General features: G+C 41.7%; 5 protein-coding genes across 14 annotated transcripts; 2 read left to right on the forward strand and 3 right to left on the reverse strand.

The window, feature by feature from the left end:
- Positions 1–575: 575 nt before the first annotated feature.
- Positions 576–35688, reverse strand: RAB3IP (RAB3A interacting protein). Of its 5 annotated transcripts, none has more exons than XM_063322963.1 (11): positions 35313–35334; positions 27017–27292; positions 26548–26809; positions 19493–19588; positions 16841–16918; positions 16251–16454; positions 9357–9485; positions 6974–7086; positions 3391–3490; positions 3217–3286; positions 576–899 (listed from the first exon to the last, which is right to left on the reverse strand). In XM_063322963.1, exons 2-11 carry the CDS (start codon positions 27265–27267, stop codon positions 817–819), a joined length of 1386 nt encoding a protein of 461 aa, XP_063179033.1. In that variant the 5' UTR covers positions 27268–27292; positions 35313–35334; the 3' UTR covers positions 576–816. The 5 variants fall into 5 exon arrangements, with proteins under 5 accessions (XP_063179033.1, XP_063179031.1, XP_063179029.1 ...); XM_063322961.1 differs by lacking the exon at positions 35313–35334 and adding an exon at positions 34908–34928; XM_063322959.1 differs by lacking the exon at positions 35313–35334 and adding an exon at positions 34695–34816.
- A 15417-nt stretch (positions 35689–51105) lies between these two features.
- Positions 51106–76353, forward strand: BEST3 (bestrophin 3). Of its 5 annotated transcripts, XM_063322964.1 has the most exons (10): positions 51107–51229; positions 54977–55146; positions 56875–56969; positions 57540–57773; positions 63121–63275; positions 63976–64053; positions 64458–64610; positions 67974–68054; positions 69443–69594; positions 71979–76353. In XM_063322964.1, exons 2-10 carry the CDS (start codon positions 54995–54997, stop codon positions 72883–72885), a joined length of 2007 nt encoding a protein of 668 aa, XP_063179034.1. In that variant the 5' UTR covers positions 51107–51229; positions 54977–54994; the 3' UTR covers positions 72886–76353. The 5 variants fall into 5 exon arrangements, with proteins under 5 accessions (XP_063179036.1, XP_063179034.1, XP_063179035.1 ...); XM_063322966.1 differs by lacking the exon at positions 54977–55146 and having other exon boundaries at positions 51106–51229; XM_063322965.1 differs by lacking the exon at positions 63976–64053.
- Positions 76354–78736: 2383 nt separating this feature from the next.
- LOC134510097 (cathepsin E-A-like) lies at positions 78737–89327 on the reverse strand. Of its 2 annotated transcripts, none has more exons than XM_063322970.1 (9): positions 89246–89327; positions 88894–89071; positions 85872–85989; positions 84664–84782; positions 84031–84230; positions 83254–83376; positions 81800–81944; positions 79044–79142; positions 78737–78916 (listed from the first exon to the last, which is right to left on the reverse strand). In XM_063322970.1, exons 1-9 carry the CDS (start codon positions 89299–89301, stop codon positions 78737–78739), a joined length of 1218 nt encoding a protein of 405 aa, XP_063179040.1. In that variant the 5' UTR covers positions 89302–89327. The 2 variants fall into 2 exon arrangements, with proteins under 2 accessions (XP_063179040.1, XP_063179039.1); XM_063322969.1 differs by having other exon boundaries at positions 85872–86058.
- A 4631-nt stretch (positions 89328–93958) lies between these two features.
- On the forward strand, positions 93959–97364 carry LRRC10 (leucine rich repeat containing 10). The gene has a single exon (XM_063322973.1). The coding sequence runs from the start codon at positions 94035–94037 to the stop codon at positions 94869–94871; it is 837 nt and encodes a 278-aa protein (XP_063179043.1). The 5' UTR covers positions 93959–94034; the 3' UTR covers positions 94872–97364.
- A 128-nt stretch (positions 97365–97492) lies between these two features.
- On the reverse strand, positions 97493–111881 carry CCT2 (chaperonin containing TCP1 subunit 2). Its single transcript, XM_063322972.1, has 16 exons — positions 111741–111881; positions 110029–110103; positions 109496–109561; positions 109286–109397; positions 108312–108388; positions 107177–107289; positions 106419–106621; positions 106124–106224; positions 105910–106037; positions 103751–103854; positions 101880–101999; positions 101178–101306; positions 100980–101083; positions 99305–99404; positions 98466–98607; positions 97493–97805 (listed from the first exon to the last, which is right to left on the reverse strand). Exons 1-16 carry the CDS (start codon positions 111741–111743, stop codon positions 97775–97777), a joined length of 1608 nt encoding a protein of 535 aa, XP_063179042.1. The 5' UTR covers positions 111744–111881; the 3' UTR covers positions 97493–97774.
- Between the last annotated feature and the right edge of the window lie 7468 nt (positions 111882–119349).

The following is a 119349-nucleotide window of genomic DNA, read 5'->3' on the forward strand; positions in this document are numbered from 1 at the left end:
CAATGGACATTTTCCAGTTTCAAGGACACCTGGGGGAAACTGATGTATAAAACACTGGGAACTGGAAATCCCCAAAATGCAGGAGGGAGAGGGGGGGAATCATTTAAAGGAATGGAAAAACTCTAATAAAAGAAAGAAAGAGGGGAAGAGAAAGTTTTTAGCAGTCAGACAGAGGTAAGGACAGATTTCTAACTAAAGAGTAAACAAGGTAATTTTATTGTCCTTGATGTTTGAAAAGCACCCTACTTTAGAGAGAAGATATCCACCATATCCGTTCTTCACTATATATGTTTCTCTTCTTACATTGTTTTATAAAAGAAAAATACAGGAAAGTAATTCTTCAAAGAATTCCGAGATTTCTTAATTGTCTGTTAACTGTATTGGCATACATCCATGGAGAATACATACATGTATCTAAACACTGCGATGAAGAAAGTGTCGGGCATTTATTCCCTTTTCATAAAATCATCTCAGTTTTACTTATCAGGGAGGTTCACATCATTCTGCACCACAAAGAACAGAAGGCAGACACTGCTTCAGACTAACACTTTAATCAGAAATTTTGTTTTTAAATGTAAATTACAATCACTAATACACCTGCAAGTGCTTACCACATTTGTTCAACTAAGTATTATACGTACGCATATACAGCATAGGTCAGTTTAAAACAATCACAGTACCTCTTAGTGCAATCTGCAAAAGGAGAAAGATCTTGGACCCACTTTGTGGAAATAAATATCAAGTGACAAAAAAAGATTTAGCGATTTTAGTTATGTATATTCAATGAAGTTCATGCACGCGCCAGAGTAAAAAGAATTAGAGCTCTTCCTTGTAATAGCCAAGTTTTGCTAGTGACATCTCTCTTCTCAGCTGCATAACTTCCCAGAACATCTGATCCACTAAAAAAAAAAAAAGACAGAAATATCATTAAACACACTGAATTCATATTTTATTTCAACTGATGTATACAGGTTGCCTCACTGTACATCAGTTTAGGGGAACTTCAGAAGTAACAAACATCTTGTAAAACCAGAATTAATATGGGTGAGGTCTATTTGTGCTTGGTTGTGACAAAAATTGTTATTTATTTTTAAAATTCTCTATCATGGTCCTATAAAAAATTCCCAAAATTTTAGATGATTTCTTTTTAAACTGGAGAACAAAAATACATCAGTACTTCTTGTCAGCTTCAATTAATTGCTGTTTCTCATTTTAATTGCCGTTTCTCATTTTAATTGCCCTGCCCCTTAACTCATTTTCTGTAAAATTAAAAGATTGCAAGAAGGAAAAAGTAGAACTTGATGGATAAGAATTGTTTCATCACAGAATCTGTAATTTTTCCATTTGTAATCTTTCTTCCTCCCTTTTTTCTACCAGTAACCTGCCAGCAACAATAAACTAGAGAGGAAAAAGATCTTCTTTAAATCTCATCTGTATCCGAGTGCATACCTTAAGCTTCTATACACCCAGCAACACGAATCAAAATTGAGTCTATAATCATTCAAGACAAAAATGATCTCCATGCAGTCGTGATCATGATGTAGAATGACTATAAAGATTAACCCGAGCAACAAGCACAAAGTCTTCCCGACCACATTTCAAAAACTGCTTTTGTAAGTGACCTCTGTCTCAAAAATTATATGGTACATGAGCAGAAATACAAGCAATGCATTATGCAGACAATTATCATGAGTGTCTACGTTCTTCTAAAGCTATTGTTAAAATATTTACATAAAGCTACAAATGCAAATTCAATGTTTTTAATGGTAAAGATGACAATTGAGCTGAAACACCAAACTCAAGTTTTTTCAAAGCTTCTTGTGAAGAATAAGTAATTCTGATAATGTTGAAAATATTTCATTATTTGATGGAAAAAATATTAACTTAATTTCTTTATCTCAATAGCAAAATAAACAGGTTTTAGTTGAAACTATATAGGTCCTTTTGATCAAAGTAAAAGCCTTTTAACTATAAATTACAACTTAAATAACACGTTTTCAAGATCTTCTGCAATGCTAGTACATCAGTAAAAATTACCACCATCTGAAGGTTTCATTAAATATAATTTAGTGTATGAAATAGGTGAATTTCTGGTGAATTCCATGAAAACAATTCTCTTTGACAAGGAAAGTTAACAGCATAATATTTTGTAAAGAACAGTCTTCTCTATCACCTCAGGAATATTTCAGGTTAGAAGCGGAAACAAGAGATTTAGGTGTAGCTGAAGTACTGAGCTCTTGATATTGGGAAACATCAAGAGAGATCACTATAGGTAAGGTAGATCAAAGTGGGGCTAATTCTAGCCAAATTCTGGAGGAAGCCAATCCACACAGACTCAAAGACTGGAAAAATGAAAAGCACAGACATCCATAAACATCACAATGCTGTTTTACTCCAATTTTAGAAATGCAACTGAAAAAAAAATTAAATTTAAAAAGTGACAGCAGTTTTTTAAACTAATTATTGACATGGGGCTAGTGACACTTTTTCTGCTATCTGTGCTTCGCAAATCCAGGAGCCTACGTGATATGGTCTGTTTCAAAAAAAACCTTGGAGCGAAGGCTGTTGGGCAATATTCTTTGACCTGGACAGGAAATACAATTACATCAATTGTGTACAGTTTAAATGCAATCAAATCATCATCATTTTCTTCTATAGTGATGAACAATTACAGTATGGTTTCTTGTTTATTTTTTTACAATGTAACCCAAAATATTGTCAACCTTGCCAGTTCTCCCTGAAAGAAAGGGAGACACAAGAAAGGCTGTTTGAATTCTCAATGCACGAAATGAGAAGACACACCGAAATACCAAGTGAAAGGAGAAAAAATAGCCCAGATCAAACCAAACTTAAGGGTTTTTTGGTCTAAAATACCTCAATATTCTGTTACAGAGTCTTTATTTTTAAATACTGTGTGGAAAAAACTGTGACTAACTTCCCTCATTACAGAATTTTTCATAACATTTCTTATTGAATAACATAAGGGGGTTTTAGATGGCCTAAAAATCATGGCTTTTTAATTTGCTGCTGCTGTTAAAAAAAAAACTTCACTGGAGAGTGGGATATCACCGAATTCTTGGAATGACAACAACGACTACCACCAGATAGCTTTCCTGTAATGTCAAGTCACTGCTGTTGTGCGCAGATACCAAGGTTTCAGGCGCATGCACTATGTAAACTTCTATTTATATATGCCAAATACAGTTTCTTACTCACCATCTTGCTGCTTCAACAGTCCTTGCTGGATGTATCGAATATATGTAAAGAAGTTACACACAGAAGTGATCTGAACCCATATAAAAATAATGGTGGTTAATCATTGTGTATAATGGTATGGAAAAATAACTAAATAACTACTACTCAAAATGAAATCACAGTAAATCTACTTACCCTGTAACGACAGAAAGGAGAAATGTAGTAATAACTGCTTGAATCTCCTAATTTGATTCTATGCTTGCATGACTTACTTTGTCCACTGAGAGCACATTTCCTACAAAATATAAAGTTTGCATGATTTAATAAACAAATCTGCCATTAATGTCTAAACACCTGCATGTGTTTAAGGTGTTAATGTAATTGCTTCATATTGGCACAGATACCCAAGTGTCTACCTTCATTTTACAAGTTGTAATTATTACATTATGTTGTCAACTATTTTAGTTCTACAAGGCCTAATTTTGCTTCAAGACCAGTGCACCATGATGCATTTCTGATTTTTAAAGCTTTCTTCAGCTCTGGTCATGTACTTCCATACTCACTAATTCAAGCTGGCTTGACAACTGTGGAACAGTGGGATTTCTTTAACTCTTCATATGTGAAATAAACACTGTTCAAATTATCAGTTGATGCCACCATTTAAACAAATTTTTTTAAAATTCTGCTTGATGTTGCATTTCATCATAAAAAAATATCAGCCCTGCAGAACAGCAGACAATTCTCTGAAGCCTCTTTCAGATGCATTTTAAGAACAGCTTTGTATATATGCCCAAATTGAAATTGTATTTTATAGTAAGAGTATAAAATAATTTGAGACAAAAGAAAACAGGCTGTCTGGCAGTAATTCTTCCCATTACCATTATAAAAACTGATAGTAAAATAATCAAGTTTACTACTTCTGTTGTATTGCAGTAGTCACCACAAACTCTTCCCAAAAAACAATTCCAGAAAAGGCAAAGAATTTTTAAAAATTTCCTCCAACATTCTTTAGAAAAAGAAGGCTTGAATATCTTGAAGAAACTGCTATTAATACAATCTTAATAAATGTAAATAAAATGGGAATTTAATTTATTTGTAATTTCTATATTGCAGCATCTCAGACGATCTGGGTTGTCATGGCATCCACTGTTTCATTGATTTTAAAAGCTGATGGCTCTTCTCCCTTCCATTTCTACCTCTTGAAATGAGGGCATCTAAGAACAAGCAGCCTTTCAAAAGTGAAACAAAAATTACTAGGCTTCTGAGGTTCTAAACAGTGGCTCAGAGACCCTTTTAAATAGCTTGCAGCTGGCCCACAGAACCACATAAGCCAGGAGAAAATTGAAGAGCGTATATGATTTTCCATAGCAATTTATGAGGACTGACAACAGTCCATTGATTCAAGAAATCCTACAGTAGCTGAAGCAAGCTGATTGCAATTTCAGTCAAGCTTTTGTGAGAAGACAGACAGCCTTTCAATGCTAGGAAAATAAAGCCCTTTTTTCCTTCTAGCTATAGAATTACCTTCTATATGTTATCTTCCATCACACCAGGTTAAATGCTGGCATGACAGTTACTACTAATGACTCGGTTCTGCGCTGTACAGCACACATGCAGCTTAGCACTTTGTTCCCCATGGGGACAATTATTCGAATCCTGTGGGGAAACCCAGCTGTCTTACGTTAAGGCAGCACTTACTACACAACATCACAGGCACCATTCAATAACTCCTGTATATCAAGAATCTTTCTTCACTATTACCACAGCTCTCTGCCTTCAGCTCCTTGTTTTGCCGTTGGGCTATTACCCACTATTTTATGCCTCTGTTCCCCCATCACCCACGCAACTGTACAATAAAATAATTCCTTTAAAAACATTACTCTAGTTTCTGTTATTATTTATTTACAGTTTGTCTATATTTTGTTACCTACTTAAGAACATGGTTTCAGTAAAAATAGTGCTTTGCACCGTATAAAAATAAAAAATGTGAAACTGCTACTCTGATTCAGTGAAAACTGGAACACCTGTTTCCCATTCAGTGCCAGTAACCATATAGAAAGCAAAGCACATTTGCTGTCAAATTACCCTTAAATACTGCATATTCCTTACCTATTACTTATCTAAAAAGACTACCACAAGAGTTTGTTGCACATGACAGAGGGGAAAAGGGAGAAAGGAGTACGCCCGTCCTTTTGATACACCTAAAGTAACTAAATTACAATTTGTGCATAGTCATCTCAAAACAATAATCTATACCTAGCCAACTATTTAAGGACTACATAAATTCTAGTTAAAAATTTACCTAACACTGGAGAAAACAGATTAAAAAAAAACTCATTAAACTTCGGAATGATGCAACTGAGTCTCTTGTTTTTGAGTAAATATTTCATCATGTCAAGACATGGGGAAGTTGCTTGAACCACAATGATTTTAAATCAATTTGCCAATTGCTCTTTAATGACACATGGCTTGTTTCAGTAGCTTCAGGCTGTCCAGATTTTCTACTGCGTTCATGGAACACAGCTCACAGTGGTGTGTCTTGGATTTGAAATCACCACCCCTTGAATAGCTGCATTATTGGTGGTGGGCCCTTCTGATGATAGGGTTACAGCTCAAAGAGCGTGTTTTCTGGAGACAGGAGTAAGCTAAAGAATATATAAATGTCTGAATTTTTTAGGCTTTTTAGAAAGAATCAAACACTAAGTAATAAAACACAATTTTCATTTTATACAGCTTCTTTAAAGAGGATGTAAAAAATTTTGAAATTTGAAAATGTATTTTCTCTTCCACTCAAAAATAGAGAAAAAAACAAAAAATAAAACCAATAGTGATGAAAAAGAAAAAAGATCTTAAGAGTCAGATGAAAGAAAATTTGCATCAAAATGTTATCAGAAAATTGAGCTCCAACAATACAAATATTACTGAGTGAATTGTCAACTTGTCCAAAAGTTATCCAACAGCAAAGTCAAGGCTTTCTCAAGATTCAGAAGGCTCCAGATTAACACTGACCTTGCTTGCTCAACCCTGACATACACTAAAGCACACTACAAATGCCTGCCTTCTCCTCCACATCGATCATAGCCCCAGTGCCTCAGGCAAGTCCCTTCCACCTAACTTCAATGTCTATATCAGTACCTGACAAGTCTTGCTTCAGATACCTCTAGGACCACTCCAAAATTTCTAAAATAATCTTCCTGCTATTCAACCATACTTCCTGCTTTAAGTTCAAGCTCGCCTTCATTCCCACTTCATTACATTCCTCCTGCTCAAATTCAGCAGATTAAATCTATTTATCTCCTCTCAAATCCTTCAGCTACCTTTGTCAGTGTGCTATGTACATCCTAAATTTCTTACGCCACAAATATTCTAGAGGTAGAGTATTCAGCCTGTGCTACTTCAATACCTATTTCTTTCCTGACACTTCCCAGGTGACAGCCCCTACTTCAAAAGCATCTGTTTTAAGCATCACGATGGTCTTCCTCAAGGAAGTGAACGTTACTTTTGCGGTCAATGCATCATAAGTGAAGTAAACAGCTCTTTCAAAAAGGGAATTTGTCTTAAAGGTTTGTTCTATATTAGTCTTTTTTAAAGATTAATTTACTAGTTGCTTACTTGCCACATAAAAATTTGTAACAGCAATTTTAAAGTCTTAGATTTTAGGAAATAAAGTTCAAGATGCACAAATTTGACTGAGGTGATCAGCTGATAGCCGTTTTCTCAATCCCAGAGTTATCTCAAATAAGTCAAGATTCCCCCTCTGTCTGTTAGCTTAACATACTTTGGTCCCCCACATTCAACTGCAGAAGCTTTCACAAATCGAACAGGTTGCAAGCCAACAGGTTCAATGCTCAGAGTGTTGTTTTCAACAGCTTCCAGAACAGCTGAGGCCAACTGCAAGAGAAATTTAGAAAGCAGTTAAAAACAGCTCTGCATTATCCATTGCCTCAAAGCAGTGACATATTTCTTCCTCTGTAAAGTTAGGAACACCGAAAAAACTCAACTTGCCAAACAGAAATTCAATTACAAATGAGATTTTGCTCTAATCGTGAGCAAGAGGCCCAATTTCCAGGCTCCTGTTCAAATTCTGCCCTCCAAATAACCCTGCCCTCCCTGAGGCAAGATAACTGCCTTTACAGCCAGGAATGTAGTCAAGCATGTTTAAAATGCTAACTGTATTTTCAGTCATCCCTCATAAGCCCAAACAGCATATACATTTGCACATGTAGTGTTCTTGTCAGAGACTGGATATGATAGAAACTTTATTTTAAAAAAATTGCTCTAATTTTATCATGTTCTAAGGAAACACAAAATGATGCAGCACGCCTTCTTATCTCACAGAAACCAAGTAAATATTATGTCACTGTTTTTCAGCTAAAGATAGCTTTAGAAAGGTGTCCAAACAAGCAAGACTGAACAATATACAGAAAAGTCAACATATATAGAAAAGCCAGCTGCAACTTTCAAACACTAGTCTAGTTAAAACATCATCTTCATGAAACGATGTGCAACTTTCCTCAGGCTATTTATGCTAATTCTTTATAAACACACAATCATAAGACAGTAGAAATATTCTCATTTTGCTTGATTGGACCCAACACTTGCCCAAGACTACTGTTTAAATATGGACAAGGAATAGCCATTACTTGATTTAAAAGAAGATGCAATTTACGTTATTAGTGAAATAATTTTGTGACAAGGTTCCTTCCCACCGGGCAATAAAGATATTTTTCTATTGTACTTTGAATATTTTAAAAACAGAATGTTACTATTAAAGTAGTTCATATGACATGCTCTTTCTCTGCCATCTCCCAAAAGCAAAACAAAACACTACACATATACACAAGAGGCTACTGAGAGTTAATGTAATACTTCAATCATCCTAATAACTGCATTCCCAATTATTCAAAAGCACAATACCTGTGTAGTTTATTGTTTGGTTTAACTGCACATTAGTTTATTGATATTCAAGTGAAAACAGAAGTTAGTGACAATACCCAGCATTTCCAAACAATAACTGATACAACTGACAAGGGCTAGAAGCCTCATTCTTTCCTTAAGAGGAAATACAAATCTACAGTAATTATGTCATCACTGAAGCAGAAAAAAAACAAAATCAAATTGCTGGGAAAGACAACAGGATGGCCTACTTACACATACTGCAGAAGCAATTTAATTCCCATAGTAATCAAGTAAACCTTTTAGTGGGAGAGGTTCCTATGATAGTGTACACCAACCATAATGAACTGGTATACCATTAACTAAAAGATCATGCATGCTTATGGCCGGCAAGTAACAGTTGATTAAAAGCATGGGAAAAGACCATAACACCACATGAAAACAACAGATAAGCATTATGAAGAAAACAGAGCATTTTCCATGTGAGGTGTTTCATTTTATTGTGAAAAAAAATATCAAGTCTGAGGGCTTTAAAATTTGTTATTCTTATTTTAATAAAGATCTAAGAATATGGTCCCTTTTTCCCAGAGACTGATACCACAACTACAGCCTGTAAATGCTGCTTAAAAACAGAAACAAAGCAAAGCATCTGGAATCAGCGGAATCAGATCCACATTATTCCCAGGATGGGTAAAACTCTGGTCTTTCCTCTATGAGTGTGCGGGAATAGCACAAGGAAAAAAGTCTCAAAATTTGTTTCATCTAAAACCATATTCCCTAACTGCCCCTGTTGAATCACATCAAATCCCTACGTCTAATTCTTGTAACTCAAACCTCTCCAAGAAAATGCTCAGACTGCTTGCAGCCTGCTCAGAGAGAAAACTGGTCCACAAAATTAATTATATTGGTCACTACTGCCCCCTATATAAACAAGAGACAGTGACAAGACACTATTTCTACAGAACAGTATCTCTGAAGTATCAGGAAAAACATCACCATCCATTCCTACAAACATCAAATTCTGCCAAACAGGAGTAACATCTGAAAAAGTAGACCTAAAAAGACTGTATCTGGAATAGCATAATGGTGAAGAAAAAAAAAATTATCATTTCAATATTCCAGACTAAACTTCAGCAATTCACTGTAAGCTGTTACATTCTAATGAAAGAAAAAATGGTTAAACTTCTATGAAAGCATTTTTAATACAGTCTATTGGCTTCATGTAACATATTTGTTAGTGACCACATTTAGACTATTTCCATTACCTCACTTTTTGAGAAGGTTAAACATGGAAAAATATCTTCCCGATAAATTTTGTCCAAGAAAGGACATGTTCTGTCCATAGTAGGCTCGTCCTTCCAAGATCTGAATTCATTGTACAAAGACAGGTCAGCCTAGAACATAAAGATTCATGTATTTTAGTACTGCAATTATCACATTACTGTCTATCATTTGCAAATATCCACAGGTAAAAAATGAGCACTAAAACTAAATGCTTTCCATTGCACTGTGAAAGAATGCTACTGTGCCCCAGGTATGAACACCTTCTTAAATCCGCTTTTCTAAGACTGTAAATATAAGCAAATCGAAACATATAATTTTCAAGACACAAATGTAACGCATTCACTGGTCACCACACCAGCAGGGACAAGCTAATTACTTCTCCCCCATTTCCTAGGCTTCCAGGATAGCTTTGAAAAATTTAACTGATTGTTCAGCAGAAAAAAGCCAAAAATTAATTTTCTTCTTGATGCATTTTCATTACAGCATTTTAGTCCATCTCCATTTCTGTGATTACAGAAAAGCAGACTAATCTAAAGAAAACCACTGCAATCCTAGACATCTTTATGTTCACCCTGCATCTGAATAGAACACACTGCTATCTGAACACTAAAAGAAAACTGACACTTAAACACTAAATATACTAACACGGGAAAGCAGGAATTCAAGACACAAATCAATTAAAACTATACTCTTATTCTTCATTTTTCATCTTTATGTCTAAACTCTATGCTACATCAGGAAGGCAAGGATATTCACTGGGCATGATTTAGAATCACAGAATCATTTTAGTTGGAAGCGACCTTTAAGATCACCAAGTCCAACCGTTAACCTAACACTGCCAAATTACCACTAAACCACGTCCCTCACCACCACATCTACCTGTCTTTTAAGTACCTCCAGGGATGGCGACTCAACCACTTCCTTGGGCAGCCTCTTCCAATGCTTGACAACCTTTTCCGTGAAGAAATTTCTCCTAATATCCAATCTAAACCTCCCTAGCGCAACTTGAAGCCATTTCTTTTTGTCCTATCACCTGTTACTTGCGAGAAGAGACCAACCCCACCTCGCTACAACCTCCTTTCAGATAGTTGTAGAGAGCGATAAGGTCTCCCCTCAGCCTCCTTTCTCCAGGGTAAACAACCCCAGCTCCCTCAGCTGCTCCTGACAAAACTTGTGCTCTAGGCCCCTCACCAGCTTTGGTGCCCTTCTCTGGACACACTCCAGCACCTGATGTCCCTCCTGTAGCAAGGGGCTCAAAACTGAGCACCCCATGGTGCGGCCTCACCAGTGTTGAGTTACAATCACCCCCCTAATCCTGCCAGCCACACTATTTCTGATACAGGCTAGGATGCTATTGGATGCCTTGGCCACCTGGGCACACTGCTGGCTCATATTCAGCCAGCAGACGATCAACACCCCCAGGTCCTTTCCAGCCACTCTTCCCCAAGCCTATAGTGCTGCATGGGGTTGTTGTGACCCAAGTGCAGGACCCAGCACTTGGCCTTAGTGAACCTCATACCACTGGCCTCGGTCCACCAATCCAGCCTGTCCAGATCCCTCTGTAAAGCCATCCTACCCTCAAGCAGATCAACACTCCCACCCAATTTGGTGTTGTCTGCAAACTTTCTGAGCATGCATTCGATCCCCTTGTCCAGATCACTGATAAAGACATTAAAGAGAACCAGCCCAAATACTGAGCCCTGGGGAACACCACTTATGACCAGCCACCAACTGGATTTAACTCCATCTACGACAACTCTTTGGGCCCAGCTACCCAGACAATTTTTAACCTAGCAAAGTGTACACCCATCCAAGACACAAGCAGCCAGTTTCTCCAGGAGAATGCTGTGGGAAATGGTGTCAAAAACTTTACTAAAGTTTAAGTAGACAACATCCACGGCCCTTCCCTCTTCCATTAAGCAGGTCATTTATGAGCCTGCTTCCCCACAGCTCTTCTAGTCAATGAGAAATACTAAAACAACCCATTAAATCACGCTAGGAGTAAGCATGCTCTGTGTTAGGAAGAGATGGTTTTGTCTGCTTTGAAAACAGCTTGTCATTTCCACATCAAGATCAGTTTAGAAGTAGGAAGACACCTATCCAGTCTGGTGTTTGGAAGACTGGTTCTGGACCACTATTAAAAATCCACATTTGCTTTATGGGACCTGTCACATGGGCTGGCTACCCACTAACAGCTGGAGCACACTGAGGTACTCACAGGGCACATCATCTGGTTTAGGGTTACTTGAGAAGGATCCTGTGCATGGGCACCAACACTGCTCCAAGACGTGAACCAAGCAGAGTGGGGATAAGTGCTTCCGACACATAGCCCTCATCCAACGTGAAAGACTAATGCCAGCCCCCAATGGGATATGCAACACCACCATCCTGGTCTTCTGATGCAACACCATCCTCAGACTGGTTTTGACATTCTGCTAACACACACATCAGCACCTTTCCCCTCCAACTGGTTGTTAAATCCCTTTCTTGTACTATCGCAGACCTATATTCCCAAAACCCAAACCTAAAGCTATAGGAAGGGATGTATGCTGCAAGCCATAAAATTTAAAATTTTGTAATATTAAAAACAAATGAAAGAGGGAAAACAACAGATGTTAAAAATTAAAATAATTTAATTTTATTCCTATTAAAAACAGCAGTACACTGCTTTGAACTAACCTCTTTCAGTGTTTTGTTCTTTCCCCATGCATTACCCCTCCCCTGAGCTCCCAGCACTTTGCCGTTTTTCTACATATATATTTTGGGGACTTCTTTTGTCGTTTTTTTTTTCTTGAAAAAGAACCTACAAAAATTAGACTGGCAAACTTGTTTTCCATTAGAGCTACTTGCCTTACACTCAGGTACAATCAGGAACAACCATCTTAATTAAGCTAGTCTATAGATGTTGTGGTTGCTAAGCCACCAACCTCATTGTACAAATGAAATTCAATAGGTGTAACTTGCTCCCTAAAGGAACATTTCCCATACCCTAAAACTCATCTCAGGTCTGGCTTTAAAATGAATACAATTAAGGGATATCAGAAGAAAAAAAGCCATTTTCAATTTGTACTATATGCTTCTAAAAATCAAGATGCATTTCTTATTAACTCGGTTATTTTCTAGATTTAACTCGATTTCCCCCAAACCTGCAATTTATAAAGAAGCTGCCTTGAAAAAACTGCTCAGTGAATATAGCTTGAGCTCTTCCTTTCCAAACTACACTGTGTTACATGCGTATCTCCTCCCTGCCATTACCTGCATTTTCACTAGATCAAAGGTTTTATTACCTGCAATTAAAGGTACAGCCAATTGTAATAATAATTTCTAGTTACATTTTTAATGTTTTCATTTTACAGTAAAATATAACATCAGAGAAACATTTCAGCTCTTTGCTGATGTGTTTATCAGCATTTACACTGAATGGATGCTACCTGCCTGCCTACCAGGCAGCTATTCAGCTTGGCTAAATCTTGTCAATACCTAAATTAGTTAGATATGTCCACATGCTAGGAAACATTTTTATGGGATGTTGGCACCTTTCTGGCTCCACTGCAATTTAGGGTAGACAGACAGCCATCTAACTGTCTACTTTCCACAAAGAAACTTTAGAGTTGACATGTATTATATCCAGCTTCATCCAACACCTCAAAATGCAAAGCACTGGGTGGTAGACTCTCCATAAGGGTCCAAAGCTATATTCCCCAAACCACAACATCACTACGTACCCCTGAGCAAGAGGCTTCAAAAGCAGGGCTGAGAGTATAAGTCACTGAATATCAGAAGAATGACATACAAAGGGTAACCTAACACAGTGGCAAGAACATTTAGCAAGAAGGGGGCAGAACAAGGGTTTCAGACAGAGGTCTCAGAAATGCAAAAACATTCCCATTAGACCAACAATAAACAAAAGCAGAAAACAAACCCACAAAGCACTGGAGAGCGGAAGCAGTAGGGAAGACACGTCTCCCCTGCTTAAAAAGATGTCCTAACCACCATGCCAGAGGCAGTCTTGCTTTCTTCACCCCATGCTGCACTCCATTAAGTACTCCTGCTCAGAAGAGAGAAAGAAATACTGAAATCACAGTGGGTGGAAAACCTGTGTGTTTCTTACCAATTCCCTGGGCTGTCACTGGAAGAAACCTGTTTTAAGCAGCCTTGATCAACACTGAAGTGTCTCCTTATGCAGCCAACAAAGGAGACTGAACTAAAGAAAAAGTGTCAGGCAGACTGGACCTTCTGCAGCATGTCCTTCACATTCACCACTTTCCACAAGAAATTGAGGCAAACCAGATTTCTCCCCTCTCTCACTCCTGCCTGAAGCTTAAAAATTTCATTGAGTCATGACCTCAGTGTGATGCTTACAAAGTAATTTGATTCCATCCCAGCTCTCCCCTTTTCTGAAGGGCAACAAGGATTCAATTTTAATGAGGAAAACATCCTGGATACCACTGAAAGTGGGCAGGCAGGATGTAAAGCTTGGGTTTTTTGGTGGTTTTTTTTTTTGAAGCCCGAGTATGAAACAGATCTGGAAAAAACCTTTATTTTCTAGATTTATAGTAAAGAAGAGTATAGTATAAATGCACTTAATGATGACTGGCAAAACAAAGTATGAAATTGGCCACTGTGAATCACATTAAAGATCCAGTTAGCCTGTTACCTGTCTGACAATGGCCAGCAGTCACAGAGCTGGCTGCAGAGCAGAGCAAAGACAATGACATGTCTTCATTTTACAGGCTCACAACTTCTAGCAATCTGTAGTTAAAGAAGCTTCCTAAGCTGAATGTCATATCTATCTTCTATATACCTTGACAGCCTTTTCTTTTACCACTTTGCATGACTACATTTTGAACACATTTATATTTTTAATCTTCCTACCTCGTGACAATGAGTTGTAAAGTTTCATTATGTACTGACTGAAAATGATTCTTTTAGCTTCGAGTTTTCCTATTACAAGAAATCTTTAATATTTGTTCACCATTTATCTTCGCCACATCAGCTGTGATTGTATAGATTTTTGTTCTACCTCAAGTCTCCCTCTCTCCCTCTCTACACAGAAATACTTCCATAGGTTTGACCATCTATGTCACACTTCCTCATATTTTCATTATGTCCTTTCAGAGATGAAAATATAGCTGCATGCATAGACACACACATTTACTACATGTTTACACAGCAGTATAATGCTTTTTCTTTTGCTATTTATTCCTTTCCTAACAACTTCTAAAACTCTGTGGGTCTCTGACCATCACTGAGCACTGAATCAGCATATTATTGCTAGCTAAAACACCAGAGTACAGACTGAACTTAAAACTAGCTGCCAAGCTTTGCCAGTCTTAAAAAGACAAGAATGTCTTTAGAAGACAAGAAAGTAATAAAAGGAAATTCACAGAATCACAGAATGGTAGGGGTCGGAAGGGACCTCTGGAGATCATCTAGTCCAAACCCCCTGCCACAGCAGGGTCACCTAGAGCAGGCTGCACAAGGACACGACCAGGCAGGTTTTGAATGTGTCCAGAGTTGGAGACTCCACCACCTCTCTGGGCAGCCTGTGCCAGTGCTCTGCCACCCTCAAAGTAAAGAAGTTCCTCCTCATGTTTAGGTGGAACTTCCTATGCTCAAGTTTGTGCCTGTTACCTCTTGTCCTGTCCCCGGGCACCACTGAAAAGAGCCTGGCCCCATCCTCCTGACACCCACCCTTTATGTATTTATAAGCATTGATAAGATCCCCTCCTCAGTCTTCTTTTTTCCAGGCTGAAAAGACCCAAGTCCTTCAGTATTTCTTCTTAAGAGAGGTGTTCCAGTCCCCTAATCATCTTGGTAGCTCTCTGCTGCACCCTCTCCAGCAGATCCCTGTCCCTCTTGAACCGGAGAGCCCAGAACTGGACACAGTATTCCAGGTGCGGCCTCACCAGGGCAGAGTAGAGGGGGAGGATGACCTCCCTCGACCTGCTGGCCATATTCCTCTTGATACACCCCAGGATGCCATTGGCTTTTTTGGCCACAAGGGCACATTGCTGGCTCATGGTCTTCCTGTTGTCCACCAGGACTCCCAGGTGTCTTTCCACAGAGCTGCTCTCCAGCAGGTCAGCCCCCTCTACTGGTGCATGGGGTTATTCCTCTCCAGGTGCACAATTATCTACAAGTACACTACTATTTTTTTTTCCAGCACAATGTAGCTATTTCTAAGTCCACAACTGCCTGTCTGCTAGAATTACATTTTTTCCTAGATACCTCTTTCTCTTTTAATAGATTTTGAATTTCATCTGCTGTTCTACTAACTACTCAGTATCATAAGATCCTTCTCAACTCTTCAGTCACTTTTTGCTACTACCCTTCCAAGGACTCAAGCACCAACTTGTCTCATTATTTCCCCATTTTCATTTACATGAGTAGATTAAAAAGAAAAAGAGAAAAATCACAGGCCCCTCTCATACTCTGTACTCTGGTACTAAATGACTGATTCTGTCTTTTCCCTGGCCTCTTTCACCTATTATTGATCTATAAAATGACTCTTCCTCTTTCCTACGACAGTTTATGAAACATTTATGAAAGTTTATGAACTTGCAGTGATGGACTTCATAAAAAGCCACTAGGACCTGTCAGTTATACTGTATTTTTCTTTTTTGAATTCCCATCTTTAAATTATTAATTCCAATATTCTTATCTCATCTTCCCGTAACGATTTAAAGGTAAACAAAACTTGGAAAAATCACCACCCACTGGTATGTAAGAAAAATTTTCTTTCATCAATGAAATATATCTCTAAAATAGTCAGTATTACATGAAGATTGAAAATATCCTAGATTTATTGTGAGTAAAAAAAAAAACAACAAAGCCAGCTTATCAGCAAAAAGAAGACAATCTTCTACTGTTACCTCTTTACAGTCTTTTACAATTGGCTGCATCATAGTAAGGTCCTGATGACTGCCACCCATAGCACTGCTTGTACTCTTGTTTCTTGCATGGCCTTTCTTAAAAGGAGTTTTTCCAGTAGATTGAAACTCTTTAGTTGGAGATGTAGGTGAAGTAGACAGTACTAGTGTTTTCAATGCTGCTACTTCAGCCTGAAGGACATCAATCTGGAGGGGCGGGGAAATAAAGTCATTCACAAACAAAAATATCATCTTAGGCTGCAAATATTTTAAATCATTTAACAAAATTTCCAGTTATCTTGGTTCAATTCAAGGCTTCATCTTCCAACAGTACTAACACACAGACGCCTATGCAATTGCATACAGTAGTAACACTGGCTTCCTATTGCACCTTGCTAGCCATGATACAATGCTGAAACACCAGCTCTGTGTCCACAGGTGTTAGCTAAGAATACGTCAAGGCAACACAAAACAATTTAGTATCTATTTTACTAATGTATACAGGAAATGCTCTATTTACATCTTTATGATTCACACTTCAGATTTGTAACCATGTGAAAAGACAAAGTAAGCAAGTCAGAAAAAAACCTCACCTTTCCCTGTGCTTCTTTTAACTGTTTTTCTGCTGCAGCTTGTTTGACATTAGCTTCTTTAACCATTTTGTGTGCTTCCTATAAAAAATGTTTAGCCAGTGTAAATGCTTCACATAAATTTACAAGATCCCGTTAAAAAAAAAAAAAAACACAAACTAAGGACATACTTTTGCTTCACGGAGACTACTTGTGAATAGTAAGTTGTGCAACAGTCTGAAATTAAATAGTTACATACCAAAAAATACCTAAAAATCTATCATCTGGATTCATTACTGGCCCACCAAGTTTCTTCTGCTTGGTCCTGAGCCCAGATTCAGAAATTCAGCAACTCCACCCACGCCCCCTCCAGCAGGAACAATACCTGTCATGAACACCAGGCTCCAGTCACGCTTCGGTGGCTGACAAGTCAAGCTCCTTGACCCCCCAAGAGAAAGACTCAACCAGTAGCAACAAAAGCAACATGGGCACAGCAGAACATTCAAAAGAACTTCTTTCTTCTAGCCAGAATAACCAGTTTTAGTCAACTGTAAATTTCTGCATGAAGGAACCGGTCAAACAACTATGAAGTCTAAATTCTTACCATCAATAAAACAGACAAAGCAACATCTTAAAAAATAATTTATAGATTAATAAACATTTCCTAAGTAGCACAGAAAAAGCACTAAAAAAAATCCAAGTAAAGAAACAAAGCTAAGCCAATAAGGAAGAAAGTGTAAAAGGACTGGGAATTTTTTAAACATCCTTTTACCTCATACCTCTAAGCCTTTTGTCTGTATAATGTATTTGTTTAGGCTCTGATCCAGCAATTTGCGCCTGTGATCAAATTACTCTTCTTACTTCGTACTTACTGAAGGCAACAAAGATTGAAAGATCAGGGCCATGGACTAAATTACTTGGGATAGGATCCTTCTCATATCTGTAAAGCGCCTAGCACGTATCTGGACGCTATATAAATAAAACAAAAAAGTTCATACGTCATCATACCAAAAGATCTGGCTCCCACTGGCATACAACAGAGCTGTATAATATGGATTTGTAAAATTCTCTTAAGTAAAAACAGACACATGCAGAATGGGAACATACACATTTATACAATGTGTACAAATACATTTAACATTGACCATGCAGTTTCTGCTTAGTGATGCACCTTTGAAAGCAAAGCATGTTACAGTGCAATTACAGCATAATAATATAATATATCCACCCAGCTGTGCAAAATAAGTCTCAATCCTCCACTGGGATGCATTAAAATAAGCTTCAGTATATCCACTTACAGGGTCACTGAAATTAGTGGGATTCACAATAGAACGTGAATTCAACGGCTGCACATCCCAGAGCAAAAATCAAGAAACCTCACCACTGTGTTTTGTTAGGGTCTCTTAGTGAAATCAAATCACATCAGAAAATTCAAGTGACATGCCCATGACAGTTGGGAGTTCTGAATAATTAAAACTCAATTATTACTAATACACTGTATTTCAAACATAGCTTTAACAAATTGATAGACAGATGTTCTAAGTTATGAAGCGTCATTAACATAAAATTTCACTGACAATTTTGATTTTATTCCTCTACAGTTAAAATACCCACCCAACGTTTTCCTCCCCCCCAGCATACACAAGTATTTATCTTGAAGTGTACCTTTCCGGTCTCCCATTTATTCTCTACGCACAGGAACTGTTTAATGTTTTAAGTAACTTTGCCCTATCAGGATAATGTAATAAAACACGCTGCCAACCCACAGAGCAGTTTGTAATTTGATTTTTAAATGTCAGTATTTTCAAGGTTTTAATAGCACTTTTATACCAATACATCATCATAGGTTTAAATACTGTTTCTAAAACATACCTAATGATGTATCCTTATGCATATGCTGAAAACCAATACTTACAATTCAGTAAACATATAAATCATCTTCAGATTATGACATTTATTCTGACAGATATGGGTATCACAATTTAGCCTCTAGGCATTCCTATATATATTCCTATGACAAAATGAGAACTGATCCTTCTTCAAGTATGGATTTAAGATATTTTTTTCTGTGTAAGACAGGCTCACAATCTTTGCTGGCACTACCGCCTTTTTCTGGAATGAAAACGTCCCACTTAAAGTTCAGGCTTCTCACTTGGTAACCAGGTTCCACCCTGGTGCATCACTCACTATTAATGTTTCTTTTCAAGTTTGTGGGAGTAGCATGCTGACGGACCCAAAATTCAAAAGCTGAAAACATGGCTAAGTTATGTACTTGCTACCTCCATTGATCTGGAACTACGTTATTTTTTTATTTTAGTCACCATGGCAACCTCAAATTTAGCTCTTATCTAGATAGTCTTATTGTCAGACAGAGAAGCTGTCTCAAAATAGTTATGCCAAAAAATAAGCCTAAGTAGCATTAAGCTTTCTGATATATTTTCCTTATTTTCTTTGCTTTGTGTCTAGGCAGACTGACAAGCTCAACAAGGTCTCTTTCATCTAAGTGAAAAGTCTACTGCTCGTTCTTAAGCCTCTACTTCAACGCACCCAGGTCTTCAGGACACAAATCCCTTTATAAGCTTATTGCAGAAAAATTCAGCATACAATATACTGATTCTACATAAAACATCTGGCTCAGCTTCCTTTAAGTATATCACATCGAAGACTCCAACAAACCTCAAACAGACTAGCTGTAAGTTCTTCCAATTCCTGTCCAAGTTGATCTCGCACTTTAGAAAGCCTTTCACATTCTTCATCTTTTAACTTCAGCTCCTATGGAAAATTGAAAGTTATTTATTCTGACTTAGAGTAGGAATTTGGCCTTTTAAAGCTAATACCACAGAGAGGGGTGAGGAAAAAAAAATAATAATCAGAGGAACATAAAGCCTTTGCTAAACAAAGCCTTTCAAAATATTATTCTTAACACTAGAAGCAATTAAATTAATGCCACACATACATATAGCTATTCCTCCTGCTATACAGCAATATACCAGGCCAATCTAAAGTATCTCTAACCTACACATCAGCATTTCCAAAATACTCTGAAGAAAGAAAAGTTTTTTCCTGAAATTACAGAAGACTGAAGTCACTTAAAATACAGATCAAGTTAATTATTGGGACAGACAGAATACCAGTTCTGTTTACCCATTCCTTAACAGACATTAAAGAAAGTAATGCTTTAAAAAAATTTTTTTTAAAAAAAAGCTTTGTCTCAAGACAAATCCCCAATTCTAAAAGAACCTTAAAACATATTTTACTATAAATACCGTCTCCTGCATATCTCCTTATGACTAATACAATTCCAAAATCATACTGTAATTATAACTTTGCTCTTGTTTATGCACATATATAAATCAAATCACAGCAACTTAATGAAATTCAAAATGTTATCTGTCTACACCACTAAAATTTTAATTAAGAAGTCCTGACCAAACCACTTTTACAGTAAGATTTTAACACAGATTGGGCAGCGTGTTTCACATGCCCAATCTCATCTGTATTGTCCCAAGTCTGAGGGAAAAGTGGGATAATTTGCAGAGAAGTACAAAAAGTTCGACATGGAATTTGAAAGAAGGGTTCCTCACCCCTTTCCCAACCACTAAACCCTGGAATCTCTTGCAAGAAAGAGAAGGATAGTGAGAAAAATAAGGGAAAGAAAAGCAACTCTAACCTTTCAAGCATTTTTTTTTGGGCCCCAACTCCCCTCCTATTCCCTTCTAGTTCCTCCTCTTCTTTTCCCGCTGCCAAGCTATATATTACACTACCATCGCTCCTGAAATGCAGGACCCAAGCCTGTCACTGACTTGTTACAGACTCCAAATACAATCTAGCAATGATCTGGTTTGAAAAACTCCAGAAACTAGTAAAGAAAACAGCTGCCTTCAGAAAACTCTGGGAGGTCAGTCTTTTACGACTACGGAGTCATAAAAAGGCCCAAATGGCAGTTTCCCTTGTGTTTCTGGGAGGCGGTTGGTATTTCTCCCAGAGTTTTCATGACTGACTAGTGGTGTACAAAACTACATGGGAAACTACACCTTGCCTTGTAGCATGCTGGTATTAGGTCTTGCCCTCAATTTCTGCAGTGAAACTGCCAATAGATTTTCTTCTAAGATGAAGGGTCCTCTTTGATTTCGGTCCTAAATTCAACAAGTGTTTAAGGACTGTTACAGACTCATTTAGTATAAAAGGCTTCTTTTATTTGGTTTTAATTTTAGATATTTTGATTGATATTTAGTCTAGTTTGTTTGCTATTTTGATTTTTTTGCTTTCCATATGCAACATTTTAACCATTTTGAAAGGTACCACTTAAATGATCGGGTTTTTTTCCAAACGTGGAATTCCTCAGAGAGTACTGAACTCTTACTCACTAGCTACTATTCTGCACAGTGACCTATCTCAAAAAAAAAAAAAAGGGCAGGAAAATAGCAACAGATGGAGGGAAAAGAGAAGGAAAAAGGAATACAAAAAGTCAAAGAGAAAAAAATAACAGAAAAAAGAAAAGGTTAAAAAAAGAAAGGGGAAACAAAATTTTATTAATTAATTTGGTGTTGTTTTAAGTATTTTCCATATAAAGTATGGTTCTTAATGAGGAAATGAAAGATTCTGATGCAAAATGCTTAAAGCTCAAGTTTCATGTGTTCCTATATTGCAGAGAATACAAAATGCACGTCCTTTGGTTTACTTCACTGTTTTGTAAGGAAAATGCTACATACACATCAATATATATTAAAAGGAGGCTGTATTAATATTCAGGTCAAGAGTTATCAAACTCACAATGAAGACAGAGATATCCCAGGTTCACTTTTGGGATCCCACTACCAATACACTATTTTAAGTGAGATGGTTACAGCTTTGCCTGCAACTGGAAAGATTAGCGGTTTAGATTAAAATTTAGGCAGACAAGTAAAGCTACTTAATGGAAACAAAAAGGAGACAACGCCAGGCAGTCTACTACACATGGCTGCTTAGCTAGATTTGTCAAACACTGGGCAAGTTTCCATGACATGATTCAGAAGAAGCCTAATCTAACACATTATTTTGCTAAGCAAGTTTAATAGCTTGGCTATTTTAAGCAAGGCAAAAATAAAGAGTGCCCAAAGCAAAAAGCTTAGCAGTTATTAGAAACATTACTGCTGCCTGTGTCTTAGAGGTATTATTGGAAGCTTCCCAGCCATACACAACCTGAAGGCAGAAAAGACAACTACATGTGGTAGACTAACCATCCATGCTGCAGTCCCTCCCACATTACTGTTCTGGAAAAGTAACTACAGGAAGATAAGCTATTATAAAGCACACACACGGTTACCTAAGTAGGCAATAAAAAAAATTTAACTTGCATGGAAACAAAACTTAAAGTTAAAAAAAATAAAATCCTATATCAAAGCGTGACGTTATTGCTTATTTCACTTTGATCTTCACAAACAAACTACAAGGTGGGTCTTTGGAAAGAACCAGTGAGATAAAGAATGCAAATTACTGCTTCAAAGGCCTTCATATTTTAAATTCTAGAAAGAAAGTCTTCCTGCATCTAGTTCAGCAATTCAACCAAGTAAGAACTAGATGCAGAAGATAAAGCAAAGATTTTTCTACAGATATCATCTAAAATCGTAACTGTGGGACACTGTCGAATCCTGAAGTTGTCAATGTATGCCTACAATACACTACAACAGCATCAGTCAGAGGTGTGGAAACTGAAAACTTTCATCACTCAATGACAGCAAAGAACTGCTAAAACACCTTCAGAGAACCAACCCATCTTTTAACAATCACAAGCCAGTGACCTTACAATTCAGCTCCAATTTGTTTCAGAAAAGCTTGAAAGCATACTCTTCAGTGGAGTTCTGGGATGGTGTATTATTCTGGAGCATCCTTGTTTTTATTATTCATTAACTTATAAGCAAATGACAACAGAAATTTAAGAACGCAGAATGTATTGTATAGTACTAATGGAATTCCTGGATAGTTATTGTGAATCTATCTATTCATTAATTCATGTAGAGTTTTAATTCATCATGTTTTACTGTGGAAAAATAAAGATATAACCATCAGTGTTAGCCTGCACAGAAACACTGTAATAATGGCAACAGCCTCTGTTACATCGGATTCTTTGATGATACAAGCAGAACAATGGAAAAAATCTACATCAAATCCTGTATCAACACACAAGACCTGAAGACAGAGATCAAACTGTAACACTCAGTTTGTTTCTGAGATGAAGAATGCATACAGAAATTGAAGCCTTTGAAAGAAATATCTAGATCTGAGGATGAGGTTCTTAAACTATGTTGACATTTACAATACCACATTCTATACTGTCACCTCTTTCACAAGAATCACTGTATCAGTGTGGAAAAACCTCTCAATTTCACTCTAGTAGGCAAATATCAGTAATTCAGATTTCTACTACAAAAAGTCAAACATGGTTTTACTTGTTACCAATAAACCTACAGATCTTACCCTAAAGACTGTGGGAAGCATGGAATTCATTCTCAAACAAAATACAGTATTTGCAACGAACATCTCTGGTAGACTGCTCTTTCCTCATCAGAGAGGAGCGCTAACTATCAGACCATTTCAACACTCCACGAGAAAACATATTAACACAGAAATCTAAGTTTCCCTCTGCAGTTATGGATGGCATCATTATACTGACAATCTGATTGATGAGGAAATAACTTTAGGGCCAAATCACACAAAAATTCAAAGAAAACACGAATATGAACTGACACAGCTCAGAAGCTACAAGTGAGCTACTCAAAATACATGCAATGTGCTGGTTAATTAAGATGAAAAGCAAACAAAAGGTATTCCTTTGCAAGGACTCCACTAAACTTGCACATCAAAAATACCATATATCAAAATACCATCACTGTTCTCTCAGATGTTATCTACGTGTGGTTGATCTACCTTCAGTCACCACGGTGACACAGCTCAATCCAAACATGGCAGAAAAAATGTACATGGATAGAGACATGAGGACCTTATCAGTCCCAGGCATTGAATCACTAAGCCTTTTAACACCTTCTCCATTTTCCTGATGCTGCTTTAAAAGGGTAGCAAAACAAGAAGAAAGGTTTAGATCATCTAAAGCAAGGGCTCTTCAGTTCCACTTTACAGAATATAACCAGGAATTCAGTGAAAAAAAATAAGCAAAAATGACCTGAATGGTCTCAACAGAGTGAAAAATCTATGTCATTTTAATTAAATGGGCATTTTAAGGAGGCAAAAGTATGTCCAATCTTATATGCTCCATTAGTATAGAATGTTGCCCTGCTGTTACCTCTGACCAAACCTTTCTCCCCATCTTATGACACGATTTGGTGCTGCAATCAACTTAGATTGAAGTAGAAAGTATATTTCCCCTCATCACAAAACAAATTTTTGAAAGACTTTTTTTTTCTCATTGCCAGCAATGCTGTTCCTTTTGAGAAGGGAATTTTGCAGTGTTAAGAAATACAAGGCATACAAAAAGGAAAAAAAAAAGACTAAATCTTTATTCTATTCCTGAATAATTTCTTCAAGAACCATACTTAAATGTCTTACAATTACATGTCACACATACATTCTCTAACACAAAAAAACGAGAGGATATTAAGAAAAAAGTTGCACTCCAAGCAGAGACATGAAAAAAATTACATAGCGGATCCCCAAGCTTCAAATTTCCCTTCTGGTTCCCTTTCTGATCCCAACTGCAACAAATTCAAATCAATCTTTAACACATATTACAATAGCACACAGTTTGGATAAGAAATTTGTAACAAATGAAAAATGCAAGATAGCAAATTTGTGTTTACTTTCTTCACTCCTGGAAGGTCTGTAGTCTGTAAGGTTTACAGGCTCAATGAGCTCACAAAATTCAAGTGCAAATTGTAATTCTTATTTTTTTTCACTGTTCCTAATAAACAGCACAGAGACTTACAGAGAATTTAAAACCATTATGCACAAAACAACCAGCCATACACAGGCACTACGTATTAATTATATCCCTACAGATTTCTAAACTGAGTACTCATAGACAAAGGTGAATATACTTGGAAATAAAAGTTTAAAGACTGCATGACACACTAAATATTGCAGAGTGGGCACAGCCCTACATGAACAGCCTTGACTTTTGGAAGAAACGCAACCGGAGATGAATTATGGATAGAAAAAAACCTAGTCATACAAGGAGTGGAAGAAAGTAGGTATTACAGAAGGAATAGGATTTGTTGTTGTATAGTCTGTAAAGATTCCTGCTATGACTCCCGTGTTACTGAGCAATTCTGAAACAGCGCAAGTTTAGGAAAACAAGCAGACAAAATAAGTTATCCATCCAGTATAATACTGGTAAGAATCAACCTGATGGGTTGAGACTTAGCAAGAACTTTGACATCAACAGTCTCAAGTTAGCGCTGAATCGCTTTTGTTAAAAAGACCCAAAGGGTCTGAAAATACATAACATGCAGTTAGTACGTCCTAGCAGCCTTAATATAATTTCTTTAAAAACCACTTTAAATTTTGGAGTGAAATAGGAAACATTTCAATCTTTAAGAGACAAAGTGGTATACACTGGAATAAGATTTTCAGATAATTCCAAGGTAACAGTAGCAGATCTGAGTTGTGGTTTTCAAGTACATTACCTGGACTTTGGTGTACTGTCAGGAACTGGAAGAGCTTTTCTGAAGTTTAAACTTTAATTTGTTCTTATTTTCTAAGGTTCCAAGTTTAACTGCTAGGATTACATATTCACATGCAAGGTCCTCAAACTTAGCTCAGGTTAATGTTTCCTTTCAGTGGTCAAATGCTAAGCAAATGAACACATTAGCAAAGGAAGCAACTACTCAGCAATAAAACAATCAACAGAAAAAGTGATGTCAGAATCCATATTTAAGATTCACATTAACAAGGGCAAATATACTATGATAGAAATGCTGACTACAATCACCAAGATGAGGTAACAAACAGAGGAAAACAAGTACAAACACAAGATAAGATGAGCTTAAATTTAAACAAGAATGGAATTGTAGAGGAGAGGAAAGGGCACAGATACAAACAGCACAAAAACTACTCAAAAGTTTAAGCACAGAGCGATGTTAAAATGATAAATAATGGCTTTGCATTTATATAGCACCATCCATCCAAACAAGACAAAGCGCTTTACAAATATTAATGAATTGAGCCACAGTGTCTTCAAAGGTATCTATATTCAATTTGAAGTGGGGTGTAACAGTACTCTAAAGAACACCAGTGACATCTTTATTGCTTCTTCCTATGCAGGCGTTCCCCTATTAAACATCACAAGTACCCCCGTTCTAAAGCACTTCTGTATTCCATGACACATGCTACACTTTTATACTCTAAGAGAAAGAAGACTAAAGAGGTATATAATCAGCATCTATAAATACTTATACAGTAACAATGGAATGACAGAAAATTATTCTCATTCTCAAATGTCAGAATGAAGGAATGGTCTACATTTCAAAGAAAAAACGTGTTTAACCAGATACTGCAGCAAAAAAAATCCATGGTTAAGTAGCAGCAACACTAAAGAAAAAAAACACTATCGAGGTATAATTCTATGACATTAGCACTGTACACATTCAGAATAACTTTACATAAAATAATTACATCATAATATTTCTGTAAGAAATGAGCAGACTCGGCCTGTATCTTCTGGCCCATCTCTCATTCTGCAATATTAGAACCAGTCTGAAGAGAGAAAAAGCAGGAGGAGAAAAGACAATGAGCCTTACCCTCTGAGCTTTTGCAAGTTCTTCTTTCAATCTTTCATAGCCCTTTTCTCTTACTTCCAGTACAGATGGGCTCCGTAAGTGAGATAAACTGTCTGTACTCAACCCAAAAATATCTTCATTTCCTTCAGCAACATCTGCTACTGGAGCACCCTGCAAAAACTCTCTCTCTGCGTTATTGCTCTCCTTTCTGGAATTATTGTGATTGAATGACCCACCCTGGGGTCCAGAGGTAGAACAAAATACTGCGTCGGTAACATTGATGCTGTAAAAAGAGTGATATATTTTTTTATTTATATAATACATTAAGGAAATATTTTAGAAATGGCAGTAGTGGTGCTGAACGTACCACTATGGACACAATTTAATATTACAACATTTTAAGTAATATTAAAATTATATCTTCAGTAAAGCAAGCAGTTTATATGCCACAAACATCAGCAGTTTAAATAGAAAGACACACAGAACTTACCTGACACCTGATGCTTCTCCACAATTCAGTTGTCTGGAAGATGAATAAACAGGTTGTGTGGGAAGGTCAGAAACGTTTAATGCATTGGGTTGGATTGGTGCAGAGGACACAACAGAAGGATGTGGTCGGTAGATAACGCTGGGTGAGGTAGTTTGTTCCTGAGTCCCTGGTTCATTTACTCCAAGAAGATCTGGTGTCGTAGGTGAAGCGAGGTTCACTTCATGAAAGCCTTCCAAGGGGTCACTGGCCATAATAAAAGCCTCATCATATGAAACCCTGAATCAAATAATCACATTATCAGAATGCAAACAGGAAATATTTAATTATATCTGTCAACTATTTGAATTAAAAAAACACCTAGAGAAATGTTCAGAGTAGTTCATGATATAATGGAAACTATTGTCTAATATTGCAAAAGTGTCAACTTCGACTACCAAAAATGGACTTTGGACTGTTGAGTCCAGAAGATCTAATAGCAGACTCCACATCTAAATGGGATGATGAAATTAGGAACACGGTATATATCATAAAACAAAGTCATCTTTAATATAGTCTAGTTTTGTATCAAAACACAAATGTATTACATTCATGAAAGGGAGGCAGACCTGGGAACCAGTAAGAAAAAAAAATTCAACATTTTTTGAAACTTAAACCTTCCATTTTTAACGAAGCAAATAATCTAGAGACATAAATCGGTGAACCTTTAAATATATTAGAGTCCATCGCAGTTTTGGTTAAATCACACATCTAATCTTGTAACAGCTCACTGAAATGCTAGAAGTAGCTGATAAAACTCCTCATGAAGTATGATGACGTGTATTTAATACATCTCATGATGAAGTGATGATGACCATTATGAATAAGTATCATACCAGAAATATAATAGAGGTAAAAGTGTACTATGAATTTGCAATTTAACTGACAGTACTTTTTAATTTTACTTTTATTTTTTTTAATTCCTTATGTTTTTCATAAGATCAACAGAAAACAAGTACAACACACAAATTTTACAAGCCCCAATAGAAAGCACCTATTTTCCAGCAGTTTATCATCAGAGATCACAAAAATCTTTGCATGATTCAAAACTATAAATTGGAAGTAGTATAGAGAAGTTTGTGAAGGAATTACTTAGCAGTGATTATTCACTCCAAAAAACATTTTCCGTCTAACATAAAGATGGCTTCACAAAGGTACTTAACATGCAAAAAAAGCACTGTTGTATCTAAATGAAATAATACATTGCATTTTAGAGACATATCTGCTTGGGTCTTACAATGGAAAAGACAAGGCAGAGAGAAGATCTAGAAAGATGAGGGTCACAACCATGAAGAGGTGATGCCATCTACTTGGATGTACATCTAGTTCATTAGCTACTTCATAAAACACATGGAAAACACCAAGAGTGGAATCCCCAAATTAGTATACACAGTAACATTTTAGTTACATCAATACTCTTTGGCCATCTTAAAGAACGTTGTTCAAAACTGGTTTGTGTCTCAAGTATCATACTGAGTGCGTATACATCCATGTTAAACAAGTTGCTTTACCACATTATCAGGTACATATGGAAGAAATTCATTTGGTCAGATAGCAAGAATACGTTATTAATTTTTCTCTGTTGCTGTTAATTGCTCCCACAAAAAACCAACCACCTCTAAGAAACTGCCCAGACTTAAGGGACAAAAAGGACTTTACATGAATAAAAATGGGCATTTGGGGATTTGGTTTTTTTTCCTGTTTTATGCAGAAATTTGTTTTATTTTGAACTGTCAACAGCAGTTGCACAAACATGATTTACACAGAAAAACACTGTTACAGTTTGGAGCTTTTCTACCCTAACACAGAGATGAACAACTTATTTTTGAGTTTAAGTAAGTTTGAAAAATATTCTCATTTGTTTTCCCTGTAGTTTTTCTTAATGATTATAAGCATTCTAATTACGTGTTCTACAGGACAATAAAGCCTGTTGAGTCAACAAATTAAAATGGACGGACTGCCAGAGCTACAGGACATTTCTTCAAGGTTAAATTTCAAAAATGTTTTCAGCTCTACTATTCAGCTCTACAGTGCAACTATTACACATCGTTGTTTTACATTTAATAAGCTAAAATACTGCCATCTTGAAAAAATAAAGTTGCAGAAACGGGCCTCTAAAGTTCATCACCCCAGCTGAAAAATACCCATCTCGCCGGTCTCAAAGTCAGGCTCACATCTACACAAATACATTCGCTTTCGTTGTTCCCACCACTCTCCTCTTCTGCGACTACCAAGCAAGCCATACTCAATATTAATATATTGGCAACACCACCAAGATGACTCTTCACACTCCCAATTCTTTGAATTCCAGTCTTCACAATTAACAGAAGATGCAGGCTTCTGAACAGGGATGTAGAAAGGCTGCCTGGATGCCTTGCCTTTTCTATGCCCACAACACCTAGGAAAGCGCACCAAAATCCACCCAACAGAAGCAAAGATTGAGAACACAGCTGAGAGCAAACTGGAAACATCTTCCCTTCTGCTGACTAGCTTCTGTTTCAAGTTTGAAAGACATATTCAAAGTTCCACTGAAAACTTGCAATCTGACTTGATGTTCAATAGTGGTACCATAGTATTTCGCATCACCGGTTCCACTTATTCTTTTCAGTTGCATACCCCACTGAATTAAAATTTTCTATGAAGATTTTTTTTCCCCAAAACACATTTTTAGAATATACTATTTAGCCATTTCCAAGAAAAAAAGGCTCAGGAAGCACTTATTTTTCAGTTTTTAATGTATTTTACTATTTCTGTACGAATCTTAGGGCTATCTGTTCAGAGCAAATACTTTAAGTACATCAAGCAAGCATCAGGCTCAAAGATGCACCATTCCATATATTTATGATAATTTACACAAATTAAGCTACGTTATGAAGTGCAGAGTGTCACGCTGGCTCATGCAGAGAAAAATGATTAGAATCCTGCTTATTATCTTCAGAATGTTCAAATGCATTTCTAGCTCCCCCTCTGGACCAACGCATCAATCTACGATAAGCAAATTAGTATGTTTGGGAAAAAAAAAATAAATCTATCCTACCTACATGCTCCTACTCCTATGAGAAATGTTCCACTTAACTCCCTTCCCACTGCTTTTCCACCTAATCAGCCTATAACCTGCAGTGTTTTTAATAGGAAAAAAAAAAGAAATAAAAAAGATTATGGAATTTTATTTACAAGTCTATCACTCTGCTTATACATTAAATATCTATCTCAGCCTAAACAGACAAGAGAGGTTTACGAGTAAATAAGTCCATGCATGTCTTCTCAGTTATCAAACAAAAAAGCTTTTTCTGATACAGTAAGTAAAAAAGTTATACAAGTTATTCCTGGAAGAGCTGAAAATAAATCCCTCAGCTAAACTTTTACCACAGCCTGTCAAATGGGCACTAGTAAGCACACCATCTGTGTAAAACACCTCCCATTCACAACTTTTTTTCTTTCCTAGCGTTACTTCTCACTTAGCAGTGAGCAGGCAGAAGCTGGGTACACCACCCATACAAGACAAAGAAGCCCGTATCAAATATCTCAGTTTCAAGACTCACCAACACCATTAAGTTGTTACCAAGGCGTCAGCTGAAAACCAAACAGCCATGCAAAAAGCTAGGTGGTCCTAAAAATAAAAGCTCTCTTTTGGGAAAGATCTCTTCAAAGTAACAGTAAACAAAAGGAGAAAAAAACACATTAAATTTCAGTGTCATTAAAGATTACAGGCTTGGTTAGGGCTTTGTGGGGGGGTTTATATTATTGACTAAGGCAGCAATGAACAGCCTTGCTGTGAAGGAACATGAAGCGCATGTAAGTGGAGAGCTTTACTAGGAGCCAAGCTGACAGTGCGTAAAAAACCACAGTGTTGACACAGCATTCTTTAGTAGTAATTCTGCTACTGTGAACAAAAGCTGATATTCTGACATTTCAGGGCAGCACATTTATTAAACAAAACTATGAATTTTCTTAATAGTTTTTCTATCACATTAATATATGGTGAAAGCTTGCAGTAGCATTAGTGCCTACCAAAGACGTGATTATTTATCTTAGTTGATAGTATGAAATTTGGATGACATACAAAATTCAAGTACTGTAATAAATCAGGATGAAACAAAGTAAATTAATTCCCTTACACTTTCATCTGGAAATAATGTAAGTTTGGTGGAAGCTGTCAAAATGTTGCAGCTTTTTATTACCTCTCCACTGACACACTTGCAATGCTGACTACTCACATAACTTCATGACAAAACAATGCTCAAATCTTATTTTATCTAATATAAAACAGTACAAAGAAATTGGTTTAACACTCAGTTTAACGCATTTCTATAGCTTCTAACAGGAATGAAGAATGAAGAACTGTGAACATTTTAAACAGCAGTCAAATCAAAATGCTTTATCTAATTTTCCTGTTATTACTCTAAGAGGGGTTCAGCTAGTTGTCTGAACCAAAGCAGTCAATAACTAAACATTAAAAAGCTCCTTGAAAAGCAGTAACTTACTGTGGTTTGTTTTCTTTTTTTTTTTTTTAAAAAAAGTACTGTTGAAAACCACCTACTACAAACTCTGGAGTTCATCTTTCACAGACTGCTTTTACATACAAGACAGGTTGAAGATGACAACTTTGAACAATATCCTAATTGTTATAGTCCACTTAAAAGCAATGCCAGCACCAAACATTTAACGCCTTAAAAATATCTCATTTTTAGCTTTAATAGTAAAGGGCACCATCACACAGAACAGTTACCTGATCAAGTAAAAGAAATAAAAATAAAAAAAATCAAATAAGGAAAAAGAAGTTACTGTTTCTAAACATTTTGATGAAAAGTAAATGCTAGTTAGCATTTACCAAAAAAAGATGCCTATTAGCTGTACTGTTTATCTTCACACAGCAGGCCTTTCAAAATATAATAAACTCTCAAGGATTTCATTTATTAGACTCCAACATCTGCTTCAGTTCATTTAGGAGGGGATAGAAAAGTGGATTTTTTTGTAGCAGCTCCTCAAAAGGCCTGGCATTAGCCTATCACCAGGTCTGCATTCCTCTCAGCGGGTTTAAAAAAAAAAAGTTTTGAAGTATTTGGCATTATACAGTCTGGAATGTAATGTTTTAAGCTCTGAAGAACTTAGTAGGGAATTAAAGTAGCGAACTAATAAAAACCTTTTAAAGAAAAAGTTCAATTAGGTACTGCTAGTCCATACCTACACCTATCAAATGCAAGCAGGCAGTTTAAAAAGTAAAACTGTTGTAAGGCATATTATGGACAGTAATTTAAAGTTCAAAACCAATGCAATTACGTCTATCCAGTATGAGATATTCATCAGATGTTGGCATGGGACAAAGAAGTTTGGTGGATTTATTTCTTTTCCTAAACTGCTTTACATTTAAGCTTAGCCACAGAATTCAAGCAAGTTTTAACACTGTTATCGATAACAGTTCATCACACAAACACAATTCAAGATTTGGCATGGAAATTCCCTCAAAGTTTGCAAAAAACAATTCCCAAACAATTCTCAGCTTTGCAATTATGATAGAAATTTCTACTTCAGGAGCCCAAATACACAATTATATTTTTTTTGGAGACAGTAAGATATGAGAGAAAAGAAAGCATTGAACTACTCCAGTCTTTACATATTCTACTTTTATTTGCAAGTGACCTTGCACTACGTATTTACCAACAGATAGTAAATTAGGTAAGATGGTAAATAGAACGTAAATTGTAAGTTAGGTAAATCTATACAATTTAAGAGCTAGAAAAACCATGCTTGGTTCGACACAAGAATATTTTTCTACTGCATTTCCACCAGTGTCGTCACGTGATGCTATGATGTGGGTGCTTTTCTATTCTTTACTCTCATGTTAGGCATCCAAAACACTATTTCACACTGTTTTAAAAGAAACATGTAGTCTATTTGATAGCAAGATTTTATAAAGTTAAAAGAATTTTTGTTTCGTGGAACTGATGATTTTAAAAAAAAATCTCTTTTGAAAACTTTATTATAGAGATATCTTCAACTAGAAAAATACAGGTGCAGAGTAAGGATCTCTGAGAAAGAAGCACCACACAAGACTCAACAACCTATATTTATGAAGTGCTTGTGAAACTTATAAACAAACATGGTGTAGAGTCTGGTAGATAGTACACCTCTTACTAGAGAGAAAAATCAGTGCTTTGCAAGGTAGGATACTGCAAACTTTTATTGTAAACAAACATTCAAAGAATACTGTTTGGTTCACAAAGACTCTCTAAACCAAGTTCATTTAACTGCAAACATGATTCTCTTTGCAGGTGCTGCTGTTCTCAAGACAGAGCACTGTTCTGCCTTATCTTGGAAACAACTTCACAATCCCATCTCAGGTTTAAGCCTGATCACAGTGACTGTAACTGCAGTGTCATTCTTGCCGTGACTTGGACCTAAAGACCCTCTCATTTTCAGTTAACACCGAAAATATTCAATTAGTAAACTTAAGTAAAAATGATCATAATTTTCATGATATATAAAGCTTTCTAAATATATCTGCAAAGGCATTTAAAGAAACATTTTCTTAATTCCTGAAAAAAAAGGTTAGCATATTATTAAGTGTAATTAAAGTGTTTAATACAAGTTTTAGTCTAGTTACAGTAAGACCAGATTTTAAATGACATACTGGAAAGGGTTTTAAAAAAATAATCCAAAGTACGCATTTCTTTTCTGGGAAAATCCATAAACGTAAGTGTAACAGTGAGAGACCAGCTCATTTGGCATTTTACATGAATTTTAAATCAAGTCAATAAAAGCCATGAAGATAGCTGCAGTCTATAATCAAAAGGCTTATTGTGACTGTTTTCCTACACACAAAAAAATCCCCATTTAAATATAGTGTAACAGGATGGATATTTCAGTTGAGCCGTGAGGTGCACTCCCATTTGTTATTTATTAAAAGCATAATGAGAATCGTAAATTATTTATCCTTCTTTGCTCACTAGGTAACGTTAACCAAGCACAGCAGAAGAATGACTGCCAAGACACAAACACAGAAGGCCTGACTTTAACCCTCCCCAGAACTCATTAAACAAATCTATAATAAAAACAACAATAAAAATATTAAAGCAACAAGACCTCAGGTTTTGCCCTATATTTTACTGAGGAATACAAATATTTGAACAGATGGTAGCTGCCAATACATGCTTCTAGACTGAATAACCTTACATCTGCTTCAAAAGAGAAGCTGATAATTTCACTATTATGGCAAGTCTGTGGAAGATTAATTATTTTAGCTATCACTGTTTTTGAGACTTCCTAAGAAGACTTACAAGTGACCATGGCGAACAAATCAAGTAATATAAACCTTAGTACGCTATCTGCAAACAAAACAGACAACACTCTGGGACAAATGGATGAAAACACTGTTGCTTTTTGCCAGTATGACCAGCGTTGAGGGCATCATTAAGGATTTGGCTGTTTGGTATTCTCCCGCTTCCAGAGCCCTACGACTCCCAGGAAACTAATGGGGCATCAGCACCTAGGCAGCACAAATTTCTGCACAGTTTATCTCTTGCAATCAACTTCTAACCAGAATTTCCTTTCTGCGCCTTACTGTCTAACGTAACTACATTATGAAATTAGGATTAACTGAAATCCCTGCTACTTAACTACTACAGTTTACAAGACTACTTACCGGCGACCAAGTATTAACCTCAATACTGCTCAAAGACTTTAGAGCAACCAGGAACGCTACAGGGGAGCGCAGCTCCACGGGTCCCACGACGCAAAACTCCCCCCCGCTCCCCAGGGCGCCCCCCGGCACCGCCCGGGCGGCGGGGGGCGAAGCCCGTGAACCCACCCAGCGGCCCTGCCCTCCCCTGCCGCCTCCCTCGGCGCTCTCACCCACCGCCCCACAAGTTTGCGAGGGGAGAAGACTTCAGCGCCAGCGTAGCTTCTTCTCGCAACTCCCCCCCCCCCGCCCCCACCCTCGCCCTTTTAGCCATTCCCGCCCGGACGCCCGTCCCTGCCGGCCCTACGACGCCTGGGAAGGGCCGCCCTGAGGGGAGGAGGGCTGCCCCGAGCCGCCGGCTCTTTGTCCGTCCTCTCCCGGGGCAGGTGCACCCGACGCTTTCCGGGCTCATCCCCCAGAACTACTTTTGCCTTCGACCGCCGCTGGGTTTGGCGCCATCCCTGCCGCCGGCTGCTCCCCACCCCGCACACCCCGACGGAGCCAGCCGGGAGTCCCCGGGCCAGCGGCGCCTTCCCGCCGCAGGCGGCCACAGCGGCGCGGCACGGCCCGGCCGCCACCTACCCCCGCGATGCTCGGGGGATGAGATGAGGGGGACCAGGACCCCCACAGCCGCCCCGGCCACAGCAGGCGGGCGGCGGGTCCGGCGCAGGGAAGCCCGGCCACCGCACCCCGGCAAGGGGGGGAGCCCTCCCAGGCGGCGCCGGCTCCGCCCGTCCCGGGCACAAGCTCCTGGGAGCGCGGCCCCGGGCAGGTGCGGCCGCGGTAGCCGGCCACCCCCCTCCTTCCCTCCGGCCAGCGGTGCCGGGGCCGCGCAGCCCCGCCGCCACATACCTGCCGAGCCCAGCGAGAGCGGCCGCCGCCGCACCGCGTCCCCTCAGCCAACCTGGGGGGGGCGGGGCGCCGGGCGGCCGCCGCGCATGCGCACCGCCCGCGCACCGCCCGCAGGGGGGGCGGGTAAGGGGGGCAGGTGTGCGCCACCCCCGCCGCCCCCTAGCGGGGGTCTGGGGAACCCACCCCCGCGGCGAACGGGAGGGGCGGCGGGGAGCCCGGGGCCAGGGGGGAGTCACGGTGTAAGGCCGGCCCGAGTGGCCTTCTGTCAGCAGTGGCGCCCCAGCTGCGCCATTGTCCGTGAAGCAGCCACCCGTGGCCCAAAATACTTGGAATCTTAGAGTCATAGAATTGTCTAGGTTGGAAGAGACCTTTCAAATCATGCAGGCCAACCATTGACCTAACCCACCACTAAACCGTGTGCCTCAGCACCACGTCTACCCGTCTTTTAAATACCTCCAGGGTCAGCGATTCCACCACTTCACTGGGCAGCCTCTTCCAATGCTTGATAACCCTTTCCGTGAAGAAATTTTTACTAATACCCAATCTAAACCTCCCCTGGTGCAACTTGAGGCCGTTTCCTCTTGTCCTATTGCCTGTTACTGGGAGAAGAGACCGACCCCCACCTCGCTACACCCTCCTTTCAGGTAGCTGCAGAGAGCGATAAGGTCTCCCCTCAGCCTCCTTTTCTCCAGGCCAAACAACCCCAGCTCCCTCAGCCGCTCCTCATAAGGCTTGTTCTCTAGACCCCTCACCAGCTTCATTGCCCTTCTCTGGGCACACTCCAGCACCTCAATATCTTTCTTGTAGTGAGGGGCCCAAAACTGAACACCATATTGGAGGTGGGGCCTCACCAGTGCTGAGTACAGGGGGCAAGGTAAGGTCTCAGGAAGGCTTTTCCTTTGCACTGCTGGCAGTCAGTCAGTCACAATGTCAGCAGGCAACCAGGTTTTAGGGGCCAAAAGGTCTGTGAAGAAGAGGCCTGAGGCTGAAGGAAGGCAGACGCACTCCATGGCCAGGACAACGGGTCTGGGGCAGCCTCTGTCCCTCTGCTATGAGCAGAGCCAGACCGGCCCATGGCAAACACTCTGACCACAACATGCTGTTCGAGCCTTTCCTTCGGGCCTGGCTGGAAAGGTACCCGAGGCTCACGGCTGACATGGCACAGGGCACAGACACTGCCTGGTGCCACATTTCGTGAGAAGGGGAGGTTGCGGACACTCATGGCTTCAGGAGAGATCAGCCAACATTTCTGTGCCTCCACCCATCACCTGGCAGAGAGGGTTAAAACCTTGCTTCTGTTCAAGGGCACAGGAGGACGCAGCTATTAAAGTTTGAATGTTTTGCTACCGTGAAAAACACGAGGAAGTTAATAATTCTATATTTAATCATGTACAGTAACAAAGGCATAGGATTACACAATTAAAAATGAGAAAATGAGACTTACACCAGATCATTATCCAGTGATTTTCAACGCACAGGGCATGTACTGCCCCAAATCAGGTGCTGAGCCTGCCAGATGTATGTAATAATTAAAGACTGAACTGTACTTTATATGCACAAGACTTGTGAAATAAGGCCACATACAGAGCTAAAACAGGGCTTACCTGCTAAAAAGGCATGTTTTTCCAGCTCTGCTAGTTTGTCCGATAAAGAGATACTACTACTACGTCTCATCTTGGCTTGCCTATGTCCTTAAGCCATCACTACAGCCATCCTGACAGAACCAGGGTAGTTCAGGCAATTTTCCAGCTTTTCAGAGCTTTACATGCAGCCTTTACTTTTTTCCTTTTGAAGTCCCAGTCTGTACTTTTCTGTTTTCTATGTCTGTAAAAGCAGTAGGCAAAATGTCGGAAAGCTACTATAAACAAGACTCCATTTTACCACTGGTCCAGTTAGATTGCCAAAAAATATGCTTCAAATGACAGCGGTATTGGCTGGATGATGTACTTTCACCATTGTTAGTGCAGCTGAACTGAACCATGCGCCACAGTGGTGAAGAACTTTAGCAAAAAGCTAATGTAAACAAGATCTTGTCCCATTCATCAGTTAAGGAATCTAGGCCACATTCCAGTCAATAATTGAAACCTTAATTATCTTGACAGCTTTCCACTGAATGTGAAAGAATCCTGTTTGGCCAGTCCTGCAGAACATAGCCACAGACACATAATGTTCACTGTGGCACATTCACCTTACGTAGCATCCACCAAGATTCATGGAGGATTCCACCAAGTTCATGGAGGGCAAATAAATATGACAAAGAGGATGTCAAAGGACAAATGTATCAATGCCATCATCACAAAGTAAATATATTACCTATAAATGGTAGTATCTTCTAAATGCCTTTTCAATATGTAAATCTACACTAAGGGGCTCAAGGAGCAAAAACGTCTACAGCAAAATCATCATCTGCAGCTTTTCTAGAAACAATCTGAAAGCCAAGAAACCAAGCAGTACAAGAAGTAGAGCATTCAAATATCAGTATAATTTGAAGTTTGTTGTGAAAAGCCTCGTAGAACAGAGATGTTCAGTTTTAAGAGCTCTGACCTTTAAAATGATTTAATTTGCTAATATTGACATGCAATAGAACCCAGGTAGTGCTATCAGAATACAGGTTTGCCAAATTAGAAGATGCATCAGAAAGTTAATTAAAAACATGGTTGCAAAAGAGACGTGACAAGTGGAATCAGAAGTTGAAAACAATGTATTAAGACATAGTAAACTGACAAGAGTCTATAATTAGCATCTATAATCCTATAGTTCTTAATCCTGTACAACGACTGTACTTGGCATGATAATCTGCTGTCTTAACCAGATTAGACATCTTGCATTTCAAGAAATAAAAGCAATACAGTTCCAAAGACATTTGACTGTGCTAAAATTAATCATCAACAGATTTATTTTGTTAAAGTACTCTGTATTTTGCTGCATGCAATACTTTGAAAGTCAGGCAGCACCAAACCGCAGAAAATATAACTTACATGTTTAAAATTAAAAGTTGAAACAATTTGGATTTAATCCAGAGACATAAATAAGAGAAGTAAGCTTTTTTCTTTTTTTTTTTTTAAATATCTATTTTAAAGAGTACTTTTATCCAAGCCTTGGTTCCTTCCTGAGTTGCACATCAGAGCAGGGCTGCTACTCCTCCAGGCATCGTGAGCTAGGAGCCAAGGGTAACCCTGCCAATGAGGGCACAGTCACGAGCAGGGCTAGGCTGGTAATAGCAACAGGCTTCGTCATACACCTAGTGACCGTCACACAAGGCAAGATGTCAAGAAGTCCAGGATCCACCCAGGAAGTCTCATCACAAAGATCAAGAGACAGAATTAGAGACTTATGTGTAGACCTACTCCCGTAACATAGGTCCAAGGCTCATCCAAGGAAAGAAGCAATCCAGACAGGCTCACCCCAGACACAGCACAGACAAATCCTGCTGACCTGGGCCTCAGCTTGGGTGGAGCCCCAGGGTCCTTTCCCACGATAGGAAGAACGTGGCTGATTAGGGGTCCCAGATGAGGCTGATCAGGGCAATTAAGGCCTTTTAGTGCCCTTAGGTCCCTGGCAATCAGGAAAACTGGAGGTCCTTTTAGAAACAAAACTGTGCATTGCTGTTTTTCTAAATAAGCAACATCACTGTTGCCAGTGGAAAGTAATGTATGGTTTGCAGCTTTGGTGGAATAACATATGCTATGGGTGCTGTCTCTGATTAAATAGATGTAATCTGGCAGGACCATTCAACAAAACTGCACAATGTACAAAATCTGGAGGATGGACTTTGCTGAAACCGTGTTGTTTCTAATGAACGCTAGTATTTGCTGTTACCATCAAATCTATTCACTCAGCTTGTTAAATCACTTCATCTGTTCCTTTTGAACTCCTCAGTGTGGTTAAATGCCCTAAGTCAGAAATTCCCATTCTCCAGGTAGGTAGAAAGCTGGGCAGGTATCTTGGCAAAGACTTGTCCATAGCAATCTATACACTAACAACTGACAATCTTACTTGCATAGCTTTTCTCCAGTCATAATGGTGCAAAATGTGGTAAACATAATTGCAAACAGTTCCCCCACAGCAAGAGTCTCCCTGAACTGCATCTCTGTCTGTCCAGGTCTTCTATTGCATTTGAACTGAGAGACTTTGTCTTAAAATGTGGCTGTTTCCTTCACTAATAGTACAATCCACTGGACCTAAGAAGTCTATTTCAGGGAGGGAAAAGCACAAGAGACAAAGGTGTTTTGCAGAAGGTAGCCCCAGACCATGGCAGGCTTCTCTGTTGAAAGCAAGAATGGCTGCAGGACTTTAAAGAAGACAAGTGCAGTGTTTTTCTTTGATGTGGCTTTAATTATATGCACAAACACAAATGCCAGCTAATCAAATTTTTCCTCCTACAGGCTGGGAGGAATAAAGTGGTTGTTCCTTTAATAGAAGATGTTTGAGTGGCGAGGGGGGGAGGGTGTCTCAACAATTTCACAGATAAATAAAGCAGATAAACTTTGAAATCTTATTTTCTACTTGCCTGTGGTACTTCCTACTTGCTTCTTTTATTGTTGGTTTTTTGTTTGTGTTTTTTTCTATATTGAATAAACTGTAATTATTACCTCCCTTTCAATGAAGATGTTATAAAACAATAAACTCAAGCAAACCAAAGGACAAATTTATTAATAGAAGTCACACATGCATTGCAACCCCATTGCACTGTGAAAAGAAACAAAGAATGATACAAATGTACAAAAAAGGTACAGACACTTTAAATCTTATCTATTTTATGGGATTTTTTTTTTCCTTCTACTAGCTCAACCGAACCAGTGCTAGCAGTTTTGGGAACCATAGTATAGACAGGAGTTCCCTGCTCAGGCATATTTCTTCAACAATTAGCTAAGCATTTGGAAAGCAAATCTAATTGGTACATTGGCATAAATAAGCACCCAGCTTATGGGAGCCCTAAAACTACAGCTCTTATCTTTTTTGTGCTTTTCCTGATTCAAGTGATACAATGTTAAAACCAGTGAGGTCTGTATTTTTCTTCAGCTTTACCCACTAAAAAACCCCAAAATAACAGCAAGTAGGCAGGATTGATACTAACTACTCCTGAAGTGCGCTCTCAAAACTTCCAGTGGTGGAAGACAGCACAGCCTTCCTAAGCAGTGCGTGCCAGTGCCAAACTGTCCGCGGAGTTAGAAATATTTTCCAGAGTCTAACCTAATCTCCTTTGCTGCCGTGTAGGGCAAGAGGTAATGAGTTTATCTCTCTGGATGCGGGAAGCAACAATCTAGGGTATTTGGTGGCATCATCTATCCCCTCCGTTTTCTCAAAGAGTAACTACTCTTATTTTAATCTTTCCTTATAGGTGATGGTTTTTAGACCACCAGTTGCTTTTATTATTCTGTCTAGACTTCTTCCTGTGCGTCCTCTTCTTTGTAAAAGAACAGTGCTCAAGTCTGCGCACAGCACTCCAGCTGAGGTCTGAAGAGCACCAGTTTAACATATCACACACCTGCTTATATATCCCAGCAAAAAATCCCTTCCTTTTTTTCTTACAGCAGCAGAATCCTGGTTAACCAGTCCTTCTCCAACTTGTGTGTGACTTCACTTGTGAACTTTCTTCTATGTGCATTGATTCTTGTTCTGAAAAAAAATCTTTATGGCCCTTCATCTCCTGCAAATTTGATAAGTGCACTCCCTATTCCATCAGCCAAGTCATTAATTAAAGTATCGCACGTTATAAGAACCAGAATGATCCTCTGAGATGAGATGCTTTACTTTAACAATTCGCCATCCAAAATCGTGATTTGAGCATGGTTTTCATGTCAGTCTTCTACCGTCTTTGCAGTAGTTCATGCTAGACGGTGTTGCCCTTCCTTTTTTGATGAGGTGTCACAGGAGAGAATTTCAAAAGCCTTACCGAACTCTATCCATAACAGATATATCTCTTCTCTCCTATGTGTCTTGGAATGACTCAAATGATGTGCTCAAATCACCCAACAAATCTATTGCAGCATCAAAACCTCAAAATACTTCATAGTCCTTTCCTCTGTCAGACTTGCCAACACACTAAATCAGCATCAGAAATAAGAGCTTAAAGTGATGCCTAAAAAGTGAATGCTCATTAAAGTTCTGTATTCTTTAATTAAAAGTCTTGGCTTGAATGCAAAAAAATATAAATTGAAAGAAATTCCTATTATACACAGCAGATACCTATACATGACCTGCAGAACTCACTGACACAATACAACAAGAATGACAAATTCTTTATCATGTTAAAAAAAAACAAACAAAAAACAACCTTTATATAACTACACAGAACACAGCCTAATCAGGGAAGATAGAAATGAATAAAGAATATAAATTCCCTATGACAAGGGTTAAAAAGAAATTTCCCCTTTGAGCATGTTAGTTTACAATTGTCCACTTTGACCGTAAGACTGATTCTGCAAACAAGCTGCCCAACTAGGCAGATGCTGCTGCTGCATATAAAATAAATAACGCTTCTAGGTTTTTTGAAGGTGCTTGTAAATGTAACTTAATACTAAGCAGAAGAAACAAAAAAAAAAACAGAAATGAAATGCCCTTACCAACTTATGTAAGGACTGACATGTGGTTTCATTTATCTTTAGAAGCAAGCCAGGGACGGATCCATAGTGCAATTAAAAATAGTACAACATGTTCATCCCTAGTTAGAAGACAGCAGAGATGCCAAACCTCAACTCAGAAATCAGAAAATAAAAATACAAAATACATATTCACCCGAAAATTAACCCCCCGAAAGCTAAACAAACTTTGTAGCCCTGACAAACCTATAGTTAAAACTCAAGAATCCTTCCTGATGAGATTCCAAAAATAACTCCGCCAAATACTCCAAATAATAACAGTGAAAAGCATAGGGTGAGGATTCAGGAACCCTATGTTTTACTCACAATTCTGCTTTGGACATGGGTACCCTCCCTGTGCCTTAATTTATGCATCTCGAAACTGGACTTCTTCCTCCTTCCCGCATAATATGTGGTCACGTGACAAAGTTTAATAATGAATTTTTCAAAGGTATTCGTTCTTTCAGACAGAAGTTGCTATTAACATGGAAGATGTGGCTTTAATGGGCTGATTTTTCTTTATTTTTGTTCAATGACAGAGAGATTCAAAACCAGACTTCAATTAAGGCTACCAGTTACTGCTACATTCTGCTCCATGAGGTGAAGCTGGTCTTATGGAAAAGTTTTTGCAGGTACCAACCATTTCCGTATGTGATAGAAATACCGTTATTTTCATCTTCTGTCCGGCATCGCTGAGTTGATATGGACATCGCTGCACTATGCATAGGAATGCCTCCCAGTTCAGAGTGGCATTTTTCTCTCCATGTCTCCTTCTCTCTTCTCCAGCTTGGCACACTCATGGTGGCAATGCTCTGCAAATTCAGCACAGCAGGGGGGCATTTCTGAAAAGTAATATAAATCCTTTATGCAGTCGCATAGATGGTAAAAAATGTTGAAGTAGTATTGAAACCAGAACAGTTCTAGTTCCACGAAAGAGAGGGATTACTCCGTTACACCTCCCAAAATTATGTTCAAAGTGCCAGACCCCCCAGGAGTCTTGTCTCCACTAGCATTTACATTTGCGTTACCTTGATTGGAAATGTACCCACACTAACTGTGTCAGGGGAAGTTTTCCTTCACCTCACTAAAATAGCCAAAACATGGATTTTCCCAGAGGAGCGCGAAGGATGAATTCCCCAACACCGTTTGATGCCCACGTGTGTTCTGGGTTGTGTGCTGGCACAGCAGCGACACGACAAGCGCAGGGTTTGTTTCATCTGCCCTTGGCTCACGGATTAAACCTCGTGTCTGGGGGAGCAATGAGACTTTCGATTTTCAACCAAGGTAAACAAACACAGCATAGTCCCTATTTTGCAAAAGCTACCCTAGCTGTTTAGGCGTTTTTTTGAAGTGAAAACTTGCAGAAAGCAGAGAATGAGAGGGTTTGTTGCAGTTCAGGTGGAACTGATCAGGCTTGTTGTCCATGAAAAAAAAAAAAGGCCTTTTATCTCTGTTGGTTCACTAAAATCACCATTCTTTTTCCTGGATGCTACTTTATCTTTTTACAGTCTTTTTTCCCCCTCTTAATCAATATCTGCAAAGTGAACAAATGAAGTTCTGATAGAAATGTTTAGCATTCAAGCATGCAAGGGAGGAAAGCCAGAGCTAGCTTTAATACAGGATTGGCAGGACCACCTGGGTCATGGAGTAAAGTCCTCAGTTTTATCCTTTTCACGTGTGTATCAAGTACCATTTTTAATAGCAGTAAGTATTATTAGGGGGTTTTTGAACTAAAACTATCTAAATAAGAAAAAGAACTCATGTGAGTTGTTCCCTTTGCAAAAAGAAATTGATGGTGGTCAGCCATCCTGATGTAATCCTTTTTTATGCACAAATACCAGTAATCCTATTCTCAAAAATACAGCAACAACAACTGTTCCAAGTTCTTTCCAGACAATACTTAAAAGAACTTATCTTTTCTAAACTTAAAAGAACTTATCTTTTCTAAACACTCTTCCCTGAGAATGCTTTTCTGTCTGTTCTTAGTCTCCATCTTGTTCTTGGAATCTCTTCTGTCTCATCTTTCCCTTTCTCTCTCATACAAGTAGATGCTCCCACAAATCTCTGCCAAAGACACAACACAAGAAAATCCTCCATTCTTTCAGTTCCAGTTCTATTTGGTGGTAACATGGCTCTACGTTTTGGTTTGAGGCTCCCTTTAATTTGAATACAGATAAAGAAGGGTATAGTTTCTCCCATCAGTTGCAGCGTAGTTTAATCACTCCTCTAACAGTGTTGTATGTGGTAAATTGCAGCACAGCTGTGCATCAGTCATTATTGCAATGTTATTCTCTTAAAACCGTGTGCTAAGTTGGACCACTGTTCTTACAGGTGTTTTTTTCTTACATGCAAACCAAAATACACTCGTACATAGAATTCCGTCAAAATAAGAAAAGCTGTCCTCAAATTTTGAATGGGAGAAACAGAATGGTTTGGTTGTAGTTATGTGTATTGCCCATTGTCATGTATTATTGTTATTGTTGTTATTGTTATTATTATATTTCCATGCAGAGAACAAGAGTTATCATTTACTACTCTCAAAGATGTAACACCACTCCCTGAAAACCTACCCCCTTAAGCCATAAAGAACATGAGTTTATGGTTCTTCCAGTGATACCTGAAAAATCTTGACTGAGAGCACAAACATGCCTGTTGTGCAAACAAAGATGCATTATTAACTCTAATATAAACACTTTTGGTATTCGTATAAAAGAAACATTTCAATGTGAAAAAAGATCCCTCTTTCTCAAATCTAACTCCCTAAGAAGTGCAGGAGACATTAATACATGATATAAAACAAAGACTATTTATCAACCATCAATATTCTTCAATGTCCACAACAATATGAAATTCTGTTAACATAACATCTTCATTAAAAAAGAAAAGAAATTACGGTTTTGCAGCATCCTGCATGTACAAAAGGGTAATTATGCAAATGGCTGTGCAATCAGCTGCATTTTTAGTCAAGCAAGGAAATTATCTAACATTGTACGCCTGACATTGTGTCAGAAGTTTTGGAACCCTGGTCATCTTGCAAAGCAGAATGACACTGACTTCAGAAGAAGCAGTCCATACAGCAGAATCAAGCACCTCTCCTTCTGCGATTGCCCGTTTGACCATTTAGCTTTCACTTAAGATGAAGCTGCATTAGCATATATTAACTAACCCACCCAGCCTGTTTCAGATGAACAAGATAAGTAGCACTTTGGAGAGGTAGGTCTTAAGTCAAGGGAGTGCGCTACCAGTCAATCCAGGCATTGGCTTTTGAGCCCAGTTCCTGGACACCTTATTTCTGGTTGCTTTGTTGATCCCATCTTCCGTCTCACAAGTCCCACACCGTGACATGTTTGCTTTTGTATGTCTGTGCCTTCCGGCAATAAGAGGATTGTGGAGGCTGATAACAGTCACAATAATAATAATATTTCTAATACCAAACTCAGCAGTACCACATAACAAACGATGTTTATTTCATTACAAGGAAGTTGCAAAGCAAAGTGTTTCTGAATATGGTCTTACAGCACTCAGAGAATTAATCCGTCAGGGCAGCGGGCTTTATCCTGCAGACAAATTCATTTGTAATCCTCTGAAGTATTTTACCATGTGACTTCCAGAGATAAAAGAACCTCCTTTAAAGTATATTTCCACAACCCACACTGAGTGATGCTAAGTACGGTGGTATCTCTCCCACTAGATTAACTTTTAATTATTGCAATTTCTCTCATGAAAGAGACTGTAAGATATCACAGCAGCTCTCTACATGTTCATTCTATGGGCTGAGGACATTTTATGTTAATTTACTCATTTGTTTAAGATAGGAATTCCAGGAGCAAGTGACAGTAAGTAGAAAAACTCAATATATTCTCGCCTGAGAGAATCTGACAGGAGCTTCTTTAATACTGCCCTCTTCCCAACATTTTAATTATTCACTTCTTTTCAATAAGAAGATTCTTTCATGTTGTTCAAACCACATTTTAGCCTATTTATTAAGGCATTTCTTTGGATATCGGCATAGAGCGTTGTTGTCACAGAGACTAAAGTGTTTGCTTGAATCTTCACTAGCACACAATGCAAATTAGTGCCTCTTCCAGAAATCTTCCAGTATAAATGGGCACAAAAATCAAGAGGAAAGAGGAGCAGGAAGCACAAATAAATGAAATAACTTGTATTTGATGGATTTCTACCATCTGTTGCACTCCTCTGTCTTGTTAAACAACATGGATGATATTAGCAGAAACCTGTCTAGTTACACAGCGCTAAAATGTTTGTGGCTCTGTGTCATTTATGTGTGTCCAAAGCACATCAAGAGAATGTGAATGCAAAATGCACCATTAGCAGGGATCATTAGTAGAGCTGCATATACAGAGGAACTTCTGAAAATGATCTTTGTAGATGAGACCTCTCTTGTCTACCATATACACTTGTAAAACAAAAGGATCTCTTTTGCTCATATTTCATGATGGTGCAACAACATTTGCTAAGGATGTCCACCAGAAAAAGGTCAGAAAAAGGACAAGAAGTGATAAAATGAAACTATTCATTGCAAATGTGAAATACTATTTTACGCACTTCACAAATCCATCCTTTTTTGGTAACCTTTTGGGAACACAGCGTATAAAATTAGAATTTCTGCATGCTATCTGCAATATGACACTTGTTAAAGATAATTGCATGTGATAGCAAAGGTGTGAATATCTTAACAAAATATTACTTCCTTGTCAAGTCTTGAAGATATCTTCATTTGGATTAATAATCCATAATAAGACTCTATATAGATTTTAAATGGTTTCCAAGATCTGCAAAATCATTTCTTAAATATGAAGGTGAAAAAATTTAGTGGTTTACAGTATAAAGAGCACTGAAATTATAGCAGCAGTTTGCAAGTCCTTGATCATTACTAAGAGATTTTAAGAATTTATTATAAAACTTCATTTGCTGAAGTGGACTCAGTGGACTAATAAATGGTCATGACCATCCATAAGTCTTATGGTGAAAACAGTCACATAGCAGAGAGGAGGCAATACAAATACGAATCATAACAGAAATTTTTCTTTTATTTTTCCTTCAAATATATATATTTATTTATTATGTTGCATGCATCGGCTGCCTATTAACCGGTTAATAATTTGGCACCCTTTTTGAATGCACTTCTTCACTAAAGGGCTAGGAGATCACTCAGATTGTCCAAGTGGCGCATCGTGGCATAGATTTACTCATTCAACAGAAAGAGAGGGTTATGAGAAAATATGAGAGATGGGTTCCAGTTCCTAATAACAGGTCACAGACTGCAGATCTCTTTGTTCTTTATAGTCTGTTCACAAGCTCAGTGTTTGGTGGAGTAGTCTTTACCATACCAGTTTGGAAGAAATCATCAGAATTATTTTTAAGAAATCTTTCTCTTGAATCTCTGGGAACTAGTCCAGGCTCATTCTGTGATAACTCCAGGCAGATAATGCTCCAGAAAAACCACGTCCTCTTTCCTGTCAAATTGCCCAAGGCTGCTTTGCCCAGCTAATGCCTACTGGCCCAACACAGCGTATCTATCCCAAACTTGTTTGAAAGCTCATCAGTGATGAGCAGCATGCAGCAATGGGGATTTATTGCCAGGCAAGTCGGAGGGAGGCTGCATGAAAGAGCCCTGCTCTGGAGGGTGATTTGCCATAAGGGGGCAACCCCACCCAACCCCGACTGGTCACTGCTGCTACTTGGGAGGAGGCCAGGAGATCAGCGGTGTCCATAAAAACCACTCCATTCATCCCTCTGTCTGCCAGCTCCATCTCTTCTCCTCAGAGAGGCCATTGGGCACCCAAGAGGCCATTGGGCACCCTGCTTCCACTGCCACCACAGTCATGTTGTCTCTGGCCACTGGCATGTGGTGGCCAACAATGGGGCAGAGGAGGATGACATAACCTGGTCTGCATTAAAAGAAGCATGGCCAACAGGTCAAGGGAGGTGATTCCACCCCTCTACTCTGCTCTGGTGAGACCCCACCTGGAGTGCTGTGTCCAGCTCTGGAGCCCTCAACATAAGAAGAACATGGACCTGTTGATCAAGTCCAGAGGATAGCCCCGCAGATGATCAGAGGGCTGGAGCACCTCTTCTGTGAGGAGAAGCTGGGAGAGTTGGGGTTGTTCAGCCTGGAGAAGAGAAGGCTCCAGGTAGACCTTATAGGGGTATACCTAAAGGGGGCCTACAGGAAAGATGGGGAGGGACTCTTTATCAGGGAGTGTGGTGCTAGGACAAGGGATAACAGTTTTAAACTGAAAGCAAGTAGATTTATATTAGATATTAGGAAGACATTCTTTACTGTGGGGGTGGTGAGACAATGGAACAGGTTGCCCAGAGTAGTTGTAAGTGCCCCATCCCTGGAGGTGTTCAAGGCCAGGTTGGATGGGGCTTTGAGTACCATTGAGAACCGTTCTATGATTCTATGATTCTACAATGAAGTGGGAGAGTTGTGCCCAGTGTCTCTCCATGCCTAGTGCTGTAACACCCCTGTGAGATCGCAGCCCGATGGTTGAGGGGCAGAGGAGCAGATGCCACAGGCTTCCTTTTGCCCTGATGCCTCCCTACAACTCTGCTTATCTGTGTGCTCATTGCAGCGACGTCCTGCACGGGGCTTCCTTGCCAGCAGTCCTCTCAAAGCTCCAGCAGGCATTTCCTATACAGCAGGACTGTCACGGCCATGTCAGCATCACACAGAAGCAAAGGAGTATGACTGTCATTAACCAACATTTTCTCAGTCCTTAGGCTTAGCTGACACTTTTGTCAGAGACTGGGAAAAGCATTTGCTGCTGTTTTTTTCCTCCCGAATCCTCTTCTTTATCCTCTGCCCCTAAAGCAGAAGGAAGTTTCTAATGTCTTGAAAAAAAAGGGTTTTTGCAGAGCTCTGTAGCTAGTCGTTGCTGAACCATAGAAATTATTGTGACAGCTTTCACAGCCCTTCTGTAATAAATGAGCTTTTGGAGCCCACAACCAATGTGTTGCTAATGTTGTGGATTCAAAGTATCAATATAAAGCTAAACTGGAGAGCTGAAGCAAAATATAAGACTGCCTTAAAATTTACAGTAAAGGTCTCACACTCACTAATGCTAAGACAGATATTGGCATCAGCTAGAAAAGGTAGTAAGTTCACTAACTGGGGACCTTGCAGTAGCAATTAGAAGCCATCACTCTCTCCCTGCTTCCTCCCACATTCAGATGGACCAAGGCAACCCATGGGGGCCGGACAGCTTAAAATGGGAGGACCATTAGCTGGGAAAGGATGTGCGCAGCCAAGTCAGAGGGTGCAGTAAAGCCACAGAGCAGCCTCTGTTAGCAGGGGGTTTACACCAATCAAGTCTGCTTCTCTTGGGGAGGGGGGAAATAGAGAAGGAGAGATCATCACCTCTCTTTGGGAAAACTCCAGCAAGGATTTAGGGGCACTTTATTGATAAAAAGAGGAGTATTTCCTACAGAACTGGTGGCAACAGAGCTACACAGCTGGAAACATGTATTTGTTTCTGCCTCTGAACACACAGGGGCTGTGAATCTTGTGTCTTCTGCAAAACAGCTCAGAGCCAGTGGAGCAATCTCAGCCGCTCCAATTTGCAGGAAGACCGAAGAGCTGCCAGGAAAACCACCTGATACCCGCTGACACACAGAGGTGCTGTTATTTACTGCTCAGCAAGACCACCGAACGATCATACTCAGTAGAGAAAAATGTTTTAGGTCTAAGTAATTATTTTACCAGTGACCTTAAAATATCCCTGTTGTTCGGAGTTTTCTTTGCAGAGGGCAGTCACTGTAATAGGATCAGGCAGTATGTTTCTTCATGCCAAGTCACTGAATGCTAAAATGATTTGTCATCTTTCGCCACAGGCCACTGCCTGACACACACATGCCACAGTCTGATGTCTCGCCTGCTTTGACATCAAAGTATCTTCCTTCTGCCATTGCCAACAAGAAGAAAGGCAAACAATGGCAGCAACTTATTTTTTTTTCTGAGAGAGTTTTAATTAAATAAGTGGTCTCAAATAGCTTAATGAGACTCAGGCAGCGGGAAAAAACCTTTCATCATAAAATATATTAAATCTATAAATCTTGCTTACTCTCTCCCCCTGCATTTTTCTTTTATTTACTTCACAGTCGCATTATTTCATTCTCCGTAGAGATTAATGGCAACATTATATGACATCTCGTGGGCTTTCACAGTCTATCACCTTTTACAGCTCCCTCTTAATGCCGTGGATCGTAAAAGACAGAGTTCATCTCATTTTATAAAGAGGAAGGGAGGAAGAAGTCCTGTGCAGATCCTCCAGTTGCAGAAAGGCTTTCACATGCAGAAATGTACCATGTTCATGTGCCATGAATAGGTTCATTGAGTCTTTTGGTAACAGCAACTCTGCCTGTTTAGAGGGATGGGTAATTTCTACAGCATACCCCAGAGTCCTGATTTCCCAATTCGAATGAGCAATGCAGCAGTGCAGCAAAGGTGTGCTCCACGGTGACGTTGAGGTGCAGCCGAGGCACATTCCCAAGTTTGGTGGGGTTGTCTCCGGTCTTCCCGTTCATATGTAGTCAGTGCTACTGACTGATGTGTCTTCTCAGGGCTGGCTCAGAGAGATCACACTTTTCAAGCAAAGCCTCGGAGAAAAATGCTCCCTTCTCGTCCGTCCCGTTTTGGGGACAGGAAATAAAATGCAGAAAACTGGAGGTGCCAGCCAAACCATCGCAAGATTCTTTATTCAAATGAAAGGGGTCCTTCCGATGGCAAGTGGCGTTATAATTATAGACTAGAAAAGAGCAAGATCAGCAGCTGCTGCTGCTGCTGCTTGCGTTTGTTCCCTCTGTAACTGACAGGACAGAGTACTTGGCAAAAACAGACTTCCAGAAGTGGAAAGACATTTTAACCCCTGTTCTTGTCTGTCCACTCCTCCTGGGGCTCGGCAGCAGCAACCCCTTGCTTCAGGTTAAGGGAAGAGCAAGGTGACAATTGCAGACCTGAAGGGGACTTTATTTGGGACGTCTGAGGAAGAGGAAGGGTCCGGGATTTGCCTTTGGCCTTGGATTGCCAAATAAAAATAGCAGGTCAGTGGATATAGCATGCGCTTAATATGCTTTTATAGTTGGCTTAACTCGAATCTCTCTCGCTCACTTTCTCTACTATGCCATAAACCAAGAAATAAGGTGATACAATGACAAGGGGTAGGTCTGCACAGAGGCACTATTTATTTATACATTCTGTAATGTGCTTTTCATGGTCAGTTAGGAATCACTGATGGCTGTTATTTTTTACTGTGGTTTTTCTCTGAATCCTAATGCATCCTGAAATTCTCAGCCAGGCAAAAATCCCATTTACAGTTGGGTTCAATATTATTAGGGGGAAAAAAAAAAACATTTTATTTTTAGGTGTTTATGCCTAAAGCTTCCAATGATCGCAGCAAAAGTGGAGTAATATATAACTCACGTTTCAGCCTGTGCTTGAGAAAGTTTCTGAGAGGGAGCAAACACTGAGCAAAAGGAAAAGCAGTGTCACAGATATGAGCCAAAGTCTCTGCAGGTGTAAAATGGGCATAACTTGTATTATGTCCTCAAAACTGGCAAATCACACCAGCAGAAAGCCTAGCCCTATATCTGCTAATGAAATTAAGGGCAACGTGATTAAGAGGAAAGTCTTTCATGGCACCGGCTCCTGTGGTATCTAATCTAACACTCTCTGTCCTTCTGTGGCCCGGGCCAAAAGAGCGCTCAGGCAGGAATGTGCTGGGGGACATCGTTATGCTTTGCTCTTCCTGTCCATCTCAATTTTACCTTTTTAATTTCCTATGACCATGAGTAATCTTGGAAGCACCCTCGGTCAACGTGCTGCCCATGAACCAAGGGCTTGGGACCACCATGCAAGAAGCAGCCCCAGCGCAAGGCTTTATGCCAAAACTTCCCGCTGGTGGGGGGAGGAGGGCTGTACCCAAGTGGTTGTTCCCAGTTGTAAAAAGCACAAGTGCAGATTTAAATCTGTGTTTGCTATGTTGTGAAATCTAATCAGACAAACACATAGCTGTCTTTCAGAGCTTCATATAGTCTAAAGGAATCTTAGATCACCTAATCTGACTTAATGTATATTTTAGGACATTATATTATATTACCCTGAAGTCCTTATATGAACCCAATGATAAACGTTCAACAAAGCGTTTGCTTAGCAGGAAACTAAAATACAGTGCATCACAGGCAAGGCGGGGAAAGGAAACCAAGGCACTGAAGCTTGAAGTTGCTGTAAGAGTCCCGCTTTTCTTTGCCCCATTTCAGAGGCAGAAAGAAAAAGCTGCGGGCGTCCAGTGCCTCCCAAGCCAACGCAAAGAGTTTTCATTCCAAGCCAAGGGCATCAAGTAAAGTGCTAAGAGAGATGGCCGTAATCTGATTAAGTGAAATATAGTTGCTTGAATCAAGCAGGCAAATTGCACTTTGTGGAGAAAACTCTCCTCTCCCAGTCTAATGGGGGTGGGGGGAAAATATTCTTAATCCCGAATCCTATTATCATTACAGCTCTGCAATTGTGGCCAAAACCCATCCACTAGTCCTTGCAAGACAGGATTTGCTGCAGCTCTGTAGTGGACCCATTTTGTCCAGCTCAGCTAGAGGCCAGTTTCTGGCACTCTCTAGTCACTGATGCCTGGGAGGATGACTCCTTCCTGAACCCCATGTGCAGAAACTGAGAGACGTGGATTTGACACTAATCACTGCAGAGCTGCAGATGCCACGAGGGCGCTGCAGGCAATCTCGTTCCCTCCATTGCCCAGGACAGAAGGGACTGAGCAGAAAGGTTTACAGATGCCCAGACACCAGGGGAGACCAGCAGAGCCACTCAGCCCCAACCCTGTACATCCCAGCTATGTGAATTCCTCCTGAAGGTCATCTTTCATCAAACTGTATGCTCACATCTTAAAGATCCTAAACAACAGGATGTCTATCCAGTCCCCTGTTCTGATATTCGGTTGCTCCCGCAGTTAGCAATTTATGTTTTACTTCAGACTGCATTTGTCTAACTTCACCTTCTAATCATTGCACTGTGTTACACTGGGGGGTCCGGGTTCCTGCTAGGCCATAAGCCCTCACGTTATCAGATATATTTTCTGTATCTAAGTCCTCACACACAGGCAGTCCCACTGGAGGTTTCCATTGCAAATTGGCTATTAGTGGGGAGAGAGAGAGACACTTCTTGATGATAAGGCTTGAACACACATACTCCCTAGCATTAATGGCCAAGGGCTAAAGCCTATTACAGAGTTCCCAGGAAACTCAGTGTATCGTTAAGGGTGGTTTTTTACCCCATTCCTCCCCTATAGCCCAGCCACAGGTTTCTCCTATTGTTTATAAAGCTCTGTATCTGTTGGAGAATGGAAATCTCTGTTTCTATTTTCTTAAGCGTTGCATCCTGTCCGTAGGCTTTTTAGCAGACAGGACTGCATTTCTGCATGCCAGTCAGACAGTTTGGCTTCTGAATTGAACTTTTTGGAGTTCAACAACGACAACAAAAAATTTGAAGGCCTGTGCCAAGTCTCAGAAACAGGAAAACTATCATTTGGATGCTAAAGAGTAAAACCCATGTATTTTAAAAAAACAATAACCAAAAAAATATATCTCTGAGCCCACGCTGGCAAACCTTGAGCAGCCATTCTGCAGACAAGAAAGAAGAGACAGTCTGTCAGCAATAGAAGGCTTATGGTGTCTTTTCGCTGCTGATTCCCTTGGTGACTAAAAGAAAAAGTGGCACTTTTACAACTGAATTTTAATGGCTTACTTTATGCTCTGCATCAGAGACACAGCCAAGTTGCATAAAATACTATCAAGCCATCTATTAACTATGGGTTCAGGTTTTTTTTCTGAGAGTAAATGACCTACACTGGCATCAAGAAAATATAGGCAAGCATCATATTTATGGTACGCAATAACTACCCTGAGGCTTTGTGCTTGTCTTAGTTACTCCCTTTCATTCATGCTGTACAAAACTGCTTTCATCCACATTTGGAGTTCAGAGTTTTTTGTTAGTTCATAAAAGTTCTTGTAGTGTCTCCCTATACTGGGTAAGGAAGTAACAAACCCAGCATAAAATATTTACCTGTATACTTTTAGTACTGCTTTAATTACACTGTGTCACACGCTGCCTACCTGAGGAACCCTGTGGCTTTTTTTCGCATGGCCATGCAGTGCAGAAGTATTGATGAGTATGTCTAGCTGCCAAGCAGAGAAATAACAGGGTTCCCCATCTGATCTCAGCTGCTGTCGTAACCGTTAATGAAAGAGGCAGTCTCCAAATCTCATTTGGTTTTAGATGAGTATAATTACCAAAGTCAGCTAAAAATAATACTGGCTGGGAAGGAAGGTGCATTTGTGAAATTTAGCTTTGCTTCTGTTGCTGGAGCGCTGACAAAGTTTTGAAAAAAATTTCAAGCAAATTTACTTCTTTTTCTTTGCTCACATCGGACTGAAGCAAACTGGGAATAAGCAAAGGCTTCGGAGGTGTAACATGTCCCTGCCACTGCTACCCAAACAGGCAGCCACGGTTGGTGCTAGCTGTTGCTTTTAGGTGGCTTTTGAGTTAAAGCCCAAATACGGCCTTGCATCAGTCAATCTGCAGGTCTCAATGGGGCTTGTAACTGCAAGATTTTTCGATTTCTCCCTCTCTCTACATATATAGAAGCACACAGAGCATGTATTTATGCATACATATACTATTTTATGTTTATACGTGTATGTATCTGTCTGTACAAAGGTGCATTCAGGTTAGAATATGCTGTCTAAAATGTTGTTGGTTTCCTGCTTCTCTTCTACTGTTTCTAGGCACAGCCTGCCAAGACGATGACAGTCACTTATTCCAGCAAAGTAGCAAATGCCACTTTCTTTGGATTTCACAGATTACTCCTAAAGTGGAAAGGCAGCATCTACAAATTGCTGTACAGAGAATTTATTGTTTTTGCTACTCTTTACACAGCGATAAGTGTGTTATACAGGTACACTCTTTCCAATTCACATCTCATTAAATGTTATACTGAAGTTTCACACCTCGTAGTGTTAGGCTGATGAATGATGGTTGAGGGGAGGGGAGGTTACTACATAATTATTGTCTTTACCTTGGACCTTTTCTAATGTCCTTTCCTTTCCACATTTACTCCAATGTGTCAGAGAAAGCAAGTAGGGTATAAATAAAATACTGCCTATCGTATTCAGCTGATTCTACCTTCAGCCCAGCATTGAGCAACCATCCTACTGAAGTTAGCCTAAATAAACAGCCATAGCTAGCCTGTATTATATAGTTTTTACTGTTCTGATGTTGAGTTGGCAGTGGCAAGTGTGCCTCTGCTTTAAATGATAAGTATAGACCTTTCATTCTACTTGCAAAACTGTGTCTTCAGTTGCTCAGTGGTAATTTCTTTAACAACCCTGAAAGGTGATAATTTGGGAGCCAGGTTATATAGTTAGGACAAGCAAAGTTTTGCTTAAGGCTAGGATGGCATGGCGAACTTTATTTTTAAGCTTGCAGCGGGCCAAGAAGAACTGCATGGAAACCAGACAAGTTGTTACCTGTGTGTCACCCAGCACCTGGGGGGGTCACATGCTAGGAGAGTTGCTTCTTCCACCGAGGTGTGAATTAAACACCGGTGTGACAGATGCAATGCATCAATTAGTACAGAGAAACTTTTAATTGATGAAGTACACTACACAGAAGTATCAAAATCATGATTCAGCTCTTACCTTGATCTGTAATTAGACCCCAGTGTTTGCTTTTTATGTGAAGCATGGAGAAAATGAGCTTCAGTTTGTCTGTGATTAATCGCTAATTTTCCAAAATGTTCAGTAATCTATCCCTGTGAACTTGGAAAGAAAACTACAGCATTAATATGTAAAGAAACACCACAGTCTCACATTTATTTAAATTAATCTGGTTTTACTGAAATGTTAGGTAATTAAAGACCATGGTAAATACACCATGGAAAGCTTTCTATATGCGCTCCAGGTTGTATTGCACAATTCTAAGCAAAACCTGCCAAATATTTGTCATGTATTCTTTTTATATGAAATCAAAGAATAACTGAAATACTCATCTATACAAATAAAAAAAGAATGTTTGTATTAAAGCTTGTTGTATTTCATTAGGTATCTTTTTCCATAGGCAGATGCTGCCCTTCTCCACTCATTTTCTGTCATCTGGTGAATATTTTCGACACTGCAAAATAAATACAGTTGTTGTGTTTTTAATCTTGTGGAGAAAAAAAATTTCGTAGGAGTAAGAGTAAAAAAACCTGCTGCAGCAATGTAGCATTTTCAAATAAGAACAATTAGAAACTGGTAACCTTTTGCAATTCAAGCAGACCTGAGCATTTTTATTGAATAGCCCTCTGAAAAAGGAGAGCAAGCTCTATCTGTAGACTTATGGCTTCCAATCATCATTGGTCTGTATGAGACAGCAAGCTAATTCTCCAGGTGTATTGATCCTAATTAGTAGTGCCAGTCAAATTAGTCATGAGAAAACTGCAAAGACCAGGGAATAATATTGTCTTCTCCTCCAGCTCCTTTACTACATGCCAAAAGTGTTCTGCACTTTACCTTTAAGAATTTGCTTGAAGACATTAGCCAGGGTTGCTCCCAGCTGCACATACCTGATTATTTATACATATTTGCACCTTGTAGCTGGTGCCAGAATATTATGAAAGGACAGATACATTTTATTTTTGCTGCAGATTTTTTCTTACAGGTAGCCAAAAACGGTTCTTTGAAAAATTATCAATTTACTGTGACAAATATGCTGAACAAATCCCGGTAACTTTTGTGCTCGGTAAGTACAGGTTACATGTGAAATTATTCTCCAACACTGTCTCTGTTCAGGCATTTGGTGAATGTCTGTGCATGGAAGCATTTCAGAGCTGAGGGGCATATGGGAGGTTAGAGGGTCACAATAAAATAATCAGCTTCCAACAGGTCTCCTTAAATTCAAGTTGGTTTTGTCACATCAACATTTATGCTCATGTTCTTAATATACCAACAAAAGAGTAAAGTTTCTGTGTGTATATATATATGCGTGTGTGTATATATATATAGTGCCCACTAACAGTGATAGATTATGCCTGATCTTTCAAAGCACTAAATCCGCTCAAGGTTCACTACAGAAGAGAAAATTTGGAAGTTCATGAGTATGAGATACTCAGCTGGAACGGGCCACTAATTTGCAGTGTCTATTAAATAATTAGCACTGATTGCATCCTGGGTTTTGACGTGACTTACTGCATTTATTCTGGGAAATGTAGCAACTAAGTTATATGAGTAACATTCTGCAAGCTAAATCAAAGTAACATAAAGAGAAATCCTGATAGGCACTGGACTTTTTCTTTTTCCTTCTAACCCCTAGGTTTCTATGTTACTTTGGTGGTGAATCGCTGGTGGAACCAGTTTGTGAACTTACCATGGCCGGATCGACTGATGTTCCTCATCTCTAGCTGTGTCCAGGGCAGAGATGAATATGGGCGCTTGCTGAGGAGGACTCTTATGCGTTATGTGAATTTGACATCTCTGCTGATCTTTCGCTCCGTGAGCACAGCCGTGTACAAAAGGTTCCCCACCATGGACCACGTGGTAGGAGCAGGTACTTCTGAGTCCTTCTCCCCAGAAATGTCCTTCCTTTCCCTCACAGGTGGGGGCACAGGGAGGGAAGGAGCCAGACTCATTTTTTCCTTCCTCTTTGGCCTCATGTGTGTCTCATACTAACCCATGTCAAAGGTACCACGTATTTTGTCAGCGGCTTAAATGACGTACCCTTAAGCGTGCATCTTTAATGCTCTTAAAGTCTTCATCTAGTGACACTATAGAAATCAAATGAGTTTGAGGCTCTTATGTGGATCTACTCTCAGATGTCATGGAAGCAATAGGTCTGCCCCAAACACGCAGGCATGTGAAGCAGGTACAGCGTTCTCCAAAGCGTGACAAATAATGTAGTTGCACTGTAGTATGATGCAGTAGGAATGGTGACTTGTTATATGGCATTACCTCCATGTCTAGGATACAACTTTGTCTCGTGTATCAGACAGATCTCTGCAGGCACTTCACAAGTACAGCTTTATCTCAATTTATTTTAAGTAGATTGCTTCTAAAAATGCACAACATTTTTAGTGTTGTGATATACTTAAAACCCCCAGCCCCAAGGGTTTTTTCTTTAGATTTAAAACCTCACCTTAAGCTTAGTTTTCCAGGGATAAATATACTATGCATTACGCGTGTCTTTATTTTCTGTTTGTTTTGATAACACAGTGAGTGTGATGATGGGGAATAGAGTTCAGTCATGTAAGACTTGCTTGTCTATGAAGGACTGTCCGCTGAGTATTTGAAGGCAAGGTGTGATGCCGTGCCTTCTGACTGGCATGGTCGCTGTCAGGGGTAGGACACCAATGCGAAGGAGTGGGGATCTGTTCCAAATAGGAGAAGTCATACATTTTTTACTGAACCTCTTGCATTTCTTAAAATTATTCCTTTGGCAGAGATTAGTAAGCAAAGTTGTAGCAAGTTAAAATATGCAGTGTGTATATACATATACACATTTGAAATATGTGTGAGAAGCTTTGGAAATTAAAAAAAAAATCCAGGCAGAAAGCACTGATCTTACTGAAAAAAATTATTTGTGTTTGATTCAGTTGGATTCTGAAGTTCTCTTCCTTGTGCTGTTCAACAAAGCTGTTTACCTGAGCCTGTGAGAGGTCAAGGGAGCTTCTGTCACTCTCCCCAGCAATCTGCTTCTAGTAGGCATTGGAAAATTACAACATTTCCAGCAGGGTAATCCAGCTCTGCCTCCCTATTGCTAAAGACAATCTGTTCCAAAAGAGACAAAATGTCACAGTGTTGTACAAAAATTGTAGACTGGAAAACGTGTTTTGGTTGTTTTGGGTTGTTGTTTTTTTAACAGTGGAAAATATTCTACTATAAACTGCATAACTAAGTATTGATAGTGTAGTCAGTTCTGTGGATTTCAGTATTTATTCTGTAGGTTTTAATGCATATTGTGCCACAGAATTTTTGTTGAGGCAGTACTGAGCACTTGAGGGTATATTTTGTTCCCACTAACATCCAGCCATTAAAACAGTACTCTGCAATTATCCCCTCCCTAGCTCCCTATGGCATTACGTATCAGACTGCATGGGAGTGCAGCACTTAATATGAACGTGAGTGGCAGAATCTGATACTTGCAGCACGGTCGTCATTGAAACAACTTGTGCCGATTTTGCATTTCATTATCAAACTGGGAACTGCCACAGCGTAACTATTGCTACACATTTCTCAGCAAATGAACTGCTTAAATTCATAGATTTTAAATCCGAGAACAGTATCATGATAATCTAGTCTGACTCATCCATAACACAAGGCAAAAAGCTTCCTCACAACATCCCTTATCATGTTGCAATTTCTGACTGAGCTATTAAATCTTCTAGGAACATAACCAGCCCTGATTTAAAATACAGCTGGGTATACTGGAGAGACTACACCACATCCTAGGTGAACTGACATTCACAATGGTGAACTCATTGGTGAAAAGTGAAATTTTATTCTCAGTCTGAACTTGCACAGAGTCATCTTCTAGTCACTGGATTTGTAATGGGGTTGAGTTGTTCTTTTTCTAGTTAGATGAAAACACCATTTTTCTCTCAATAGCTACCTGTGCATAAAGGCTTGAATAAACTTAGGAGCTTCTCGTTCTGTAGTCTCTCCCTACAAGGTATGGTCTTCACTGCTGGATCTGCCTCCTAACTCTTTTCCAAAGTCTTTTTCATTTTTTAGCATTCTTTATGGAGCTGTAGGCTGTAGATACATGTAGATTCATGACATTATGATGTTGAGCACTGCGGCACGTATGCCGTAAGTGTCAGATGCATAGCAGCAGTCCTGAGCATACCAATCCCATTGGCTACAAGCTGCAAGAGGGACACTGGATGCTCAAGAACACGAGTCTTAAAAAACATGAGTAATGAGTCAGCAGCTGGGCAGAGAGCAACCCGGAACAGCTGACAGGAAATGCTGAAGAGAAACATGAGGTGTGAGCCCAACTACATCAATGCCGGTGGACAGCTGAAGTTTGCAGCTTCAAATCCTCTACTGGAGTGAAGTACCTAAATTAATTCTTTCCCACATAACACAGAAGCAGAAAGTGAAACTTTTATCTACTTGACCATTGTTAGTGCACTCTGGAGATGTGGGAGATGACCTCTTTTCAGTTCCTTCTTATCTAACCACTCGCCTTCAGAGCATTTGGCATGGGTCCCCTGAGCCAGTCTTGTCTCAAACCATTCAGTTTTGATGGGAGAACTGAATACTCTTCCAATCACTTGAGGGAGAGCACGAATGACTTTTTCCAGCTGGGCTTGTGTTCTCATCTGTAATTTTCCCGTAAGACCACTTTGACTGCCACTGTTCACACTAGTGGACTTTCATTCTTTATTGATTGCATCCACGTCAAGCTTTTCATGCTTTCACAAGGATTCAGTGCCCTGTCATTCCTTAGACCACCCTTTTCAAGATCTTGGCACAGTATTTGCCAAATATTGCCAGTTTTCTGGAGCTGCTCCAGTCTTCCAGGGCTTGTCAAAAACAGTGCTCTTGTCCAGAGAGTTCCTCACTTAATTCTTTGAGTATTCCTGAATAGTATGACCGTATTTAGAAACCATTTAATTTTAATAACTGAGGTTTGATATTCTCCCCTGTATTTGATGGAATATAAAGTGTTTCTTTACTGCTGCAATGAGAGCAAGTGGTTCAGAACTGCATATTGTTTGTATTGCTATAACCTTCACCAGCAGTAAGAGCGATCCAGAATTGTTTCAAATTTTCTATGATAAGGATACTAGGCATTATTAATATCCATCAAAGAGAATATTTAATTAATACAAACATCTTACCTTTAAAAATAATGACAATATGAATGTTATTGTTAGAAGAACAAGGCTTTGTTGAGCTTTTCTGAACAAAAAGGTACCCAGTTTCAGTGGAGAGCTGCAATGATCCTTGTAGCTTTGCTGTTCTTCATGACCCACTCAGGCTGTGTCCTTCCAGGTGACGACTTCCCCGAGCCTCTCAAGTGACTTGCATCCAGTGTTTACTCCAGACTGTCAATTTTCTGATATTTGGTCTGTCTGTTTCAGCCTGATAGAAACATCATTTCCTGCCCTGTAATGAGCAGCCCAGCCAGCCAAAAATCAAAGGCACCCTGAAAGACTGACTTTTAGAAGTCATGACTAGCAGGTCAATTTATCTGGTTGCCTGATTATTTCTGTTCAGTTGGTTATGAGAGCTGGCTGCTAACTGCCCAGGGATCTTTTAAAAGCTGTATCTTATTCTGTTCTCAAATTCCAGGATACTGCAGGAGTACTGTGTCTTGCTGCTGAACTTTCCATCTTCCATAGAATTTTCTGTCCTGCCCTGTATTTCTTCTCCATAGTTGCAGTATTTCATACCTCCTGTGTTGACTTATTGCAACCGTACAACAATGGCATTTTCCTCAATAACAGAATATTTAAGAAGGTCACCTTGTTTAACAAATCTCCTGTTATCTTATTCACATTTTTATATGAAATGCAACTGAGTTTGTGTATATTTATATTTTGGCCGCTTCATATATCATTAGCAATGTTAGTAACAACGGGACAATTCTTATTTACTAGTTGGAGACTAGAAAGAAAATCCTGTCTCTTCTCAATTCCCTTATTGAATTTTCAGCACTCAAACTTGTAATTAATTGTCTGAGCCACTAATTTTGGAGCTGCCATGCTACTAGTTTTGTCCCATTTTGGAGCTAAAGTCAACACAATAAATGAAGCCTTATACCTGCCCTGGTAGGTGACACACACACACACCTGAGGAAAAACTGAGATCCCCCAAACCTTAAGATTGCTCCAACCCCAGAAAATCCAGGATTTGGACAAAGGAAAATGTGAAGTTCCCCCTCATGAATTTTCTGAGGTTGTTTTCTCAAAGGCGGGGTGGAAGAAGGACAGCAGAGCAGAGCTTTCTTACCCAAGGGGGTAGAGCTGTTGCTCCAGAAACCGGCTGCTCCCGTGCCCGTCCCAGGCAGCGAGCTGCTCTGGTGCAGGTTTTATCCCACACAGCCCTGGCTCCCCTGCTATCTGACCTTGGACTCGCTTGCAGCAGGGGGAAGCAGGGCTTCGCAAGGCCAGGGGAACTCTGCAGGAAACCTAATACCTTCCCGGTGCCCCAGCAAAGGCAAATTGCCAGGCAGAGAGCGGCTTCAGCCTGCTGCCCCACAGCACGTCATCTGGCCCTGTGTCCCGCTAGCAGCGGGATTTCTGTGCATGATTCCTTTTCCATCTCCGCACGCCTCCGTAACCCCAAAGAAAACACAAAACACAATCTGGCAGGGAAGTATTTTGCTGGCAGAAGGCATGCTCTCTGTTGAGCTCTGTTTCATGCATGCACTTGTATCCTCTTGTTGCTTGCTCACTGCTTTGCAGATTTAACACAAAATTATCAGAATCAGAGGGTCACGTAACTGCCCTTATAACATATGTTGAGATGCTGCTAAAAGCCATTATTGCTGAAAAGTGATAGTTCCTTGACTGATGTATCCAGTTCCTTATTTTTCTGAAAGCAGAGTATAAAACTGGAGAGTAATTTGCATCTTTCTTAGTATTCTATGTATCTACAATATGTCAGCAGTCAGATATGAGGACACAGTAATAGCAAGTTATTAAGTATATTGATCAAGAGAGATTTTGAATAGGTAGTTATTGCAAAAAGAAGTTGTTTCAACCAAGATCTATCCTGGCCAAAAAGCTCAAAAAAAAGAGGAGGTGGCTACTAGTTAGAATTATAAATAGTGTTTTGCATAGTTTTATGCAAATATCACATAAACAGATTCAAACATATTCAAAACTTATAAAATCTGTTTAACTGGCTGCACAGAATAAATGAAGTCTTTGTTTTTACATAAATAGGTTTTATGACAAGATATGAAAGAAAAATTTTTGATGACCTTAAGTCTCCCCACCTTAAATACTGGGTTCCATTTGTCTGGTTTGGAAACTTGGCATCAAGGGCACGAAAAGAGGGAAGAATTCGAGACAGTGTGGATCTGCAGACGCTGATGAATGTAAGTAGAAGTAGTAAATCTACAGAAAACTAATCTGAAATTACTATGAGGTAGCTTTTCACTTATATAATTTGATTTAGTATGCACGACTCTCGGGTCTCATCTAAACGATCTTACTCAAGATTTGTACCACTTTTCTCTGTGTACCGGTGTACACTCAAACACACACAGCAGCAGGTCGCTGTATATAAATGGTATTTATATGACCAAGAAGGTATTAACTGAAGCAACAAATTGATGAGTAAAAAATTAATGTAACATCACAGTAAATTCATAGTTGTTCCATTGCTGCAGGGAAAAAAATGAGAATAATTTGGCATTTTTGAGATTTTAATATCAGTTTCAGGGAAGATAATTTCCCTGAATATTTCATTAAGTGGTCAAACATCTTTTTATGATGTAATATATTCACTTTCATGTATCACTAGGCTGTAGATAAGATAAAAACAAAAGATAATTTATGAAGAAATATGTACTATACTAAGCATTCCAACTCCATAAACTAAGTGAATATTCAAACCTGACAATGGGGTGCTGGTTATAATTATGACATCAATTTATCTATACTACACTTTCTTATCTCCCTGTTTTTTTACATGAGCAAAAATGATTTGTAACAAAATGTTTATAATTTAGAATTGAATCTTATGTGATTTTAGGTTGTTGGGGGTTGTTTTTTCTTTTTTTTTTTCCCTTGTAGGAGATGAATAAGTACCGGTCTTGGTGTAGTCTTTTGTTTGGTTATGACTGGGTTGGAATTCCACTGGTCTATACCCAGGTACCGAGACATTATCCTTTACAAAATTTGAAATGCAATTTCCAGAAAAGGGGAGTTTGGTGCAAAACATCCATAGACTCAACCAGAGTCTCTGAGCTGTTGAGCACTTGCTGACCCTCATGGGACTATGGACACCTGACTAACTATTTAAGTCATATTTAATGCAGAGATGTTTTCAAGGCCTTGCGTAATTTGGGAGAGGGGAGGGAAGCACTGAAATTTTTTTTATGTTTCCTGGGTCTTCTTCCTTGCTATAACTATTGCAATGGCCTCTCTATCTGTAATACGTCCCTACAGATTTGTAAATTATATAGCGAAAGGCAGTCCGAGGCCTTTGGGTGTTTCTGGCCTTATGCATAGGATTGTATGATTGCATGATTTCAATGAAGTTTTGTTCTTTGCAGGTTGTCACTCTCGCAGTCTATACTTTTTTCTTTGCCTGCCTGATAGGGCGCCAGTTTTTGGATACTGACCAAGGGTACCAGGGACATGACTTAGATCTTTACATTCCAATCTTCACACTATTACAGTTCTTCTTCTACGCAGGATGGCTCAAGGTAAACTAGCTTTCTGGAAAGGTCATGGGGGAAGCTGGTGAAGGTGTCAGAGATGAAGTCAAGGTGTCAGATTTGTGGCACACTGTAAAATCACCAAAGATTAATGGAGTTACAGCAGAGATGAATTGGGCCCAAAGTGTTCTGTGGTCATAAAGAAACATCATCCGATATGTTTTTAATTCTTGCCAGATCTTACAGTAAGAAACAGTCGGGAACCTCAAAGAGCCCATTTTAGTAGGACCAGTGCAGCCACAACTCCCCAGGGAAGTATTACTCCAGCAAAATCAGGCCCCAGAACTTGGACTATAAAATGACAGATTAAAAAAACAAAACCAAACACTTTCTCCCACTGTGCTATGCGACGGGGAAATGTTGCTGCAGACCTGGCATGGGCTGAAAGGGTCTGAATCATATTTTCTTCTTATGATCAAAGCCAGCCTTTAGTATCTGCTGTTAACTTAATCAGATGCAGGCAATTAAAGGTCTCTAGTTCCAGAGGGCTATCAAACAGTGACAGTCAATATTGGCTACAACCCCACCACATAAAAACGTTCATTAAAAAGAAGAGTATAGAAGGAATTGGATGCTACCCATCATCCCATTGATGGCTGGTCAGTTAGCATATCACCATCAATCTGATAGTTGAGTAATTAAGCCACATACCTCACAGCAGTTCTTTAATCTGCAGTGAATATCAAGGTAGACTAACTGGGAAAAAGTTTCAAATAAAAAGCAAATTAGTACATTAGGGTCTATGTGCATTAAAGATTTCCTTTTGGGATTATCAGTCATGGCTGGAAACTTAGAGCTAACTTTTCTGTTAGGGTATAAATTGCACAAAATTGGCCAGTTTTAGAGCCCCCTTCCCACAGCCAGCTCCGAATGGTAAAGAAGGCAGCACACAGAGCTGGCAGATCGCAGGGACAGTAAAGTGCCTGCAGGGCAAGCTCCTCTAGTCCTGTGTCCTAGAAAATTGGGAGGGAAAAGGGGTTTGCCGCACAGGGACCAGCCTGGAGGGGAAGCAGGAGAGAGAGGAGGGGAGGCTGTCAGGGCAGGGGGAGTGTTCTTCTCCTGCAGAAATGGGGAGCTTTATCTCTAGGCAATGTCTTCCAGGGTTTTACAAGCAGGTTACAAAACTGTAAGCTGTTCCCCTTGACTGCCCTGCTAGTGCTCCTGAGGCGGGAATGGTTTCCCCTTCATCAGCATCCAAGGCTGTCAGTAGCATCTCTTCCAGTTAGGCTCAAGGGCTTCCAGCCAACTCCTGGCTATGGCAGGTAGGAGATGCCATTGTAACTGAAAAATCTTCCACATAAGGAAATGCAAGGGAGGAGAAGCAGTTTTAAAAAGCAAATTTAATATCAGCAGTGCTCCCTCAGACCGGAGGCTTGTCCAAACCTGCAGTGCCCCCAAGTCGGGATATTTCTGTCTTGAAGGTTACAGCCGGTTTCCTGCTGAGTGCCTTGGGCTTTGGCTGCCAGGCTGCAGAAAGGCTATTGACTTCCAGTAACTTGGCAATTCCTCAGAAATTATGGCTAAACTGAGCTCATTCCTTGGCCTCGGGCCTGGTTTGTTATACCTACAATACAGGGGCAAAGTTTCCCATCACATGAAACACTTCTAAGTCACCATTTTCATTACAGGGATAGATGGACTGTCCAAATACAGGGCTTAGTTGTCCAGCACTACATTCCTTTTTGGAGAATAAAGTCACGTCTCACATGCCAGGACCAGGTCAGCCAAGCAGAAGGCCACCGCTGTTGTTCCCTCTGTCCCATCCCTGCTCACTTTCTTTAGCTCATGTGACAGGTTTTGCAATGGATTTTTGGGCAGTGATTCCCTGGTTTACACCGAGATGATCCAGTGTCTTCCCTGGAGAGACGCAATGTAGTCCGCGTTCTGGCTCATTCCTGTTGCAGCACGTCCATAGCTGTACCCCAAATTTAATGACACGGGGCACACCAAGGAGTATAAGCAGAGGTGTCCCCTGCCTTACGGGTGTTTGTGTCATGTTAGTCTGCTCAGCAGTTCAGCGGTCATTCTGATGGCCTGGGAAATGGTGGCCTAGGAGAGTCAGCAAGTGCTCACCCAGTGGTACAACCTAGAGGCACATAGGAATACATAGCCAGGGAGTGACTGCCTTACTATCATAAGTTATTTAGGTGATGATAGCCATCCATAGCAAGGTTCGTGAGCAGGGCTGTTTAATCATACAGTCGCTTCATCCATATCCACGTTAAACCGGGGACCTGGCCACTGCTTCTGTGCACAGCCCTGCTGACTACCAGGAAGGCCTGGGAGGGTCAGCAAGAACGTGATTGGCTTCAAAGCTAGGGCTTAAAAAGACAAACAGAAAGAGAAAAACCTGAAGGGGAGAGGATATTTAATCTCAGTGTACCAAGGAACTGAGAAAAAGAGAATCAGTCTGAATTGCCTAAAACTTTTTACTTTTAAAATTTTTCCTATTTCATCTTCTTTTTCTCCCTCAGCATCTATGAGCTTTCTCCCCACAATGTCCTTTGGTGATCATGGGGATGGGTGGTCAGTCTCTGGTTGTTTTTTCATTTTTTTATTCCTCTGTGAGGGCAGGACTGGATAAGGCTGTGGGCAGCCAGAGAGGTTTCCTTTCCCAGCCTAGTTCCCAGACTAAGGCACCTCACCACAAAAGTGCCTGAGCTCACTGCTTGGTTGTCTCCTCCATGGGATGAGCTTCTCCCCTCCAGTTTTAATCACTTCATGTGCAGAAACCCAAAACATCAGCCTGAACTAAACAAACTCAAGCCCTGTCTCTTGGCTTTGGCTAGCATGATGCATGGCACCCACTTGAATCAAGCCTTTTGGTGGGATGCTTTTCCTGAAAAGCTTCAGAGGGATGCCACCAGCATCACCCCCGATAAAGAAGCAGGGGCTGAAGGCTGAGCGGGAGAGATGAGCTGTACTGCCTCTGGCAGATTCCAGCTGTGGGGCTCGGGAATACTGACCTAATGGGCTGGTGGAGTATCGTAGACCATAATGCAATAACAGAGCCTCTAGCTGCTAAACCATTCATTTAAATCAGCCAAGACAACAGTAAGGGAAGGTAATGACTATCTTGTGTGACAATTACCGTGGCCCAGACATGTCTTGATTCCCAGTAGGCCAGTGCCGACAATCATGATTGACAGCACCAATGAGGCACCGAGGTATGAATCTATAGGGAAAGCAAGCTGTTCCTTCGCTAGGCTGGCAAAACCATCATACCGGAGCTTATGCTATGATTGCAACTGACAGGCAGGGAGAGAGAGAAAAATCAGAGCCTATTTTCTCTGCGGCAGCGGTCCTGACATGGTATGCCAACTTCTATTCACTGTCTCATTTTCCTTTCAGGTCGCTGAACAACTTATTAATCCATTTGGAGAAGATGATGATGATTTTGAAACTAACTGGTGCATCGATAGAAATTTACAGGTTGCTGTTGTTATTTCTTCTTGCAGCTTTACCGTACCTTAGGTTATCATTACATTTAACCTTATTTCTTATATCGCGGTACAAATTAAGGGCAACAAGTGTCGTCAAAACAAATTCTTTCCCTGAAGGAGTATATATGGCTGTGATCCCCAGATTTTGTTTTTACAAGCTAATGCGTCCTGATGTAGGTATTTGGCATTTCTTGATGCCTGACTAAACATGCAAACAGCTGACCTCAAACTATAAGCTCACTTTATGCCCGGAAAAACACATAATGTAGGTCAATCCTGCACAATCCAAAAGCCATCTATTCCCACAGAGATGAGAACACATTTTGCTAATCTGAATGTCTAGAGATTACAATACTGTATATGAATCTTCCTTAAAAAAAAAAATGCAGTAAAGATATAGAAAATACTAAGCAGAGCCCTGAACTAGTAAGCAGGGCACATACCATGATTCATGTGGCGATGCTGCCACCCACGGCAGCATCTGTGGTCAGCAGAGGAGCCAGCGTCCTCAGTGGCAGGAGCTGTGAGGTGGCCAGGGTACAGATTTATTGCAGTTACACCCAATTCCCAAACAGCCCCTGTCTGTCATGCCATGAAGGAGCCCAAAGACATGAAAAGGTCCCATGGCACCCGCTGCTCCCCTTGCAGGTAGAGCCAAGCACAGGGTTGAGCTGGTGTCGGTGCCCATGTCTGCTGGGAACCACTGAGCCTGCAAAGCAGAGCCCAGGTGTTAGAGGGAGCACGGGCAGGGCAAACAAACCAGCACATTCGGCAAAGCAAGCAATGCAGGTATGCGCAGAAGTGGGAAAGACCTTCGCGCTGCCAAAGATGCTCTCTGGCTTAACACAACTTTAGGCTACTCATGCTATGGTGCCGCAGAACAATTTGTATAAAATGTTTGTATAAGATATTGGAAGGCTCTAGAACAGGATGGTCACATAGTTGGTTCTGAAAGTTTTAAAATATGGATGAAGCCTATCGGAAAGCTTCTCGACCTCTGGACATTTTAAGGAGTACAACTAATACTCTACACTGGTTTCCCATAGCACATGGAGGATCACATGCCCATTTAACTACATCATGCATGAGGAAAGGACTTCAATCTGATGCAAATAGCTTTGCAGCATAGAAGACTCAAGTTACAATAAATCTTATGCTTTCATGAGCATAGGAGGGTATATGGGGTATATTTGTATAATATTTGGTGTATGGGGTATATTTGATAATACTGAGTCTCTTCCCAGTGCCCAGGCCAGCATACACACCTGACTTTAAAGGGTTTCTGAAAGAAATGTTGACCCAGGGAGTACAAAGCAGATTATTTCATATACTGTACTATGTGGAAAGTGACAAGATTTATGTCAAAAAAAATTGAAGGTCTCACTTCTGGCGGTGGACGAGATGCACATGAACTTACCAAGGATGGAGAAAGATATTTACTGGAACGATTCCTCTGCCCGGCCGCCCTACACGAAAGCAGCTGCTGATTACTGTATTCCTTCGTTCCTTGGATCGACTATTGAAATGGGGTGAGTGGCTCTAATGCCATCAGACAGATCACCAGCCCTACAGCCCAGGTTGACTGAGGGACGGTCAGCACAGGGCTGCAGGCTGGGACAATCCTGTGAGCGGGGAAGATGGAGATGAGAAGTGATGCTACTGGGAGGGAGTGGACAGGCTGGTGTTGGTGGAATGATGTCTCCAGTGGTCCATGTGCTCATACGAATTGTGCCCCCATTGCTTGAATTGTGTAATTAATAAATAGAGTATGTTTGCAGGGAGGGTTTGTTGATAGTCTCTGAGCACGGGATGGCACCTGAAGGCAGTGACTGACTTTTCTTAATAATTTTTTATTTCCTACAGCTTCTTCATACATCCCCCCCATTAGCAAAATAGCTATTCCTTTGTTGTTTTGTTAGCAGATGATGGCTAAAATCAGTCCAGATTTTTGTGAAGATAAACAAGGAATAATCTTAAATATTGTAGGACTTTTCATTGGGTAATAAGCTAGAGATGGAAGCTGGAGTGGTCAGATTTTGTGAAGGGATAAAGAAGAGGAGTTATTTGCAGAGATCAATGCAAGGACCATCATTATAAAGAAACATATGGAGGATATAGGATCACCCTGCGTTGTCAGGATCTCTATGATAAATCAGTGATAGGCCAGTTAGCTTAGAAGCTCTTGAGTTTAAACGCTTGTGACATGCTGTAATATAGAATAGGTCAGTAAGTGTAAATAACACCATGCCTGAACAAATACCAGAGCAAGTAGATGTCTTTATCTGAAAATCTTTTTAAAACTTTATAGCAGCCATTTTTTTAACTTCAAAACTTATCTCAAGAAGTTTTTAATTTTTCCAAATTTTTCCAGCCTTTATCAAAATAAAATATGCTTACTTTTTTGCTTCATTTGGCCTGGAAATTGGTGTTTTCTCATTTTTATTCCTGTTATTTTTCCATTTTTTCATGCATCCTACTAAAAGGAACAATGGTCCTTTTAGTTCCTTTTATCATCATGCACAGCCTTTTCAGAATTTATTTGCTTCTGGAAAAACTATAAAATGGTCAAAACAAAAGTAAAAAAGAAAGTAAAAAAGTAAAGAAGAAAAACTCATAGAATATAATTTATTTTGCTGCAATTGCTAGGGGAGAAACGTGGCAAAGAAGAAACATTATTGTCTGCAAACAATTTTTTAATAAGAAGCACTTCACACAAAAAATGAAGGGGGGAGTGAATGAAAAATAGCTCCATGTTAGCCACTGTGAAATCCAAACAGCTCTGATGTGTTGACTTTTTTGTTAATTATTTTCTCCTCTGAACTGTTTCTCTGTTCATCTCTCTAAAAAAATGGGTAGCTCTTATGCAGACTTCAAGAACAAGGTCTAAAGATTCATCCAAGTCCAAAGCAAATATATAAAACTTGAGCTCAAATACAAAGTCTTCTCCAGCCCCCTCAAACCAACATCTGAAACAGGTTGCCCAGAGAGGTGGTAGATGCCCCATCCCTGGAAACATTCAAGGTCAGTCTGGATGGGGCTCTGAGCAACCTGATATAGTTGAAGATGCCCCTGATCATTGCAGGGGAGTTGGATTAGATGACCTTTAAAGGTCCCTTCTAACCCAAATTATTCCATGATCTTCACAAATGCTGGATGAAGTTCCTCAGACCCTCTGGGTTAGCGTTGCCTTCTGTGCTCCTTGCCTCAGATTTGGCCCCAGCCCCTTCGCCATCCTTACCCTTAGGACAGGCAATGGGGCCAGTTTGGCTTGTCTTCTGGGGTGCACTGAGTCAGTAATGTGTACTGAATTGCCGGGCAGACACAGCAATAGTTGTTCTCAGAAACCACCAAGGCTGGGCAGGAGAAGAGTGTCAGGTACAGGTGGCAATTTCAGACACACTGTTGTGCCCCAGAGGTAAGTGAGATTTGACCATCTGAGTAATTCCAACATTTTTTGAAAGCGTTGCACTCTGCTTCCAGGAGTAGCTTTTTCCTGTTGCTATTTCTGCCTGAAGGATTCTCCTGAAAAACTATTTACTGCACCGAGCAGGGTTTCTTCCTCCCCTTTCCCTCACCCTAAGCACAAGCCTAGCCATGCAGAGCTGCCACAGAGGGCTGAAGCCCAAATATGAAATGGTGCCAGATGCCTGCCTGGATGCTCTCCCAGCCTGGTTCTCAGAAGAAGAGACACCTCTGGATGTGGAGAGCTTTCTGTGTGATCTGGCTGGTCCAAAGGCATAGGCCCTATTTCCTGGCACCCTCATCCTTTTTTCGCTCCTTCCATGCCCTTCCTTGAGGACACACTAGGGCCTTGGTTCCTATGTCTTCCTGCTGAGACAGCAGGATGTACATGCTTACAGACCACATGCTTCCTATGTGTAAGTGACACCTACTACCTGGCTTTATTTGGCAGGCTGGCTGATACCGAATTCCTCTATGGGGAAGAGTGGCCCTGGGAAGAGGAGAAACACCGAAGACAAGGTTCAGTGCTGAGAAGAGTCAAGAGATTTCTCAGCGTCCATGAGGGCCCTTCGTCCCCAGCTCACCGGCGCTACAGTCGACAGACAAGTGAGAATTCCGTGTTTTTCCCAGCAGACGAAAAGGGGCACATCAGACGGTTGCAGGAAATGCACACAAGAGGGAGACACTCTACCTCGAGCTTCAAGAAGAAACATGAAGGAGTTGACAGAAGTAACAGACTTCATAGTAGCAGAGATCTAGGACCCATAACTGAAACCTCAAGGAATGAGGCACAACTCAGTGACAGTGACACCTTATCCGAGACAAACAAACCAGTTCCTGAGGTCATCATCTCTGAAGCTGAGGAGAAAGCACCTGATGGGCTGGGCAAACCAGACCTGCAAAGAGAGCGCACCGCGAGCATGCCAGAACAAAAGCTCCAAAGGAGCCTAACTGAGGCAAATGTGTCTCTTCTGGACCATCCTTTTTTCCCCCCAGAAATGACTACATACATCCCAGGTTCTGAAGTGCATCAGTCACTTCCTACTGTGATAGGGGAGCCCAAACATGAACCCCATGGTAGTCACATAGCCGGTTTCATAGCAGATCCTGAGAGAAACCTTCAGCGATGGAGTTTACCAAGCTTCCATAGTCATAGTACAGTGTCAAACGCTGACGCTGCACCGCCTTTAACAGATTCTGGGACAACTTCACAACAAAGGACCTTCAGTGATGGAAAAAATGTTACTTCTGATGCTGCTCCAGAGGTGTTTGAGATGCAGCACTTATGGGAAAACCTGGATAGTAGAGAAACAGCCATAGTAGAATTTTCTAATGAGAAAAGTGAGAGAAAACTTTGACTGTGCTTCCCCTGGGTTTGACTGGTCTTCTTGTCTTCTCTTGAAAGTGGTTCTCACACAGATTTGCTGAAAGTGCAGAAGGGCAGACGCTATGCTCAGACAAGTCCTGAGCAAGATCCAACATAGGATTTGGGCAAGTAAATAGGAGGCATTATAGTGAAGTGCTTTAAGCCAGTTGGTCACTGGCTTGAAATCTGTGACCCTATGGGGAAAACATTTATAGGGAGAGCTGAGAGCCTGAGGAGTGAATGCAAACCAGCCAGCACACACAGCAGCGAGCTGTGTAGGCTCACCTAGAGGAAACACTGAGGTTATCAGAAGAGCAGAGGTGGCTCTGTCCACTTTGGTTCCACTCTGAACACTGCTACCTTTGGCCGCCCCTTCAGGTTAAGGTCCATGACATCCTTGTAAGACCCACCAACAGTTTTATTTTCTACTCAAGTGGCTAGAAGGGGAGGTGTGGGTTCAATTCCCTCCTCAATCTGGAGAGATTCAGTCCACCATCTCTCAATGCCTGGAGGAACACTTGAAAAATCAGGCTCCTTGCTTGTGTGGGGCAATAGCCCTGCTCCTGCTGAAGCTATGCCACTACAGAGTGCAAAAATAAAAGGATTAAATGTTTAACTTCATTAAGAAAAACAGAAGAGGCAAAACTGTGGATGAGCTGGGCATGGGATGTCTGAGCCTTGGTCTCTGCTCCTTGGAGCATGTATGTGGCATACCTCGTGGCTGTTTATTGTAAAATGCCCTTCCCAGGTGGCCTCCCTAATGACGACAGGGCTGTGGCACTCTCTCAAGGGATGATGGAGTTGCAGGGGCAACTGAGCTTAGGGCTCCACTCTTGCAGAGCTTCAGCTGGAAGTACAAAGGCTGCAGTCATGCCAGGGAGACAACCAAACGGCCGGGGACTACTAGCAAAAATTGTCTCTGCTTCCTTCTCCCCTCCCCTGTTCCCATGCTGCCCAGACGTACCGCACACATTCTCCATTAACCCAAACCTGAGCCAGCATTAGGTGGCTCCTGCTGCTCCAGGGATGGCCGAGCCACCTCTCTAAACCTCCTGGTAGCAACCTGGCCTTTCAGCTGCGGTTCCTGTAAGAAGTCTCAAAGCAGGCCCTGAAAGCAGCCACAGCTCTTTGTTTTTAGCTCTCACTCACATCTACATGAATGCAATGATGCCAGCATTCCCTACAAGTGAGGATCCAAGTAGATGGTCTTCCTAGACGAGGGAGAGACCGGATAGCTCAGGGGCTGGGAAGAACAGAGAGAGGGGGAGATGCAGAAAATGATGGGGGCTGCAACAGCCAGCAAGTGGTGTGGACTATATGGACAGCAAGTCCACCCACTCTCTTGCTCAGAAGGTTGCGCTTCAGACAACAAACCAGCATCTCTCCCAGGGTAACTGGTAGCCCAGTGGCTCCTGGGAGTCTTCAGGGACCCCCTGAGGCTGGGAAGGGAATGAACGGAGCTGCCTGCTCCTTCTCCTCTGGTCAACAGCTCACATGAAGAGACCTTCCAGTAGGTTATTGCATACAGCAGGACTCTGCTATCTCATCTGGGCAGGTTTTGATAAAAAAATCAACTGCCCTCCCCACTTCTGCTTCTTCCAGCTTTGTTTCAGTCTGGGAATTTTCTCCTGTTGGTGTGCATTAGATATGGTCTGAGCAGTGCCAACCTTTCAAATCCTTCAAAGGCACTAGACAAAAGCATATATATACCCATCAGTTTACGAAGCAGAGGGCACTTAGCCCAAGGAAGAGCTATTTAAACTCATATTATGGGAATTTCAGGTATGCAGAAAAGCCAAGCACAGATTTCCCAGGCACTTATGGAGGCACTTCTTCACACCATGAGATGAGGTGACGCCAGTGTCTGACAGTGGCTGAGTAGTAAGGTTGGATCACAGTTTTGGAGTAAGGCGTTCTGGTGCAACCTCACCCTTGCCACTCCGCAACAAGTCCTCAGGCAAATCCAGTTGCTATGATCAGGTTTGGCCAACAAAATGAGAACCTCAACAAAGCAAAATTATATTGAAATGAACAGAACCTTAGCCTAGCAGTCCCATTTTCTGGATGGCCCTTAGTAGGCAACACACAGCTTCTGGCAGCATCCTTTAGCTTTTCAGTCATCAGAGCTCCAGACTGCTGGGTCTCCCTGGGGAAGAGGATTCTATTGGCCTGTGACAATGATGGAAATGCATAGTTTTCCCTTCCCTACATCATCAGAGCAAAAAAGATTCCAGCATTCCCTCTTTCTTCCCTATTCCCTATTTCTTCTTTTAGCTGAAGCCACATTTTTCAATTCAATATCCAACAGCTGTGCATGTATAGGAAGGGTTTTCATCTGCTGTGGGGAAAGTCTGGCCTATCATCTAGCTCTCTTCTCACAGTACATAAGCTTGAGGAACTGTGCTTCTCTCTGTAAGGGAATTTAAGCCAGAAATTAGAGATGAGTTCAAGTGCTCACTACAAATCTTCACTGAGGGTCCAGTCCCACCACACCTCCTCACTCTCATCTTTTGCACAGCTTCCGCCAGGGTTTAAGGTGTTGGAGCAAAGTGCTCACCCTCCCCAACCCAGACATCAGTATGTTATTTTTCACTATGAGGGTGGTGAGGCACTGGAACAGGTTGCCCAGAGAGGTTGTGGATGCCCCATCCCTGGTAGTGTTCAATACCAGGTGAGCAGCCTGGTCTAGTGGGAGGTGTCCCTGCCCATGGCAGGGGGGTTGGAAATAGATGATCTTTAAGGTCCCTTCCAACATAAACCATTCTATGATTCTGTTTCATCCCGGCACTGCTAAGCCTGAAGAAGCCTTCCCAGCTTCTCATCATCCAGCTCTGCTCATCTTCTGTCATCTTCTCAGCCTGGCCGCTAGCTAGGATGCCCACTGCTGCTTTCCACCAGGACATTATGCATCTCATGAGCAATGATTTTGCTGCTTCTCCCACTCATTCTGCCAGCATTCCCTGGCCCAGCAACTGTATTCATTCTTCGATGGAGGCTAAGGGTGGCCACACAGTAGCCATTAGGTAGATAACAGCTTCAGTTAAGTCCCACAGGGGTGCCTATTAGACATGTAGCCGCATGTTAGATGAAGAATGACAGCTCTGAAGTCCCACAATGTAATCTGCAATACACAAATAGCGTTTCACACAGTGGGCCAGCTCCAGGTTAGCTATAATATTCTGTTTGTTGTTTGTAAAGGAGCTAGTGCTGGGATCAGTTACCGGAAAGAATTCCTCTCCTCATTTAGTCTGTTATCTCACTTTTGCAAACATCTGGGGGCTCTGATTTGTATTAAATTATCTTTTGGGATTATGTGCTCTCTTAGGCACTTTTCTCAGTAAGCTATTTGCCTTAGGACGGTAAATGGACTATTTTAGCAAACCCAACAATTTATGATTCATGTTCACCGGTATAAGCAATGTCGAATTATTGCATGAATAAAGGCACTTTGAGAAACACAGTCATCTTGACTGTATTGAACTGTCAAGAAGCACTTCTGGCAAAGGTTGGACCTACCGTGCCAGTCAACTTGATGTCTGCCAGGAACAGTAAGGAAGACCTACAGAAGCTGGCAAAGCTGGAAAAGACTGAGGAGAGAATAAGGCCAGGACAGACAAATAGATCAGAGCTTGCTCCCATCAAATGGTGTTAATGTTGAGCAGGATGAGATGTATCAGAACAAAGAGAGGGCTGGCCCCTGCACGTGCTCCCTGACTTTCCACCTATTTCTAGGATGCGTTCACGCTCTGCGCTGGAATTTGTAGAGAAAATGTTGGTGCAGGGACCAACCAGCTGCAGGCACATGTCCCACCACCCTTAAAATCCTCCATCAGAAATAACAGATCTCTGACTCTGACGGCAAGCTCGTGTTTGAGGAATATATACATGTTTTAGAAATAATGGAAAGGTACCAGAGCGTTAAGTCTGCTGCACAGTAGAGAAACAAAAATACCCTGCTGCTGTTAAATGGGTGATAGGGCTTTATAGAGGATTGTTTGTCTTGGTTTACGACCAAACAAATGACATTTTCTAGACAAACAAGTTAGCTCATGGTCACTCTGTTCTTCAGGAGTGATATGGACAAAGGGGAAACAAGGCAAGATCGGCCTGAAATACATGGTGACTTCGTACGGTTCAGTCTTGTCTGCAAAAAGAGGCAGCAGGCAGCAGAGTCCCCTTTGCTAGAGGTTGACAGCCTGGATGCCAAGTGTGTAACACAATGTGGCTGCAAATAGAGGGTCATGAAAACATGCTCCAGAGAGAGGGAGTATTTCATACTGGAAGGCACGGTCAGTATTTCAGAGATACCTACAGGCAGACCGTCTCACGTTAGTAATACTTACGGAGTCTTACAATGGAAGCCTTAAAATCTAAGGGGCTGCGATTGTAACTCTGCCCAGGCCAGTAATAGATGTTGCATTTGGTCTTTGCTGAGCACATCCAGACAGGTGGCAGCAGCAAGTCCCCCAGGGCCACCAGCCCATTCCCCGGGGCCACCAGCCCCTGCCCCAGTGATGATGGGCCAGTCTCCAGCTCCCCACAGCCCTGCCCTGCCTGGGAGGTGCCCGGGGCTGCAGACATTGTTTGGCTTTAGGGGGAGATGAGCAGCCCCAACACCCCAACATGTTCCATCTGTCCCCTCCAGGCCATGGAGCAACCTGGATTTTCAATTGGCTTTGCACCCTCTCCTCCCCCTCCTCTCCACAACTGGAACCACTGTAAGAAAAGATAAAATGAAACTGAAACAGCGCTAAGACCAAAGCAGATTTTCCTTGGTTAAGTTTTATTCATGTGTACGGGGGCAGTGTCAGCTTTAGCAATCCAAACAAATACCCCAATGGGTATAATTTTAGGTGAATCTTCTTTTGCCACAACAGCGCAGCTACCTGGGGTGGTTTCACACCTCTGCCAGCGCTGAAGCTGCTGCCGTGGCCGACAAGAAGTGGCTGAGCAAGGGGCAGTAGATGTTTAGATCTGGTGTGTGGGTCTCGTAACTCATCTGAGGTGGAGAGAGGCTGTGCTATCCCTTTGCCGCTCCCTTTGCAAGGGTCACGGTCTGGGTTTTGGAATGTGAATAGATGCAGCTCCCAGCTGCCCACGCTGCCAAGGGACAGAGGTGACAGACGCTAAAAGCAGCACTTGACCTAAGACACAGACGTTAAATGCTGAGACCCAAAAGAGGAATAGAAAAGTGTCAAGTGAGAATGAACCCAAGGGAAAAAGCAGGTTTGAGAGACAGTGTAAGGAGCAGGACATTGTGCGCAAGGAACAGTAGTGGAAATTAGCAGTCACACAGGCATCAGTCAAATTCCTCTTTATATAAACTGGTTAGAGTAAGCCCATATAAAGAGAATTTAAATGGCACTAAGGAAATGAGGTTGGACAAAGCCTTAGCCATAGAAAATACTGAGGAAAAGGAAAGCAGTAGGAAATGATGTGGAAATAAGCAGACAAGAAGAAAAAAGGATACCCAGACCAGATCAGACTGGGATTAGTCTCCCTGGCTCATAACTGCTATCTTGTCAGCCTGGCACTGTTCAGCATTTTTATCCTTCCTGCTCTTTTGCAAATCTGAGTGCTGAGCTTTTTTGGCTTCATCCTGAGAGCTGTGGTGTCCATCAGTTATTGAGGAAAAATTGTTTCTCAGTTGTAAATATACAGAGATTGAACCAAGCTATATTATCCGGGCCAAGGATCACTCCAAAGCCCTTAAACCCTGGGGAGAGGAGGTGACACACAACTGCATTTAGGTCCAGAGTTTCAGTTAAAGCCCTTCTTCACACGTGAAGATGAAGATCATTACATTAACATTCGCGTTAAGGCAGAATAAATGTTACTACGACTCAGTAGTAATCCTTCCTATGAACGGCTTTCGCAAATCCCACTCTGTCATTCCCACGGTCAAAAATGCAGTAAAATGCAGACATAAAGACATCTCCTAAAATCCAGAGCGGGCCAGAGCGAGTGGTGATGTCGAGAGACTGAAAGCCGCTCATGCAGAAGGTTTGGTCTTCAATAGACTCCTGGAAGGGAAAGCGCGTGTCCTTGCAGCAGCCTGCTCCCGCCCCGGCTCAGGGAGCACAGAGCAGGGAATGGGGAACGCGGAATGGGGAGAAGGGAATGGGGAGTGGGGAAGCCACATACACGCACCTTTACGACGTATTGCTCCGCTGTCAGCTTGTACTCGTGGTGTCCGATCGTGAAGCTGATGTGGGGCAAGCTGGACAGTCTTCTGCAGTCTACAAGAAACTGTATGCAAGGCGCTGATTGAGACGGGATCGGTTTGCCTGTTTTTAAGTATTGCCCTTTGAATTCAAGGCTTTTACAGCAAGGAAGAGTGAATTTACTACAGAGAAACAGCATCAGGCTGACTTATGGCCCAACGCTGCCCTCCGGCTTCCCAGCTCCTGCCCTGGGTCAAACCAGCCTAGCAGCCCAGACCACAGCACCAAAGGCCCTAGGGACACAGGGCTGATGAAAATCCTTGTGAGCCCCAAAAGGAATGAGGTGAAGCGGGGCTCTGACATCCCCCCCCTGTACAACTCGAAGCAAAACTGAGTGTGTGAGCCCCAGTGAACCCTCGTTAGCAAGGTCTGCTGAGCAAAAGTCTTCCGATGCTCCAGCTGGGACTGGCTGGAGGGAGCTGCCTCCAGCCCACACAGGGAGCACCCTACGGCTGCAGCTCACCCCGCTCCCTCCCATAACATCATCATTTTCGGTAAAAAAAATAGCCAGTGAGGAATACAACACTTTATGCTTATAGTCTGCCCTGGAGTGGGATTTAAAGAGCAGAAGAAGGACTAAACTCTGGCATGGTCATTAATTCCCACAAATTACACACTCACTTACAGTAACACAGAAGATTGTTTCCTGGCCTTTCTAGTTATTTCATGAAACAACCGACGTGTTAAATGGCACTGCAGAATGCTCTGAGGCCCAGAGGGATCTTTGCTGTAAACTGTAGTGTTTAAAGTCATTGTTTTAGAAGCTTCCTATAAGGAAGAATCTACATTTTTTGTTGTTGTTGTTAAATCTGCTTTATGAAAACATGGCCCTAAATCTTGTGTATACTTATCAGGTGTCATACCATTAGAAGAAAATAAACCATGGGACATGGAAGACAAGGGTAAAAAAGCCAGTGTAATGGTTTGTAGGATGAAAGAAGCAAGACATAATTCATTTACATAGCTAGTACGCCCAGAACAAATTAATCCTTGCTGGAAAGAGATAAAAGTTCTGGTAAAATCACTGATGGATGCATCCACTTATACTGGGATAAATTTAAGCCAATGTGCTCTGCCTGTCTGTGGTTGCTACAAAAACAGTCATAGAAAGTCTTATTTTCAGGATGCTTTTTTGCAGAATGTGAGATGCTGTCTGAGTGCTTTTACGTCAGCACTGGACTATATAAACTTACACTGCAATGACCTGTTTCTTGTTTATATTACACTAATATAAGTGCGTTGGAAATTCATATTTTATCTATATCCATTAGTATGTACCATTATAAAACCAACTTGCTATTAAAGCATATTGTTTGGCGTTTATCTGAAAATGTGAATAAGAACAGAAGTTAGTGTTTAATTGAGAGAGAACCAGAAACCTCATGAGTTACACGGATGCAACTCCAGGTCCTCCCCTTATGAAAGGAGGCAGATTAAAAGTCCACCTTGTCTCTGATCATTGCCCAGTGCACCGGGCAATTGTAACACTCTTCATTTTCTTCCAAGTGCAGCTTAGGGTCAGGATCAAGACAACTGTGAAGTTAACAGCAACTGTACATGGCAGCTTCACTTGGGGCACTGGAGCTGTGGCAACGTGGCAATTACCAGTGGGAGTCAGCCAAGGGCCAGCAATAAGGCACAGTAAAAACAAGATGCTCTCTCCCCGAAGGCGGGTGGGTTTAGTCATCTCAGGCTCGTTAACTCAATGCTTTAGAAGTTACAAGGGTTCCATCATGCCATCTGAAAATTGCCAGAGGAGACATGCAAAGGGCAACAGAGAGATGTCCCAGCCTGTCCCACAGGCAAGGCAATGAGAAAGCCTGAAGTACCTTGAGAAACCCTGTCTCACACAGAGAGGCACAGGGGCTGGGGACCACAGGTGTGGGGCCTGAGAGGCCATGAAGCAGTACATCAGGGCTGTTTTGACCCTTGGTGCTCCTCAGGAGGTGAAGGTGCTCCTCAGGAGGTGAAAGTGCTCCTCAGAGGGCAGGCAGGGATGGGGAGGAGCGGTGGGGAGTGTCAACAAGGGGGGCGCGGGAGAGAGCAGCAGGGAAGAGAGGAAAACCAGTGAGGAGACAGAGGAATAAGGTTCAGGAGGGAGAATAAGAGACAGTGAGGTCTGTCCTGCACCCTGTGGCTCATCTGCTAGGAGCCAGCATTGTGAGCATCACAGCTGTGCATCCTCCCTGGGAGCCACGGCACGACACCGCCTGTTCTGCTGCAAGCTGACAGTGAGAGGTCCTGTCAGTGGAGACGTTGTTGGGCTGTAATTATGATACCTTTCCCTTTCCATTTGACGCTGATAGGGCTGGACATCAGCACCAAACCCCTCCTAGCTCGCGGGAGCCAACAGCTATAGCTGGGGACATTGAAAATCCTCTGATTTTCCAAAAAAAATTATCTCTGATGTAGAGTACAGATTGATTCCTCAAACAGATGCCCCATTATTTCCTTACACACCAGTGCTGATGAGCATGGGAGAGGAGGTGAACATCTGGGAGGAGGGCAACATAGATGGGTCAAAACCAGCTTGGGTCTGAGTTCAGTGCTTTCCTGGAAACAAGGCTTTCACTGAGACCTTTCTAAGCAATTATTTTGGTTATTTTCCCACCCTGTAAGTTCTTTGCACCAAAAAACAGTTTCTCTTCCTCTCTGGCTCTTTTCTGGCTGTATAGTTTTTACCTCTCCAGTATGCGATGGACTTGCCCCAATATACTCCTGTAATCGCCTGATTTGTGAAGAGGGGCCGGTGATAAGAGAAGTGCCTGAGTCAACGATGGCTTCGCAGCCGTGGGAGCAAAATGCCGCCCGGCCCTGGATCTTTATACTGCAAGTGAAAAACAAAGCGTCTTTAAGCAAATGCTGTGACTGAAGCAGCATATTATTGCTAGCTAAAATACCAGAGTACAGACTGAACTTAAAACTAGCTGCCAAACTTTGCCAGTCTTAAAAAGACAAGAATGTCTTTAGAAGACAAGAAAGTAATAAAAGGAAATTCACAGAATCACAGAATGGTAGGGGTTGGAAGGGACCTCTGGAGATCATCTAGTCCAACCCCCCTGCCAGAGCAGGGTCACCCAGAGCAGGGTCACCCAGAGCAGGTGGCACAGGAATGTGTCCAGGTGGGTTTTCAATGTCTCCAGAGTTGGAGACTCCACCACCTCTCTGGGCAGCCTGTGCCAGTGCTCTGCCACCCTCAAAGTAAAGAAGTTCCTCCTCATGTTTAGGTGGAACTTCCTATGCTCAAGTTTGTGCCCGTTACCTCTTGTCCTGTCCCCGGGCACCACTGAAAAGAGCCTGGCCCCATCCTCCTGACATCCACCCTTTAAGTATTTATAAGTGTTGATAAGGTCCCCCCTCAGTTGTCTTTTTTTCCAGACTGAAGAGACCCAAATCCCTCAGGCTTTCCTCATAAGAGAGGTGTTCGAGTCCCCTAATCATCTTGGTAGCCCTTTGCTGCACCCTCTCCAGCAGTTCCCTGTCCCTCTTGAACTGGGGAGCCCAGAACACAGTACTCCAGATGTGGCCTCACCAAGGCAGAGTAGAGGGGGAGGATGACCTCCCTCAACCTGCTGGCCACACTCTTCTGGATGCAGCCCAGGATGCCATTGGCCTTCTTGGCCACAAGGGCATGTTGCTGGCAAATTGCATGAAGAAGATATATTGTCTGTGGACCTGCTTTTCTTTCTCAGGACTCCTACAGCCTTAACCATTTGCTGCCTGCTGATGAATTTGTCCTCACCCACAGATATGTGTCCTCATTGATTTACGCAGCAGGAGGAGGAGCGAAGGGACACTGGCTGCTTTGACTAAGGTTAACAGGAAAGATAAGAGCAGGACCTGGAACTGAATTCAGTTCCTGGTTGCATTAACCTCTCAACTGAATAATCCACCAACAGTCAACTTGACCACTGGTGTATCATATTAAAACACTCTCCCAAAAACCAGTTGCACATGGCACAGCAGATTTAGAGAGTTAATAATCTCCAGTCTCATCCTGGCAAACCCCTCTTTGAGAGACACAAAGGTAAAACACTGCAGCCAAGTCCTCCTACATCTGTATTGCTAGGGTTTTTTGCCTCTGTGTGTTGAGGTGTTTTGCATGAGGTGACTTTCACCGGGTATTTCATACATACTTGTTCAGATGTATTTGCCAGTAGCTTTTCTCGGTGACTGGGACCCAGTGGATTGAACCTTTGTAGCGGGAATGGTCTATCCCCCCCAGGATCAACTCACCACCGTTCTCAGTGTCATCTCCTCTGAAAGCAGAAGACAGGTTAACACCGACATGGGAGTGTGCCAGCATGTGCTGATGAGATGACACTTAAAAAGCAAAAGACAAGCCACAGCCCTTTCTAAATTCAGATGTGGATGGCTGAAAGCGATTATTTCTAACTGCATGTGCCCAACTCGGAGCCTCCAAACAACCTCTGAGAAGACTTGCTGTAGGCTGCTGAGGGCTGAGAGAGGCATCAGGAGCAGGTTGAGCCAGCTGCTGCTCTCACCTCAGAATAAACGCTAGATAAATTGGTGGAGTTACAGCTGGGTCCAGATGAGGTTACAACATCTATTTGCTAAAATGTGGCTACCTGGTTGTAGCATGGCATTTCTGTTCATCTCCACTGGCCAGAAGGAAACCTCTGGCAACTCAGACACAGTGAGCCTGAGCTGGGAGCTTTTCTTTTGTTCATGACCAGCTCCAACAAGAATAACTCTCTGCCCAAAAATTCATGGTCCTTCCCCGCACATTCTCCTTTTCACTCCATATTTTTCAGTGTCAAATTGGGGAAAAAAAAAAAAAAAGGAATGTGGAAAATTACTTTCAAGAATTGAAGATTTATACAGAGCCACAGTTGTCTCAACAATGAAAATAGATTTGCTTCTTTTTTGTCAGTGCCACTTTAAAGACTGACCTTTTCAGATAGAAAGAGAAGACCGGCTCCTCTACCAGCTGCTGGTTCATGATGCTGTCAAACACGGGCAGAGCATTGCCCACTGCTAAGGAGGGGTAGCCCAAGCCCAGCACGCCATCGAAGTGGGCAAGGGCAAAGGTTGTTCCTGGCTCAAACACCGACTCACCAAAGTCCTGTCCCCTGATGGAGATGTTACTTATCTGTTTGGTACAAGCGAAAGTAAAAACACCATCAATTACAAGAAATTAGCCACGTTTCAGATCCCTAGCTATAGATTCATTCAGTTTGTAAAGCCTGAATATCCTTGTGTGACTTGCATCAATAAAACAGGTGCCCATTTGGCGGGTCAGCTGCACCGATTCCTTTTAAATACCTTAATTCTGTGGATGCTTCTTCATAAACCCAGGACGGGACCCAAGGAGAGAAGCAGAAATGCAAAATAAAAGCTTAGGGGTTTTGTCTGGGCAGCCCAAAGCCAGGGCAGCACCCCCACCTCTCAGCACCCGCCCTGGTGAGAGCTCGCCCTGCGCTTGCCTGAACCAGGGAAGGTTTTCCAGGGCAAGGCCAGTATCTGAACTGCTCTGGAAACCTGGTTGACCTGGAGGCTGACACCCGGTTTAGGTGGGGGCTCACCTGCAGTGTGTCTTTGCCAGCGACGCCCAGAAGCTGTCCCGTGCCATACTGCAAGGAGAAGGCTTCCCCTCCGTGCTCATATGAATCCGACAGGAAGGACTTAAATTTCTGGTGCACCCCTGCACAAAACAAATGTGACACTTGTGGACTGAGGAGAGGTCCCGGCAACATGCCTGTTCCCTGATGCAGAACCAGCTGAGTTGCAGGAGAGCCAGATTTTTGCTTGTCTTGTGATGAAGCTGTTGTTGGAGTTTATTTCTGTTTTCATAGAATCATAGAATGTGTTGGGTTGGAAGGGACCTTTAAAGGTCATCTAGTCCAACCGCGCGTCAGTAAGCAGGGACATCTTCAACTAGATCAGGTTGCTCAGAGCCCCATCAAGCCTGGCCTTGAATGTCTCCAGCGATGGGGCCTCCACCACCTCTCTGGGCAACCTGTTCCAGTGTCTCACCACCCTCATTGTAAAGAACTTCTTCCTAATGTCTAATCTAAACCTGCCCTGCTCCAGTTTAAAACCATTGCCCCTAGTTCTGTTGCTGCATGCCCCTGCAAACAGCTCCTCACGCTTTCCTGTAGGCCCCCTTCAGGTACTGGAAGGTCGCTATAAGGTCTCCCTGGAGCCTTCTCTTCTCCAGGCTGAACAACTCCAACTCCAACTCTCTCAGCCTGTCCTCATAGCAGAGGTGCTCCAGCCCTCACATCATCTTCATGGCCCTGCTCTGGACCTGCTCCAACAGGTCCATGTCCTTCTTGTGCTGAGGGTTCCAGAGTTGGATACAGTACTCCAGGTGGGGTCTCATGAGAGCAGAGGGGGAGAATCACCTCTCTGGATCTGCTGGCCGCAGTTCTTTTGATGCAGCCTAGAACACCTCAGAGGTTATTTGGGGCTTTAAAGGCAAGTGGAAAATCCAGACAAAAAAGGGCATTTCCAACGCTATTTGTAGCTCTCCCAGGGTATTTTCATGTCTTTCACCTCAGGCACCTGGTGGTGCAGAGGGATGCTTGGCAGCTGCTGGCAGTGCCTGCCCTGGCTGTGGGGTGGCAAAGAGGGGCAGAGATGGAGGAGCAAGCCAGGGAGGGGAGACCGGCCCTCAGGTCTTCTCCAAATCCTCCCCTCCCAAACCCCTGCTGCAGGCGAGCCTTGGGAAAGGAGAAATGGCCGAGGTACCCGAGACATGAGGAGGGTAAGGCAGGGTAACGTTTCTTACTGCACGCTTCACTGATGCAATAAGCAGAAGGGACCCAAAAATTGGAGGAGCCGGTGTCAAACACGACGGTGAACCTCTGGGGCGGCGTGCCGACGCTCACAACTCCGTAGTACTGTGCCTGGGGGAGGAACAACCCGGTCAGCCCCGGCCTGCCTCCTGGTGAGCTGCTCCTGAGGAAAAGGCAGACCTGGGGGCATCGCATAGAGTCATAGAATTGCCTGGGTTGGAAGCAACCTTTCAGATCATCTAGTCCAACCATTAACCTAACACTGACAAAAACCATCACTAAACCATATCGCTAAGCACTACGCCTCCCATCTTTCAAATACCTTCAGGGATGGTGACTCAACCACTTCCCTGAGCAGCCTCTTCTAATGTTTGATAACCCTTTCAGTGTAGAAGTTTTTCCTAATACCCAATCTGAACCTCCTCTGGCGCAACTGGAGGCCATTTCCTCTTGTCCTATCGCCTGTTACTTGGGAGAAGAGACCGACCCCCACCTCGCTACACCCTCCTTTCAGATAGTTTTAGAGAGCGATAAGGTCTCCCCTCAGCCTCCTTTTCTCCAGGCTAAACAACCCCAGCTCCCTCAGCCGCTCCTCATAAGGCTTGTTCTCTAGACCCCTCACCAGCTTCATTGCCCTTCTCTGGACCCGCTCCAGCACCTCAGTGTCTGTCTTGTGGTGAGGGGCCCAAAACTGAACACAGTATTTGAGGTGGGGCCTCACCAGGGGGATGATCACTTCCCTAGTCCTGCTGGCCACACTGTTCCTGATACAGGCCAGGATGCTGTTGGGCTTCTTGGACACCCGGGCACACTGCTGGCTGGTATTCAGCCAGCGGTCGACCGACACCCCCAAGTCCTTTTCTGACAGGCAGCTCTCCAGCCACTCTTCCCCAAGCTTGTAACGCTGCATGGGGTTGTTGTGACGCAGTCATTTCTCAGGGGGTTCGGTGCAATTTCATCTAAATGTAAATGCACACCAGAGAGAGGTGAGTCTGGCTCCACGAGTGGCTGCGGGCAGCAGACTTCACTCCAGCTCCACACATAGCAAAGTGGCATTTTTAAAGCCTTTTAAGCCAGGCTGTCACATTCCCCATGAAGTCAAGGAGCCCTCTTGCACCAGTTTTAGTGGTGGCAAGGTCAGCCCCAAGATGAAGCTCTCGCACAATCCTACGGGCTTTTGGGCAGCTCCCTGCTGGTGTCAGTAAGAAATCAGTGATGCCAAGACAGCACGACCCACCTCCGCCAGCATCAGAGGGCTCGAACGAGCGGCACAACTGCTGTCACAGGTGGCTGGGCTCTTTCCTTTGTAATTAGCAGCTATTAGCAAGTCAAAAAATGAATTCTGTTGCAGAGATGGTATCTGATGTACTGAACAAAGTTCATCCAGTGGATAAAGAAACCACTGACCGTCCTTGGATACCCGTTGCGGGTAGAGATAATCTGTGAACACGTGAATGCTGGAGTGAAGAGCTTATCCACATCCCGAATGCAAGTGTCTAAGTGCCCCTATCTGGCCCTGGAAGAGCACTTCAGCGTTAAGAGACCTATTTTTAGGAAGAGGCATTTCTGGAATTCAAACGCAGATAGAAAAGCAATACCCAGCGCCAAGCCTTTTGTAGCAATACGAATATTGGAATATGTATCTTCAAGTGCATACTTGTTAATTAATACACTGAATATAGTTTCTGATCCCGGAGTTTATGGCCTGAATGAGATAATCATGAAAATGCAAGCATGTGTGCCGTTTAAGAGAATATCCAGCTCTACAGCAGGATTTTATTCCTTCCTGTATTAACCAAACCTTTATTCATTAACCTGTAAAGTGAGACAGCTCTGAGACATGTTGGTCCAAAAAAAAAATAGCAAACCCAAAAACCCCCACAAACACACCACACTTAAACCTCCACAAAATGACTCCTGATGCTGGCTGGATATGCTGCCTATGTGGATTTTAGTTTGTTATTTTGATATTTATCCCTCTTTGATAAGCTTTAGAGCAGGCTGAAATGTTTTAGCCTCCTTTGTTCTTCTTCAAACACGTCTCTAGCTCCTCTTGGTGTATTTCTTTATGATCCTCAAGTGTCAGGAAGTTCTTGATGAATTAATTTGCCTTTCCCTTCCCTTCCCTTCCCTTCCCTTCCCTTCCCTTCCCTTCCCTTCCCTTCCCTTCCCTTCCCTTCCCTTCCCTTCCCTTCCCTTCCCTTCCCTTCCCTTCCCTTCCCTTCCCTTCCCTTCCCTTCCCTTCCCTTCCCGGTTCAGATGCAGCCTCCACAACATTTCTGCAACTTCACTTTCCTTTAGATAAGCATAACAGAAGAACCAAATAAAACAGAAAACAGAGGCCAACCAAATGAACAGAATGCTAAACCCAGGAAAGACAATTTACAAAATGGTTGACCTGTTGACTTGCCTGTCTGAGATCCAATGAAACTCGTATTTTCCCTTTAGTTTAGATGGTAAATTCAGCCAGGTTAGTGTGAGACCCAGGTTGGTCTCAAATATTTAATACATATTAATCTCAGGAGATAAAAACAGAAAAATAAAAACTCTGCGTGGGTCTTTGCTATCACTGATTTGTGACTCCGCGTGATCAAATAAATGAGATTTAGGGGATTTTCTTGTAACACGCTAATATCCAAGTTTATGATAAATAAAATATAGCTAAGTGAAGTGAAGTAATCAGATTCCGCTGCTAAAACCCCAGTCCTGAACTAAGATTGGTACAAAACTTTCACATTTGTTTGAGGATCCAACCAAGTCCAAGACAGATCTATACAAATATAAAACTTGACACAGCTACATCAGCTTTCTACCCAGGTCCCACGCTAACCTGCATCTATACATGCTTTATTTTGCAGAATGGTAAACTAAGTTTTTATAATCTAATATTTATAGCATAGAGTAACGAGCCGTCGCAAGCCCTGTAATTTCATTGAGAGCCTAGATTTGAAAGGTGCTGGGAAAAAAATCTACCTTCAAGAGTCCTTATGATTGCAGTACCAAAACTGTACTTACATTCATGTAATCATACAGCCTTTCTGAAGCCGTTCCTATCGATAAAGCAATATCTGCAGGGAAGCAATGCAGGTACCTCCGGGCAAAAACATCCGGGTGATGATTCCTCCAAAATTCTTCTAATTCTCCCTTTTCCTTCAGCTGTTTCTTGATAGATTTGAATCGAACGAGGGGGATTCTATGCAAATAAAATAAACACACAAAAATTAACTGGTTCTCCTTTCTAGATCTCTCAGGTACTCTGTTTTTTTTAAAATTTGTTTATTTTTGAGACCCCGAGTAGCAACAAGCATGGGTCATCCCGGGAAGCCAGCTGAGACACGCGCCAGCGATGCTGGACATGTTTTCTTACCGTTCCATGGCCACGGTGAACGGGATGTAAACCACAGCCAGCAGTATCACCCTCATGGCTCCAAGCGGTTCCGAGTCTAATGACACTCATTTGCTCAGAAGTCCCTTTTTTATACCCCGTTGTCAGCAGAGGGCTGTTCGCCAGGTCAGTCAACCACAGGAGGTCACTGCTTTGGCAGAAAACCCACTAATTTGCTCTCAGAGTAGCCGCTGGATTGTGCAAACAGCGGTGTCCGGTGGAGCTCCAGAGCCACAGATAACCAGGGCACAATCTAGACCAAACAGACATTTTATTAACAATCCTTAATGTCTTTTACAAAAATATAATAAACAGGGGGATCTTGGCTCCCGTTAGCTCGGGGAAGAGGAGGCGGACCAAGGACCTGCCTGGCTCCCTCCGAGTAACCTGCTTTTCAAGCCCGCTTTGGTGACAAGTGGCCCAGAAGTGTCCGACGCAGAGAAAGAAGATGTAATATGTAACTATTCCCCTTTTACGTGGAGTCGTTTGAGCAGGACGGAGCAGACGGACATTTGACCGGGTTGTGACAAGTCCTCCCCTAACAGCTGAAGATTAATTCCCTGTTTGTGGGAGAGCTCCAGTCCAAACATAAATGTGACTGCCACCCCCAAAAAAATGAGTCTTAAAAGTCAAAAAGATGACAGCCCGCGACACACAGCAATAGCCGGGGCGGGGGGGGGATGTACACATTTCAGCAAGACATTTGGAAGCGTTCGCTTGGATTTATTTCCCTGCGAGTTTCCTGAGGTTAGCGGTTCCCAGCCCTGTCTGACACTTGGGTTCGAGTCAAGCTGGCAGAAAAATAATGTGTCAAAAAAGAGACTCTGATCTGACAGAAACAACCCCAAAGCCATTAGCTGCCGGGGAGGAAGCTCAGCACTGAGCCTGCAATTCACTTACAAGTCTTTTTGAATCTTTCCTCCGCACGAGAAAGTGCGGCGAGCAATTACATACTGCAGCCTAGCATACATTAAGGCTAAATTTGAATAATCAGCCATTTTTTGCTCAAAAGACTACGCTAGGATGCTGGGAAAAGAGCAATAATGATTATTCCCCTGCAATACACCGCTTATTTAAAATAGACGGCTCACCACATGAAGGTGAACTGGAACTGGGTAACCCCTCCAAGAGGCCGCAGATGTGTGACAGTGTGTAGCAAAGAACGAATGTCAAGAACATGGAGGAGGCAGGAGCTCTAGCGACAATGCTCCAGACAAAAAAAAAAAAAAAAAAAAAAGAAAAAAACCAAACACAGAGTATTTGTGAGAGAAGGAGGAGACTGAACACCTCCCGCAGGCTTTGAATAAATGTAAAGCAAATAATTATGAGCACACACTAAACACATTCTTAAAAACTATTTGTTTAAGTCTCCTTCCTTGCTCTGTAGGGCTGAATGAGGAGCGGCATAAGAGGCTCAAAATCAACGATTTTAGAGCTCTCTTCATTAGTCTCATGGGTTTTTAAATACACGGTTTGCTTTTTCAAATTTACCTCCAAAATTGTGAGGGCTACCCAGCCTGCTCTCAGCAAAGGCTGAGCCTGGTGCCCTCACACCGCTGCATGCAGAGCTTTGGAGCTGAAAGAGCACCAGTATCTCTATTCTAATGTTTTACTTAAAAAAAAAAAAATAAATCTCAAACAATGCAGGAATATTAACACGCAGCTTCTATATTGATTTCCATTTTATTGTGATTTTTTTTCTTAGTTGTCTAGCCCTGAGCAGCAGCGTCGCCGGTTTCTTTTGGACTCAGAGGTTTTTCACACGTGTCCTCAGCCAGCACCCATGCTTTCTGTCCCGCAGCCATCCTGGGAGCTGGGTGCCGGAAAGGAGAACGGCGAGCAATAGCTGGGGTCATTTGTGAACGCTGAGAAAGCAAAGGCATTTCTCAAGGAGCCTACAGGTGCCACCTGACGCGCAGCAGAGCAGATGTCCTGCCCTCCGGTCGGGCAGTGTCGCTTTGACAAGAGCAAGACGATGTCTGTGCCGAGCGCCTTTATCGCTTGAACTTTTCCTCAAATGCCACAAATGCTTCTGGGAAGTCACAAATGCTCATGTTTGGAGGGCATCAGGATAACTTTGAAGACGTGAAGTGGCTTTCAAAACACCGCCCGGGGGTCTACTGGGGGGCCTGCTTTTGCCTTAGAGCTTCCACTGAGTCGCCGAGTCTCAGAAGGATCGAGATTGTTCATTTTACTGCAAATGTAGCCTTTCATTATCCCACCACACCAAGGTTATTTTTTCCCAAATGCTGTGATCTCACAGCGTGTTCCAGGCAGACTTTCATTTAGCCAACAAAGGTACAACATGCAGCAACAAAAGGTCATCGTGACTTTTTTTGATAAGCTGGAATAATGATTAAACTACAATGCAGAGGATTCCTAAGTAATAGTTGTCTGCAGGTTAAAAGTTTCATTAGGCAGAAATAATTCAAGTACAAAAAGTATATATTTATATGTGTCTGTAAGACATAAGGCATATTGCAAAGTCACTTCTCTCCATATGGATTATGAAGAATAATATGCGTAAATTATATTATTAATATACTCTTACCTAGGCTTTTATGTTGTTCTGATCAGCAGGATACCTGAAGAGATTTGTCTAAGGGACACATCTCTTTGCCGTGGATGTAAATTCATTATTATTTCTGCCGAATGCATTTGGTTTTCCACACCTGTAGCCTACAGCACCTTACTGGGGTGGGGAGCCGTGCTTTTAGAAGGTGCCACAGACGCTTAGAAATGGAAACAAAGACAAAAACCTGCTGAGGGCCATGGGAATATTTTCTTAAAAGTCGGATCTCGTTCCAGGGTAACTGCTTGGAAAAGGATGCCCTGCGAAATCCCGGAACAACACGCTCCCCACAGCAATCCTCCGCCAGGGCACGTAGTGTTAAAGCAGTGGAGAAGAAGCGGCTGCACTGAGATGCCCGTTCCGTGCGAAGCGGCTCCTGATGCTGGGATGCTACCTGCGCCCGGCACCTCCCGCCTGCTGGCACGAGGGAGAGCATTTTCAGCGCCCTCTTCCACAGCAGGGCCACAGATGACTGCCGCGTATCTTTGTTCTCCAGGCTTGATACGCTGCCCAGCTTCGCCATCCAAAATCCAATTTTATGGTCGCAGCACTCACTGTTCTCCATCCTGCTGCAACACTGGTCCCCAGATGCCCTCTCTGTTGTCCTCCTCCGCCAGGAAAGCCTCCATACATTCCATAGCATCACTGCTGCATGGCACAGCCACCCCTCTTGCAGGGAAAAAGAGTAGTAAACGTCCTATAGCCTGTACTCAGTTGATAGCTAAGAGCTGCTTTACATTTGAAAGCAAATCTATTACCAGATTTGACCGGAGATCCAGAGGCCACCTTAACTGTTTGATGTTGCCTTTTTCTCAATCTTCTGTTTGCTCTGCCTTTTGTTTTTCTAGGAATACGTGGCTCCCAGCAATCACGGATTTCGGTTGTGTAGCCCCCGATGCCCAGAAGCTGACTGCAGATTGTTTGAAGAAAGTATCCTCCCTAAATTATGGCGAGCGTGGAAAACGAGAGCGATGAGCCGCAGATGCCACAGCAGAGAACCAGCCATCAGAACGGCTGTTTCACCTTAAAACAGTCTGCCAGTTTTCACACCCAAAGATCGTGGTAGAGCCATGGCCAACACACACAGGTAGGACAATCCCCAAGAAAGCTTAGAAACAGCAGCAACAGCTCAAGAAGCCGAAGTATCCAGAGGTGCCTCCGCATGGGAAGGCTCCTCCTAGAAATCAGAGGTGCTCCTGACCTGAAAAACGGTGGGTCTTGCTGAAAAAAGGAGAGGAACAGTTTACGCCGTCACATCCAGAGAGTCATAATTTTTAACATCATATTTATCTCATAACAAGTGAGAATCTTGACGGAATTAAATCCATGGCAGTTTCTTGCCAGGTTTTGGTAGGGGCACGTGAACTGCCGTAGCAGAGTGGGAAGGCGGCCGGAGAAAAGCCCTGGCAGGTTGCGATAGTGAGTGTATTAAAACGGGATTCGGACAAGAAGCAAAACATAATGTAATGAAAAAGGCCCTACACAGTCAAGAGTGCCAGAGGCTATAGCAAACACCATTAAATTAGGAACATAAAGAGTAGAACAGCTCAAGATAGCGGTTTGCCAAGTATTTGTGTTAAAGGTTTAAGATAAGTACTGGGTGGCAAGTTACGCTCCGAAATTATGTATTTGGCACCTCGCAAAGTAAATCCCTGAAAGTGCCACTCGTCTGGAAAGTCATTCCAGTCTTCACAGATATTTTAAACAATTTGATTACATCCAACGTTTCCGCTGAAAGTTTCGCGAAAGCTGAACATCTGAGTCTAAAAATTTGGTCTTCTGCAGCATTTACGTTCCCGAGGCAGTCCCGGCAGCCAGCGCCAGCTGCGCAGCCAGCACCGCCCCAGCCAGAGGTGCGGGGCTGGGGCCTCGGGGCCACAGTTTGGGGCAAAATCCAAGAACATTTAGAGCATGGAGGAAGAGGCCAGAAGGAATGTTTGTGGGGGAGCATGCGGGAGGGTGGGCGGGAGCGGGAGACCTGTGTGCTGTAAGTCCCCCGTCCGTAATCCCCGTCACCAAACACTCATTCAGTTATCAGAAACATTTCAAAGCCCTTGAGATTAATGGCTGGTGCCGTGTAAACAGAGCCTTATATTGGGAAGACAGAGTTACCGCCAGGCCAGTGCACAGCAGGAGAAGACCAGGCGGGTCCCTGTCCCCTGCAGTCCCGACAATCCCCAAACAAAAGCGAGTCCCGGGATGGGCAACAGTCTGAAAGCCATAGTTGCTTTTGTGCCCTCCGACGAATGCCAGAAGTACCTCCTGGAAGACCTAGAGGAGATGCCAGTGGATAAAACGGTGGATCTGAGCGGCAGGCAGCTGAGGCGGCTGCCTCTGCACATTTGCTCTTTTCGGGAACTGGTCAAGCTGTACCTGAGCGACAACAACCTCAACCATCTGCCCCCCGAGCTGGAGCAGCTGCAGAACCTGCAGATCCTGGCGCTGGACTTCAACAACTTCAAAGCGCTGCCCTTGGTGGTGTGCACCCTCAAGCAGCTGTGCATCCTCTACCTGGGCAACAACAAGCTCTGCAGCCTTCCCCTCGAGCTCCGGCTCCTGCAGAACCTCAAGACCCTCTGGATCGAGTCCAACTGCCTGCAGTACCTGCCCGAGGTGGTGTGCGAGCTCAGCCTGCTCAAGACCCTGCACGCCGGCTCCAACGCGCTGCGCAGCCTCCCCACCCAGCTGCGGTGCCTGCAGGAGCTCCGCACCATCTGGCTGTCGGGCAACCTGCTGTCTGAGTTTCCCCCCGTGCTCCTGGACATGCCTTTTCTGGAGGTGATCGACGTGGATCGCAACTCCATCCGGTTCTTCCCCAGCCTGGCTCACCTCCCTGGCTTGAAGCTGGTGATCTACGACCACAACCCCTGCAGGAACGCGCCCAAAGTGGCCAAAGGGGTGCGGAGGGTGGGCAGGTGGTCAGAGGAGACCCCCGAACCCCGCAAGCGGTCCGGGGCGGTGATAGAAATCACACTCGATGAGAAACCATCGCCACCTCCTGCCGCCAAGCCCGAACCAGAAGCCGAGCCCTGCTGATGCTCAGCTGCCCGCTCTGGTAAAGGTTGCAGCGCACCCACAACGCTGCCCAGCCTCCACTTCTCCCCCGCTTGCTGGTGTCTGTGGAGCACCACACCGCCCGGCTGGTCTTCAGGAGTAGCTGCACCAGCTTAGAGCTAGGTGACAGCAAACTCTCTTGTACAGACACCCTCTTATGCACAGCACGCAGCACTCTCTAGAGCAAAAACTTCCTCCCTTTCCCATGCAGGGACCACTCAAAAGTTTGCGTAGAGATGATGGCACAGTTTAGATGTTTTCCATGGTTGAATTGCACAGAGCACGTACGGAGTCCCTGCTCTTCACCCATGGGCTTGCTCTTCTCCCTTCCACCTTGCCAAGCTGTCCGGGCTCAGCTGGAAACTGCTGTTCGAGGTGATCGCTGCTGGGAGTCACAGCGCTGAAGTAACCCACAAGGTTTGTCTCAAACGACTTATCTGAAACGCAGCAGCAACAGCTTGAAGAAGGTGGCCCTGCCTGCCGCCTGGGAAGCGGTAGCGGAGCCCTGGCTGCGCTATCAAGGAAACAGCCAGCTCTCCTCTTACAGCTGCCGCCTTCGTCCTGGAAAATTAGCGACCGCTTGTTTTGCTATTGCCAAGCGGCTTTTTAAACGGGGGTGAGGAACGCAAGAGGCTTTGCTGCTTGTTTGTATGTAACTGGCAACGCTGCCTATAAGGGCAGCTGCACGCGACGACTTTTCATGCGGTAGCAAAGAAGAACATCAAAGCCTGACTAAGTCAGAAAAACCACGAGAGCTGCAAAGACTTGCATGAATAAGGCCCAGGGCTGGGATCCTGCCGCTACAGGGCACACGCAGAAGTTGAAGCCGAGGCAAACTTTACTCAGTTGACTTCAGTTGGGTGTTTCTCCAGCTTGCAACTCGCACCGGTTCTGATCCCCTTCAAAACACACTGAACTCTTTTTTTTTTTTTTTTTTTTTTTTTAAAAAAAGCACGTTTTGCTTTAATTGTTTAACACAGAAATCTGGCTCAAAATGCCATTTTTATCTTTTGATTCCATGGCATGGATTATCAAGTTTGGTAAAAGCTTTTTATTTCCAACAAAAAAGTCTGGGGAGCCCTTGGTGGTGCAGCACAGCCACGTACATCCCTCTCTGCCTGGCTCCTCAGTGGGACCGTCCCGGCAGCGCAGCCAGCGGATCGGCAATTGACTTCCCAGAAAAGGTTTGATTCAATGCCAGTTTGTGACTGCTCAATGTCATTTACATGCTTGAAAAATTATCTGGAAATACATAGACTCTCCTAGCGCTTGCCCTCCTGTTAAAGGAGGTCTGAATTTGGATCCGGCTGGCACCCACATAGTGTGCTTACTAGTCGTTAAATTAAATAAAACGTACTAGTGTCTCGCTGAGTTAAACCATCCTTTTTTGGAACTAACTGAATTCTCCCTTTACGAATTATCTAATCTTTTCCAACAAACTATTTCTTCCTACAAAATTATTCAGCAGGGTAAGAGTTTGGGCCCTTTTTTTAACACCCAGGTTCGATGTTTTTATTTCCTATGGAAGCGATTGGTACTTTATTTATCTGAGGGGGTGGGGAAGGTGTTTTCACCTGCTCATCAACGGTTTGTATTTAACAGAGCACTCTCTGCACAATATTGTCACTTTTAGAGATCTGAAGAGTCTGCTTTGAGAGTTTGAAGGAATGTTCCATACGCAGATTCTCTTCCTTTCAGGAAACCAAAGGGAGAAAAAAAGTTTGCACAGGCATTTTCTTGATTTCCAGTAATCTCCCTGCTTGGGCAGACTTCCCCTGCTGTTTGCCGAGGTGCTGCGTTACCCTGGCAGGGGCCAGGAGCGTGACAATGCCCAGGTGGCACCTCCTGAGGGGCTCCCACACGGATGGGGTGCCTCCACCTGTCTCTGCTTACAGTCATCGAGAACCTGCATAGAGTGGCACAGGCATCGGGGACCCCCTCGCGACCTCAGCATAGGGAAACTTGTCCAATTCAGAAACATGTTGCCTTTGCAGCAGCTACTGGAGGAGGGAAGCGGATGTACAGGTCGGGCACAAGTGGTAGGAAAGGAGGGAAAACAAAAAAGGGAATGCGATGCAAACTGACATTTTCCACTAAGCGCCCTCTTTTTTAAGTGTTTGTGAAGTCAAACACAGATTGTTTGGTACGAGATGCTGACACTTCTCACGAACTGCATCTTCCTCTCACCACCACCCCTCCCAGCAGAACTCCTATCTACAGAAAATTTGTGGTGTAAAAAGCTGTAAAATCCCTTAAGCTGTAGTTCTGGACATTGACCAAGGTTTTTCTTGGTCAGCTTTTTCTCTTCCTTTTATTATCAAAAAACAAGTAATACTCCAGTATCACCAGAAAATAGTAACAGTTAACTTTAGAGCCCGTTTCTAGGACCCCAATGCAAAGCGTGGACAGCCAGGACTGGAATAAACCGCTCACACTGAACGCACCAAGTCAACCCAAACCAGCAAGATGCAAAGGCCCCAGGGGACGGATATCCTCCGCACTGACCTGCCTGGGCGCTCTTTGAAGTGCCCGAGGACAAGCACCGCCACTTTTCTAATGAAACTGCCCTACTTGCTTCGACGCAAAGACAAGCACGACATTGATGAACTTGAATTTACCTTTTTTATTTCTGTGTATTTTAAGTGGAACCTGGAGAGGAACAGAAGGAACAGGGTTGTGTAAAACCCCTGTTTTACTTGAAGTGAATCTTCCCCGCAATACGTATAAACTGAAATAAGTTAAAACAAACTGAAGACAGTTGTTTCATGCCATTGATGGAGATCTGCTCGACTCGAGCTTCTGTTCCATAACCTCACGAAAACTAGAGCATTAAAAAAGTTACTAGGTGAGACCTGGTCCACATATCCTCAGGTACTGAAGAAAATTTAACACGGGCGATGGTCTGGTACGCGTTTTCTGGGGAGAAAAAGAAAGATCAGAAAATTCCTCCCCATGCTGATGCCCACCAGCCTCCCCACCCACCTTTTTATTTATTTTTTAGTTGGCATTTTGTGTTCAGTGCTAGCTTTATCTTACAGCACAAAAGCAGTATCACCTCAAAGCAAACAGACCACCTCTGACCGCAGCAAAACACTGCGATTCACAAAACAGCGCAAACTACCTTGTAGCAGACAAGCAGGGCATAACTGCCTGCATGTGGCATTTCTTCACAAATATTCTAACAAACATGGTTTTGTTTTAGCTGCAATTCTGCTTCAGAAGCAGTTGGGCATTTCACTCCAATTCTTGACAAAAGAAAAAATAGCAGCATGATCCCTTACATTTTGGTCAGCTGCTTTTACAGATGTTTTAGTACTATATACGGCACATGAGTAGCTGGTGACCTAAGGTATTGCTCCGGCACACTAATTTAAGCGCACTGACGGCTCTAAAGGCCTGTTCATGCTCCTAATGCAAAAAAATCATGTAAGGGGAACGTTAGCGGGTCAGATGTCAGTCTTCGTTTCAAATAAAGTATTTTTAGAACAAGACTAACTTTTGTGCACAGTTACTCTTCCACAGAAGGAGGTTACTCTGTACCACTGTACCTGACCAACGCAGATACTCAGATCATACCTTGGTGCTGCTTTAATAATGTCATCTACACGAAGAATCATTTCTGCTGCTTCAGCTGCGCTCAGCAAAACTTGTCTCTTGACTTGGAAACTTTCTGTCACTCCCAAGACTGCCATGTCTCCAATGATACCCTCTTTCATATCTGGAAGAAGAGATATATTAAGAGGCTGCCTTTTTTTTTTTTCTTTTTTTCTTTTTTTTAACTTGGGTAGTTGTTTTTTTTAAAGGAAATTACAAGCAGCTGATTGTACGGTAACTTACCTGCTCAAATTAACCATATTGATAGCAAGGGAAGTTTAAATAAAGTCTTTCACTTCAAGGCTCCTGATTTAAGTTTAACATGTTGCAATTACATACATAAAATTCATCATGAAAACTCCATACACTGGGAGGAGGAAACAAGATTCCAACAGGACTCTCAGCACTATTTCCTTAGGTGTATCAATTTCAGAATTTTTCTCCACAACTTTTTTTTTAGTTTTTTGGGGGGAGGAGGAGGTGGTGTTTTGTTGTGTTGGGGTTTTGTTTGTTTTTAAATCCAACGTCTTTCTTTTTAAGCACCATATAACTAGACTCCATGTAAGTAGGGAAAGTGGTTTTCACAAGTGGAAACCATCCCCTTCAAAACCAAAGCTTTTCACTCTGTTGTGAAAAGCCCAGTAGAATGATAAAGGAATGTAACGTTGTATGTCTATGTTCTATGCAAAGCAAACAGAAATCAACATACTCAGTTCTTCCAGCTGAATAAATCAGCAATAAACAGATGTCACCAAGTTTAATAAACCTAATTCTCCCTCCCAAACAGCAATTCAGTATCAGGAGTAATATCAAGCCCTTACCAAGTCCGTAAGTAGTCTTCCCTTCACTGTGAGCAGCTCTGAGCTGAGCAACCAAATCTGCACTGTCATAGCCAGCATTATCAGCTATTATTGTTGGGATCTAAGGGTATAAACACAGGATGTTTTAAATTAATGCAGGCATTGATCCCTAGTAAACATGAAACATTCTTTGATATTACTAGTTTACTATTCAGTTTCAAGAAGAGGAAGTTTCAAAAGCATGGCAGATGATCTGCTACAGTGATCAGAAGATAGGGAAAAAGAAAGAAGTCAAACTACCTTTCTAAGGATTTTGTTTAAGACGCTGTTAAGACCGTAGCTGAGAGGACAGAAGCATGTTAGCAGATCTGTCAGTTCATTTCACATGGACACAAAGAAATCTGTCACTTATAATTTCTGACTACAACTGGAGAAATGGTTTCATTTTAAGAACATAACTTGCTGGTAAGATTAACCACCAGATCATTCCATTCACTGTTGTCCTGGTTTCAGCTGGGGTAGAGTTAATTTTCTTTCTAGCAGCTGCTGTGTTTTGTATTTAGTGTGAGAAGAATGTTGATAACACATATTGTTTCAGGTGTTGCTAAGTAATGTTTATATTAGGCAAGGACTTTTTCAGCTTCCCATAGAAGCTGAGAGGGAGCATAGAAAGGACAAGCTGGTCAAAGCAATATTCCATACCTGTCACGCTCAGTATATAAGTGGGGGTTGGCCAGGGGGCAGGAATCCACAATCACCGCTCAGGACAGACTGGGCAACAGATCATTGGGTGGTGAGAGCAACTTGTGTTGTATCATTTTATTTTGTATATTCTTTTACCATTATTATTATTGTTGTTATTTTCCTCTTTTGTCACTGTTCTATTAAACCGCCTTTATCTCAGCCCTCAAGTTTTTGCATTCCTCCCCCCTCTTTTCCATCCTTTTCCTCCCTCTTCTCCCTAACCTACAGGGGGGGCAGGTAGTGAGAGAGCAGCTGCATGGTCCTAGTTGCTGGCTGGGGTTAAACCATGACAACTGTTTAGTGCAAATTGCACATGCTGACCAAAGAGGTAATTCCAAGTCTTACCATGCTTTTTAATTTAATTTTCTTGGGAGAAATGTTTTCCTATGGTCTTTCATTTTGTAAGAAATGTTTTCCCTAATTTAAAATACAGGAAGGCAATTTCTTTCTCAAATTGACAGACTGTTAGGACAATAATATTCCATAAATGTGTCTTGTGATACTCTTATTTCCTCCTAAGATGCAATCTCCAACGCAAGTCTAGAAACTTCTAGATAGTACTAGAGCATGAATACCATCAAATAGCACTATAGCATCAATAGAACCGAAGGGTTGCTCTTTTCTAAATCAAACTGTATCAGCCAAGACTTTATGTGCTATCTCTGTTGCACTTTTAACCCTGCAGGTAACAGGAGCAAGAACCAATTAGAAGAACACTAGCATATCAACATTCAGAACTCTGTAACATGCAGAATTATTAAAACACCAATACTTTTTTTTTCTGAGAAAAACCAGTAACTTTTTCCCCTTCGTTCATCCAAGATATGTCGCTTAATTTCACTTTTTTACTTTTAGAAAACCAAAACCTTGAAAGAGAAGCAACTATCTGAAGTTAGTAAACTTAGTGAAACTTTATGTCTTTTAATCCAGCAATCTGTTTAAACAAACTTACCATTCGTAAAGCCTTAGCAAAGGACTCCATTGCAACAGACTCTTTGCCAGGTGTTCTGACGGCAAGTTCTGCAACAGCATTAGCCATCAGCATCTCTGAACAACCTATTAATTGAAGACACACGAATGTTTTATATCTGACTTGAACAGTAATACAAAATGTGTACCACGTACAAAGTACAAAGAACCTAATATTCACCTCCACCGTACACAGTTCTGGTGTCCTTCACCGTCTGGGCAAGAACACAGAGAGCATCATGCAAAGACCTCTCTGCTTCATCTAGAATCTGCTGCGTTGCTCCACGCAACACTATGGTGCAAGCTTCACCTAAAAAGTGCAAATGCAAGAACATTAAAAAACCAAACCAAAAATAAAAAGAGAGGCTATCACAAAGCATTTGTAATGGTTTTGCTATCACTACAGTCAAGTTTTACATAGATCGATTTTGGGGTGAAAAGAAAGCACGATGACAGGCAGAATGAAATGATGAACATTATGCTATTATCAGTGAACTATTCCACAACGCCTTATTTAATTTAGCAGAAAACAAACGTTATCTCGAAACAATCCCCCAGAAACGTAACAGTATTGACATTTACAAAACAAGCTCTGAAGTTCTTAAAGCATAACAGGTTGCTACTTTCCTTGTCAATTTTATCTCCCAAAGCAGAAATGTTGATTCCCATCCTTCCAATGTTTACGCATATGTTTAATGTTGTGTAGGTGAACAGTTTCAACCGTGAATATACATCTTTGCAGGATTTTTACTGACCAGCAAGGCTTTAATAAAAATGTTTACATTAATCATTACGAAATTCCTATGCCATCCTGGTAACTGAACAGCATTAGCAGAGGGTTAACACAAACGTTGCAACATGCCAGCAGTGGTAAAACACTTACCCATTGCCACTCCAGAGAAATGAATGAGTTTATCTTCTCCAATCATGACTTCTTCAATAAGCTTGCAGCTTCCTAGTTTTACTAGCTCAGGGTGATCAAAGGTTGACGCAATTTCACCACCTGCAAACGTAAGATCATACAACAGTCAAAGAGCTCACGATGACAGCATCCATTCAGGCAAGGTCTAACCACGGGGAGGGGCATGTGTGAAGAAAAATAATAAGCTTCATAATTGCCCCAAAATAAATTGAAATTAACAATACTGACAATCCAATTTTTTCCAATGTCAGCACATGGCACCAGCAACCTTCCACTGATGTTAACAAGTCCTTGAAACACCAGTATTTTGTTTCACATCCCAAGAACTACAATAGCTCTAATGCTTTTAAGTTCTGTCTGGATGAGAGACTAAATGTTGATACTTGCCAGTATTAAAATGTCAATCTATTTAAAGTTTTTAGTAGTATTTATTGATGAAGTATTTATAAAATACTAAAACAACTTTGTTATGTTTTTAAACTTGAGCTTGTGCCAGCATTCACGTCACAGCAGTGATAAAAGGCACCATTCATAAACTCCCGTATCATAAACAAAACGGGTATTACAAAGACCAAAATGTCTCTGAATGGAATATTGTTCTAGTACTATGCTCTTCACATTAGAAAACCATTTACACGTATTCACTCCCAATGTACGCTCAGTTATTCCACATTAGCTTGCAGCATGACTGTAGTTGTAGCAGTACAAGGAAAGACAAGATCTGTGTTAAGAGACTTTGTGCTTACGAAAAGCTTGTTTATTTTTTTCGGCTGTACTACTTGATCCAGTGTGGTCTGATATGGTCCACTTGCTCTGCCTACAAAATTTGCTTTGCATTTGTTCCAGAACATAAGCAATGTTCCTCTCAATCAAGTGTTTGCCTGTGTCAATGGGACTACAGACAGTTATACACAATTGCTACTTCAGTTTTGCTAAGCTAAACAAGTCAGTATCATTTCCCTTCTCCCAACAAAACAAGTTATCCATTCTCTTTATCACTTTCATGATCAATTTTTTATGATGTTCCAGATAACTACCTCTAACTTCGAAAACACGAATCATCTGTAGCATTCCAGATGTTTAATTTTCATTAGTTACTAGAGTCACATTTACACTAACCACTATTAAAAACATCCAGGTTGTTCATGTAATTTGAGGTCCACCTCAAATCGATGACTCAGGCCCACATTTTCAACAAAGGATGACTCTTTAGTCTTCCCTGTTATTACAACCAAACAACAGCCACTTATAACAAGATTATAGTAATTAACTTGTGGGTTTATCATTTTATCCTTTCTATTGCTAAGTTTCATCCTTTCCCTGGAAAACAAACATTTCAAAAGTTTATCAAGCAGGGACTTAACTGAAAATATTTTTTTAAATATGAAAGAAAATTACTAACTGGCACTAACAGGCTAAATTATATTCCACAGTTAGCATTATGATCCTTTATTCAGAGTTGCTAGAAAAAAAAATATGTTTAAATCATTATGCAGGGAGGATTCAGAATCAAAACAGTTTACATGTGAAGCATAACATACTAAAGATAGAAAGTGAGTGACCTGCTTCTTAAAAAAAAATACTAACAGTTATACAGCAATTGGTAAATTAACAAAGTAATTTCAAAACTTCTTATGGCAAATTTCATAGGGTCCTCCATACACATTTGTATTTAAGTACTTTAAAATAAAGCTTATTTGGAGCACTTTTCACATTCACCAATCTGCTTAATAGTAAAAAGTACAAACTAGCCGATCAAGGATTAACATTTACTAAAGATCAAACAAATAAAACAACCTGCCAAGTTTCACACGAAAAGGTACTCTACATACCTGTAACAAGAGCCAGACGTTCTACACCAGCAAAGTCTGCATGTTCAATAGCCATGACGCCAGCAGCTCCAAACAGCTGTTCAGGGTAGTTGTAGATCAACTGTCTACAATTAAAACACAGGCACATCTTCTCATTACACACAACCAAACCTTTTAAACACCAGAATAACAACGGACACCTGATTCTCAGTAGCATGGACACAGACAGATTTCTGAAATCTGCAAAGGCAGTCAGTATGCGAGGCATCTGCCACACACGGAATATTATACCACACAGAAGCAAGAGTAGTGACAGGAAAACATACAAAGTTAAAAAAAAAAAATCAAACTATTATTAACTCTTTGAAATACCCTTCCCCTCAAGACCCACTGTCAATGCCCAGTGGCCCATATGCTTTAAATCCTAAGCCCTTTGATCCTAAATGCCTGCTGGGTTCTTGCCTGCCAATTCTAGCAGAATGCACTAGAGTGACATGTGAATTAAGTCTTTAATTCCTTCAGCACTACAAAATCCAAATTCTCTGGGACCAATAAACAGCCAGGCTTGTAACATGTATAAATAGCAGACCACAGAGAAGAGTACGTGCTGCCCTATCAATATGTATCCCCCCTCTCTCTATAACAAAGCAGTCATCTAAAGCTGAATGGTCAACAACCACTCAGAAGCATTATGCCAAATTATTTTTCCCTTTCAAATTAGAGATTGAAAAAACTAGATCCAGCAGGAGCTGGGAGACACCAGCTCCTATCAGCTCCTACAGCTCCTGTTTCTAATCTCTCCTGAAGAGACAACTGGCACTGCTGGGTATGCGCAGAGAAGGTTCTTCCAACTCTGCATTCATACAGCCTTCACCTTTACCAAGCATCTCCTCAGAGGTATTTAACTGGCTAATATTCACAGTATCAGATGTGAAGTGGATCTACAGTATGCCTATAAGCAGAAGTAAATTTTGTCAGGGAATAAATCTGAAAGTCAAGAGTCAATCTAACTGGAATACCACTAGCCTGGCTACAGTGACTGACTCCTGCCCTACCTGAACAACTACCTGTGTTACAAGCATACTGGATAACAGCGATGGAGGTAAAGGGTTGGGTTTTTTTTGCATACCTCAAAGGATTCTTCCATTGTTTTACCAACAAGACTCCTGACTCTAGGAGTCTTTGCAGTTGTACCATGTCCACTGGACAGAATACTCATTTTGCCTACACTTGCACACAATGTATGTGAAATATGACATAGATGGAGAGACTATGAGATTCATCATACAGGTTCTTACAGACGTTTAACACAAATTTTGAAGGCAAGTTATAAGATGCACAAGTAAATCTTTGCTACTGTGGAAAACAGTGCTGCTCTTACAACTCCCATCCTTTGGTGTAGTACCAGCTAATCAGCTTCCTGGTAGACTACACGATGAGGTGAAACACCAGGTGTCAACCTGCTCGTACGTATGACAGTTGCATTCAAATGAGAATTACTGAAAGGCAGAAGCACTTCTCATATCCTTAAATAACAACTGAATGGGTTTTTTTTGCACTGTGACACTTTAAAAGAGAAGTTCACTGCTAACAAAAATAAGTAACAAATTGTGACATTTCTTGTGAGCTGAATGAATCATTACATGAAAATGGTTATCTTTCATACTTCCAAAGATGTGTATCATGTCAGGCTCGTGACAGGGAGCACAGAAGCCTCAAACACTCTAAAACTTGGAGCAGCACTCCAGCACCAGCATTTTAACGCAGGATAAAACATAGCTGGATCAATCTGAACTAAATGCATTCAGCAGCAGAGACTCTTTCAAACACCAGTTTCCCTCCAAAAGGGGAAATGGCAATGTGGACAATGCTGCTGGCATTCATAACTAAATAAATCTGTTAGCATAAAAGCATAGTGACATTGCTTCAACTGGACTTAAACATGGATCACAGATTAAATAAGATCAGTTCTTTCTAAGAAAAGAGGAAAAAAAAACAGGAATGCCACGGTGCCCAAGAGGAAGCACAGAAATCAACATCAACCTCAGTGAGAAGAGTCAATTAAGCATTAGGTAATATCACCTAATTTTACAGACACAGGCATAAATAATGTTTGCACTCATACAACATTAAAATCTTGCTACTTTGTAATTCTCCCCTTTTTCCAAGAAAATACATACCTGTTAATAAAGCAGTTTATTCCATGTTTAAGAATACGCTCTACCTTCTCCTTCATTTTTTCTTTTTCTGCCTGTTCTATTTCTGCTACTTTTGCTGTAGAGTCCACTCTAACACGAGAGCCAAAAATCTGAATCAAAGAAAACAAGGAGTTCAGTCTAAAAATTCATTCCATTTACGAAAACATTATTTCACAACAGTAGTTCTGTCACATACCTTAATCTTGTCTGTATCCATACCAGTATTTGCAATAAGAATCTTTGCATTTTCAATTCTTTTTGGCTGATTTACACCAATCTTCTTGTCAAGTAAAAAGCCTGTAGTAACAGAAAGGTCTTGTAAGACTTCAAACTAAAAAAGGAGAACAATTCCTTTAAATTATTACAAAACTGCCTCATATTTATTAATCAATTTAACAATAGCACAGCAATGTTTCCTAGCACAAATCTGTATAGACATGTGCAACTTTTAAGTTCTCAAGTGCACTTACAGCCGAGATACAAAGACTCACCTTCATCTAAGTAGGAATCAGCCAAACTTCCACCAAGTTTCTTAATGACGTGGATAGCCTCCAAATTACCAGAACCTTTCAACCTAAGAACGGCTTCTACAGCTAGCTTGACAAAGTGATCTTTATGATGAGTAAGTAATTTTGATGAAAGAGTTGTTCCCGCAATGTTCATCAAGTCTTCACGGAACTTCACTTCATCATTACTAAAATAAAGTCAGGACAGTTAAAGTGGGAAGTCTGAAAGCCTTAACTATCATCAACCTACCACTGTGCACCTCTCCCCAGTTCTTCTAGCCCTTATCTGTGTGTACCACATTCTATTTTGAGGAGCGCTACACAGAATCCCTCCAGTGTCCCAGCATAGAACCTTCTATTTGAAATACAAGTTCAATTAGGAGAACCTTTGCATTCAGCTTTAGAAAGTCTGAGCTCTTTAAGTGCCAGGTAAAGAAAACAGTCACATTTAAAATCAGAGTATGAAATCTGAAATAACAGCTCAGATTTTTGTTCTAGGGAGCAAATTATTGCTTCTATTTTGTTTCTGCACATCATAAGTAATTTTAAATAATTTCATACAGCTTCTGTAGTTCATCTAAAAAAAGAAAAGCAGTCTTTTTTTCTTAATTGTTAGAATTCATAAATTCAGACTTTATGCTACTTAAAAAGAGACCGAAGAATTTCCCAATGGTATATAATTCTCACTGATGTTTTTATCTTGACTGGTTTTTAAAGAGTTACAGCAAATGTACATCACTAACCCGTGATCCACAGCTGCTTTCAAAAGTGCCTCTCTTGAAGCTTTTGTGGCTGCCCTCCAGCCTGCAATGATGGTCTGAGGATGAATCTTCTTTGAAATGAGTAATTCTGCCTCCTATGTAAGTTAAAGTAATAATTAGTTTTTCTCCCAAGATACATTTACACTAACTAGGAAAGACACTTCCAAGTAATCAGAAAATTCTGGTCAAAGTAATCAGAAAACTCTGGTCAAAGCCAGAGAGCTATAACAATGAAAATGAAGTCACTCTGGTAGCAGCTTTTTTTTTTTTCTAATCTAGGCAAATATGATCTGCCCTTGGAATATCATCAAGAAGTTTTGAATAATGCAAAAAAAGAATTCTAACTCCAATATGAATAGCAAGCAGACATATACCTCAAAACAGCAATCTTTCACTTCACGTTTGAGATCAGTTTCCTGTTCATTTATAGCTGCAACGTCATGCGTAGTTGAAAAACAAAACAAAACTTCTTAAAACTCCCTTTTTTGCAAGGAACTTGGCAAGCTGATGGATCATTTCTCAGATGCTCATGATCACAGTTCCTGGATCTGAGATGATTAGACTTACTGGCACAGCTCTGCTAACAAGAATTCCTCGCTTCTGAAGTCTCTTTCATAGTAATTTCAGATTTAGAGTCTGGCAGTGTAAACTCTGTATGCAGAGTTTAAAGGAACAGTAAGAATTCAGGTCTTGTGCGCGTAAGAGAATTTGACATGCCTTGGTTTTTTTCTCATTAACATTATGAAAAGGATTTCAGAAGACTAAACTTCACAATTAGGCAGTGATGCATGCTGCCCAGCACAACATCCAGAAGTGACCTGGGAGAGTGGTACTTCTCTATTTCACTGGCATAATGAAATAAAATAATTTTCTAAAATGTACCAAATTAAAATACTTGTGAATTTATAAATAATAAAATAAGGAATCTAGATTAAAATAAAAGAAAAAATTGATGACACAATATCAAAGGGAGGCTTTTTTCCTATCAATTTCAATAGCAATAGAGTAAGGTATCCTATACTTTGGGAGCAATAAACATCAAATAGCACATCCCCTATTGATACCACAGGAATACATCGCCAAATAAAAACATGTCTGAAAAACTGCAATACATCACCCTCAGTAATTCAGCTGCCAACACTGTGACAGACGTAGTTCCATCACCAACTTCATCATCTTGAACCTTTGACATATCTAAAGAAAGAAGCCGCTGTATTAATCTTTTGATTCAAAACACTCACCAATACCAGCTTTACATACAAACATTTTTATCTCACATTAGTTTGGAGAAGAAAAAAGAATCTTATTCCTCAACAGTTTAAAGAGGTCGCTCTTTTAAGTCACAGAAAAACGTGAGATGCAAATCAAATTCAGCATCCTTCAAACTCCTGCTCTTCATTTGCAACCTAGACACCAGTTCCAGTCTGGTGGTGGCCAAGAGTTCCTCTCCTCATTTCTAAAGATGGTTATCAAAAGGAAACAGGGCCTGATAGAAGCTCTAAGCTATACACACAGGATCACAAAATATAATAGCCAATTATGCCCCATGAAGCGTTGATAAACAAGGCCTCAACAAACATGAAATCATAAGAAACTTGACACCAAGTTGTTCAGGCTCCCGCTTGTCACTAGAACTGGACCACCGGCACACTAAGACAGTTGATCACAGAGGTAAACTCTGTCTAGAGTACAATGCCGATTAAGTGATAAAAAGAGATTTAAATCAGGGAGAACCAGAGAGAACCTCTGTACCCCAGAAGACTTCTGTTCCAAATTTTCCCTGTGAAAAAAAAAGAGGGGCACACAGCTGTCTTTTGACCCTTTTGCCTCCTGAGACAAACCAGGGTTGAAGGAAAATGAGGAAACACCAGAACAGTTTGGCAAGAGCAGCGTATACCTCCATTCTACTTTTACAGAGTACCACAACTCCTGCAACACCTTGGCCTCCTTACTTCAGCAATTCTGACACCCCTCCCTTCAATTTTTCACATTATTTGAAGACTACTTTTCTAAGAACAAATAAAAAGTACATAATAAAGTTACAAATGAAGAAATGCCAAGTACTCCAATGATAAGCTGTTAAAAACTCACCAACCAAGACCTTGGCAGCTGGGTTGTCAACTCCAATAGCTTTCAGGATGGTTGCACCATCATTGGTCACTGTTACCGTGCTGTCTCTTCCAGTACTTAAAAGAATCTTGTCCTATGAGATACAACATTTAGAGTACTGCTTGAAAACATACTCTAACTATTAAAATGAAATTAACAGGTATAACCACTGAGAACTTGCAGCTGTCTTACCATGCCTTTAGGCCCCAGAGTGCTCTTGACCAGGTCACCAATAGCAATGGCACCAACAAAAGATGACTGAAATGAAAGCAAATATACCTTAGAAAAGTATTTATTTCTTCTTTAATGCAAGTAGACTCTAGCACATAACTTCCAAGGGGACACTTAACCCAACCCTGCCAGAGCCACACTCCTTTCAGCACAGTCTGGGTCCAAGTTTCTCAACTGCTACATCTTGATAACCAGATCAAATATACTTAATTCTCACAGAAACCATAAAAGCCTGTCTCACAGCCAAAAGAAATGCCTTCCAATGAATATCAATCTTCTGAGCTATGGTAATTAGTTTTTGAACACTTACGAGGAGTTCCTCTAATTGTTAGCATAAACAACACTCCTCCTACCTTCCGTTCACAGACATGCAGCAAGAGAAACTGAGACAGATGAAGTTCCACATCATCAATAAATGAAAGTACATTTAACATCAGAAAAGACAAAGTTTAATTACCCCAAGTATTACCAGTTTCCTAACAAATTAAACTTACCAACCGAGCTGTTTCAGCCTTTTCTTCATCTGCACCTGCCTTGAAAATGTTCACAGGAGCAAGGGAAATGGACGCCTAAAACAGAGTTAATATAAGCATATTCCTTCAGCTTTAATAAAACATTGCATTTTAAAAACAAATCCCTGACACTAACAACCTAAACAATGTTTCTATTATTAAACTGATTTACATCTATATCCCATTTGGTTTTGACAAAAGGCATATTCAAGAGAGATTTTTAAGGAAGCATCAACATGAATTTATCTTGCAATTTCATCATCACATGAAGCAATCACAAGATAGGTTGCAATCTACTCCAAGAGACTACATACCATGTTCTCTGATAAAATCTGTAAGCCTGAAACACCGTTAGCAGTACCTTACTTTATGGTAATGTGTGTCTTGCTGGTCTGTGTTACTGTTCTGCGCAGCTAACTATCAGGTCCAGACAACCCAAAAATAGGCAGAACCAGCAGAACCTAAATAGTCTAATTACTGAGCACGCTGGGGCTTTAATATTTTGATATTTGTGTTGGACCCTAATCTTTTGGGGTTTTGCATTTCCATGCAAATTAATTATATCAGTAATGAATACATGCTGTCCAAGACTCATACTTGCAGAGAACTGAAGGCCTTACATGAATTAGGATCAAATCATAGAACGGTTCAGGTTAGAAGGGACCTTAGAGATCATCTAGTTCCAACCCCCCCTGTCATGGGCAGGGACACCTCCCACTAGACCAGGCTGCTCAAAGCCCCATCCAGCCTGGCCTTGAACACTTCCAGGATGAGGCATCCACCACCTCTCTGGGCAACCCGTTCCAGTGTCTCATCACCCTCACAGTAAAGAATTTCTTCCTAGTATCTAATCTAAATTTCCCCTCTTCCAGTGTAAAACCGCTACCCCTCGTCCTATCGTTACACCCCCTGATAAAAGAGTCCCTCCTCATCTCTCCTGTAGGCCCCCTTTAGGTACTGGAAGGGGCTAGAAGGTGTCCCCGGAGCCTTCTCTTCTTCGGGCTGAACAACCCCAATTCTCTCAGCCTGTCCTCACAGGAGAGGTGCTCTAGCCGTCTGATCATCTTTCTAGCCTAAATCCCGAAAGAACAAATGCCTCAACGCTATTAAGTGAGCATCGTGACTTTTACTTTGCTGCGTGATTAACACGCAATTTCTGCCTGGCGTTTCGTGCGCCTTGCATCACGCTGTGACAAGAAACACCAAAGGCGTGCGGCAGGGGGCTCCCCACGGGGCGAGGGCTGCCCTCCGCGGGCCACCGCCCGCCGCCTGTCACACCCGGCGACCCGCTGCTGGCTCTCTGGGCCTCCTCGGAGACTGAGGGGAGGGAACACGCGGCCTCTCTCCCGCCTCCAGCGTGTGCCGCGGGCGGGCCCAGACACAGGCCCCCCTCCTGCGGGACCGTCAACCGCCCGGGCCCTCCCCGCCGCAGCCCCGGCCGGTCCCACGGGCCGACCCGGCCCCCGAAGGGACCCTCCATCGCGTGCGCTCTAGAACCTTCCAGGCCCAAGGCGCCTCCCCCCCGCTCCCGCCCGCCGCGCGCGAGGTAGGGCGCGAGGCCGCCCCCACGCGAGCGCCGCCGGACAAAGCGCGGGGGGAGGGGAGCGGCAGCCAGGCCCTCACACGCGCGGCGGCGGGGAGCGCGGCGGCCGCCGCCGCCGCCGCCCCGCGGGTCCCGCCGCCCCGCCGCTCACCATGGTGGTGCCGGTACCGCCGCCGGGATGCCGCCAACCGCCGCCTACCGCCCGAAAGAACCAGTGCGCGCGCGGCTCCGCAGACCCTTCACGAGCTCCCGGCGGAAGTGGCGGCGGAAGAGCCACCGCCCCTTCCGGCGGCGCGAGGCGGGCTGGGAGGTGCAGTCCGCCCCTGCGGGAGGAGGCGGCGCGGTGGCGTCCGGCCCTGCTCGGCCCCCGGCCCGGCCTCCTCAGCGGCTGTGCGCGGCGGGACGGCGCCCGGGTGCGGGGCCTTGCGTTAGCTGTGATTCAATAGGATGACCGAATAGCCGTTTTACACGTGTATTAAATTTTCTTGCATCCACAAAACACTTCTGTGCAAGTGTGAGCTTCTCAGTGGTCGTTCGGGCAAGGAGACCCTTCCTCACATTATCCTTTTAAGGTATTGAGTCATCTCAGGACAGTAAAAGTTTACTGTAAGTTTGCCAACTTCTTGAGGATAATAAGGATGTTCCTTGAGGTAGCCACAGCTCTGTCCTAATTGGTATAGGACTACATAGCTGACGCACAAAAGAACCTTGAAGTGATTAACTACTTGTTATCCCATCCTTGGCGATTAGCTACTTCTGACTGTCTCCTCATTATCGCTATTTGTAACATCAGCTCAGTGACTTTTCTCACACAGTAAGAAGGTTATTAGGAAACAAACATTTTAGTTAGCATATTGTTATAAACAAAGCAGAGGCCTGTCTTTGGTAACAAGATCATGGAGTTCAACCATCAACCGAACACTGACAAAACCACCACTAAACCATGTCCCTCAGCACCACATCTACGCATCTTTCAAATACCTTCAGGGATGGCGATTCCACCACTTCCCTGGGCAGCCTCTTCCAATGCCTGACAACTCTTTGGGTGAAGAAATTTTTCCTAATACCCAATCTGAACCTCCCCGACATAGCTTGAGGCCATTTCCTCTTGTCCCACCGCTTGTTACTTGGCAGAAGAGACTGACCCCCCCACCCTCACTACACCCTCCTTTCAGGTAGCTGCAGAGAGCGATAAGGTCTCCCCTCAGCCTCCTTTTCTCCAGGCCAAACAACCCCAGCTCCCTCAGCTGCTCCTCTTAAGACTTGTGCTCTAGGCCCTTCACCAGCTTCATTGCCCTTCTCTGGACCCGCTCCAGCACCTCAATGTCTTTCTTGTGGTGAGGGGCCCAAAACCGAACACAGTACTCGAGGTGGCGCCTCACCAGTGCAGAGGACAGAGGGACAATCACTTCCCTAGTCCTGCTGGCCACACTGTTCCTGATACAGGCCAGGATGCTGTTGGCCGTCTTGGCCACCTGGGCACACTGCTGGCTCGTATTCAGCAATCAGTCAACCAACCCCAGATCCTTTCCAGACACTCTTCCCCAAGCCTGTAGTGCTGCATGGGGTTGTTGTGACCCAAGTGCAGGACCCAGCACTTGGCCTTGCTGAACCTCACACCACTGGCCCCATCGATCCCTCTGTAGAGCCTTCCTTCCCCCAAGCAGGTCAACACTCCCACCCAACTTGGTGTCATCTTACTTTCCATTGTATTTCTATACAAAGTTATTTCTGCCTCCACAAAGGAGCTTGGAGTTTTCCTTAGATTAATTTCATCATATTACTAGAAGTCAGTTCTCAAACCAGTCAAAAGCATTTTAAATTGCCGCTCCTGGTCTCCAGTGTGCCTGCCAGGCCATCCCAGATCTCTGCTATTGTATCATCCGCCTCATCAATTAAAAGCCATGAACAGGAGATACCCTAGCACAATCCCACTCAATACGGTTTTCATTCCAATATTAAAAAATTGGTAACTAGTCTCTTGGCAGCTTTGCAGAAGTGTGAGACCTTGTTCTGTCGCTACTTTTGCTCCACACAAAAAGCCTGTTAGTTACCTGGTCGTATATAAAAAAGTGAATTAGTTTTTATGATTTATTCCTCAAGAATTAATTCCAGCTGGTATTCCTCCTCTTGCTGCCAGATACAAATCTCTCGGGATACATGCAAAACTGTTTGCTTCTGATTCAAAGTGGCCAAAGACAGGTATCCATCCCAATGGAGACAGCAAAAAAAGAACATGACTAAAACTCTGCCAACTTGCACATCTGTCTCTGGTTTTTAGTATGTCAATACCTGGTTAGGATTTTTCTGAAGTTCTTTCGTCTTTTTGCTTTATTTTCTTTGAAGAGTTAGGTAAGTTTCCCCCCTAACCTTGTTCTGAAAATTAGAGTACTAATTGAATTTTAACATCTTCCTCATAGCTATGTAGAAAAGTATCTTAAGTTTTGGCTAGGGCTAATAACCCAACTAAAACAATGTTAACTATTTTTATCTCAGAACACTCATAAAGATTTGTACTGAACTAATGATTCATTTTAATTCACATTTGCTGCTACTGTGGTGTGAGCGGGGGGAAAAAAGACTTTAACGTGCCTCAGATAATTAACCAAGCTGTGGCCTTTGGAAGATGAACTGCTCATAGAAAAAACCTACTACACAGAATTTGCAAGTATGGTTTAAGGCAGTTTTAATTATTGTGAATTTATGATTTTAATGTGTAAAATTAGTGACACCAGAATAGGAAGAGCCCAGCAGCAGCGCTAGTTACAGGTTCCTGCGTCTGGCTTCCAGCTGTGTGGTGCCCTCACCTCTGATGTGCCCACGGCAATTTTCAAGGTCACACTGTGAAGAAGTGAAGGGGAAAAAAGTGCCTCATTTTAATGTTTTCATAAACATACATAATTTATAAATCACCTCGTCTCTTTCAGGATTATGAAACAGAGCGTGTTTCAGTCCCAAAGACCACTCGACACACCCGACAGCTGAGCGAAGCACAGCCTCAATTGCTCAAGGATGAATTCTCAATCTGACCTCCGCGTGCCTCCTTATCTACTGACAGCACTTTATTCAGATTGAGACCTTCTGCTTAAACTGAGCTACTAATGATGTAGGAATAATAGAGCAGCGACCGTTCCCTGGTTTCTCCAGGACCAATAATTCAGGCATTCATCACAGTATCTAGCTTGAGGCTTAACTTTGAGTCAAACCAGTCACTTTAACCTCTCAGCAGATAAGAGTTTGAGGAAGGAAGAAACTGGGAGACCTTTCACAGAATCCAACTCTTTGGGTGCTCCCAACCAAAAACTAACGTATGTATTATTGTGATTTATATACAGGGATTTTAACAAGGCCAGTTTATATTGTTACTGGAAATCCTGGTCCAGCTATGGCTGCAAGGTCAGCTCTGGGATGCTTGGCTGTTCAGTGCCACCTTCTTTGAGCTGGCTTCAAAATTTCATTTCAGAACAAAGCAACATTAGGACAAGAATGCAAGGCACGTGCCTATTTTAATTGGAAGCACTTATGTCAGTTGTGTGGCGTTTCAGTTAGACTATTGCTACCCATCAGTCCTCGAACTGCATGTATTTTACCTACCGTCACAGCAGAACTGGTGCACCGAAGCATTTCAACCAAACATTACTGGGAAGCTTTCCTTCTATTTGAAATGAACGTACAAAGTTTCTACTGAACTCTGTATCATCTTAGTATAGAACAGTGAAGTGTGATGGACTGCTAAGCAGCCATTCCCATTCGGAAAGCCGCAAAACTGGTGGCCAGGGATACGAAAACCTTGAGAATTGAGTTTTCAGAGTCTAAGTTACCTAACCAACACTCTGCAAGGACCACATAATGTTTCTTAAGAGGTTCTGAAAACAAAACATGTCCTGATGTTTCTAGGATTTTGTTCATCTGCTGTCTAGAAACATCTTTATTGAAATTATGCCTTAAAACAGTGGACTTGGGAAGGAAAAAAGAGGAAATACCGAATTTTGAAGAAAGCAGCGAAAAGGCCATGTGGACAGGACTTCAACCTTGTATTTTGTTATTCTATTCTTTCTGAATTTATCAGTAGTATGCTAACAAAGTCCGTTTGGGTTTTGTGAAATCTTAGTCATTTAATAACTGAGAAAGGAGCACATTCAAATTGCTGGCATGTGATTTACTACCCAGTAATCGATAGCAACAGTACTACCACAACAAACAAACAAAAAAAATTTAGTACGTGAGAAAGATGTGACAGAACACTAGCAGAAATGAAACAAAAGCTCGGAGAAAAATTTACAGACTCCAGGTCATCATGTTCTGGGTTTTTTTTTGTTTTGGTTTGTTTTTTTTTTACCACTAAGTAATGAGTAGAATACAAAGGGCGGAGCGGGGGGCAGGAATAAGTACCCAAAGCAACTATTTAAAGAAAAGCAAAAAAAGGTTATACTAACGAAATACAATACAGCAACACTAACACTGGGAAATACTGAAGTAACCCACAGACAATTTTCAATGTAAAATCAATAGTTTATTGCCATGCTACAATTTTTATTATTTTTTTTTTTCCAAATGAAGTTGGCACTGGTAAAAGGGAAAAATGTTGTCATAATACATAATACATTTTTAAAAAATGCGCTTTTGGTAAGCTTTCTCCATAATGACAGCTTAAAACAAGTGAAATTAGGCTTCTTTAAGATTAATGTGGAATGGCATAAAAATACACTCTGCATAGTATAGTATCACTTTTCTCATAAAAGAAATACGGAATGTTTGTAAAAACAAATTCATCAAACGGCAAATTAATTGAAATTTTATAAACAATTTGGCAATGGTACTCCCACTGTTTAGACTTTTTTATATAAAAGAAATAAAAATCTAGAAAGCTACCTTTATACAAAGTTGCTATATTTATGCCTTTAAGTAGGAAAAAACATTTTATAATGCAAATTAGGACATACAATAATCTTACAATATCATACAATGTAATGACAAGAAAGGAACATACAACATAAGATTTTGGCCTTTGTAGAAATGACTATTTCTGCATTTAATAAATGCATTTGTGGCACACTGGTGACTATTATATTTTTACTACTACCAGTCAGCTTTCATGCTAGAGCAGTATTCGGCTGTACTGCAACGGCAGGTCTGCAGTTTAGTTAAAAAACCACACTGTTTTTCAGGAGACGAAAGGTGACGCTGCAATGAAGCGAGATGTGAAAAAGGCAACGTGCCTGCTGGTTGAGAGATCTGTATTGTGGGACACCATACAACACTCTTTCCTTTCATACCAGAGCATTTCTTATACATTCAGTTATTAAGTACCAAAGTCTTACAAGTGAGAACATCCGTGTTCAAGATTTGGCAAAATTTCAAGGAAAATACAAAGTTAGTACCAAATATATAATATATTATATATAAAATATGGGTGTATGATATACACACATACTCTAATGCAAAAAAACTGCATTAATATGGAGTTAAATTTGCTGACATCCATTCCTAAATAAGATAACCATTAAAAAACAGGTGTAATCCTGATCTTTCACACACTTTAGAATCACTTCCTCTTTCATACACAATAGTTAAAGCAATATATATGCAAGTACGACTAAGAAATCAAAATTCACATAGTAATCTGAACTCTGACCACAACAAATAGGATTTTTTTTCAGTACATGTAATTAAATATATTTATATTTTTACAGTATTTTTAGACCATTCCTGAAGAACTTGACCAACCAGGTCCTCAGGTGTAACAGAGCTGTTATGTCAGCAGAACGCGATCTTGCAGGAACACATCCAGTGGCCCTTGAAGTCAACACGAATCATTCATTTGGCTCCAAAGGACGCTGCATGAGGCCCGAACAAACTCCGGAAAGATCGCCCTGCTAACAAGGAAGATTCCCTGATGACATCAAAGCTCCTACCTCAGATTTCCTTTCCTACTGCCAAAGCGAAGGACCGGAGCAAAGGACAGACGGACTCTGGGCTCTCTGGGTTGTTGGCAGGTGGCATTTGGAATGACCATGTACACGACCGTGTACGAGCCCAGCCCCAGCACCAGGGAGCGGCAAGGTGAGCTTCACAGCACCTTTTGTACTAAGGCTTCTCGTGGAAAGCAGAGGAGCTGCTCCTCCATGCTCATCGCTTGGCAATTCGGTCACCACGGGTCTCAGCCGTCAGCTGTGGCTGGGACCCCAAGGCATTAAGTACTTTGCAGACACAGAGGAAGACCGTCCCTGTTCTGAAGGGCTCGCGCCTGTTTGTTAATCGTATTTTTTTTACATAATCTCCTTTGTATATACACATATTTGCTACATAAAATAGAATTACACCGAAGTAATGGATATAGCAGAAAACATTGTCACATATATGTATATTACCACACTAAATAATTACTAAAACTGCAAGAAAAATTTCAAAATGCCCTTTGAAATATATAAAAATATAGAAATGTCCAACACTTGTTTCATCAACTTTAAAGGTAACTTTCTCTCTTATACTCCATTTCTATCTGTACACCTACATATTTCCAAACAAAATACTGCGTTAATCTGGAGTAAACACCGTGTTAGGATAATATCCTCATAAGACATCTGACAGACTTAGTCACATCCCTTACAGCACAGTATCCCAAGAAAAAATGTACACATGGTCAGAGTTGCAGCTGCTAAGTTGATTTTTTTTTTTTCTTATTCACTTATCTTGGCGAAAAGAGGAAGCAATTCCTAAAGATTGTGAAAGAACCTTAACTCATGACTTGTCTTTTTTGTATATGCTCTGTAAGAAGGACATCAGCAACCTTGACTCCATCTTAACGCAGTTTTTTGTGGTGGAATTTCTTCTGGCTTTTTTTTTGGAGTGTATATGAATTTAAAATAAAGATATCATAAATGAACTTATGTTTATATTAAGTAAATACTGTCAAATATAAATGCCTGAATTGCTACCTCAAGGAAAAGATGGGAAAGTTCTCATAATTAAATTCCAAAAATACCTAATTCTAGCTACTAAACTGAAGAACCAAACTTCTTTAGGGGAAATAGGAGAATTTCAGATTTAAGTCCACTATTAGTTCCTACTAAATCACTCTCATCTTATTTGCAGCCATTAAATAAATTAGTACAGTGCAGAAATGGAATTTCACCATTGATCCCACCTTACTCAAAGAGGAGAATACTGCTTAGAAAGAGAGGTCCAAATCAGATACGTCATTATACGCTCAAAGTAGTAAGTAACTAACATTAATCAGAACTTGCATTTTTACTTTACCAACAGTGAAAAAAGACAGTCTGCTCTCTCCTGGCTCTGTCTCATTGACCAGTGGTTAAATATATAAAAAAACCCAAGGATATCCAGATTTTGAGCGAATACACGCTGTTATAAAACCAGCAAAATTAACTGCTGGTCTGTCACCAGCAAAAGAGCAGCCCTGTTTTGACACTGTTTTGGACTTTGTACAGCTGACAACTTCCTGTGGCCCTTTTTACACCCAAACTCTAGTCAGAGGTGTAAACAAACACACAAATATCCAAACATGGGGGGCGGGGAGAATTAAGCAGTTTATGATATGAAATGTCTATTTAAACACTTAAGATTTCTATAAAAGTTCTGTAGACTTTAATAGGAACAGGAATAGTGCTTCAACGCACACCATTACATTCAAACCCCATCATATGCAAAATGTACTTATCAGGGGAAACAAAAAAATGTTCTAATGAGAGTTAAGGTTTTCAAAATGGTCTTTTCCATATTGTTTTATGGAGTTACTG

This window comes from Chroicocephalus ridibundus, chromosome 1, assembly GCF_963924245.1.
Source record: "Chroicocephalus ridibundus chromosome 1, bChrRid1.1, whole genome shotgun sequence".
Taxonomy (NCBI): Eukaryota; Metazoa; Chordata; class Aves; order Charadriiformes; family Laridae; genus Chroicocephalus; species Chroicocephalus ridibundus.

What these genes read in the sequence shown, in the direction of transcription:
- LRRC10 (XM_063322973.1), top strand. Translation starts at nt 94,035, where the DNA reads ATGGGCAACAGTCTGAAAGCCATAGTTGCTTTTGTGCCCTCCGACGAA.
- BEST3 (XM_063322964.1), top strand. Translation starts at nt 54,995, where the DNA reads ATGACAGTCACTTATTCCAGCAAAGTAGCAAATGCCACTTTCTTTGGA. An exon ending in TTCCACTGGTCTATACCCAG is followed by an intron (nt 64,054 to 64,457) that starts GTACCGAGACAT and finishes TGTTCTTTGCAG; the next exon opens with GTTGTCACTCTCGCAGTCTA. An exon ending in GGATCGACTATTGAAATGGG is followed by an intron (nt 69,595 to 71,978) that starts GTGAGTGGCTCT and finishes TTTATTTGGCAG; the next exon opens with GCTGGCTGATACCGAATTCC.
- RAB3IP (XM_063322963.1), bottom strand. Translation starts at nt 27,267, where the DNA reads ATGGCCAGTGACCCCTTGGAAGGCTTTCATGAAGTGAACCTCGCTTCA. An exon ending in AACTTGCAAAAGCTCAGAGG is followed by an intron (nt 19,589 to 26,547) that starts GTAAGGCTCATT and finishes AATTTTCCATAG; the next exon opens with GAGCTGAAGTTAAAAGATGA. An exon ending in ACTGTTGAAGCAGCAAGATG is followed by an intron (nt 900 to 3,216) that starts GTGAGTAAGAAA and finishes TTTTTTTTTTAG; the next exon opens with TGGATCAGATGTTCTGGGAA.
- LOC134510097 (XM_063322969.1), bottom strand. Translation starts at nt 89,301, where the DNA reads ATGAGGGTGATACTGCTGGCTGTGGTTTACATCCCGTTCACCGTGGCC. An exon ending in TGGCAAATACATCTGAACAA is followed by an intron (nt 81,945 to 83,253) that starts GTATGTATGAAA and finishes TTTCACTTGCAG; the next exon opens with TATAAAGATCCAGGGCCGGG. An exon ending in CGGAGCAATACGTCGTAAAG is followed by an intron (nt 78,917 to 79,043) that starts GTGCGTGTATGT and finishes TTTCCCTTCCAG; the next exon opens with GAGTCTATTGAAGACCAAAC.
- CCT2 (XM_063322972.1), bottom strand. An exon ending in CTCTGGGGCCTAAAGGCATG is followed by an intron (nt 109,398 to 109,495) that starts GTAAGACAGCTG and finishes TGTATCTCATAG; the next exon opens with GACAAGATTCTTTTAAGTAC. An exon ending in AAAGCAGCTGTGGATCACGG is followed by an intron (nt 106,622 to 107,176) that starts GTTAGTGATGTA and finishes ACTTTATTTTAG; the next exon opens with TAATGATGAAGTGAAGTTCC.